Below are 122,746 nucleotides of genomic sequence, written 5' to 3'. Positions count from 1 at the left end.
ACTGAGCTTGCCTAACACACTCCGGAACAATGTGGTGTCAGAAAATGCCTCAGCATTTGTGTCATGTTGGAAACCTGTGAACATAGGGGTATCTACAGCATTTGCATCAGTCAGGTTTAACTTTTTTAGCAATTCATTGATTTTGCATGTTTGGTGCAGCAAAACATCACCCTTCTCATTTCTCTCTACTTCCAGAGAGAGATAATTACTGACTTCCCCTAGATCTTTCATGTCGAAATGCTTCTGCAATTTCTCAAGAGTGCTTTTGTAAATATTAATATCTTTCCACAGAAATAAGATATCATCAACGAAGCAAATACAAAATAGCTTTTGTTGATTACACTCTTTCACAAAAACACAAGAATCAGCCTTTCCCTGTTGGAATCCTAAAGAAAACAGCACTTCAGTTAGTCTAGTGTGCCAGCAACGAGCACTTTGCTTCAAACCATATAGGGATTTTTTTTAACTTGCACACCATTCCCTTTTTGACTTGCACTCCATCTGGTGGCAGCATATAAATATTCTCATCCAGAATTCCGTACAAAAACGCAGTATTTACGTCATGATGCGATATAGTCATGCCTTCTTCAGCAGCAAGTTTCATTAAGAGTCTAACACTCTCAAATCTGACTGTTGGTGAGTATGTCTCATGGTAATCCTGGTTAGGTATCTGAGAAAAACCACGTGCCACTAACCTGGCTTTATATCTGGCAACTTTACCATGCTGGTCAGTTTTTACTTTGAAAATCCACCTGCTGTCTACAAATTTCATACCTGGTTCTTCTGGAACCAATTCCCATGTCTCATTTTGTATCAGGGATTTTAACTCAGATTTCATGGCATTAAGACAAGGTTCAGCATCCTTTGCGGACAAATTTTGAACCTCTTTGTAGCTGGCTGGTTCAAACACGGTATCTGAGTCGCTAGTAGTGACAGCTTTTGCAAACTCTTTGGGAAATCGCTTTGGCGGTTTTCCCTTGGTGGCTCTTTCGGACCTGCGCAAAATTCTCAGATCCTCTGGGTCCATTTCCTCCTTGGGAGAATAGTGACCCACTGTAAACAAAGGTTCTACATTTACAGCAGTGTCTGATTCATCTGTCTGTTTAACTGAGGCTTTTGCACTCTGATAGTCTGTGTCAGTGTCAGATTCCTCACTAACGCTAGATTCATCAGCAGTAACAGGATCTGCCTCTTTCTTTTCTGGCTTTGTGTCATCATCACCAGAAATGGGGTAGCACTGAAAAATACCAACTTTGTCCCATTTTGGGTTACAATCCATACTTCTGGTCAACCTAATTGTTTTCGTGTCTGTCATTAGCACACGATATGAATCTTTCTCGTACCCTAGAAAGATGCCATGTTGACCACATTTACTCAGTTTGTCATTTTGCAAAGTATGCACCCACACTTCTGAACCAAAAATTTTCAAATGCTTCACAAATTGTTTTTTCCCAAACAGCATTTCATATGGGGTGCAACCAATGGCTGATTGATATCTCCTATTATAAACATAAGTAAAACACGATAAAGCTTCCCCCCAAAAGGGATTGGGTAGGCCTGAATCGTGCAACAGAATTTTAATACCTTGTTGCAAGGTTTGGTTTACTCTTTCACACAAACCATTCATCCATGGAGATCTGGGTGTGGCAGTCATGTGCTCTATACCCTGTTCAGCAAGAAAGCTCTCAAATTGCTCTGAACAAAACTCTCCACCTTTGTCACTGTAAAAGTGACACACCTGCTCATTGTGCACATTTTTTAGCCATGCACAAAACTGTTTGAACCTTAAAAAGGCTTCAGACTTTTTCTGCAGTACATAAACCCAAACATATTTGGAATAAGAATCAATCAGAGCCATGAAGTAACGTGAGTTGCCTCTAGAGAGCGCTAGTTGTTGTTGTTGTTTAGTCATTTAGTCGTGTCCGACTCTTCGTGACCCCATGGACCATAGCACGCCAGGCACTCCTGTCTTGCACTGCCTCCCGCAGTTTGGTCAAACTCATGTTCGTAGCTTCGAGAACACTGTCCAACCATCTCATCCTCTGTCGTCCCCTTCTCCTAGTGCCCTCAATCTTTCCCAACATCAGGGTCTTTTCCAAGGATTCTTCTCTTCTCATGAGGTGGCCAAAGTATTGGAGCCTCAGCTTCACGATCTGTCCTTCCAGGGAGCACTCAGGGCTGATTTCCTTAAGAATGGATAGGTTTGATCTTCTTGCAGTCCATGGGACTCTCAAGAGTCTCCTCCAGCACCATAATTCAAAAGCATCAATTCTTCGGCGATCAGCCTTCTTTATGGTCCAGCTCTCACTTCCATACATCACTACTGGGAAAACCATAGCTTTAACTATACGGACCTTTGTCGGCAAGGTGAGGTCTCTGCTTTTTAAGATGCTGTCTAGGTTTGTCATTGCTTTTCTCCCAAGAAGCAGGCGTCTTTTAATTTCGTGACTGCTGTCACCATCTGCAGTGATCAAGGAGCCCAAGAAAGTAAAATCTCTCACTGCCTCCATTTCTTCCCCTTCTATTTGCCAGGAGGTGATGGGACCAGTGGCCATGATCTTGGTTTTTTTGATGTTGAGCTTCAGACCATATTTTGCACTCTCCTCTTTCACCCTCATTAAAAGGTTCTTTAATTCCTCCTCGCTTTCTGCCATCAAGGTTGTGTCATCTGCATATCTGAGGTTGTTGATATTTCTTCCGGCAATCTTAATTCCGGCTTGGGATTCATCTAGTCCAGCCTTTCGCATGATGAATTCTGCATATAAGTTAAATAAGCAGGGAGACAATATACAACCTTGTCGTACTCCTTTCCCAATTTCGAACCAATCAGTTGTTCCATATCCAGTTCTAACTGTAGCTTCTTGTCCCACATAGAGATTTCTCAGGAGACAGATGAGGTGATCAGGCACTCCCATTTCTTTAAGAACTTGCCATAGTTTGCTGTGGTCGACACAGTCAAAGGCTTTTGCATAGTCAATGAAGCAGAAGTAGACGTTTTTCTGGAACTCTCTAGCTTTCTCCATAATCCAGCGCATGTTTGCTATTTGGTCTCTGGTTCCTCTGCCCTTTCGAAATCCAGCTTGCACTTCTGGGAGTTCTCGGTCCACATACTGCCTAAGCCTGCCTTGTAGAATTTTAAGCATAACCTTGCTAGCGTGTGAAATGAGCGCAATTGTGCGGTAGTTGCAGCATTCTTTGGCACTGCCCTTCTTTGGAATTGGGATGTAGACTGATCTTCTCCAATCCTCTGGCCATTGCTGAGTTTTCCAAACTTGCTGGCATATTGGGCGTAGCACCTTAACAGCATCATCTTTTAAAATTTTAAACAGTTCAGCTGGAATATCATCACTTCCACTGGCCTTGTTATTAGCAGTGCTTTCTAAGGCCCATCTGACTTCACTCTCCAAGATGTCTGGCTCAAGGTCAGCAACCGCACTACCTGAGGTGTATGAGACCTCCATATCTTTCTGGTATAATTCCTCTGTGTATTCTTGCCACCTCTTCTTGATGTCTTCTGCTTCTGTTAGGTCCTTACCACTTTTGTCCTTGATTATGGTAATCTTTGTACGAAATGTTCCTTTCATATCTCCAATTTTCTTGAACAGATCTCTGGTTTTCCCCATTCTATTGTTTTCCTCTATTTCTTTGCATTGCTCATTTAAGAAGACCCTCTTGTCTCTCCTTGCTGTTTTTTGGAAATCTGCATTCAGTTTCCTGTATCTTTCCCTATCTCCCTTGCATTTTGCTTGCCTCCTCTCCTCCGCTATTTGTAAGGCCTTGTTGGACAGCCATTTTGCTTTCTTGCATTTCCTTTTCCTTGGGATGGTTTTCGTTGCCGCTTCCTGTATAATGTTACGAGCCTCCATCCATAGTTATTCAGGCACTCTGTCCACCAAATCTAAATCCTTAAACCTGTTCCTCACTTCCACTGTGTATTCATAAGGGATTTGATTCAGATTGTATCTTACTGGCCCAGTGGTTTTTCCTACTTTCTTCAGTTTAAGCTGGAATTTTGCTATAAGAAGCTGATGATCTGAGTTACAGTCAGCTCCAGGTCTTGTTTTTGCTGACTGTATAGAGCTTCTCCATCTTTGGCTGCAGAGAATATAATCAATCTGATTTCGATGCTGTCCATTTGGTGATATCCATGTGTAGAGTCGTCTCTTGTGTTGTTGGAAGAGAGTGTTTGTGATGACCAGCTTGTTCTCTTGACAGAACTCTATTAGCCTTTGCCCTGCTTCATTTTGAACTCCAAGGCCAAACTTGCCAGTTGTTCCTTTTATCTCTTGATTCCCTACTTTAGCATTCCAGTCCCCTGTAATGAGAAGAACATCCTTCTTTGGTGTCATTTCTAGAAGGTGTTGTAGGTCTTCATAGAATTGGTCAATTTCACTTTCTTCAGCACCGGTAGTTGGTGCATAAACTTGGATTACTGTGATGTTAAAAGGTCTGCCTTGGATTCGTATCGAGATCATTCTGTCATTTTTGAGATTGCATCCCATTACAGCTTTTGCCACTCTTTTGTTGACTATGAGGGCCACTCCATTTCTGCTACAGGATTCTTGCCCACAGTAGTAGATATGATAGTCACCCGAACTGAATTCGCCCTTCCCTTCCATTTTAGTTCACTGATGCCCAGGATGTCGATATTTATTCTTGTCATCTCATTTTTGACCACATCCAGCTTACCGCCATTCATGGTTCTTACATTCCAGGTTCCTATGCAATATTTTTCTTTACAGCATCAGACTTTCCTTTCGCTTCCAGGCATATCCGCAACTGAGCGTCCTTTCGGCTTTGGCCCAGCCGCTTCATCAGCTCTGAATCTACTTGTACATGCTACGCTCTTCCTCAGTAGCATGTTGGACGCCTTCCGACCTGAGGGGCTCATCTTCCAGCGTCATAACTTTTATATGCCTGTTGTCTTTGTCCATGGAGTTTTCTTGGCAGGGATACTGGAGTGGCTTGCCAGTTCCTTCTCCAGGTGGATCACGTTTAGTCAAAACTCTCCACTATGACCTGTCCATCTTGGGTGGCCCTGCATGGCATAGCTCATAGCTTCTCTGAGTTATTCAAGCCCCTTCGCCACGACAAGGCATTGATCCATGAAGGGGAGAGAGCGCTAGAGGCCCAACCAAATCTGCATGCACCATCTCAAAAGGTTTTTTTACTTCCCTCCCAGACTTTGTACCTTTGGGAGCTTGTCTAATCTTATTCTCTGCACAAGAGACACATTTCATGTGGTAAGGACACTTTTGGACTTTCATGCCCTCAACCATATTTTGCATTTTTGCCACTGCTTGGAAATGCAAATGACCAAACAAACGGTGATAATCATGAATACAGTGGTTATGCATTTTCTCATTCTTATCTACTGATATGTTACAGCATGCCTTTTCAGTTTCTCTAGTTGCTTTAGCAGCTGCACCTGTAACAAAAGGCAATACATATAAACCATCAACACACTTGGCATAAAGAATGAGTTTGTTATCTCGAAGAATTTCGCACCGAGAGTTTTCAAACACCACTTTAAATCCTAGAGCGTCTAACTGAGAAACACTTAGGAGATTATCCTGCAAATGAGGAGCATACATGACATTGCTAACTGTTGCATTTAGGCTCTGCAAAAACACGGTACCCTGAGCCAAACTCTTAATTGACGACCCGTCTGCTTGATGAATGGCTCCTCCCTGTTTCTCCAGATGAACAAAGAGGTCTTTATTATTGGCAACATTCCGGTTTGCTCCTGAGTCGACAATGAAAACAGAACGTTTGAGTTTTTTAGAGCAACGTAAGACAAAAGCAATTGATGCAGCTGGTCTTTGGGGTTTTCGGCCTCCTCCCCTCAGAGCTTTTGCAGAAGTTTCACTTTCTCCTGCCGAAGGCTTGAAAACACTCTCAACTTTGCCTCGATTCTTTCTTGCAGTTTGTCTGCGATCCCATTCATTCATGAGCACAGCAGATACATGATCCTCTGTTAAACGATCATTAGGCAATGTGGATAGCTGAGTAGCAACTGCATCATACGACTCATCTAGGCTATTTATCATGAGCATTGCAAAAACAGCCTCTGACAAATTCAAGTCTCGCTGGGCAAGGTCCTGTCTGAGACGTTTTAATTGAGCCAGGTGGCTGGGCAAATCGCCATCTTTCTGCAGCTCCAGCCTACATAGTTTCTTAAAAAATAACACAGTTGAGCCTGCATTTTGACGTAGATGCATATCTTTAAGTTTATTCCAAACAGCCTTTGCAGTCTCCTCATTCTCTAAATTGACCAACAAATGGTCTGAGACACTCAAAACAATTGTCCCCCTGGCTCTCATGTCTGCCTCATGCCAGGCTGCCCAGTCATCATCAGTCTCATCAGGGGCATCATCCTCTATGGTATGATAAAGCTTTTCTCTTTGTAAAAGTGCCTTCATTTTAACTTGCCAGGTAGGGTACGTTTCTGGCGTCAGGAGAGGAAAAGACAGAGCCATTTGGCCAATATGTGCAGAAGCCATGCCTGCATTTTAAATTAACAGCAAGACACTTCCCTTCGTGCAACACAAATAGCCTTGACTCTCCCAGCAACTTCACTCCCCCTTTCAGCACAATTAATTTAGGCAAACTGGAAAAGCGTCTCTTATCTTTTTGGCAGCTTTAAGCATGCCTCTCTGTAAATCAGCTTGAAATTAAACATCTTACGACTTGGCAATGTGCAGCATCAGAACTCCGTCCAGCCAACAGCAGCAACAGCTCATCCAGGCCTGGAGACGATGTACAGCATCAGAGGAAAACTGGATCAGCAAAACCGTCCTCCCTCTCAGCAGCCAAGCGACACAGCAAAGCACACGTCCACTGCGCAACTCATGCATCCGCAGAAACCGACCTCTGCTACCATATGTGGGTTTTATGCCAGGTGATATCCAGGTCTTCAGTCCCTCTTCTGCCCTAACTGGGCTAACAGGACGACTGGAGCACCCTCTGGCCCGATAAACAATGGATACTGTGGCAGAGGTTTTTAATCCTCTTTATTACTTCAAGCTATTTACAGAATATATACATAGGCTGTTACAAACAGCTCTCACTGCAAACACACAGCTCGCTTCCTCATCTCCGCGAACCTCCCCCGCCCCGTCCTTCTTTCTTCCTCCCCCTCCCCTTTTCAGCTATCCTCTTTTCCTCCCTGCCCCCCCCCACCTGCACTCCGATGTCTGATTAAACGAGAAGGAAGTTTGGGACTGGAGGCTGCGAAGTTCTCCCTTTAAGAGGCAGCCTGCAATGATGAATTGTTGAAATTGCCTTTGCAGGCTGCCTCTTAAAGGGAGAGCTTCACTCCCACACTTCCTTCTCATTTAATCAGACACCGGAGCCCGGGTCAGCGAGGCAACAGAGCAGGGAGGGGACGTTTCTTCAAGCAGGGCAGGGAGGAAACCCACCCGATCACTTCTTGGAGTGGTTTAAAGCCACAGCATCCCCTGGTAAAAGGCTGAGATTTCTTCACCAGCCCTGTTTACCTGCTACAGCCTTTCGCCTTCTTCCCCCAGTGTATTTTAAGACACCCCTTGAAAATAAGCCATATGCAGTATTTTCTTGAGTAAAATAAATATAAGACGTGTCTTAAAATAGGAGAAACACGGTATTAAGTCCAATCCTTGATAATAAATAGGTTCCTTTCACTTTTCCGGCTATAGGCAAATTAACTGCATTACAGTCCTCTTAATGGGGGAGATCAACTTCCTGTTTGAATCTCCTCCCGTGGCCAATTCATTCTGAGTACACAAAATACTGTAGTTCTGAAATTTCTCCTTTTACTCACAGTATCCAATGTCTTAGAAATTTTTCCATTTGAGGAAGAACCGATTGTTGTTGCCTGGCAGGATAACAGCTTCGTGCCTCTGAGATACGATTAGAGGAAATCTTAATGCTTTGTGGAATAAACCTATAAGTAACCCTCCACCCTGGGCTCTGGTGTGGGGTTTCAGCCTTTGTGAATCAATCATGCTGAAACACTTTACTGCAGTAAATAAATATTCTGGATTCTTTCTTCGACCTGTCTCACAAGTAGTTAATGGTACTAGTGAGAGAGCAGATTTGCACTGCAACAAGAGGGAGGCAACACAAATGGTTTTTGTTTGTTTTTAAGGTGGAATAACTTGCCAAGAAACCATGAGTGCAACGAGGGACTCTTTGGGGTACAGTGGAAGATTGTCCCAAATAACTGGACTGGGTTGTGGGAGTATTTGGCTGCAATGGAGCTTTGGGAATTTGGTCATGCTATTCAGTGATCTTTGTCGGGCTAGGTAAAAGTTGTTGTGCCATGCCACAACTGGCCAAGGTCCCAACTGCTACCTGACCATGTGAAGCCCTGCAAGCATGTTGTGATAAGGAGATATTGAGCAGTGGGAGGGGAGAAGATAGGATGGATCTACTGGATCTGGATGCTTTTCAGGAAATTGACAAGGGATTCAGACTCCTAAGTGATACTGGTGGAATAAATATATTTGGCTTGTTTGGTAAACAGGAGTGGTTTTGTGTGCATGGAAGGACCATGGGTTCCATACAATTCTGGTGCTCAGAAGTCATCGATCCTTTTCTGCACTTGTCTCAGTACCCATCTAGCTAAGGTCAAGGAGTTCATCTCTGGATATAGTTGAACCCTCTCAGAACAGCTCAAAGGTCCTCTTGGATCCCGCTGTGTCACTGGGGATATAGTGACATCAGGTGCTTGGGGACAATATTTAAGCCATAGTTCTGCCTGGATTGAAACACTGCAATGATCATTCACACTCTCAGAGTCTCCAAATTGGACTGCCGTAGTGTGTTGCTCAGAGGCATAGCTGCCAAGTTATCCCTTTTTTTAAGGGATTTTCCCTTATGCTGAATAGGCTTCCTCGCGAGAAAAGGGAAAACTTGGCAGCTGTGCTCAGAGGTGCCTTTGAAAACTATTTTGCTAAGACACCTAATCCAAAATACAGTTGGAAGCCTCTTGACCACAACAATTGTCACTTGGATTTTGATAAAGCTCAAAGCTGAGCAGGAAACATCAGGAACATTCTAAAATGTAATTGGGATATAATCATATCTTGCAAAACATATTATAAAAAATGAGTTTCACACCTGCATATTTATTTAATTACATATTTTTAATGAGTGAAATACACTGCTTTATCTGTGTTGAGCAGAAATAAGCTTTCTTGGCTTCCCCGACTGAAGATCCATTTCTTTTTTCAGGTAGTCGAGGTTAAGAAACATGCACTGGCCTGGAGCTGCACATCATTTTTTCTGGCAGCACACTTTACCACTGTCACAGTCGTGATCTGGGATGTATTTTTTGCTGGGGCATTTTCCATCCTTAACAATGCAATCGCCTCCCAGTCTTTTACAAGCCTTTCCGTTACTTCCTGGAAGAGGGGGAAATGGCAAAAATTTAGACAGATAAGTTTGTTGCCTGCCTTTAAAATTTTAAATAGTTCAGCTGGAATATCATCACTTCCACTGGCCTTGTTATTAGCAGTGCTTTCTAAGGCCCATTTGACTTCACTCTCCAAGAAAATTCTATGCTTAAAAATCTACAAGGCAGGCTTAGGCAGTATGTGGACCGAGAACTCCCAGAAGTGCAAGCTGGATTTCGAAAGGGCAGAGGAACCAGAGACCAAATAGCAAACATGCGCTGGATTATGGAGAAAGCTAGAGAGTTCCAGAAAAACTTCTGCTTCTGCTTCATTGACTATGCAAAAGCCTTTGACTGTGTCGACCACAGCAAACTATGGCAAGTTCTTAAAGAAATGGGAGTGCCTGATCACCTCATCTGTCTCCTGGGAAATCTCTATGTGGGACAAGAAGCTACAGTTAGAACTGGATATGGAACAACTGATTGGTTCAAAATTGGGAAAGGAGTACGACAAGGTTGTATATTGTCTCCCTGCTTATTTAACTTATATGCAGAATTCATCATGCGAAAGGCTGGACTAGATGAATCCCAAGCCGGAATTAAGATTGCTGGAAGAAATATCAACAACCTCAGATATGCAGATGACACAACCTTGATGGCAGAAAGCGAGGAGGAATTAAAGAACCTTTTAATGAGGGTGAAAGAGGAGAGTGCAAAATATGGTCTGAAGCTCAACATCAAAAAAACCAAGATCATGGCCACTGGTCCCATCACCTCCTGGCAAATAGAAGGGGAAGAAATGGAGGCAGTGAGAGATTTTACTTTCTTGGGCTCCTTGATCACTGCAGATGGTGACAGCAGTCACGAAATTAAAAGACGCCTGCTTCTTGGGAGAAAAGCAATGACAAACCTAGACAGCATCTTAAAAAGCAGAGACATCACCTTGCCGACAAACGTCCGTATAGTTAAAGCTATGGTTTTCCCAGTAGTGATGTATGGAAGTGAGAGCTGGACCATAAAGAAGGCTGATCGCCGAAGAATTGATGCCTTTGAATTATGGTGCTGGAGGAGACTCTTGAGAGTCCCATGGACTGCAAGAAGATCAAATCTATCCATTCTTAAGGAAATCAGCCCTGAGTGCTCACTGGAAGGACAGATCGTGAAGCTGAGGCTCCAATACTTTGGCCACCTCATGAGAAGAGAAGAATCCTTGGAAAAGACCTTGATGTTGGGAAAGATTGAGGGCACTAGGAGAAGGGGACAACAGAGGACGAGATGGTTGGACAGTGTTCTCGAAGCTACGAACATGAGTTTGACCAAACTGCGGGAGGCAGTGCAAGACAGGAGTGCCTGGCGTGCTATGGTCCATGGGGTCACGAAGAGTCGGACAAGACTAAACAACTAAACAACAACAAGTTTGTTGCCAGGCAGACTGGTCAACAAAGAGAGTAGGGTGGCAAAAAGAGAGAAAATGAACAGAGTTAGATAGCATAGAGATTTAATGCTTTAAATTGTTTTCCTGATTTTCCACATTTATTTTAAATTGGGCTGTCACCAAATCGGACCCTACTGCCTGGTGCACTGGAGTCTCCTATTCTTAGTTGACAAAAGTATTTTCCTTATTTTCCATATTTATTTTAATTAGGATTGTCACCTAACTGAAGAAATATAATTCACTGTGCGATGTTTAGAATAATAATTGATTGAATTTCAGTAAATTTGCTTGTAAGCAAATTCAGAGTCAGCATACGTGCATGTATATGATTTACTAATGTATATTGTCTTAGAGGAAACATCCTCAAGGGTGAAAATGTGGTTGTTCCCATCCACAGTTTTTAAAGGACATTCTACCAAATTAAAAAATGCTGCCTGTTGAAGTGGAACTCTCCATCCTTATATGATTAAGAATATTTGCAGGAAAAGAGGTGCCAGAACTCACCACAAATGCCTCCCTTGTTCTCTTATAACAGCAATGCCGCCCACCTGAGAGGTGTTGGATCTAAGTTCTGGGAAGTTCAAGCTGAAAAAAGCCCTGGGGATAGAAAATATGGGGCCTAGCTCCAGATGTTGTTGTCACCCACAGTCAGGATAGGCCATGGAGGGAGTTATATTCCAGCAACATCTCAAGGTCTACAGGTTTCCCATGCCCTGGTCTATGGACATTACAGACCATATTATATATTCATGATTAAATGCCCAAGGAGAGCCTTTATGAATAAGTTGACAAGATAGAAATGTTAATTATCAAGTACCCAGGAATCAACAAAATATTACTGAACTATCAAAAATATATAGGTACATTTTATAGAATAATAAAGAAAGCTGCTGGAATAGAGTTGGAAGAAGGAGAAAGAAAATTCCTCAGTGTGGTAGAAAACATTGTAAAGCCCAACATTTAAAAGGTTCAGTGTTTGAAATTGAATCCTAATGCTATGAATGACAGCAGAGTTGTGCTAAAATCCTGCAATCAATTATCCAATTGCATAGAAGATAGAGAGAAGAGGACAGGGAAATTGTTATTGTGTGACGAGGCTGACAGAATTCCCCCCCTAATAACTCACAACAGACACTATATTTTAGGTTTGGGTTTTTGGCATTATTTTGGCCACAACTTTATTTAAATACAATTTTAATTTGAGTGTTGGCTTAGGCTTTTGGTTAACCATTTTTCCTTCTCTGGGAAGGACCCTTTTCATCTGCCCCACCTGGGACAGGACTCACCATCTGTCCACTTGGAACAGGACCAGCTCCGACTTCCCCATGCGTATAGGGAAGTCAAGTAAACACCCATGGGAGAGGAGGTATCTGTGTCCAGGCATTCCCCCCTCTCGACCAAGAATGTTCCCCAAGGCTCGTGCTCTGTAATGGCCCCCCAGCCCTGCCTATGGGGGGTGTAAGGACTAGAGCGAAAGCCCCAGGATTCCTTTAACAGAATACTTCTATGTGGAGCAACATCAAGAAGGGGGTTAGGCATGTGGATGCCACACCCCTCCTCCAATCAAATTCAATAACCAAAAGCCTAACCGCCAACCAAACAAGTTGTGACAATTTGCTAAGCAGTAGGCAAAAACCAAGTGGCAACAGCCAATCAGCCAAATGGCAAAATTCCTACTGGGTCCCTTCAACAGGCGACCCCATGAAAGGCAAAGCAATGTCAGGCTACAACCTGCAAAAGAAAGCGGTGGGTGGGAGGGAGGGAGATTCAAACATCAAGCAAGAGTGGCCAAAAGTGAAAGACCTGAGCTTAAATAGGGGCCCTCCTGCCAATCAATTATTACATCGTTACAACCATGCCCCCATGACTCAGCTCTGGCTTAGCCCCAGCCCACCCCCCAAACCTAGGGATTTCTTCCCAGCCCTTCCACAACCCGCTCTATCTTTTATAAGATAAAGTGCTTTAACGATAACTGTTGCATAATGGCAGTGCTAGATATTTGGAATGCTTTTGAAATTGTGTTAAAGGCATTTATAATATGTATGTATTTACCTATTTGGTGTGACTACAACATGTTGTTTCTTGATGTTTAGGAATGTTATATAATAATAATAATAATAATAATAATAATAATAATAATAATAATAATAATAATATATTTATTCTGGATTTCCCCATATTTAAAAACGCAATAAAACATCAAACATTAAAAACTTCACTAAACAGGACTGCCTTCAGATGTCTTCTAAAAGTCAGATAGTGTTTATTTCCTTGACATCTGATGGGAGGGCATTTCACAGGGAGGGCTCCACTACCGAGAAGACCCTCTGCCTGGTTCCCTGTAACCTCACTTCTTGCAGTGAGGGAACCGCCTGAAGGCCCTCAGATCTGGACGTCAGTGTCTGGGCTGAACAATGGAGGTGGAGACGCTCCTTGAGGTATAAGAAAGTGAGAGAAGAAGCAAGCTGGTGGAGAAGATTTCTAAGGAAGAAATTTCTCTCTTCAAGGTTCAACGTCCCAGGTTCAATATAACCATTGCATAATGGCAGTCCTAGAAATTTGGGGTACTTTTAAAAGTAATGTACATATATTTATAATATATGTCTATGTACAGGGGCGGCACATCCCGTTTCAACACAAAAAGGCAAAAAGGGAAGATGGCATCCCGTCCTGTGCAAACCGTAGCCGATCAGGATTGTGCAGCTGCGGCTTCCACATGCCAGTGAGATATCAAGCGGCTCCCATGAGATCTCTATGGAAACCCGAAATTTCCTCATCCTTTACTGCTCGCTTCTCCAGTGGCACGGGAGGCACCTACCTCAGTCTGCCTCATGGAGGGTACCCGGTGGTACTACATAACTTCCAACCCCATTTTTTTGTGTTTTGTCATTTATGTCAAAATGTTTTTAATTTCAATGTATGTTTTACCTGCAGAAAACATGATCATCCCAGAAAACAGAAGGGCAACCATGAAGAGCCAACGCAGTTGCATTGTTGAAGCTTGACTCAGATCTCAAGTTGAGCAGCAAGAGCAGAACCGTGAGGCAGAATGCTTTGCTGAGAGTTCTGGAAGGCTGAATGCCCAACTATTTATAGGGATTTGTGATATACTGACACGTAAGCCCTCTGCATCAATGACCTGGCATTATACAAGTGATGACAAAATCTATTTACCAAGAAGAACTCAAAAATAATAATTACCGTATAGGTTGAACATTACTATTAAGAAAGCCATAATATTCAAAGAGCAGAAAGTACCATTGAGAAAGTACCATTCAGCTCAACGGTTCTATATCACTTATTGTTTTGAAAGTTTCTGTCATTATATTATTTCCTGCTTTGGGTATTGTGGTCCATGACTGCTACCACTTAAGAAACACATTGTACCAAAGCAAGGAAATACTGAACAGTGCATTAACCTGATAGAATCGTCAGGATTCAGTGGGTTGTAAAATCAGTTGGGTTTAGTGGCATAATATGAACAAAACTATGAAGACCGATGGCCTATACAGGCCCACATCAGAGGCACCAAGTTGCCCCCAAGATTGAGGGGCCCCGGCATGCAACTTATGCGTGCGACATCACACTGTCTGGTAGGAGGTCAAGGGCTCTATTGGAGCCTGTCAATAAAGTTGAGCCATGTTCGGCTCCGTGCTTGGCCTCCTCCACCCCTCAAAATTGAGGGGGGCCAGCTTCCTTCCAACAAATATTTTAGATGCTCCAAGTGTCCCTATTTTCCAAGGATAGTAGCAGATTTTCAGAAGCTGTCCCAATTTCTCATTTGATACCAGAATGTCCTGTTTTTCCATAAAAAGTCTATATTAATGTGTGCCGGGGTATTGATGTGTCCTGGGCTCCTAAAATAGGAGTGTTGGGATTTTGGTGTTAGTGAGGAAATTTCCTTTCCCCACTCTCCTGGCCACTACCTCCATTCCCCAGCAGTTGTTCCTGTAAGAGTGTGTGTGCATGCGCATGGGCACGCACTCCCCCGCCCTCCAGCCCGCCACACGATCGGCACGGCGGGCACCAGCCCAAAGCCGGGTAAGTTTGGGGATCCCTGACCTAAACATTAGGAAGAACTTCCTGGCAGTAAGAGCTGTTCGACGGTGGAATTTGCTGCCAAGGAGTGTGGTGGAGTCTCCTTCTTTTCGGGTTTTTAAGTAGAAGCTTGACAGCCATCTGTCAGGAATGCTTTGATGGTGTTTCCTGCTTGGCAGGGGGTTGGACTCTATGGCCCTTGTGGTCTCTTCCAACTCTATGATTCAAAATCAGAGGTGAGTGCCAACATTTCACTATGGTATTTTGCTTTGTCCCATAAAACAACTGTGCTTCAGCAGTAGCAGCAATGTGGTAACTTCCTGAAAACATGAATTTGCCAACATAGAGGCTAAGGAACAAACAGAAGAAGGATGATATATCCTGAAAGATGATGACATGCTTGTTCCCCGAGCCATTGTCCCCAAGTCTTCAAGCTGTGCCTGCCACGCCTGACAAATCTGCCCCATTGTCAACATTTATCTTTCCCCCCACCTCCAGTCTCCATTGTTTTGTGTCCTGGCTGAGGGGAAAAACAGAAGAAGGATGGCCATAGGTCAGGGGTGGTCTAGTTGAGATTCCTGCATTGCCCCAGGGGTTTGGCTACATGACCCTCAGGGGTCCCTTCCAACTCCACAATTTTCCGCTGCAGGCTTGTGCAGAGTTTTAGGTAGTTGGATGCAAGGGGTGCATAGGATTGCAGCCCATTTTATGCACCGTCGGCTCAGGATTAACTCCCACTGTTCATGATGGGACTAAATTGCTGCTGTGCGGTCCTGTTTTTAAAATAAATGTTTTCCTTTTCAGATAATACAGAGCATGGTGAAATCACAATAAATAAAACCTCCCCTTCAGTAGTTTCAAGAACTACAACAGGTTCCACATAATATTTGTACTGCATTGTTTACTGTGACACGTTCCTTTGCTAGACTCTTTTTGGGCAACTGCTAAAAGCATTCTTTTTTAGGCAAACATACCTAGATGCTTAGGAAGTTGAAGTAATTTTAATCTTAATATTTTAGCTTTTGTATGTTTTAAAGTGGGATTATTAATTTTTCTTGATTTTACTGCTGTGGTGTTATTTTGTTATTTTGTTTTGGTAAACCACTTTGCAGGTTTTTAAAAATGAATTTTATTAAATAAATAAACAATAAATATAAATAAAATAACACAAGCCAAAACACAATCCATCCTGTAGATTTAAGTTTCTGTCCACAGTCACTTACTTGTTATCGGAGGCCCAGAATCCACATTCCTTTGTAAGAAAATGTTTAATAAATTCAAAACATTTTTGAAGGCCAAAAAAAAAAAAAACCAATTAGGGGGGGGGGGGACAAGAAATTTTCTGCACCGGGTACCACCTAACCTTCCTACGCCTTGGAGTCTACCCACTATGGAACCAGTGTCTTAGTGGAAGCTCTTCAGAGACAATGTTCAGAATTCGCTGTTGCCTTCAAAAAACAACAGCGAATGGGAGTCCCATTGAAATTATAAATTTGGCAAAATATTTGGATTATTTTATATGTATATGTATAATGTGGAATATTTGATGTGATTTGTTTGGATTGTTAAAATGGAAAATTTAATAAAAATGATTTATATATAAAAAAAACAAGTTCAGGCACAATAAAATGAAACGTAACTAAGTAATTTCTTGCTAACGACAGCTAGCATACTTCCTGGAATGAGGTAATGAAGCATATAATTGGAGGAAATCTGAATGCTTTGTGGAATAAACCTATAGGTAACTCTCCCACCCCCACCCTGGGCTCTGGTGTGGGGTTCCAGCCTTTGTGAATCAATCATGCTGAAACACTTTACTACAGTAAATAAACTTTCTGGATTCTTTCTTCAACCTGGATAACAAATAGTTAATGGTACTAGTGAGAGCGCAGGTTTGCACTGCAACAAGAGGGAGCCAACACAAATGGTTATTGTTTGTTTTTAAGGTGGAGGAACTTTCCAAGAAGCCATGAGTACAACGAGAGAAACATTGGGGTACAGTGGGAGATTGTCCCAAATACCTGGACTGGGTTGTGGTAGTATTTGGCTGCAATGGAGCTTTGGGAATTTGGTCATGCTATTCAGTGATCTTTGTCGGGCTAGGTAAAAGCTGTTGTGCCATGCCACAACCAGCCGAGATCCCAACTGCTATTAATGAGACTCCAAAGGGTGCCTGACTATGTGAAGCCCTGCAAGCATTTGTGATATATTTTAAAATTATTTCAAGGATTTAAAAGGTTCATGTCTTCCACAACATGGATGCAATAGGTTTAGATGTCCAGTCTCAACAAGAAGCCTCTGGTGAAGGTTGCCCATAACCTGACAACCCTCATTGCACCTGAGAAGGAACAGTGAATGTGCTACGCTGGTGCCTTGAATTGTGAATGAACTGGACAAGGGTTTAAATTGGAACTCACTCTGGTGAAAATGGAGATAGGATGGATCTACCGGATCTGGATGCTTTGCGGGAGATTGACCAGGGATTTAGACCCCTAAGTGATACTGTTGGAATGAATATATTTGGCTTGTTTGGTAAACAGGAGTGGTTTTGTGTGCATGGAAGGACCATGAGTTCTGTGCAATTCTGGAGCTCAGAAGTCTTTGATCCTTTTCTGCACCTGTCTCAGTACTCATCTAGCCAAGGATGTGGAGTTCATCTTTGGATATGGCTGAACCCTCTTAGACCAGCTCAAGGGTCCTCTTGGATCAAGCTGTGTCACTGGGGATATAAATGACATCAGGTGTTTGGGGACAATCATTCAGCCATAGTCCTGTCTGGACCAAAACACTGGCCATGATCATTCACACTCACACATTCTCCAAATTGGACTACAGTAGTGTGTTGCTCTGAGGTGACTTTGAAAACTATTTTGCTAAGACAGCTAATCCAAAATGCAGTTGGAAGCCTCTTGACCACAGCAATTATCACTTGGATTTTGAGAAAGTTCAAACCTGAGCAGGAAACATCAGGAACATTCTAAAATGTAATTGGGGTGGAATCATATCTTACAACAGAAATTTTAAAAATGACTTTCACACCTGCATTTTTACATATTTTATTGAGTGGTATATACTGCTTTATCTGTGACGAGCAGAAATAAGTTTCTTGTCTTCCCCGACTGAACATCCATCTCTTTTTACAAGTAGTCGAGGTTAAGAAACATGCAATGGCCTGGAGCTGCACATCATTATTTCTTACAGCACAAGTGAGGAGAGTTACAGTCGCTGTTTGTGGCGTCTTGTATGAGGCATAGTTGAGAAGGGAGACGATTAACACACTCAAATCCTGCTCTTCTACATTTCTCTCCGTTAAACCCTGTAAGAGAGGAAAATGGAAAGAAATTTAGACAGATAAATAAGGAGAATGAGATTCTGACTTGCCAGGCAGGCTGATCAAAGAAAGAGAGTAGGGTGGCTAAAAGAGAAAAAATGAACAGAGTGATATAGCATGGAGAGATCTATTGCTGTAAATGGTTTTCCTGCTTTTCCACATTTATTTTAAATTGGGCTGTCAACATATCGGACCCTGCTGCCTGGTGCATTATTCTTAGTTGACTAAAGTATTTTTCTTATTTTCCATATTCATTTTCATTAGGATTGTCACCTAACTGAAGAAATATAATTCACTTATGTATATCGCCTTAGAGGAAACATCCTCCAGGGTGAAAATGTGGTTCTTCCCATCCACAGTTTTTAAAGGACATTCTACCAAATTAAAAAATGCTGCCTGTTGAAGTGGAATCCTCCATCCTTATACAGTGGTACCTCAGTTTACAAACACAATTGGTTCTGGAAGTCTGTACTTAACCTGAAGCGTACTTAACCTGAAGTGAACTTTCCCATTGAAAGTAATGGAAAGTGGATTAATCCGTTCCAGACAGGTCTGCGGAGTACTTAAACTGAAAATACTCAAACCGAGGCATACTTAAACTGAGGTATGACTGTATGATTAAAAATATTTAACTGATTCTTCCAGCTTAGGGATGGGCAGTGGCATTTTTCAAGGAAAAGAGGTGCCAGAACTCACCACAAATGCCTCCCTTGTTCTCTTATAAGTTATAACAGCAATGCCACCCACCTGAGAGGTGCTGGAGCTGAGTTCTGGTGAGTTCAAGCTGAAAAAGGCCCTGGGGATGGAAAATATGGGGCCTAGCTCCAGATGTTGTTGTCAGCACAATCATCATAGGCCATGGAGGGAGTTATATTCCAGCAACATCTCAAGGTCTACGGGTTTCCCATCCCCTGGTCTATGGACATTACAGATCATATTATATATATTTATGATTAAATGCCCATGGAGAGCCTTTATGAATAAGTTGACAAGATTGTTGTTGTTGTTTATTCGTTTAGTCGTGTCCGACTCTTCGTGACCCCATGGACCATAGCACGCCAGGCACTCCTGTCTTGCACTGCCTCCCGCAGTTTGGTCAAACTCATGTTCGTAGCTTCGAGAACACTGTCCAACCATCTTGTCCTCTGTCGTCCCCTTCTCCTAGTGCCCTCAATCTTTCCCAACATCAGGGTCTTTTCCAAGGATTCTTCTCTTCTCATGAGGTGGCCAAAGTATTGGAGCCTCAGCTTCACGATCTGTCCTTCCAGGGAGCACTCAGGGCTGATTTCCTTAAGAATGGATAGGTTTAATCTTCTTGCAGTCCATGGGACTCTCAAGAGTCTCCTCCAGCACCATAACAAGATAGAAATGTTAATTATCAAGTAGCTGGAAATCAACAAAATATTAGGTAAAGGTAAAGGGACCCCTGACCATTAGATCCAGTCGTGACCGACTCTGGGGTTGTGGCACTCATCTCGCATTATTGGCCGAGGGAGCCGGCGTACGGCTTCCAGGTCATGTGGCCAGCATGGCAAAGCCACTTCTGGCGAACTAGAGCAGCACATGGAAACGCTGTTTACCTTCCCGCTGTAGTGGTACCTATTTATCTACTTGCACTTTGACATGCTTTTGAACTGCTAGGTTGGCAGGAGCTGGGACTGAGCAACGGGAACTCACCCCGTCGCGGGGATTCAAACCACCTACCTTCTGATTAGCAAGCCCCAGGCTCAGTGGTTTAACCCACAGTGCCACCCACGTCCCTAAGAAAATATTACTGAACTGTCAAAAATATATAGGTACATTTTATCTATATCTATATATAAAAATGTAGAGGATGCATGTTTGTTCAAACGAACCTTTCTCCACAACCACTTACCCAATCGACCTCAAATTTGCCCACAACATTGGGAGCACATGTGAGAGTGTCTCTATCCACTTACATTGTCCATACACACACCTAGGACAGGTAGAAACCTGGATTTGTATACAAAAAAATTGCCCCCTCCAGTGGACATCCAACAAACAACATCCAACATACTGCCAAAATCCCGCCCACTCCCCATCCACCCAACCAAACAACATACTGCCAAAATCACACCCACTCTCCATCCACCCCACCAGCCTGGGACACAGCCTACCCCGGAGACCAGACTGCTGTCAGGGACCAGGCCACCCCAACAGTTGCCCACTCCCCAAGGACCCCTTCCCATCACGGAGGTACCTACCCCAGAGATCCCCCCACTCCCCAGAGATCCCCCCATAGGTCGCGGCCTTCCCCATTCTGCCGGATCCACAATCCACGTTCTCACAGGGGGCAACCCGCCATGACACTAGACCTCTCCCCAGGGATCACAACCCACCTCATAGATTGCACCCCTACCCATCCCGACACCGGCAGGGAGCAGGCCGCCCCGACATGAGGCCGCTCCCCAGGATCCCCGCCCCCCCCCCAAGGTCTCGCCCTTCACCATCCCTCCCGATGCACAATCCGCACCCTCCGCTGATATCTTGCCTGATCCACAATCCCGACCCTCCATGGAGATCTCGCCACAAAACAGACCCCCCTCATCTGCCTGCCACCAGGGAACAACCACCAGGCCACTAGAAGGAGAAGGCCTCCTGGAAAGCCCCCTACACAGTCCGCACCCCCCCCATCCGGCCACACACCCCGCAGAAGGCCTCCCGGAATATCCCCCCCCCCAATCTCACCACTGCCAGGGAACAACCACCAGGCCGCTACAAAGAGAAGGTCACCCAGACTATCCACAAGTCCGCTACACAGTCGACCCCACATCTCCCCACCACCAGTGAACGACCACCAACACCAAACACAGTCGACACCCCCACACACATTGCACCCACACCAAGGAATATCCCCCAGACCCCTACATATTTCTTTATGTTTCCCCATTTCTAAAAAATTCCCCTTAATTTACAGCTTCTTTATACCGCTACACAGGTCAATCAACACCCCGATATCCAGCCCACCCCCACAGGGAGAAAGACCTCATCCACTGTCCAGGTAACCTAACTCCTGAACCCCCCCCACCTGCACAACTCTCATCTCCTATCATGCCAACCCCACAACATCCCCCGCCACCACACATAACTCTAACCATTACAACTTCCGCAATACCCTCTAGACCTAACACACCCCTACTTTAATTTATACCTTCTTTATACCTCTTTGCAGATCCTCTCAACCCTCAATGCTATGAATTATGCTAAAATCAGCAGAGTTGTGCTAAAATCCAGCAATCAATTATCCAATTGCATAGAAGATAGAGGGAAGAGAACAGGGAATTTGTTATTAAAGATAACTGTTGCGTAATGGCAGTGCTAGATATTTGGAATGCTTTTGAAATTGTGTTAAAGGTATTTATTATATGGGTATATTTACCTATATGGTGTGACCACAATAAGTTGTTTCTTGATATTTAAAAATGCTTAATAATAATAATAATAATAATAATAATAATAATAATAATAATAATAATATATTTATTCTGGGTTTCCCCATATTAAAAACACAATAAAACATCAAACATTAACAACTTCACTAAACAGGACTGCCTTCAGATGTCTTCTAAAAGTCAGATAGTTGTTTATTTCCTTGACATCTGATGGGAGGACCTTCCAAAGGGCGGGCTCCACAACCGAGAAAGCCCTCTGCCTGGTTCCCTGCAACCTCACTTCTCACAGGGAGGGGACCACCAGAAGGCCCTTGGAGATGGACCTCAGTGTCTGGGCTGAACGATGGGGTGTAGACACTCCTTGAGGGATAAGAATGTGAAAGAGGAAGCAAGTGGAGGAGCTGGTGGAGAAGATTACTAAGGAACAAACTTCTCTCTTCAAGTTCAACATCCCAGGTTCAATATAACAATTGAATAATAGCAGTCCTAGAAATTTGGGGAACTTTTTAAACTAGTGTACATATATTTATAATATATGTCTATGTACAGGGGAGACCCATCCTCTTTCAACACAAAAAGGCAAAATTGGGAAGATGGCATCTCATCCTGTGGACACCCACCAAACCCTAGCTTACCAGGGTTGTGCAGCTTCGGCTTTCACATGCCAGTGAGATCTCAAGGGGCTCCTTTTGTTTTGTCATTTATGTCCGAATGTTTTTAATTTTAATGTAAGTTTTACCTTCAGAAAACATGATCATCCCAGAAAACAGAAGGGCAACCATGTCTTCTGAATGCCCAACTACTTACTGGGTTTCATGATATACTGACATGGAAGCCCTCTGCATCAATGACCTAGCATTATACAAGTGATGACAAAATCTATTTACCAAGAAGAACTCAAAAATAATAATTACCATATAGGTGGAACATTACTATTAAGAAAGCCATAATATTCAAAGAGCAGAAAGTACCACTGAGAAAGTACCATTCAGCTCAATGGTTCTATATCACTTATTGTTTTGAAAGGTTCTGTCTATATATTATTTCCTGCTTTGGGTATTGTGGTCCATGACTGCTACCACTTAAGAAACACATTGTACCAAAGCAAGGAAATACTGAACAGTGCATTAACCTGATGGAATCGTCGGGATTCAGTGGGTTGTAAAATCAGTTGGGTTTAGTGGCATAATATGAACAAAACTATGAAGACCGATGGCCTATACAGGCCCACATCAGAGGCACCAAGTTCCTCCAAGACTGAGGGGGCTTGGAATGCAACTCATGCATGCGACGTCACACTGTCTGGTAGGAGGTCAAGGGCTCTGTTGGAGCCTGTCAATAAAGTTGAGCCATGTTCGGCTCCTTGCTTGGCCTCCTCCACCCCTCAAAACTGAGGGGGCACAAACTCCTTCCCACAAATATTGTAGACCCTCCAAGTGTCCCTATTTTCAATGGACAGTCCCAGATTTTCAGAAGCTGTCCCATTTTCCTTTAGAATATCTCTACAGTATTCTCATCAGAGAAATGTTGTAGGGTATGGGAGTCAACTCCTAGGGGATGATGGGACTTCAGACCCCACAATAAAATATTTGAGGGGGTGGCCCCCCAAAGTTAATGAGCATTCCCATTCAAATGTTATGTGTGCACTGTCACATGTGATCAGTCGATGAGGGGCAGAGCTTACCTGTGCCCGCACAATATTTTATTCAACTTGGCACCCCTGTTAGAAGGTATGGAGTTATCCGAATTTCAAGTCATCTGATGGCAGCCCTGTATAGGGAAGTTTTTCAATATTTAATGTTTTAATTAAATTTAATGTTTTAATTAACCCAAAAAGTTAATTACCGTATATATTGCACATTATTCTTCAGAAAGCCATAATATTCAAAGAACAGATAGTAAATTTCATGTCATTAAGCAGGATATGTACTCATATGGTTCTATACCACTTATTTTTAAAAAAAGGTTCTCTCTATATATTATTACTCCCCTTTGGACACAGCAGCAGCCAAGCCTCTCCTGCTCCTGGTGTGTTCCTTCCCGGCAGAAGTACAAGCAAGCCGGCATCCGGCATCTCGAGAGGAGGAGAGAGGGGAAAAAAGTGAGAGAAGGTCCAGCGCAAAGAGATTCAAAGGCCTTTGCAGGATGAGCTCAGAACGAAGTGTTATTTTCCCCCTGATCAGCATTGCACTGTGGTGGTGGGTGTGCTCAGCTACACCCCTGCCAGAGACTGTCCTCAACCAATTGGAATTTGTGCTTAGGATTAGGCGTGATGTTGCTAACATGAAGAATGATCTGCGTAAAGAATTCAAGCTTGGCAGTGAGTACGAACTGCAACTGGTGCAGGAAATCCTGCGCATCGAGCAAGTTGATTATTCCCATTGTCGGAAAGACCTCTGTAACAAAGAAGATTGCTTCAACCAGATACAGGCAGGCCTCAGCACCTACCTTCACAGCCTCTCGCACGTTGCCCAGATGCTGCCAAGTTTCTCTGAGAGAGTGACTGACCTCCAGCTGGATCTCTCAAACCTCTCCAGCAACATCCAGCACCAGATACTTGAGAGTGTGACGACCACTGTCACCTACCCCCAGGGAGAAACTCTGGACTTGCAAAACCAGAGAGCTATCGGAAGCTATCTTGTCGTCCGCAACCTTGAGAATTTCATGAAATCGATTGCCCGGGCATTGAGGCATTGTTATTCATAATGTGAAGGGATTCTCCCATAAGACCCCTGGAGTAGAAGGGTCCTGTGCATCCTAAGGAGGACCTAATAGGTGATAACAAACTGAAACAGAGGATGTACTTTTTCTGCCTGGACTCCTTCCCAACCTACAGAATTCATAGAATCATAGAATCATAGAGTATAGCATCTAGATCAAGGGAAGTAATGCTTTGATGGTGTTTCCTGCTTGGCAGGGGGTTGGACTGGATGGCCCTTGTGGTCTCTTCCAACTCTATGATTCTATGATTCTGTGATTCTATGATTCGAGGCCCACATCAGAGGCACCAAGTTGCCCCCAAGATTGAGGGGCCCGGCATGCGACTAATAATAATAATAATAATAAATTTTTATTTATACCCCGCCCTCCCCAGTCAAAACCGGGCTCAGGGTGGCTCACACCAATAAAATTACAATAAAACATAAAAAGCAATTGATTAAAATACAGATTAAAATACAGTATTAAAATTTAAGTTTAAAATGCAGCCTGATTTTAAGTAGTCCATTAATCCAAGCCATGAGGGAGGAAAACACAGGGGTCAGACTAAGTCCAACCTAAAGGCCAGGCGGAACAGCCCTGTCTTGCAGGCCCTGCAGAAAGATGACAAATCCCGCAGGGCCCTGGTCTCCTGTGAAAGAGCGTTCCACCAAGTTGGGGCCAATATTGAAAAGGCCCTGGCCCTAGTAGAGGCCAATCTAGCCACCTTATGGCTCGGGATCTCCAGAATATTGTTGTTTGTGGACCTTAAGGTCCTCCGCGGGGCATACCAGGAGAGGCGGTCCCGTGTGTGTGACATCACACTGTCTGGTAGGAGGTCAAGGGCTCTGGAGGAGCCGGTCACTGAAGTTGAGCCAATACTTGGGTCCGTGCTTGGCCTCCTCCCAACCTCCTTCCAACAAATATTATAAGATATAAGATACCTTTATTGTCATTGTCCCCTTGCGGGAACAACGAAATTACTCGGTTGCTACATCCACTCCGATAAAGCATTCCGCATAATCCAAAATTATAAAAACCTAATTAAAAACAGTAAATATAATACAAAATAACAAGTAAAATATAGACCCTCCAAGTGTCCTTATTTACCAGAGAAAATGTTTTATTGTGTTTTATTGTGTTTTTAATATGGGGAAACCCAGAAAGATGGGTGGTGTATATTATTATTATTATTATTATTATTATTATTATTATTATTATTATCATCATCATCATCTAGCACTGCCATTATGAAACAGTTATCTTTAATAACAAATTCCCTGTCCTCTTCTCTCTATCTTCTATGCAATTGGATAGCTGATTGCAGGATTTTAGCAAAACTCTGCTGTCATTCATAGCATTAGGATTCCATTTCAAATACTTAGCCTTTCTAATGTTGGGCTTTACGATGTAGCAGGGGCCCAAAGGGCCCGAATTAAGATGATAATGTAAATCCCTATAAATCCTGGAATATGCTTATAATAGTGAATTATGGTAACCTGTTGCTTTAAGAAACTGATGATTTAGCAAGATGCCGTTCTTTTACCAGAACAGAAGGTCAGCTAACACGCAAATCACAAAGATGTAATTCATAAGCTAGAACACAAATTGTTACATAGTACACGTAACACAGGTTCCCAACACGCATACTATCTCACAATGTAACGTATTATTGAGAATCAAAGGCCTAGTTAGCAATCCTTGGCCTAGTTAGCAATGCTTATTGCACATGCGTATTAGATTAGGTAATGACATACGTATTAAATATGAAATGAGATAATGATGAATATTAAAATATTAAATGATGTAATGCTTTATGTGATTGGTTAAATCAAAATCCTTTGTCTGAAATGTTATAAATTCCTGCCCGACCTTTGGGCGGGGTTGCAGTATTCCGAAAAGATTCGACTGTAATCTTATTGCTTTGCAATAAACATAATGGACTCCTAACTCCTCTTGTCTCTGAGTTTTATTGGCTAACTCAGAAGATAAGCCATTTTTTGGCTTACAACAACGATATATTCTACTACACTGAGGAATTTTATTTCTTCTTCTTCCAGCTCTTTTCCAGCAGCTTTTTTATTATTATTCTATAAAATGTACGTACAGTATATATTTTTGACATTTCAGTAATATTTTGTTGATTCCTAGGTTGTTGTTGTTGTTTAGTCGTTTAGTCGTGTCCGACTCTTCGTGACCCCATGGACCATAGCACGCCAGGCACTCCTGTCTTGCACTGCCTCCCGCAGTTTGGTCAAACTCATGTTCGTAGCTTCGAGAACACTGTCCAACCATCTTGTCCTCTGTCGTCCCCTTCTCCTAGTGCCCTCAATCTTTCCCAACATCAGGGTCTTTTCCAAGGATTCTTCTCTTCTCATGAGGTGGCCAAAGTATTGGAGCCTCAGCTTCACGATCTGTCCTTCTAGGGAGCACTCAGGGCTGATTTCCTTAAGAATGGATAGGTTTGATCTTCTTGCAGTCCATGGGACTCTCAAGAGTCTCCTCCAGCACCATAATTCAAAAGCATCAATTCTTCGGCGATCAGCCTTCTTTATGGTCCAGCTCTCACTTCCATACATCACTACTGGGAAAACCATAGCTTTAACTATACGGACCTTTGTCGGCAAAGTGATGTCTCTGCTTTTTAAGATGCTGTCTAGGTTTGTCATTGCTTTTCTCCCAAGAAGCAGGCGTCTTTTAATTTCGTGACTGCTGTCACCATCTGCAGTGATCAAGGAGCCCAAGAAAGTAAAATCTCTCACTGCCTCCATTTCTTCCCCTTCTATTTGCCAGGAGGTGATGGGACCAGTGGCCATGATCTTGGTTTTTTTGATGTTGAGCTTCAGACCATATTTTGCGCTCTCCTCTTTCACCCTCATTAAAAGGTTCTTTAATTCCTCCTCGCTTTCTGCCATCAAGGTTGTGTCATCTGCATATCTGAGGTTGTTGATATTTCTTCCGGCAATCTTAATTCCGGCTTGGGATTCATCTAGTCCAGCCTTTCGCATGATGAATTCTGCATATAAGTTAAATAAGCAGGGAGACAATATACAACCTTGTCGTACTCCTTTCCCAATTTTGAACCAATCAGTTGTTCCATATCCAGTTCTAACTGTAGCTTCTTGTCCCACATAGAGATTTCTCAGGAGACAGATGAGGTGATCAGGCACTCCCATTTCTTTAAGAACTTGCCATAGTTTGCTGTGGTCGACACAGTCAAAGGCTTTTGCATAGTCAATGAAGCAGAAGTAGACGTTTTTCTGGAACTCTCTAGCTTTCTCCATAATCCAGCGCATGTTTGCTATTTGGTCTCTGGTTCCTCTGCCCTTTCGAAATCCAGCTTGCACTTCTGGGAGTTCTCGGTCCACATACTGCCTAAGCCTGCCTTGTAGAATTTTAAGCATAACCTTGCTAGCGTGTGAAATGAGCGCAATTGTGCGGTAGTTGGAGCATTCTTTGGCACTGCCCTTCTTTGGAATTGGGATGTAGACTGATCTTCTCCAATCCTCTGGCCATTGCTGAGTTTTCCAAACTTGCTGGCATATTGGGTGTAGCACCTTAACAGCATCATCTTTTAAAATTTTAAATAGTTCAGCTGGAATATCATCACTTCCACTGGCCTTGTTATTAGCAATGCTTTCTAAGGCCCATTTGACTTCACTCTCCAAGATGTCTGGCTCAAGGTCAGCAACCACACTACCTGGGGTGTATGAGACCTCCATATCTTTCTGGTATAATTTCTAGGTACTTGATAATTAAATTCCTAGGTACTTGATAATTAAACATTTCCATCTTGTCAACTTATTCTTTAAGGCTCTTCCTGGGCATTTAATCATAAATATATAACATGGTTTGTAATGTCCATAGAATATAATGTAATGTCCATGGAATATAACTCCCTCCATGGCCTATGCTGACTGTGGGTGACAACTGCAACTGGAGTTAGCCCCCCCCCCTCACACAGACACCCTCCCGTCCCCTCTCCATCCACCCTCCCCTCCCTTCTGGGAGTAAATGGAGGGGGCACCCTTAGAGTGTGTGTGTGTAATCCCTTTGTTCTCTGACTAGCAGTATGAATTGTATCATATTTTGTTCTCTTCCACTGCTTATGGCCAAGGTGGGGGGAAGAGAAGTATGCGTGTCGTTGCATTGCTTTCTCATATCACCAGACTCAGGCCTCCTGCTCTTATTGGCCTACTTACTAGTTTTTACTGAATTGTCGTTTACCTGTTCACCTTTTTCACATTTTTTAAAGGTTTCAGAATGACATGTAGTTTCCTGCACCCTGTATTTCATTTTTTTGACACAACTTCACATTGTATTCAGGTTTTTGGCAGTTCTGACAAACTGGATGAACTGTAGATTCTTGCACCCTGTATTTCATTTTTTTGACACACCTTCACATTTTATTCAGGTTTTCGGCAGTTCTGACCTGGCTTTTCACAAACTGGATGACCTGTAGTTTCTTGCACCCAGTATTTTATTTTTTAAGTGGGGAAAGAGTGGTGTGCAGGCGGTGGATGGATTTTGAAATGGTTTAATGGAGGAAGGATATTGGTTTGTCATAAGCCCCTCTTGCACAACATTCTAAGCAAGTGGGATGAAAGGGGCCTGGGCTCCCAATAATCAGTTAACATGTGAGCAGAGTACTGTTGTTATGTGTGGGAATGTAAATGAAGGTTTATGTAATGAGGAATGAGGGTGGCAAGTGAAGAATGGGATATTGGAAATGGAAAACGTGGGGCTATTGGAAGCAGCAGCTACAGTAGTACACCTGACATTGTGAGGACGTGGGGCCGTTTGAACCTCAGGAGAAAAAGGGGGATAGTGGGATACAACTGGTGGACAGGCGTGGGGCAGAAATTTGGAATAATTGGGGGGGGGGGAGGATGGAAAAGGAATGTGTACACATTTTGAGGGCAGTGTCTATCTTCTGCACAGATTTGGAGTGTGCTTTCACAACCCTCCGTGCCCATGTTGCAGAGCACATCTGAGGGGTGACTCCGTCTCCTAACGGAACGCTGTGGAGCAGAGTTGATGGCCCGCCAAGGAGTTGGCGGCCCGCCAGGCTGCCTGTCAAGGCAGGAGCATGGGACGATGAGAGGAGCCTGAAGTGGCTCTGGTTTCGGGGTATTGGAGGAGTGGACAAAGCAAACACTTCATAGACTGTGATAAAATAGACAGAGGTACTCCCTATTGCCCTATCCAGAATTCGTTGTTACCCAAAAGCAACCCTGAGGTACTCCCTATTGCCCTATCCAGAATTTGTTGTTACCCAAAAGCAACCCTGAAATCGTCATCTTTTGAATGAGCACATCGAAGGATTAACTCCATTGTCCAAGGAAAACACCGTAGAGCGGAGTTGGCAAACCCGCCAAGCTGGCCGCCACGGCAGTGTAGAACAATGAGAGTTGCCAACCGATGGCTCTAAACCTAATTCAATGGCTTGGCTGTGTCAAGCAACCTAGCTCTGTCTGAGCTTCTCCCTATTGCCCTGTTTGCAGACCACAGCAGTGTAGAACAATGAGAGTTGCCAACCGATGGCTCTAAACCTAATTCAATGGCTTGGCTGTGTCAAGCAACCTAGCTCTGTCTGAGCTTCTCCCTATTGCCCTGTTTGCAGACCCCCATTGCCCTGTTTGCAGATATTCCCTAGACCCTCCAATTTTCTCCTGTGGGTCAACAGTGGGCTGGTGGTTGTTGGGGGACATGCATTACATCACCATGTGCAGTCTCTCTGCCGTGTTTTGTTTCTTTTTCTCCCCAGGTGCGTCCTTGGGCATACCCCTTTGATGGCCTCTGCACCAGCGCACCAGTACACATCTGGCTGAATCTGTGGATGGATGAGCCATTGACACCGTGCTGGCGAGGACTGTTTGCTGCTTTTGCTGACCACAGACTGCAATTGCTGGGGGGGTTTGTTCCTTGGATTCACCTTTGGTCTGTGAGCACCAGGACGTGTGCTTAGGACCAAGACTTTGACTTAGAATTGACTTTGTACCAACAGGATCCCTACGTCACACTCCGGAAGCTGGTTTGCTCTACACAGAAGGGGAAGCTTGAGGATTCTTCGATCCTAATCTCCAAATCTAAAAGACTCCCTTATTTTTAGCGCCCTCGTCCAAATAGGGCAATGGCAATTCTATACATTTTTGGATGTTAGTAGGGGGATTGGCACTGGTCTTATTGGCTAAAAGGAATGGTGCCAAACTTGTACCAAATTTAGATGACAATCTGTATTTAAATCCTTCCCAACATAGTCCAAAAAATGGCCCAAAAGCAGTTACGTTTGCAATATCACCAATTGCCTCAGGAGGGTCAAGATGAGTTACCTGAGGGTCAAGCTGAATGAGTTACATAAGTGTCAAGCTGATCGGTGCGAGTAATCTCGCACCTTTAGCTTGAAGTCAAAGGGAGAAATTCTTTAAGGCTCTTCCTGGGCATTTAATCATAAATATATAACATGGTTTGTAATGTCCATAGAATATAATGTAATGTCCATGGAATATAACTCCCTCCATGGCCTATGCTGACTGTGGGTGACAACTGCAACTGGAGCTAGGCCCCATATTTTCAATACCCCGGGCCTTTTTCAGCTTGAACTCCCCAGAACTCAGGTCCTTACCTGCCAAGTATCCCGCTGAAAAATGCAGGATCAGCAGCGGCACGGCACCGGAAGTTGTGTAGAAGCAACTTCTGGGGCCGCTCTGACCATGTGTGGGCAATGGAAATAGGGCAGAGCGGCACCGGAAGTCGCTTCTATGTATGCCCGGTGGCCATCTTGGTGGTGGCCACATGGTGGCAGCTATCTTGGTGGTGGCTGCATGGCGGCGGCCATATTGGTGACGGCCGCCACCATGCGGCCACCACCAAGATGGCTGCCAGGCAGGCATAGAAGCGACTTCTGGTGCCGCTCTGCCCTATTCCGGTGCCCACACATGGTCAGAGCAGCACTCAAAATGGAGGCTCCCTGGCAGGTAGGAAATCCGGGGGATTTCCGGGATTTTTCTCCATTCGGGAGAACAGCGGGAAACGGATTAAAATCTGGGGGTTTCCCGCGAAAAACGGGATACTCGGCAGCTAAGCAGGTCCAGCACCTCTCAGGTGGCTGCCATTGCTGTTATAACTTATAAGAGAACAATGGAGGCATTTGTACTGGCTACAATGCATCTGGGAACAAACCCAAGAAGTGCTGGAAAAAGTGAAAATATATAGAAGCAACACAGCGACTCTCATCGGAAGATTACAACAAGTTACCCCGAAGGACAATCAGGAGCCACATGCTAAAATTCTGGAACTTAAAGATACTAAAGACATAATAGAGGATGTACAAGGAGAGCAACAACAAGTGAAAATAGTGGAGCTTGTGAGAGAAGATGCACAATATCTGGATTACAAACAGGAGGCTCAAAAAGAAGAAAAAATCCAGGATGCCGACCCCCCAGTGAGAGAAAGGGATCGGGCTCCTGGTAAAACCAACCAAGCAGTGGCACAACACAAAGACTTGTCCTGGGATCGAGCCCCCCTAGTGAGAGGAGGGAGGCGAACCCCAGACAACAGTTCAGAAACTTGGGAGGAGAAGAAAAGGGAAAGATGGAGGTGGGAGGGAGCTAAGAAACTGCAACAACAGAAGAAGGGATGGGGAGAGGAGGGTGGGCTGAAGTGGTTTAGGGATGGTGTGGGTTGAAAGGGAAGTGGCATACCGATGGGGATGGAACATATGGATTTGAATTCGGACTGTATGAAGGACTGCTAACTAGAGAATTGCCAACCAGGGGATAGAGGGGGGTAGCGGGAATTGAAATAGGTTAGAAATAAGTTGTTGATTGAAATGGTTTGATTGGAGTATTTTAAAGGGGGGGAAATAGGCTAAAGGAAGTTAGTAGAGAATTGGAAAATTATGAAATGGAATAATGAAATATTAAGAATAGGGTTTTAATAAGTGAGTAATACAAAGGAATTGTAATGAATTGTAATGGGATAATGATTATGTGTAATTAGATAATGATGATGTAATATGATTATAATTTGAAAACTGCGCAAATTGGGATATTATAAAGGCTCGGAAGGGAGGGACGGGGAAGTCGAAATTAAGTTATGAAATGAGGTTAGATAATGATTGTTCTTTTTCTTTGTCTCTTTTTTTATTGTCTTGCTGTACCTGTTTTTGTAATTTTTCTCTTTTTTCTCCCCCCCCCTTTTCTCTTTTTAATTTTTTTGTCATTTTGGCGTGTTTTTGTTTTTTGTTTGAAAATCCAATAAATATATATATTTAGGTTTTTTTTGTTTTTGTTTATTTGGAAAATTTAATAAAAATTATTTTAAAAAAACTGTGGATGGGAAGGACCACATTTTCATCCTTGAGGATGTTTCCTCTCAGACGATATACATAAGTACATCATATACAAAAATTCCTTCCAGTACACCTTAGAGACCAACTAAATTTGTCATTGGTATGAGCTTTCGTGTGCATGCACACTTCTTCAGATACACTGAAACAGAAGTCACCAGACCCTTATATATAGTGAGAGGGTGTGGAGGGGTATTACTTAGAAGGGTGGTGGGAATGAGTGATTGGCTTATAGGTGTGGTAAACCTGTTGACGACTGTTGACAATTGTTAATGACTGCAATTGGTCTTGCAGGAAAAATCAAGGTGTGAGATTGCTAAAGATAGCTTTATCATGTATAATGAAATAAGAATCCAATGTCTTTATTCAAGCGCTTCTCCGAACCCCAGGATGTTCTAGCGCCCGTTATCGAACGGGCTGAAATACACTAGTTTTTTTAATATTCTTGCTATTGTTCTTTTTTCAGTTGCTTGGGGAAAATGGGGAAAGTACAGTTGTAAGGAGTGAAGGGAAGAAATCTTGGGCACACAAGGCAATTTGGTGGTTTCCCCCAACCCTGTGAGAGAGCAATGAAAGACAGAAACCATCTCTACCTTCCTGTTTGCATTCATGAAAAATGACACAGGAAGTCATTGGCACAATAGTTTTGTTTTGTTTTCTATTATTATTGAACCCAGGAGGTCAAAGCCTTAGAAGAAACTGGAGATTTCCTTTACAGAAAGTTGTTGAGTTGCAGCAAAGACTAGACTCATCTCCTGAATGTTAGGCACATCAGATTGGTTAGGAAAGGGAAGGCCTATTTTACAAAAGGTCTGCTGAGATATAAGGATTCTCCGGGATATCATCTGGGATATCTTTCTGTAGGTCATCCCTGAAAAACAAAAGAGAACAGAATGAGACTCACAGGCCTCACAATGTCATCTACTTTGTGCTGCAAGCTCTAGAGCAGTGGTTCCCAACAGGTGGTCCGCGGACCCCCAGGGGTCCGCGAGCTATGCCAGAGGGGTCCGCAAGATGCAGGGCCGGCTCTAGGGAGGGCGCCTGGTTGGGAGTCCGGGCTGAGCTGGAGCCTTCCGGGACTCCAGGAAAGAGCCGAGAGCTGAACAGAGCTCGGAAAGAGCCCTGCAGTGCCCGAAGCTGCCACTGGGGGCGCGGGGAGTCCTCAGCCGCTTGGGCCTAAACGCTCCCTTCTCGCCAAGGCGTGGATTGAAACACCTCCAGGAGCGGAGCCAGGAGCTTGAAAGGGACGGGTGGGAGACGCTACAAGGAAGAAAATTAAACCGACCAGGAAAAGTACAGTAATTCTGGGAAGTTCTCGGGGTGCATATGCCCTCCCCCCCTTTCTTTTTGCTCGGCAAAACTTTGGAGTTCTCCTTTTTCTTTTTTCTTTTGCAAAAGCGTATGGGGCGTCTGAAGACTGGAAGCACTTGTAAGGGGGCTCGGGGGTTTAGTTTTTTCTTTTGCAAAACCGCCGTCTGTTTTCTCAAAGGCAAACCGCAGGCAGGACAAGGGGGCGGTGGTGGTGGAGGAAAGTTTTCGTGGGCGAACAGAGAACGGAGCGCCCTCGTGGAGAACCGGGTGGTTTTGTGTGTTTGTGTGTGTGTGTGTGTGTCCGTTTGCACGGAGACTCTCCGATCCGATCGGTGTTTGCGAAAACACTTCAACTTTGCAAGAAGAAAAAGGTGTCTAGTGGGGAGTGGGTGGGAGAGAAGAGGGACAAAAAAGCACCACGAGGAAAGGGGGGGGGGGATGAGGCATGCCTCCCAGGCACTCAGCTATGCAAAAGCGAGCGAGAGGTGAGGGAGTCGGGGAAGAGGATCTTTTGTTCGGTAACTTTTCTTGCCTTTTCTCTCTGAATGGAGCTGCTTCTGTTGCCCACCCCCCCACCCCCCGTCCGGCTTTCTTTAAAGAAAACAAACACAAACCTTTAAAAAAAAAAAGATTTCAAAGGTTTCTCCTCCCAAAGCTGCTTTCTTTTACTTTTACATGCTTCTGTTCCCTCTTGATCCCAAAATGGCAACTCTCAGGGTGGGGGGACTCATTTATTTATAATTAATCTCAAGCTTGTTTGGAGGTTCTAGCAGGGGAGCGCAGCTATCGTATACCCTTGACCGAAGAACGGTACACTCCTTCTATCTGGGAAGGTCGTCCTCTTCCACCGAGCGCGCAGCTTCGGGAGGGACGCACATGGAGCGGTGAGGGAGGAAGGGGACACCCGCCTAGCCAGCCAGATCAGCCGAATCAACCCTGGCGATCAATGGGGTGACAGATGTCGCAGCCAGATCGCCCTCACAACGAGATTGAGGACAGAGGACACAAGCAAGAGAAGCTTCGCCGGGCGTGTAGTTGTGAAGCTTCCTTTCCCTGCCTCTCTCTCTCCTCCGAGATGTTACAAAGCATGTGAGCTGTTCTCTCTCCCCCCCCCACTCGCCTCCTGTCCCTTCCTAGACGCTCTCAGGATGATTCCTGCTTGCTTTTAATCCGGCCAGCAGCACGGACACTTTCACCTCCTGAATCCTCAGATACACAAACACATACGCCTCCAGGAGGGGGGAGGGAAGTAGAGAAGCAACAGCTCCCTCAACTCAGGACCCAAACCCTGGAACCTACAGGGTTAAAAAAGTGACCCCCTGTTTGCTCCTGATTTCGATCTGCCCCTGTGCTTTGTCCCATTTCCGCAGCTGTGAAAGCCTCAATTCCCTGCGTCTGCGGCTGTGTGGGGAGGGCTGCATACTGTTGGGTGAGCATTTTTAATCAATTTCCCCACCACCCAACAACTTTGTGCTCTTTCCCCCTAAGAGAAGCTTAAAAACTCTTGCTGATTCCTGCCATAAATAGGTCAGCTGCTGGCACTCCACCCTTAAAAAAAATGTTCAAAAACTGGCCAATCCTACCCCAAAAAAGCTCAACAACTCTGGGCAATCACTTCCAACTGGGTAGATCACTGTCCTATAATTATACCAGTATTGTAGAGTTGGATGGGACCCTGTTGGAGATCACCTCTTTACATTTGCTGTCAGCCTTCATTTGCCCTCCTCCTACTATGTAACTTTACATATCTCTCCCTCCCTCACACACAAAACAACACACAAACACAGTTGCCTTGGATGCTAGTCCTACTCAGAGTAGACTCACTGAAATGAATTAAAAATCCAAACATTAATTTAAAAGGATCTGCCCTAAGTAGGATTTAGTTGGATGTAGCCTGTTCTTATGACCAAAGTATCTTACCCAAAAGATATGCACAAACCAGTTTACCTGAGTGCATTATTCTCAGGGTGGGGGGACTCATTTATTTATAATTGCATAATATGGGACTAAATAGCATTATGTTGTAAGGACCTTTTATTAAATCTCAGAATTGTAAAGTTGGAAGGTACCCAAGGATCATCTAGTCCAACCCACTGCAATGCTTGAAACCTGGATGGAGTGCTCTGTTGTAACTGTAAAAAACGTATAAATATAAAATATAAAAAGACTGTTAATTTGGCTCTCACTTTTTAATTTTAGGATTAGGAATTAATGGGGGTCCTTGTCACAATAGCGGCTCGATGAGGGGTCCTCGAGAAAATTTTGTTGGGAACCCCTGCTCTAGAGACAGTGCAGCAAGTCAAAGCTTGAGGTCAAAGCACTGGCAAAAAGGGGAGGTTTCCCCTGCAGAAAATGCTTGAGGTGCAACAAAGGCTTGGCTAAACTATTGAACCAAATGTTAGGCACATCAGAAAAAGGAAGCCATCTTTTACCAAAGCTTTTGTGATATATAGGGATTCTCTGGGATATCATCTGGAATCTGTTTCTGTGGGTTATCCCTGCAAAACAGAAGAGAACACGATTCACAGTGTCGTATTACTTCTTCAGCCAAATGATCCAAATGTACTTGTCGAGGCATTCTGAACCATGGTATACTCAGAAGTGGTGAATCCTCGGCCCTCCAGATATTACTGACCTTCAACTCCAATCAGCCGCAGACAAGATGACCAACCGTCCTACAGGTTATACCTTGTTGAGAGAAGTCTCAAAAGTTCAGAGATGTGAGCCAACCTTTCCCTATGGTGTTTGGCTTTATCCCATAAAACAGCTGTGCTTCAACAGTAACACCAATGTTGTAACTTCATATGTAGAGCTAACGAGCTTTTCACCTACAGTGTGGTAGTCTAAATGAACTCTCACTAAATGTAAGGATCTTTCTATTAGAACTAAACCCAAGGAAAAAAAGGTCAACCCACTTTCACAACCCACATTGCAGTCATTTTCTGGTTGGTACTCATGGCACTTTATCAGACTTCCAAATATTACCAAATGACCCAAACAGTGTTGGTGAGCCCTGCATTCAACCATGGCTGATCTGGCCGCAAAAAAGTAACTCCTGAAGATATTTTACCTGTCTGCATCACAACAGTAGATCAGCTCATCAGAATGGCATGAAGTTCTTGAAGAGATTGTTTCACCATGCAGACAGGCTGATCTACATTTGCCAAAGCATTGTGAAGCTTGGGTGAATCCTGCAAATATAGTGTGTGTGTGTGTGTGAATATAAATTACATTTCATATGAGAAGGGATCAAAGGGATGGAGCAGGTCACCTCTGAGGAAAGGTTGCAGCAATTCAGACTTAGTTTAGGGGGAAGTTGAGTAAGATAGACAATATGACGTAAGTTTATTTAATTAGACATGGCAGAGAGAAATTTTTCCCTCCCTCTCTCATAACACTAGCACTTGTGGACATGCAAGGAAGCTGAATGTTGGAAGATTTCAGAAAGATAGAAGAAAGAACTTCATGCAGCCCAAACTCGCTTTCCCAAGAGGCATTGATGGCTAATATCTCGCTTTAAAACAGGATTAGACAGATTCATGAAGGAGAGGTCTATCAAGGGTTACTAGCCACAATTTATTTATTCATGAAATTATCTCTCTCTCTCTCTCTCTCTCTCTCTCTCTCTATATATATATATATATATATATAAATTACAATATAAAAATAACCCAAAAGACGTAATAAAAACAAGAACAGAAACAAAGCAAAAATTCCACCTCCCACAACACAGTAATAGGGCATTGCATGTCAGTCAACCAAAGGCCTGGTTAGAGAGGAACATTTTGGTCTGGCCCCTCAAGGTTATAATGAAGGCACCAGCCAAACCTCCCTGGAGAGAGAATTTTGCAAATGGGGAGCATTCCACAAATGGGGAGCCCTTTCTCGTGTTGCCACCCTCTGGACAGCTCATGGGGAGCTTCCCTCCTTTCCAACTGGACAAAGAGGATGTTGAGTGTGATTGAATTGCTATAGACCACAGCAGCTCCCCATCCTTGACCCTCTAGTCTGCCCTGATGCTGAACTGAGTACGCAGGTGGGCACTGTTCTCCCACCCAGGTCTCAGTGATGCAGACCAGATTGTCCTCCTCACCCACAGATCATGGATGAGGGAGTTCTTATTCAAAGCTGAACTGGCATCCAACAGCAGCAGTCACAGACCCGAGGGATAGGACAACCATAATTCCCCAGATTGGAGGGAGGGCTGGCACATTGCACAGTCACTAACTGTCTTTGCCACGTGCCCCTTACCAGGCCTGCCCCAACTCCATAGCTCCCCTTGCACAGTTCCACTGTAATTGCTGTCTCCCATGCTCTCCCCAGCTCCTCTCTTCCCAGGTACATCTAATGTCCCTTAATTTAAACAATAAACACCCTGAATTTAAAAATACACAAGTTAAATGCACTTTAAAACAATTTTAAATGTTTTAAACAATTAGGACAACAGCAGCAACAGCAACAACCCCCTAAACAATCCAACCCATCTATTTAGAGAATTTGTACTCCACTCTTCAACCTAAAAGGCTCCCAGAGTGGTTTACGTGCTATTATTTAAAATAAGATGGTCTCCACCCCTGGAAAATAACATGACACACAAGAGGAAAGGGACAGGGAGGAAAGGAGATAATAAAATTCAGGCACCAGTTTTAAAACAATTGTTTTTATAATGCCCAACTGGCACGGTTCAGGGGTAGGATAATGAGATCTGGTTCCAATCTTTCCCAGACATAGGATTGTAGCATTGGGCACTTACCCAGGAACCTAAAAAACTGATGCCTTCTACTGAGTCAAATTGTTGGTTCATCTGGCTCAAAACTGTCTACACTAACCGGCAGTGACTTCTCCAGGGTTTTATGGGTTTTTTAAAGAGTGCAGGGGACACAGTCTTCAATGCTGAATGTTGGATCCACTCAAGGAGATGGCAAAAAGAGAACTAAATGAACTCTTTGCATATAGAAAACTGAGGAGTGGGATAATGACACCTACAGGAAACAGATTGCTCTTGGCAGGAAACTCATTGGCAAATGATGGACTTTGTACTCCAAGCTAGTGTTGGTGCCACCATCAAAGATCCTTCTAAATGACCATACATCATGTTCCTTCCCAAATGGCTTTCTCTCCCGCCTGCAATAGATATATCAAAGGGATGAGTGCTTTGATCTGAAAATCAATTTGCACAGATCTAATACACACACACACACACACACACACACACACACACACACACACAAGACTTTGATCCAAAGATCTCAAGGCAAAGTTCTATTTCCAAAATAGCACCTTCCCACTGCACTCAGCCCACACTTCACAAAGGTTGGACAGTTGAGAAGTGGAGGAGGCATGATGAGAAGGACCAAGGAGGGAAAACTGGGGAGAAAAGCTGAGGCTTGAATATTATAACCCAGTGTGTTATTAATAGCCCATGCGTTATTAATACTTGTCTGGGAGAAAGCGGGAGAAGGGATTCCATAACAGAACTGTCCTGAGAGGGAGGCAAAACAAATGTGTTTTTAAGGTGGATGTACTGTCCCAGAAGCCATAAGTACAACCAGAGGCTCATTGGGATACAGAGGCATATTGTCCCCAATAGCTGGACTGGGTTGTGGGAGTATTTGGCTGCAATGGAGCTTAGGAAATTTGGTCTGAGGTAAAAGCCACTTAGTGTTTGAAGTCAGCAACCATTGTTCTTGGGTCTTCAGAAACTGCTACCAAGCACTTTTGAGAACCAAATGGAAACAATAGTTCTTATTCTTATCACGCTGATACCAAAACCGGATACGGATAGAACGCAAGTGAAGAATTATCGCCCAATTTCCCTACTCAATGTGGATTACAAAATATTTGCTACTATTCTAGCTGCCAGATTGAAAAAAGTCTTAAAAGATTTTATCCATCACGACCAAGCTGGTTTCCTTCCGCGGAGACACATGAAGGATAACATCAGGAATGTCGTAGATATTTTGGAGATGCTGGAGCAGAAAATAAATAAGGAAGCCATTTTAATGTTTATAGATGCAGAGAAGGCTTTTGACAATATTTCTTGGCTGTTTCTAAAAAGAAATTTAGAAAAAATGGGGATGGGCCAGAGCTTCTTGAATGGAGTAAATGCGATCTATTCCGAGCAAAAAGCTAAAATAATTGTAAATAATATGGTTTCAGAAGAAATTAGAATTGAGAAAGGTACAAGACAAGGGTGTCCCCTCTCCCCCTTACTTTTTATATAGGTCCTGGAAGTCTTGCTTGATAGGATTAGGAAGGATCAGGAAATAAAAGGTGTGACTGTAGGGAAGAAACAATATAAACTTAAAGCCTTTGCGGATGATCTTGTTTTGACTCTGCAAGATCCAGAGTCCAGTATTCAAAGGGCTCTGGAAGTAATTCAAGAGTTCGGAAGGGTAGCAGGTTTTAAAATGAACAAATCAAAAACCAAAGTATTAGATAAAAATCTGAATACTGAAGAAAGAGAGAAATTACAAGAAGCAACTGGTTTATCTTTTGTTAAGAAAGTGAAGTACCTTGGTGTTAATATGACTTCTAAGAATTTGAATCTTTTCAAAGATAATTATGTTAAATTATGGAATGAAGTTAAAAATGATTTAGAAAGCTGGACCAAACTGAAATTGTCTCTGTTGTGCCGTATAGCTACTCTTAAGATGAATGTTTTGCCAAAGATGTTGTTTTTGTTTCAATCATTGCCAATAATTGAAAAGTTGGACTGTTTTAAAGAATGGCAAATGGTGCTTTCTAAATTTATATGGCAAGGGAAGAAACCAAGAATTAAATATAAGATACTAACAGATGATAAACAAAGAGGAGGCTTTTCCCTGCCTGATCTGAAAATTTATTATGAAGCAGCTGCCTTTTGCTGGTTGAAAGATTGTTTTTTGCTGGAAAATACAGATATCTTAGATTTAGAAGGTTATGACAATGTTTACGGTTGGCATGCATATATCTGGTATGATAAAGTAAAGGCCCACAGAGGCTTCAAAAGTCATATAATCAGAAAATCATTGTATAAAGTTTGGTCCAGATATAAAGATTTGTTAGAAAGGAAAACACCTAATTGGATTTCACCTCTAGAGGCCAAGGCTCGTAAAAGGATCAATACGGAGACCAGTTGGTTGAAATATAGAGATTTGTTGATTAAAGAAGGAGACCAATTTAAGTTAAAAACTTATGAGGAGCTGAAAAGTAAACTAGATGATTGGCTCCAATATCATCAGATAAATGAAGTATTCAGATTGGATAGATTAGTTGGTTTCCAAACAGAGAAGTCAAAGGTGGAAACAGAACTGTTAGAACCGAAGACGAAAATACTTTCCAGAATGTATAAATTGCTGCTTGAGTGGCATACGAAAGATGAACAAACAAAAAATGCTATGATTTTGTGGGCAAAAGATGTTGGACATAATATTATGATTGAAGAATGGGAAAAAATGTGGAAAGAGAATATTAAATTTACTGTGTGTAGCCTATTAAGAGAAAAATTGATGAAAATGATGTATAGATGGTATCTTACACCAGTAAAATTAGCAAAGATATATCATAATAATGACAATAAATGTTGGAGATGTAAAAAAGAAGAAGGTTCTTTCTACCATATGTGGTGGACATGTCCAATAGTAAGTGACTTCTGGAATAAGATTTATAATGAACTCAAGAAAGTGTTGAAAAACACATTTGTTAAGAAACCAGAAGCATTTCTATTGGGCATTGTTGGGAAGGAGATCCCAAAGAAACAGGTATTTTTCTTTCTGTATGCTACAACGGCTGCTAGACTACTGATTGCTAAGAACTGGAAACTACAAACATTACTAACAATTGACGATTGGCAGATGAAGATGATCGAATTTATGGAGCTGGCGGAGATGACCGGAAGAATCCGCAGCCAGGGAGAGGAAGCGATGGAGGAAGAATGGAAAGACTTTAAATTGTATTTACAAAAATATGCTAAAGTAATTTTTTAGATTAGAAATTAAGTTGTAAACAAACTGTGGAATATGTGAACATGATATTTTAAAGGGAAAAGAAGAAGTTTATACAAGGTGAATAATCTGATATAGAATTTGCTAATTATGAATGTGTTTAAGAACCACAGGGAGGGGAACCCGAGGAGGTGCCAATATACAATGTGAGGTGAGATAAGATTTAATGTTTTATATGTACTTGTTTTTGTATTGTTTTTTCTTTTTTCTGTTTCTTTGTCTTTAGTCTTTTGTATACCTTTTTGGAAAAAGTAATAAAATATTATTATTTAAAAAAATAGTTCTTATTCTTCTTTGGTGATCACTCGTAGCTGAGTAAGATTGTCTTCCATGAACACGGTCTTAACAAGTAGGTAGCCGTGTTGGTCTGACGTAGTCGAAACAAAATTTAAAAATTCCTTCCGGCAGCACCTTAGAGTCCAACTAAGTTTGTCATTGGTACCTGTTTGGTGAACAGGAGTGGTTTTGTGTACATGGATGAACCATGAGTTCCATTTAATTCTGGTGCTCAGAAGTTTTTGATCCTTTTTTGCACCTGTCTCACTACTCATCTAGCCAAGGTCGTGGAGTTCATCTCTGGATATGGTTAAACCCTCTCAGACCAGATCAAGGGTCCTCTTGGATCAAGCTGTGTCACTGGGAATATAAATGAAATCAGGTGCTTTGGGACAATCTTTCAGCCATAGTCCTGTCTGGATAGAAACACTGGCCATGATCATTCACACTCTCAGAGTCTCTAAATTGGACTACAGTAGTGTGTTGCTCAGACGTGCCTTTGAAAACTATTTTGCTAAGACAGCTAATCCAAAATGCAGTTGGAAGCCTCTTGAGCACAACAATTGTCACGTGGATTTTGAGAAAGTTCAAAACTTAAACAAAAACATCAGTCGAAACCAAATAAAAAATCCCTTCCAGTAGCACCTTAGAGACCAACTAAGTTTGTCATTGGTATGAGCTTTTGTGTACATGCACACTTCTTAAGTGACAAACTTAGTTGGTCTCTAAGGTGCTACTGGAAGGAATTTTTTGTTTGTTTGTTTCGACTACGTCAGACCAACACAGCTACCTACCTATAAATAAAAAAACATCAGGAATTTTCTACACTGTAGTTGGGACGCAATCATATCTTGCAACACATATTTTAAAAATGAGTTTCACACCTGCATTTTTTCTGCATGTTTTTAATGAGTAGAGCAGACTGCTTTATTTCTTTTGAGCAGAAATAAGCTTTCTTGTCTTCCCTGAATGAAGATCCATCTCTGTTTTCAGGTAGTCAAGGTTAAGAAAATGCAATGGCCTGGAGCCGAACATCATTTTTTCTTGCAGCACACTTGATCACTGTCACAGTCGGAAGGTTTAATGTATTGTTTGCTAGGGCATTTTCCATTCTCAGAAATGCAACTGCCTCCCTGTTCTTTACAAGTCTTTCCTTTCATGCAGCACACTTGATTCTTCTCACAGTCTGAAGGTTCAACGAATTCTTGAGTGCGGCAATTTTTTTTATACATGGCAGGAATGCAACTGCCTCCCAGGGTTTTACAAGCCTTTCCTTTAGATCCTGTAAGAGGGGAAAATGGCAAAAATTAGACAGATAAATAAGGAGAATGAGATTCTGACTTGCCAGGCAGGTTGATCAAACAAAGAGACAATGGGTGACTGCAAGAGAGAAAATGAACAGACTGAGATAGCATGCAGAGATTTATTGCTATAAATTGCTTCCCTTCTTTCCCACGTTTATTTTAAATTGTGCTGGAAATGTTAGGATGATTGGCTTCCCAAATTGACCAGACAAAATCTCAGGCAGTTTAACAGATTTTATTGGTTTGTCGGACAAAACAATATGGAGCAGCAGGGGAAAAGACCATTCCTCATTCTGCCCGCCCTTGTCCATGTGCAGAGAGATTTTATACCTTTATGACAGAGTGAAGGTCAGCCTTTCTGCAGTACTTCATCAACCAATCAAGAGAGAGCACCCCAAGATGCAAAGTCATTTACTTAACTCCACTAAGTGGCGTTATGTACCTGGTACCTTCATACACGTGTCTATCTGGAATTTTACAGGCACAATTGTGGTTGTGCCCTACTTAGAACTTGTGGTTTTGTGGTGGGCTACATCCTCTATAGTCTGATGGAACAGAACATCTTATGGCTAAGCTAACTTCCTTTTGCAATGGGTTACAGAGAAAGGTACAAACAGAGAAGTGCTGTCTAATTTACTTTCTATCAGAGAAAGAGAGATTTTGAAAATGGAGTTCCTCTGGCTACTCACAGTGTTCCAAAGTAGGCCTCTGGCCTTCACTCCTTCATCACCAAATTGGACCCTACTGCCTAGTGCACCGGAGTCGCCTATTCTTAGTTGACAAAAGTATTTTCCTTATTTTCCATAATTATTTTAATTTTAAGCAAATTCAAAGTCAGTGTGCATGCACTAACCGTATATGATGTACTAATGCATATCGTCTTAGACTTGGAGGAAACATCCTCAAGGGTGAAAATGTGGTTCTTCCCATCCACAGTTTTTAAGGGACATTCTACCAAATTAAAAAATGCTGCCTGTTGAAGTGGAACCCTCCATCCTTATATGATTAAAAATATTTAACTGATTCTTCCAGCTTAAGGATGGGCAGAGGTATATTTGCAGGAAAAGAGGTGCCAGAACTCACCACAAATGCCTCCCTTGTTCTCTTATAACAGCAATGGCTCCAGATGTTGTTGTCACCCACAGTCAGCATAGGCCATGAAGGGAGTTATGTTACAGCAACATCTCAAGGTCCACAGGTTTCCCATCCCCTGGTCTATGAACATTACAGACCATATTTTATATTTATGATTAATATCCAGGGAGAACCTTTATAAATTGATTGACAAGATAGGAAGGTTAATTATCAAGTACCTAGGAAACAACAAAATGTTACTAAACTGTCAAAAATAAATACAGGTACATACATTTTATAGAATAATAAAAAAGCTGATGGAAAGAGCTGGAAGGAGAAATAAAATCCCTTAATGTAGTAGAGAATATTGTAAGGCCCAACATTTGCAAGGTTCAGTTTTTTAAAGGGCATTCTTATGCTATGAATGACAGCTGAGTTGTGCTAAAATCCTGCAATCAATTATTCGATTGAACAGGGAATTTATGATTAAAGATAACTGTTGAATAATGGCAGTGTTAGATATTTGGAATGCTGTTTATAGTGGTGTTAAAGGTATTTATAATATGTGCCTATTTACCTATATGTTGTGACTACAATATGTTATTTCTTGAGATTTAAAAATGTGAAATAATAAGAATGTGAAATACAAGCAAGTGGAGGAGGTGGTGGAGAAGAACAATGATTCTATTCTCTTAAGAACTGTGATCCGGCAAAGGACAAAAGAAAGAAAGAAAGAAAGAAAGAAAGAAAGAAAGAAAGAAAGAAAGAAAGAAAGAAAGAAAGAAAGAAAAAAGAACGACCTAGAGCCCCGCATTTTAGCACACATTACAGAGAAGGGCCATAGCTCAGTGCCAGAACACTGAGTTTCGGATTTCTAAAGAACAAACTTCACTCTTCAAGGTTCAACATCACAAGTTCAATATAAACATTGGACAATAACAGTCCTAAATATTCGGAATAACTTTTAAACTGATTTAACAGGTATTTATTTATATGTGTGTCTATGTACAGGGGTGGCCCATACTGTTTCAGCACCTGAGTCGAAAATAGAAGGTGGCTTCCCGTGCTGGGCACCCCCTCCAAAGCCTAGTTAACCTGGGTTGTGCAGCTGTGGCTTCAACATGCCAGTGAGATCTCAAGGGGTTCCCATGAGGTGTCTATGGAAACCAGTAGCATCCTCAGCCATTTCTGCTCGTTTCTACAGTGGCACAAGAGGCAATTGCGGAGGTGCCCACAGAGGGGGCCCTTGGATTATACCGCATGATGCAGCTGCCTCAGTCTGCCTCATGGATGGGCCCGGTGGTACTACATGACTTCCAACCCCCCTTTTTTTGGTTTCTCATTTATGTCCGAATGTTTTTAATTTCAATGTATGTGTTACCTGCAGAAAACATGATCATCAATGGCCTGGAATCAATGACCTGTCTTCTGAATACCCAACTACTTGCTGGGATTCATGATATACTGGAATGGATGACCTGGCATTATACAAGTGATGACAAAATCTATTTACCAAGAGGAACCCAAAAAGTTAATCACCGTATATACTGCACATTATTCTTCAGAAAGCCATAATATTCAAAGAACAGAAAGTAAACTTCATGTCATTAAGCAGGACATGCACTCATATGGTTCTATACCACTTATTTTTAAAAAAGGTTCTGTCTATATATTATTTCCTTCTTTGGGTATTATGGTCCATGACTGCTACCACTCAAGAAGACACATTGTACCAAAGCAAGGAAATACGGAGCAGTGCCTTAACCTCATGAAATCTTAAGGGTTCAGTGGGTTGTAAAATCAATTTGGTTGAGTGGAATAATATGACCACAACTAGGAAAGCTGATGACCTATACAGGCCCACATCAGAGGCACCAAGTTGCCCCCAAGATTGAGGGGCCCGGCGTGCGACTTATGTGTGTGACATCACACTGTCTGGTAGGAGGTTAAGGGCTCTGTTAGAGCCGGTCACTGAAGTTGAGCCATGCTCGGCTCCATGCTTGGCCTCCCCCACCCCTCAAAATTGAGGGGGGGCAGCTTCCTTCCAACAAATATTTTAGACCCTCTAAGTGTCCCTATTTTCCAAGGACAGTAGCAGATTTTCAGAAGCTGTCCCAATTTCTCATTTGATACCAGAATGTCCTGTTTTTCCATAAAAAGTCTATATTAATGTGTCCTGGCCAATTGATGTGTCCTGGGCTCCTAAAATAGGAGAGTTGGGATTTTGGTGATAGTGAGGAAATTTCCTTTCCGCCACGCTCCTGGCCACTACCTCCATTCCCCAGCAGTTGTTCCTGTAAGAGTGTGTGCGCACGGGCGCGCACTCCCCCGCACTCCGGCCCGCCGCACGATCGCCACCGCGGGCACCAGCCCGAAGCCGGGAAAGTTTGGGGACCCCTGACCTAAACATTAGGAAGAACTTCCTGACAGTAAGAGCTGTTGGATGGTGGAATTTGCTGCCAAGGAGTGTGGTGGAGTCTCCTTCTTTGGGGGTCTTTAAGCAGAAGCTTGACAGCCATCTGTCAGGAATGCTTTGATGGTGTTTCCTGCTTGGCAGGGGGTTGGACTCTATGGCCCTTGTGGTCTCTTCCAACTCTATGATTCTATGATTCAAAAGTTCAGACGTGAGTGCCAACATTTCACTATGATATTTTGCTTTGTCCCATAAAACGACTGTGCTTCAGTAGTAGCAGCAATGTGGTAACTTCCTGAAAAAGATGAATTCGCCAACATAGGGGCTAAGCAACAAACGGAAGAAGGATGATATATCCTGAAAGATGATCACATGCTTGTTCCCCGACCCATTGTCTCCAATGTGATAAGGCAAATGCATCAGTCTACCCAGGGGTGTAGGAAGTTGGGGCAGGGGCGATTCGCCCCAGTGCCATTATGGAGGGGGGTGACAAATTATCAAGGAACAACTAGTGCCCTACTAGGGCTTAGTCATGCTGGCCACATGACCCAGATGCTGTCTGCGCACAAATGCCGGCTCCCTCGGCCTATAGAGCGAGATGAGCAGGGGAATAGCAAGGGGGCGATGGGGGTGTGCTGACCCGGGTGCCACCCTGGAGAGGGAGTGACATTCGACACGCCCTTCCCTGGCCCGCCCCTCGCCTCTGCCCATGCACGCTGAGCAGGTGAGCGAGGAAGCTGCGGAGCGAGGCTTTTTACCGGGCGGCAGGGCAACGGCGCCACCTGGTAAAAAACATTGCTCTGCGGCTTGCTCACAGTTTGCCGGCGGTGCTGCTCCTGCGGCGTATGGGTGCTGGACCATCACCACCGAGCAACTCGCGACGCAGTGTGCATGCCCAGCGTCACTGCATAGCACACTACACAGCTTCGCTACATAGCGCACATGCGCAGCGTCACTACGTAGTGACACGTGTGTCGTACGTCACTACATAGTGACACATTCTGCCATTTTAATTTTAGAGAAAGTGTTTAATTTTAAAAAGTATCTGTACTATGGAATAACAGTGGTAACAATACATTGAAGACAAGTAAATATTTTGGCAAGGGTGGTCCCAGAGTCCTAGCACCACCATTCCAAAGAGGATAATATGGGCGGACTTTGGTACTCTTTTGTCCTCCCCTCCACCAATGTCTTTCTCTCTATCTGAGCCAGCTCCCTGCCTGTTATGTTACATGCAGGGAAACCCGTGTGGGGTTCCTCTCTGTGTAAAGTCTTCAAGCTGTGCCTGCCACGCCTGACAAATCTGCCCCATTGTCAGCATTTATCTTTTCCCCCCACCTCCAGATTCCATTGTTGTGTGTCCTGGTTGAGGGGAAAAACAGAAGAAGGATGGCCATTGGTCAGGGATGGTCTAGTTGAGATTCCTGCATTGCCCCAGGGGTTTGGCTAGATGACCCTCAGGGGTCCCTTCCAACTCTACAATTCTCTGCTGCAGGCTCGTGCAGAGTTTTAGGTAGTTGGATGCAAGGGGTGCATAGGATTGCAGCCCATTTTATGCACCGTCGGCTCAGGATTAACTCCCACTGTTCATGATGGGACTAAATTGCTGCTGTGCGGTCCTGTTTTTAAAATAAATGTTTTCCTTTTCAGATAATACAGAGCATGGTGAAATCACAATAAATAAAACCTCCCCTTCAGTAGTTTCAAGAACTACAACAGGTTCCACATAATATCTGTACTGCATTGTTTACTGTGACACGTTCCTTTGCTAGACTCTTTTTGGGCAACTGCTAAAAGCATTCTTCTTTAGGCAAACATACCTAGATGCTTAGGAAGTTGAAGTAATTTTAATCTTAATATTTTAGCTTTTGTATGTTTTAAAGTGGGATTATTAATTTTTCTTGATTTTAAAAATGAATTTTATTAAATAAATAAACAATAAATATAAATAAAATAACACAAGCCAAAACACAATCCATCCTGTAGATTTAAGTTTCTGTCCACAGTCACCTACTTGTTATCAGAGGCCCAGAATCCACATTCCTTTGTAAGAAAATGTATAATAAAGTCAAACCATTTTTGAAGGCAAAAAAAAAAAAAAATCAATGGGGGGGGGGGTGACAAGAAATTTTCTGCACCGGGTACCACCTAACCTTCCTACGCCTTGGAGTCTACCCACTATGGAACCAGTGTCCTAGTGGAAGCTCTTCAGAGACAATGTTCAGAATTCGCTGTTGCCTTCAAAAAACAACAGCGAATGGGAATCCCATTAAAATTATAATTTGGCAGAATATTTGGATTATTTTATATGTATAATGTGGAATATTTGATGTGATTTCTTTGGATTGTTAAAATGGAAAATTTAATAAAAATGATTTTTATATATATATAAAAAACAAGTTCAGGCACAATACAATGAAATGTAACTAAATAGTTTCTTGCTAACGGCAGCTAGCATACTTCCTGGAATGAGGTAATGAAGCATATAATTGGAGGAAATCTGAATGCTTTGTGGAATAAACCTATAGGTAACCCCACCCCCACCCCCACCCTGGGCTCTGGTGTGGGGTTCCAGCCTTTGTGAATCAATCATGCTGAAACACTTTACTACAGTAAATAAACTTTCTGGATTCTTTCTTCAACCTGGATAACAAATAGTTAATGGTACTAGTGAGAGCGCAGGTTTGCACTGCAACAAGAGGGAGGCAACACAAATGGTTTTTGTTTGTTTTTAAGGTGGAGGAACTTTCCAAGAAGCCATGAGTACAACGAGAGAAACATTGGGGTACAGTGGGAGATTGTCCCAAATACCTGGACTGGGTTGTGGGAGTATTTGGCTGCAATGGAGCTTTGGGAATTTGGTCATGCTATTCAGTGATCTTTGTCGGGCTAGGTAAAAGCTGTTGTGCCATGCCACAAACAGCCGAGATCCCAACTGCTATTAATGAGACTCCAAAGGGTGCCTGACTATGTGAAGCCCTGCAAGCATTTGTGATATATTTTAAAATTATTTCAAGGATTTAAAAGGTTCATGTCTTCCACAACATGGATGCAATAGGTTTAGATGTCCAGTCTGGACAGGGAATAACCTGGCCTTCTCAAAAAGAAGCCTCTGTTGATTGTTTCCCATAACCTGACAACCCTCATTGCACCTGAGAAGGAACAGTGAATGTGCTACGCTGGTGCCTTGAATTGTGAATGAACTGGACAAGGGTTTAAATTGGAACTCACTCTGGTGAAAATGGAGATAGGATGGATCTACCAGATCTGGGTGCTTTGCGGGAGATTGACCAGGGATTCAGACTCCTAAGTGATACTGTTGGAATAAATATATTTGGCTAGTTTGGTAAACAGGAGTGGTTTTGTGTGCATGGAAGGACCATGAGTTCTGTGCAATTCTGGAGCTCAGAAGTCTTTGATCCTTTTCTGCACCTGTCTCGGTCCTCATCTAGCCAAGGATGTGGAGTTCATCTTTGGATATGGCTGAACCCTCTTAGACCAGCTCAAGGGTCCTCTTGGATCAAGCTGTGTCACTGGGGATATAAATGACATCAGGTGTTTGGGGACAATCATTCAGCCATAGTCCTGTCTGGACCAAAACACTGGCCATGATCATTCACACTCGCATATTCTCCAAATTGGACGACAGTAGTGTGTTGCTCTGAGGTGCCTTTGAAAACTATTTTGCTAAGACAGCTAATCCAAAATGCACTTGGAAGCCTCTTGACCACAGCAATTGTCACTTGGATTTTGAGAAAGTTCAAACCTGAGCAGGAAACATCAGGAACATTCTAAAATGTAATTGGGGTGGAATCATATCTTACAACAGAAATTTTAAAAATGACTTTCACACCTGCATTTTTACATATTTTAATGAGTGGTTGTTGTTTAGTCGTTTAGTCGTGTCCGACTCTTCGTGACCCCATGGACCATAGCACGCCAGGCACTTCTGCCTTGCACTGCCTCCCGCAGTTTGGTCAGACTCATGTTGGTAGCTTCGAGAACACTGTCCAACCATGTCGTCCCCTGTTGTCCCCTTCTCCTAGTGCCCTCAATCTTTCCCAACATCAGGGTCTTTTCCAGGGAGTCTTCCCTTCTCATGAGGTGGCCAAAGTATTGGAGCCTCGGCTTCACGATCTGTCCTTCCAATGAGCACTCAGGGCTGATTTCCTTCAGAATGGAGAGGTTTGACCTTCTTGCAGTCCATGGGACTCTCAAGATAATGAGTGGTATATACTGCTTTATCTGTGACGAGCAGAAATAAGTTTCTTGGCTTCCGCGACTGAAGATCCATCTCTTTTTACAAGAAACATGCAATGGCCTGGTGCTGCACATCATTTCTTACAGCACAAGTGAGGAGAGTTACAGTCGCTGTTTGTGGCGTCTTGTATGAGGCATAGTTGAGAAGGGTGACTATTAACACACTCAAATCCTGCTCTTCTACATTTCTCTCCGTTAAACCCTGTAAGAGAGGAAAATGGAAATAAATTTAGACAGATAAATAAGGAGAATGAGATTCTGACTTGCCAGGCAGGCTGATCAAAGAAAGAGAGTAGGGTGGCTAAAAGAGAAAAAATGAACAGAGTGAGATAGCATGGAGAGATCTATTGCTGTAAAAGGTTTTCCTGCTTTTCCACATTTATTTTAAATAGGGCTGTCCCCCTGCTGCCTGGTGCATTATTCTTAGTTGACTAAAGTATTTTTCTTATTTTCCATATTTATTTTCATTAGGATTGTCACCTAACTGAAGAAATATAATTCACTGTGTGACTTTTAGAAGAATAACTGGTTGAATTTCAGTAAATTTGCTTGTAAGCAAATTCAGAGTCAGCATGCATGCAGTATATGATTTACTTATGTATATCGTCTTAGAGGAAACATCCTCCAGGGTGAAAATGTGGTTCTTCCCATCCACAGTTTTTAAAAGGACATTCTACCAAATTAAAAAATGCTGCCTGTTGAAGTGGAACCCTCCATCCTTATACAGTGGTACCTCAGTTTACAAACACAATTGGTTCCAGAAGTCTGTACTTAACCTGAAGCGTACTTAACCTGAAGTGAACTTTCCCATTGAAAGTAATGGAAAGTGGATTAATCCGTTCCAGACAGGTCTGCGGAGTACTTAAACTGAAAATACCCAAACCGAGGCATACTTAAACTGAGGTATGACTGTATGATTAAAAATATTTAACTGATTCTTCCAGCTTAGGGATGGGCAGTGGTATTTTTCTAGGAAAAGAGGTGCCAGAACTCACCACAAATGCCTCCCTTGTTCTCTTATAAGTTATAACAGCAATGCCACCCACCTGAGAGGTGTTGGACCTGAGTTCTGGTGAGTTCAAGCTGAAAAACGCCCTGGGGATGGAAAATATGGGGCCTAGCTCCAGATGTTGTCAGCACAATCATCATAGGCCATGGAGGGAGTTATATTCCAGCAACATCTCAAGGTCTACGGGTTTCCCATCCCCTGGTCTATGGACATTACAGATCATATTATATATATTTATGATTAAATGCCCATGGAGAGCCTTTATGAATAAGTTGACAAGATAGAAATGTTAATTATCAAGTAGCTAGAAATCAACAGAATATTAGGTAAAGGTAAAGGGACCCCTGACCATTAGATCCAGTCGTGACCGACTCTGGGGTTGTGGCACTCATCTCGCATTATTGGCCGAGGGAGCCGACGTACAGCTTGCAGGTCATGTGGCCAGCATGGCAAAGCCACTTCTGGCGAACTAGAGCAGCACATGGAAACGCTGTTTACCTTCCCGCTGTTGTTGTTTAGTCGTTTAGTCGTGTCCGACTCTTCGTGACCCCATGGACCATAGCACGCCAGGCACTCCTGTCTTGCACTGCCTCCCGCAGTTTGGTCAAACTCATGTTCGTAGCTTCGAGAACACTGTCCAACCATCTCGTCCTCTGTCGTCCCCTTCTCCTAGTGCCCTCCATCTTTCCCAACATCAGGGTCTTTTCCAAGGAGTCTTCTCTTCTCATGAGGTGGCCAAAGTATTGGAGCCTCAGCTTCACGATCTGTCCTTCCAGGGAGCACTCAGGGCTGATTTCCTTAAGAATGGATAGGTTTGATCTTCTTGCAGTCCATGGGACTCTCAAGAGTCTCCTCCAGCACCATAATTCAAAAGCATCAATTCTTCGGCGATCAGCCTTCTTTATGGTCCAGCTCTCACTTCCATACATCACTACTGGGAAAACCATAGCTTTAACTATACGGACCTTTGTCGGCAAGGTGATGTCTCTGCTTTTTAAGATGATGTCTGCTTTTTAAGATGATGTCTTGCCTTGTCGGCAAGGTGATGTCTCTGCTTTTTAAGATGATGTCCCGCTGTAGTGGTACCTATTTATCTACTTGCACTTTGACATGCTTTTGAACTGCTAGGTTGGCAGGAGCTGGGACTGAGCAACGGGAACTCACCCCGTCGTGGGGATTCAAACCACCTACCTTCTGATTAGCAAGCCCTAGGCTCAGTGGTTTAACCCACAGTGCCACCCACGTCCCTAAGAAAATGTTACTGAACTGTCAAAAATATATAGGTACATATTATCTATATCTATATATAAAAATGTAGAGGGTGCATGTTTGATCAAACGAACCTTTCTCCACAACCGCTTACCCAATCGACCTCAAATTTGCCCACAACATTGGGAGCACATGTGAGGGTGTCTCTATCCACTTACATTGTCCATACACACACCTAGGACAGGTAGAAACCTGGATTTGTATACAAAAAAATTGCCCCCTCCAGTGGACATCCAACAAACAACTTCCAACATACTGCCAAAATCCCGCCCACTCCCCATCCACCCCACCAGCCTGGGACACAGCCTACCCGGGAGACCAGACTTCTGTCAGGGACCAGGCCACCCCAACAGTTGCCCACTCCCCAAGGACCCCTTCCCATCTACCCCAGGTACCTACCCCAGAGATCCCCCCACTCCCCAGAGATCCCCCCATAGCATGATCTCCCCAGAGATCATGCCAACCCCACAACATCCCCCGCCACCACACATAACTCTAACCATTACAACTTCCGCAATACCCTCTAGACCTAACACACCCCTACTTTAATTTATACCTTCTTTATAGCTCTTTGCAGATCCTCTCAACCCTCCCCTCCCAACTGCAACACTAGGACCACCCAAGGAAACACACCTCCCTTGGGTGGGGGTGGGGGAAAGAGGGAATTGGGGGATTCACAGGGATAAACCGAGGGGGGAGGGAAAGAACAAAATAGCTCATGGATCGGGACAACCTGTGGACACTCACAGGGAGAGGGGGCATGATATGCCATGGGTTGGGACAGGGTGGGGGGAAACACAGTGATAATCCGGGGGGGGGGGAGAGGAGATGGGATACTTCATGGATCAGCACAGGCTGCGGGGAGTCACAGGGATGCGCCTCCGTAAACAAAACACGTGTAAAACAGGGGGACTCTGAAGGTGAGGGGAGTCTGAAGGGGGACTCTGAGTCTCCATTTAACAGACTGAGCCACAGCAACGTGAGGCAGGGCCAGGTAGTAGAATAATAAAAAAGAGCTGGAAGAAGGAGAAAGAAAATTCCTCAGTGTAGTAGAGTATATTGTAACGCCCAACATTTGAAAGGTTCAGTGTTTGAAATGGAATCCAATTCTATGAATGACAGCAGAGTTGTGCTAAAATCCAGCAATCAATTATCCAATTGCATAGAAGATAGAGAGGAGAGAACAGGGAATTTGTTATTAAAGATAACTGTTGCATAATGGCAGTGCTAGATATTTGGAATGCTTTTGAAATTGTGTTAAAGTTATTTATAATATGGGTATATTTACCTATATGGTGTGACCACAATATGTTGTTTCTTGATATTTAAAAATGCTTAATAATAATAATAATAATAATAATAATAATAATAATAATATATTTATTTATTTATTCTGGGTTTCCCCATATTAAAAACACAATAAAACATCAAACATTAACAACTTCACTAAACAGGACTGCCTTCAGATGTCTTCTAAAAGTCAGATAGTTGTTTATTTCCTTGACATCTGATGGGAGGACCTTCCAAAGGGCGGGCTCCACAACCGAGAAAGCCCTCTGCCTGGTTCCCTGCAACCTCACTTCTCACAGGGAGGGATCCACCAGAAGGCCCTTGGAGGTGGACCTCAGTGTCTGGGCTGAACGATGGGGTGTAGACAATCCTTGAGGGATAAGAATGTGAAAGAGGAAGCAAGTGGAGGAGCGGGTGGAGAAGATTTCTAAGGAACAAACTTATCCCTTCAAGTTCAACATCCCAGGTTCAATATAACCATTGCACAATAGCAGTCCTAGAAATTTGGGGTACTTTTTAAACTAGTGTACATATATTTATAATATATGTCTATGTACAGGGGCGACCCATCCTCTTTCAACACAAAAAGGCAAAAGTGGGAAGATGGCACCCCGTCCTGTGGACACCCACCATACCCTAGCTTACCAGGGTTGTGCAGCTTCGGCTTTCACATGCCAGTGAGATCTCAAGGGGCTCCTTTTGTTTTGTCATTTATGTCCGAATGTTTTTAATTTTAATGTATGTTTTACCTTCAGAAAACATGATCATCCCAGAAAACAGAAGGGCAACCATGTCTTCTGAATGCCCAACTACTTACTGGGATTCATGATATACTGACACGTAAGCCCTCTGCATCAATGACCTGGCATTATACACGTGATGACAAAATCTATTCACCAAGAGGAACCCAAAAAGTTAATCACCGTATATACTGCACATTATTCTTCAGAAAGCCATGATATTCAAAGAACAGAAAGTAAACTTAATGTCATTAAGCAGGACATGCACTCATATGGTTCTATACCACTTATTTTTAAAAAAGGTTCTGTCTATATATTATTTCCTTCTTTGGGTATTATGGTCCATGACTGCTACCACTCAAGAGGACACATTGTACCAAAGCAAGGAAATACTGAGCAGTGCATTAACCTCATGAAATCTTTGGGGTTCAGTGGGTTGTAAAATCAATTTGGTTGAGTGGAATAATATGATCACAACTAGGAAAGCTGATGACCTATACAGGCCCACATCAGAGGCACCAAGTTGCCCCCAAGATTGAGGGGCCCGGCGTGCGGCTTATGTGTGTGACATCACACTGTCTGGATGGAGGTCAAGGGCTCTGTTAGAGCCGGTCACTGAAGTTGAGCCATGCTCGGCTCCATGCTTGGCCTCCCCCACCCCTCAAAATTGAGGGGGGGGCAGCTTCCTTCCAACAAATATTGTAGACCCTCCAAGTGTCCCTATTTTCCAAGGACAGTAGCAGATTTTCAGAAGCTGTCCCAATTTCTCATTTGATACCAGAATGTCCTGTTTTTCCATAAAAAGTCTATATTAATGTGTCCTGGGCTATTGATGTGTCCTGGGCTCCTAAAATAGGAGAGTTGGGATTTTGGTGTTAGTGAGGAAATTTCCTTTCCCCACTCTCCTGGCCACTACCTCCATTCCCCAGCAGTTGTTCCTGTAAGAGTGTGTGCGCATGCGCACGGGCACACACTCCCCCGCCCTCCAGCCTGCCACACGATCGGCACGGCGGGCACCAGCCCAAAGCTGGTTAAGTTTGGGGACCCCTGACCTAAACATTAGGAAGAACTTCCTGGCAGTAAGAGCTGTTGGACGGTGGAATTTACTGCCAAGGAGTGTGGTGGAGTCTCCTTCTTTGGGGGTCTTTAAGCAGAAGCTTGACAGCCATCTGTCAGGAATGCTTTGATGGTGTTTCCTGCTTGGCAGGGGGTTGGACTCTATGGCCCTTGTGGTCTCTTCCAACTCTATGATTCTATGATTCAAAAGTTCAGAGGTGAGTGCCAACATTTCACTATGGTATTTTGCTTTGTCCCATAAAACACTTGTGCTTCAGCAGTAGCAGCAATGTGGTAACTTCCTGAAAAAGATGAATTTGCCAACATAGAGGCTAAGGAACAAAGGGAAGAAGGATGATATATCCTGAAAGATGATCACATGCTTGTTCCCCGAGCCATTGTCTCCAAACGCATCAGTCTACCCAGGAACGTTGGAAGTGGGGGCGGGGGTGGTTCGCCCCAGTGCCATCATGGAGGGGGGTGACAAATTATCAAGGAACAACTACTGCCCTACTAGGGCTTAGTCATGCTGTCCACATGACCCAGATGCTGTCTGCGCACAAATGCCGGCTCCCTCGGCCTATAGAGCGAGATGAGCAGGGGCGTAGCAAGGGGGCGATGGGGGTGTGCTGACCCGGGTGCCAGCCTGGAGAGGGAGTGACATTCGACATGCCCTGCCCTGGCCCTCCCCTCCCCTCTGCCCATGCACCCTGAGCAGGTGAGCGAGGAAGCTGCGGAGCGAGGCTTTTTACCGGGCGGCAGGGCAACGGCGCCACCTGGTAAAAAACATTGCTCCGCGGCTTGCTCACAGTTCACCGGCGGTGCTGCTGCTGCGCCGTATGGGTGCTGGACCATCACCACCGAGCAACTCGCGACACAGTGTGCATGCCCAGCGTCACTGCGTAGCACACTACACAGCTTCGCTACATAGCGCGCATGCGCAGCGTCACTACGTAGTGACACGTGTGTCGTACGTCACTACATAGTGACACATTCTGCCATTTTAATTTTAGAGAAAGTGTTTAATTTTAAAAAGTATCTGTACTATGGAATAACAGTGGTAACAATACATTGAAGACAAGTAAATATTTTGGCAAGAGTGGTCCCAGAGTCCCACCAAACCCTTACCAGGGTTGTGCAGCTTCGGCTTTCACATGCCAGTGAGATCTCAAGGGGCTCCTTTTGTTTTGTCATTTATGTCCGAATGTTTTTAATTTTAATGTATCTTTTACCTTCAGAAAACATGATCATCCCAGAAAACAGAAGGGCAACCATGTCTTCTGAATGCCCAACTACTTACTGGGATTCATGATATACTGACACGGAAGCCCTCTGCATCAATGACCTGGCATTATACAAGTGATGACAAAATCTATTTACCAGGAAGAACTCAAAAATAATAATAATCAACCGTATAGGTTGAACATTACTATTAAGAAAGCCATAATATTCAAAGAGCAGAAAGTACCATTGAGAAAGTACCATTCAGCTCAACGGTTCTATATCACTTATTGTTTTGAAAGTTTCTGTCATTATATTAATTCCTGCTTTGGGTATTGTGGTTCATGACTGCTACCACTTAAGAAACACATTGTACCAAAGCAAGGAAATACTGAACAGTGCATTAACCTGATGGAATCGTCGGGATTCAGTGGGTTGTAAAATCAGTTGGGTGTAGTGGCATAATATGAACAAAACTATGAAGACCGATGGCCTATACAGGCCCACATCAGAGGCACCAAGTGCCTCCAAGATTGAGGGGGCCCGGCATGCAACTTATGCGTGCGACGTCACACTGTCTGGTAGGAGGTCAAGGGCTCTGTTGGAGCCTGTCAATAAAGTTGAGCCATGTTCGGCTCCTTGCTTGGCCTCCTCCACCCCTCAAAACTGAGGGGGCACAAACTCCTTCCCACAAATATTGTAGACCCTCCAAGTGTCCCTATTTTCAATGGACAGTCCCAGATTTTCAGAAGCTGTCCCAATTTCTTATTTGATAACAGAATGTCCCATTTTCCTTTAGAATATCTCTACAGTATTCTCATCAGAGAAATGTTGTAGGGCATGGGAGTCAACTCCTAGGGGATGATGGGACTTCAGACCCCACAATAAAATATTTGAGGGGGTGGTCCCCCAAAGTTGATGAGCATTCCCATTCAAATGTTCTGTGTGCACTGTAACATGTGATCAATCGATGAGGGGCAGAGCTTACCTGTGCCCGCAGAATATTTTATTCAACTTGGCACCCCTGTTGGAAGGTATGGAGTTATCCGAACTTCAAGTCACCAAGAAGAACCCAAAAAGTTAATTACCGTATATATTGCACATTATTCTTCAGAAAGCCATAATATTCAAAGAACAGATAGTAAATTTCACGTCATTAAGCAGGATATGTACTCATATGGTTCTATACCACTTATTTTTAAAAAAAGGTTCTCTCTATATATTATTACTCCCCTTTGGACACAGCAGCAGCCAAGCCTCTCCTGCTCCTGGTGTGTTCCTTCCCGGCAGAAGTACAAGCAAGCAGGCATCCGGCATCTCGAGAGGAGGAGAGAGGGGAAAAAAGTGAGAGAAGGTCCAGCGCAAAGAGATTCAAAGGCCTTTGCAGGATGAGCTCAGAACGAAGTGTTATTTTCCCCCTGGTCAGCATTGCACTGTGGTGGTGGGTGTGCTCAGCTACACCCCTGCCAGAGATTGCCCTCAACCAATTGGAATTCGTGCATAGGATTAGGCGTGATGTTGCTAACATGAAGAATGATCTGCGTACAGAATTCAAGATTGGCAGTGACAACGAACTGCAACTGATGCAGCAAATCCTGCGCATCGAGCAAGTTGATTATTCCCATTGTCAGAACGACCTCTGTAACAAAGAAGATTGCTTCAACCAGATACAGGCAGGCCTCAGCACCTACCTGCACACCCTCTCGCAGGTTGCCCAGGTGCTGCCAATTTTCTCTCAGAGAGTGAATGACCTCAAGCTGGATCTCTCAAACCTCTCCAGCAACATCCAGCACCAGATACTTGAGAATGAGGGGACCACTGTCACCTACCCCCAGGGAGAAACTCTGGGCTTGCAAAACCAGAGAGCTATCGGAAGCTATCTTGTCGTCCGCAACCTTGAGAATTTCATGGAAGCGATTGCCCAGGCATTGTGGCATTGTTATTCATAGCACTGCCATTATGCAACAGTTATCTTTAATAACAAATTCCCTGTCCTCTTCTCTCTATCTTCTATGCAATTGGATAGCTGATTGAAGGATTTTAGCAAAACTCTGCTGTCATTCATAGCATTAGGATTCCTTTTCAAATACTTAGCCTTTCTAATGTTGGGCTTTACAATGTGGCAGGGGCCCAAAGGGCCCAATTAAGATGATAATGTAAATCCCTATAAATCCTGGAATATGCTTATAATAGTGAATTATTACCTGTTGCTTTAAGAAACTGATGATTTAGCAAGATGCCGTTCTTTTACCAGAACAGAAGGTCAGCTAACACGCAAATCACAAAGATGTAATTCATAAGCTAGAACACAAATTGTTACATAGTACACGTAACACAGGTTCCCAACACGCATACTATCTCACAATGTAACGTATTATTGAGAATCAAAGGCCTAGTTAGCAATCCTTGGCCTAGTTAGCAATGCTTATTGCACATGCGTATTAGATTAGGTAATGACATACGTATTAAATATGAAATGAGATAATGATGAATATTAAAATATTAAATGATGTAATGCTTTATGTGATTGGTTAAATCAAAATCCTTTGTCTGAAATGTTATAAATTCCTGCCCGACCTTTGGGCGGGGTTGCAGTATTCCGAAAAGATTCGACTGTAACCTTACTGCTTTGCAATAAACATAATGGACTCCTAACTCCTCTTGTCTCTGAGTTTTATTGGCTACCTCAGAAGATAAGCCATTTTTGGCTTACAACATTTGGTGCCGTGACTCGGATGTACCAAGGTTGAAGCAGGACGATTTGGGACATTTTTCTCTTCTACTACTTCGGCCGAGTCGGAGGATTTTTCTTCAAAGCGCGTGCCAAGGGAGATATCCTTAAAAACCCGGAGAAGCAGTGGAGCACAAAGATGGCCCAACCTGCGTTTCAACTAACTGAGGAGGAGACGGAGTCCCGGCAACAAACGGCCAACAGATCAGAAAGGTATGAAATTCTTGGTGTTTGGGAACCTCCTTTTAAAAAGGGGAAGCAAGGTCTGATCCACCTTGGAAAGGTCACATAGGGCAGAAGGTACTGCTAGTGGGCCGATTAGTAAACCTTTAATAATCCTTTGACTGGGGGTCTCTGCCATCTGCAGAGGCCTTGGTGTGATTCTGTTTGGGGGTCTCTGCCATCTGCAGAGGCCTTGGTGTGATTCTGTTTGAGGGTCTCTGCCATCTGCAGAGGCCTTGGTGTGATTCTGTTTGGGGGTCTCTGCCATCTGCAGAGGCCTTGGTATGATTCTGTTTGGGGGTCTCTGCCATCTGCAGAAGCCTTGGTGTGATTCTGTTTGAGGGTCTCTGCCATCTGCAGAGGCCTTGGTGTGAGTCTGTTTGGGGGTCTCTGCCATCTGCAGAGGCCTTGGTGTCATTCTGTTTGGGGGTCTCTGCCATCTGCAGACGCCTTGGTGTGATTCTGTTTGTGTGACTGGGTGTGTGTGCTTGTGTGACAGCCTTCTATTGGGTGTGTGCTTGTGCAACGGGGTCCTTCTCTATGGGTTCCTTATTCTATAGGTTGTGTGAATTGTTTGAGTCTGTGTGTCAGGTCCGAGTTCCAGCTTTCAACTGCGACTGGGGAGAATTTATTGAGTTATCTCCTTGCTCTCCTTTTAAGGTGTTATCTCTTAAGAAGAAGAAAAGGGCTTACTTTGTTTTTCTCCTTTCCGGTTAACCAGACCCTCCCCTCATATTATTTTGCCTCCTGTATGGGCTGACTTTAGATAGTGAGCCCCCCTGAAACCCTCATGTATGGGCTGACTTTCAACAGTGAGCCCCCCTGAAACCCTCCTGTATGGGGTGACTTTCAATAGTGATCCCCCCTGAAACCCTCCTGTATGGGCATGACTTTCAACAGCGTGCCCCCCTGAAACCCTCCTGTATGGGCCTGACTTTCAATAGCGAGCCCCCCTGAAACCCTCCTCGTATAGGTAGGAAATATTCCCTGAAAGCAGAAAGTTACAGGAAAAATTTCTGCTCCTTTCAAGTTCCCCCCCTCCTTTCCCCCCCTTCTCTCTCTCTAGTTTGAGGCTTGCATTTTTTTTACTGTGTGAGTGTGCTTTTCCTTCCACAAATTCTCCGTCTGTGCAACATGGGGATAGAAACATCCAGGTCCATGTACCCTCTTTGCATGTTTTTTTAAATGGGCTTCCTCCCTCCTCCTGAGCAAAAGGGCTGGGGAGGGGGGGTAGACCTTTGCATGACTGTGTGGCTGTTTCTCTTTTTAAGTGCTTTTGCATTGAGGCTTGTGTTTCCAACCTGATGGAAGGGGGGCTGCGAAGAGCCAGGCGTTTGCATTAAGTTTTATGTGTGTGTGAAAAGGACTATGTGTTCCTTAAGCTAGCATTTCAAATTGTATCATTTCCCCCCAGAACGTTAGCAGATCAGTGCATGGGCATAGGCAGGGGGGCAGGAGGGGGCAGCTGCCCCCCCCCAGAAGCAAAAAATTAATGTATTTTACAGACCATAACCAGCACTTTTCCCCTCCAAAAACTGAAGTGGAAAGGGCTTTGCTTTAGCAAGAGCAGCTAAGTCTCCGCTTGCTGGGGGGGGGGACACAGCTGTAACAAAAACACATCAAATAAATAAAGCAAAGTGGCTACCAGTAGTTAAGCAGTTAAGACAATGGAGCAGATATCCCTGGGCAAGTTTCGAGAGCTGACCAATTCACCCTATTGTTCTCCAGTGGGAGTTGTTAATGAGCGTTCAGGAATCACATTAAGAGTTCTATTGACAATTTAATGAGGGTGCAGAGGATTCAATTTGACTAAGGTGGCTCTGCAAGGCTAAAAGGAAGTGAATAAGAAAGGGGGGCTGTAGCTTTGACAGATACAGTGATGTTTATAAAAAGCAGTGGTGTTCCAGTCTGCCCCTCCTCCTGCATCTGTATACTGTAAATCAGGGGTGGCCACCTCCCAAGAGACTCTGATATACTCACAGCGTTTAAAACTGGGAGTGATCTACCCCCTTTGGGGAGATTCAGGTCAAAGCTGTTGAGTTTTTTTAAGGAAGGGAAGCCCTGTTTTGGGGGGTTTAGGTCAAACTTGTTGAGCTTCTTTTAGGAGGGAGGGAGGCCCATTTTTGTTTAGGGCTTCAGGTCATAGTTCAACTTTTTATAGTGAGGAGGAAAATTTTGGGTGAGCTTTTTTTAGGGGTGCCAGTGACCTACCAGTGATCTACCACAGACATCCAGTGATCTACTGGTAGATCACAATCTACCTGTGGGACGTGCCTGCTGTAAATCAAGCAGAGAGAAAGCTGCTTACAAGGCTCCTGTACAGGCGTACCGGTATCTTCCTCTTGCTGTAGAGTTCCAGCATCACAGCGTCACCCAGAGGCACCCGCAAATATGAGTTATCCCTCTCTCTATTTCTTCCTTCCTTCCCTCCCTCTTCCACCCTTAATAAAATACTGGGAGGGGGCAGATAAGCCCCACATAGAAAGCCCATCAACATGGGGGGGGGACTCTTTCAAATACGGTATTTACCAGTAATTGGGGGGGGGGGTGAGGCACCTAGGCCTCTAGGAGTTGGCTGCTATGCCTAGGAGTAGAACAATTCAAGAAAGCAGAATGATGCATATGCTATGTGGTAATATATCCATAGAATTGTAGTCGGAAGGGACCACAAGGGTCATCTAGTCCAACCCCTGCAATGCAGGAATTTTTTCCTAAGGTGGGGCTTGAACCCACGACATGGTGGAAATATTATGTTGATATGCAGCAATGCCTCGGAGCTGTCGTGACTGCGACCATGCCTTGCCTCGCCCTCGCCCGCCCTGCCACCCCCTCTCGCCTGCCCAACCCTCCTGTCCTCTTGCTGCAGAGTTCCAGCATCACAACGTCACCCAGAGACACCCGCAAATATGAGTTATCCCTCTCTCTATTTCTTCCTTCCTTCCCTCCCTCTTCCATCCTTAATAAAATACGGGGGGGGAGAGATAAGCCCCACATAGAAAGCCCATCAACATGGGGGGATGACTCTTTCAAATATGGTATTTACCAGTAATTGGGGGGGGGAGGGGAGAGGCACCTAGGCCTCTAGGAGTTGGGTGCTATGCCTAGGAGTAGGACAATTCAAGAAAGCAGATTGATGCATATGCTATGGTAATATATCAATAGAATCATAGAATTGTAGTCAGAAGGGACCACAAGGGTCATCTAGTCCAACCCCCTGCAATGCAGGAATTTTTTCCTAAGGTGGGGCTTGAACCCACGACATGGTGGAAATATTGTGCAGATATGCAGCAATGCCTCGGAGCTGTCGTGACTGCGGCCATGCCTTGCCTCGCCCTTGCCCGCCCTGCCACCCCCTCTCGCCTGCCCGACCCTCCCGTCCTCTCCAGCCAAGCAGGATAGCTGCCAACGCTGCCAGCCCCAGAAGCACAAGGTGGCCGCTGCCGCCACCGCCACGATGTCATCGGGCCCACTGGCCCTGTAGCCCCGCCCACATTCCCACTTCATGGCCCCTCCCCTCCCGTGCCTTGGCCCCGCCCCTGAACGACCATGGCTCCCCCCCCTAGTTTTGATCCTGGCTACGCCCCTGGATCAGTGCATTTCTTTCTGCTGTCCTTCTGAGTTACTTTTAACACAATAGAGGTTTGTCCTCTGTGTCTGTATGTGCAGAGAGGGGGTGCCCCTCTCCATCCACCCTCCCCTCCCTTCTGGGAGTAAATGGAGGGGGCACCCTTAGAGTGTGTGTGTGTAATCCCTTTGTTCTCTGACTAGCAGTATGAATTGTATCATATTTTGTTCTCTTCCACTGCTTATGGCCAAGGTGGGGGGGGGGGAAGAGAAGTATGTGTGTCGTTGCATTGCTTTCTCATTTCTCCAGACTCAGGCCTCCTGCTCTTATTGGCCTACTTACTAGTTTTTACTGAATTGTCATTTACCTGTTCACCTTTTTCACATTTTTAAAGGTTTCAGAATGACATGTAGTTTCCTGCACCCTGTATTTCATTTTTTTGACACAACTTCACGTTTTGTTCAGGTTTTTGGCAGTTCTGACAAACTGGATGAACTATAGATTCTTGCACCCTGTATTTCATTTTTTTGACACACCTTCACATTTTATTCAGGTTTTCGGCAGTTCTGACCTGGCTTTTCACAAACTGGATGACCTGTAGTTTCTTGCACCCAGTATTTTATTTTTTAAGTGGGGAAAGAGTGGTGTGCAGGCGGTGGATGAATTTTTAAATGGTTTAATGGAGGAAGGATATTGGTTTGTCATAAGCCCCTCTTGCACAACATTCTAAGCAAGTGGGGTGAAAGGGGCCTGGGCTCCCAATAATCAGTTAACATGTGAGCAGAGTACTGTTGTTATGTGTGGGAATGTAAATGAAGGTTTATGTAATGAGGAATGAGGGTGGCAAGTGAAGAATGGGATATTGGAAATGGAAAACGTGGGGCAATTGGAAGCAGCAGCTACAGTAGTACACCTGACATTGTGAGGACGTGGGGACGTTTGAACCTCAGGAGAAAAAGGGGGATAGTGGGATACAACTGGTGGACAGGCGTGGGGCAGAAATTTGGAATAATTGGGGAAAACAGGATGGAAAAGGAATGTGTACACATTTTGAGGGCAATGTCCATCTTCTGCACAGATTTGGAATGTGCTTTCACAACCGTCCGTGCCCATGTTGCAGAGCACACCTGAGGGGTGACTCCGTCTCCTAACGGAACGCTGTGGAGCAGAGTTGACGGCCCGCCAGGCTGCCTGTCATGGCAGGATCATGGGACGATGATAGGAGCCTGAAGTGGCTCTGGTTTTGGGGTATTGGAGGAGTGGACAAAGCAAACACTTCATAGACTGTGATAAAATAGACAGAGGTACTCCCTATTGCCCTATCCAGAATTCGTTGTTACCCCAAAGCAACCCTGAGGTACTCCCTATTGCCCTATCCAGAATTCGTTGTTACCCAAAAGCAACCCTGAAATCGTCACCTTTTGAATGAGCACATCGAAGGGTTAACTCCATTGTCCAAGCAAAACACCGTAGAGCGGAGTTGGCAAACCCGCCAAGCTGGCCGCCACGGCAGTGTAGAACAATGAGAGTTGCCAACTGATGGCTCTAAACCTAATTCAATGGCTTGGCTGTGTCAAGCAACCTAGCTCTGTCTGAGCTTCTCCCTATTGCCCTGTTTGCAGACCCCCATTGCCCTGTTTGCAGATATTCCCGGTAGCTTTCAGGCTAGAACTGCCGGACTCCATGAGGGTGCACCCAGTGTTCCACAGGTCGTTGCTGTCACCTTATCAGGAAAGCACCAGGTTCCACGACAGCAACCAGCCCCCCGAGGGTGGGGGGGACCAGGGAGGCACACGGCCGCTCAATGTGGCCACGGAAATTCTTGATTCCCGGTGGGGGATGGTGGTCTGGAGTATCTCATGGCGTGGGAAGACACACCACCGTCCCAGAATGAATGGGTGCTCGCCACGGAGATACAGGAGGAATTCTTAGTGGAAGAGTTCCATGCCCTCTTTCCTCACAAACCCAAGCCATGGCACATGGAAAGGGGAAATGGGGCGGCCCCAAATGGGGAGGGGGAGGAACCCTCAGAAGGGGAAGCCACGAGCAATTCACCATGGCAATGGGAAGAGGGTTTTGTGGAGCAAGAAGAGGAGGGGTGGTTCTACCCGGCGACGCGAGCGCCAGAGCCAGTGGAGGACTGGGAACAAATCTTCACCCCCATGGACTCGGATGCCACTGACTTTTTGGGTTTTCCGTCGCCACCAGGGAGAGGGGTGCTGGAACCGAATTGGGAGCAACTTTTCACCCCCACCAGTTCGGACGCCACGGACTTTATAGGTTTCCAGTCGTCTCCAACGCTCTCGGAGCCCTCGAGAGGGGGAGGGGGGCCTGGAGGGGTGGATGTGAGGGACAGAAGCTACAGACAGCCCCCTCCTATCTTAAGCACAAGCTCTTCTCCCAGCGCCAGTGGGAGCGGGGAGGGGGATGACTCCAGCGGGGAATCGGGAAGTGGAGGCCATGGCTCAGGCAGGGTGGGAGAGCCACTGCTCCGCTTAGGAGAGGAAGGGGGAAGCAGGGAAAGTGTGGCAAGAAGACCGATCCCGCCGGCCCCAGAATTGCGAAGGAAGCGACGGGGGCGGAGATTCAGTATTCCCAGACTACTTTGCTGGAGAAAGACGCGGGAATCTCCATTCGGAGGTTCTGACCCAGACTGACAACATGTACATAGTACTGACTCTGCACTGTAAATAGTTTGCACATAATAAAAGCAGGAAAATGCCACGTCGTGAGGAGTCTTTACTCTAGAGTAGCCGCTACCGCGCCTGTGACAGTTGGCACCTGTGTTTATTGCAGGCTCTGGGACCAGTGTCCATGTTAAGCCTGGTGGTGGTATTATTGTGGGTGAGGAGTTGATTAAGATTGGGTGGCTGTCTGTAGGCAATGAATCTGAAGAAGTGTGCATGCACACAAAAGCTCATGCAAATGAGAAACTTAGTTGGTCTCTAAGGTGCTACTGGAAGGAATTTTTTTTTTACTTGTTTCAATCCTTTCCTTTAGGGCCTTCAAGATGCGGAAGTTGTAAAGACCTGGGAGGCAGATGCATTGTTAAGAATGGATAATGCCCCAGAAAGAAATACATCCAAAATGGCTGCTGTGACCATGGTCAATGGTGCTGCGAGCATAAATGATGTGCAACTCCAGGCCATTGCATGTTTCTTAACCTCGACTACCTGAAAAAAGAGATGGATCTTCAGTTGGGGAAGCCAAGAAAGCTCATGCCCAACACAGATAAAGCAGTGAATTCCACTCATTAAAATATGGGGGGGGAAGCAGGTGTGGAAGTCATTTTCAAAATATGTTTTGCAAGACATGATCCCAACCCAATTACATTTTCGAATGTTTCCTGCTCAGCTTTGAGCTTTCTCAAAATCCAAGTGACAATTGTTGTCGTCAAGAGGCTTCCAACTGCATTTTGTATTAGCTGTCTTAGCAAAATAGTTTTTGAAGGCACTTCTGAGCAACACACTACTGTAGTCCAGTTTGGAGACTCTGAGAGTGTGAATGATCATGGCCAGTGTTTCGGTCCAGACAGGACCATGGCTGAAAGATTGTCCCCATGCACCCGAAGCCACTTATATCCCCAGTGACACAGCTGAATCCAAGAGGACTCTTGAGCTGGTCTGAGAGGGTTCAACTATATCCAGAGATGAACTCTGTGACCTTGGCTAGATGGGTACTGAGACAGGTGCAGAAAAGGATCAAAGACTTCTGAGCACCAGAACTGCATGGAACTCATGGTCCTTCCATGCACACAAAACCACTCCTGTTTACCAAACAAGCCAAATATATTTATTCCACCAGTATCACTTAGGAGTCTGAATCCCTGGTCAATCTCCTGCAAAGCATCCAGATCCAGTAGATCCATCCTATCTTCTCCCCTCCCGCTGCTCATTATCTCCATCTTCACCAGAACGAGTTCCAATTTAAACCCTTATCCAGTTCATTCACAATTCAAGGCATCAGTGCAGCACATGCACTGTTTCTCCTCAGGTGCAATGAGCGTTGTCAGGTTATGGGCAACCTTCACCAGAGGGTTATTGTGATGCACTGTCCAGACTGGAAAATATATCACAACATGCTTCCAGGGCTTCACATAGTCAGGCACCCCTTGTGGCTCAACAATAGCAGTTGGGACCTCGGCCAGTTGTGGCATGGCACAAGAGCTTTAGCTTTGCCAGCCTGAGATTACTGAATAACTTGACTAAGTTATTGCAGCCAAATACTCCCACAACCCATTGCAGCTATCTCCCATGGTACCCCAATGAGAAAGTTCCTCCACCTTAAAAACAAAGAAAAAACATTTGTGTTGCCTCCCTCTTGTTGCAATGCAAACCTGCTCTCTCACTAGTACCATTAACTATTTGTTAGCCAGGTTGAAGAAAGAATCCAGAAAGTTTATTTACTGTAGTAAAGTGTTTAAGCAGGATTGAGCCACAATGGCAGTTGGCAAGATACCTGGTCTGGTCCAGGGGATGTCTATGAAACCCTGCAAATTTCACATGAAATGTAAATCATGTGCAGAACACAAGGTCAAGGTTGCTCCAAAGGGTAAGGTATCCAGCAGGGAAGCCAAGGAGCCCTACCAGATTGTGCACACCATCATTAGGCTTTCTCGTAAAGTTGAGAGAGCAGCCAACTTGTGGAAACTCTTAGAGCACCGAAACCTCATCTTTCCTTCAGATAGCTATTGATGTGTCCTGGGCTGCTAAAATAGGAGAGTTGGGATTTTGGTTATCATGAGCAAATTTCCTTTCCCCACCCTCCTGGCCACTACCTCCATTCCCCAGCAGTTGTTCCTGCAAGGAATTGCCTGGTTCATACCGGGTCAAAAGCAAGGGACAGATTGTGTATTTATTCATGCAGAATCTATTTGTTGTTGTTGTTTTTAATATTCTTGCTATTGTTCTGTTTTCAGTTGCTTGGGGGAAATGGGGAAAGTACAGTTGTAAGGAGTGAAGGGAAGAAATCTTGGGCACACAAGGCAATTTGGTGGTTTTCCCCAACCCTGTGAGAGAGCAATGAAAGACAGAAACCATCTCTACCTTCCTGTTTGCATTCATGAAAAATGACACAGGAAGTCATTGGCACAATAGTTTTTATTATTATTATTATTATTATTATTATTATTATTATTAAACCCAGGAGGTCAAAGCTTTGGAAGAAACTGGAGATTTCCTTTACAGAAAGTTGTTGAGTTGCAGCAAAGACTCATCTCCTGAATGTTAGGCACATCAGATTGGTTAGGAAAGGGAAGGCCTATTTTACAAAAGGTCTGCTGAGATATAAGGATTCTCCGGGATATCATCTGGGATATCTTTCTGTAGGTCATCCCTGAAAAACAAAAGAGAACAGAATGAGACTCACAGGCCTCACAATGTCATCTACTTTGTGCTGCAAGCTCTAGAGACAGTGCAGCAAGTCAAAGCTTGAGGTCAAAGCACTGGCAAAAAGGGGAGGTTTCCCCTGCAGAAAATGCTTGAGGTGCAACAAAGGCTTGGCTAAACTATTGAACCAAATGTTAGGCACATCAGAAAAAGGAAGCCATCATTTACCAAAGCTTTTGTGATATATAGGGATTCTCTGGGATATCATCTGGAATCTGTTTCTGTGGGTTATCCCTGCAAAACAGAAGAGAACACGATTCACAGACCTCACAGTGTTGTATTACTTCTTCAGCCAAATGATCCTTTTAAAAATGTACTTGAACTATGGTATACTCAGAAGTGGTGAATCCTCGGCCCTCCAGATATTACTGACCTTCAACTCCAATCAGCCGCAGACAAGATGACCAACCGTCCTACAGGTTATACCTTGTTGAGAGAAGTCTCAAAAGTTCAGAGATGTGAGCCAACCTTTCCCTATGGTGTTTGGCTTTATCCCATAAAACAGCTGTGCTTCAACAGTAACACCAATGTTTTAACTTCATATGTAGAGCTAACGAGCTTTTCACCTACAGTGTGGTAGTCTAAATGAACTCTCACTAAATGTAAGGATCTTTCTATTAGAACTAAACCCAAGGAAAAAAAGGTCAACCCACTTTCACAACCCGCTTTGCAGTCATTTTCTGGTTGGCACTCATGGCACTTTCTCAGACTTCCAAATATTACCAAATGACCCAAACAGTGTTGGTGAGCCCTGCATTCAACCATGGCTGATCTGGCCGCAAAAAAGTAACTCCTGAAGATATTTTACCTGTCTGCATCACAACAGTAGACCAGCTCATCAGAATGGCATGAAGTTCTTGAAGAGATCGTTTCACCATGCAGACATGCTGGTCTACATTTGCCAAAGCATTGTGAAGCTTGGTTGAATCCTGCAAATATAGTGTGTGTGTGTGAATATAAATTACATTTCATATGAGAAGGGATCAAAGGGATGGAGCAGGTCACCTCTGAGGAAAGGTTGCAGCAATTCAGACTTAGTTTAGGGGGAAGTTGAGTAAGATAGACAATATGACATAAGTTTATTTAAAATAAAAAAATTCCTTCAGTAGCACCTTAAAGACCAACTAAGTTTTTATTTTGGTATGAGCTTTTGTGAGCATGCACACTTCGTATCTGACAAAGTGTGCATGCACACGAAAGCTCATACCAAAATAAAAACTTAGTTGGTCTTTAAGGTGCTACTGAAGGAATTTTTTTATTTTGCTTCGACTCAGACCAACACGGCTACCTACCTGTAATAAGTTTATTTAATTAGACATGGCAGGGAGAAAGTGGCTAGAGATATTTTTTCCCTCCCTCTCTCATAACACTAGCACTTGTGGACATGCAAGGAAGCTGAATTTTGGAAGATTTCAGACAGATAGAAGAAAGAACTTCATGCAGCCCAAACTCGCTTCCCCAAGAGGCATTGATGGCTACTAACTCGCTTTAAAAAAGGATTAGATGGATTCACTAGCCACAATTTATTTATTCATGAAATTATAAATATACATATATTTATAAATTACAATATAAAAATAACCCAAAAGACGTAATAAAAACAAGAACAGAAACAAAGCAAAAATTCCACCTCCCACAACACAGTAATAGGGCATTGCATGTCAGTCAACCAAAGGCCTGGTTAGAGAGGAACATTTTGGTCTGGCCCCTCAAGGTTATAATGAAGGCACCAGCCAAACCTCCCTGGAGAGAGAATTTTGCAAATGGGGAGCATTCCACAAATGGGGAGCCCTTTCTCGTGTTGCCACCCTCTGGACAGCTCATGGGGAGCTTCCCTCCTTTCCAACTGGACAAAGAGGATGTTGAGTGTGATTGAATTGCTATAGACCACAGCAGCTCCCATCCTTGACCCTCTAGTCTGCCCTGATGCTGAACTGAGTACGCAGGTGGGCACTGTTCTCTCACCCAGGTCTCAGTGATGCAGACCAGATTGTCCTCCTCACCCACAGATCATGGATGAGGGAGTTCTTATTCAAAGCTGAACTGGCATCCAATAGCAGCAGTCACACACCCGAGGGATAGGACAACCATAATTCCCCAGACTGGAGGGAGGGCTGGCACATTGCACAGTCACTAACTGTCTGTGCCTTGTGCCCCTTACCAGGCCTGCCCCAACTCCATAGCTCCCCTTGCACAGTTCCACTGTAATTGCTGTCTCCCATGCTCTCCCCAGCTCCTCTCTTCCCAGGTACATCTAATGTCCCTTAATTTAAACAATAAACACCCTGAATTTAAAAATACACAAGTTAAATGCACTTTAAAACAATTTTAAATGTTTTAAACAATTAGGACAACAGCAGCAACAGCAACAACCCCCTAAACAATCCAACCCATCTATTTAGAGAATTTGTACTCCACTCTTCAACCTAAAAGGCTCCCAGAGTGGTTTACGTGCTATTATTTAAAATAAGGTGGTCTCCACCCCTGGAAAATAACATGACACACAAGGGGAAAGGGACAGGGAGGAAAGGAGATAATAAAACTCAGGCACCAGTTTTAAAACAATTGTTTTTATAATGCCCAACTGGCACGGCTCAGGGGTAGGATAATGAGATCTGGTTTCCAATCTTTCCCAGACATAGGATTGTAGCATTGGGCACTTACCCAGGAACCTAAAAAACTGATGCCTTCTACTGAGTCAAATTGTTGGTTCATCTGGCTCAAAACTGTCTACACTAACCGGCAGTGACATCTCCAGGGTTTTATGGGGGAGATTCAGATCTGAGAAATAGTCCTAATAAATCTTGCAAAATACCCTGATTGGCCCATAGAACAGCCCTGTTGGTGGTTTCACTGAAAGCTATGGTGCTGACAATAGGTACCCCTATATATCTCACCTGAGGAACTCAGCAGCATTATAAAGAGTGCAGGGGACACAGTCTTCATGGCTGAATGTTGGATCCACTCAAGGAGATGTCAGAAAGAGAACTAAATGAACTCTTTATATACAGAAAATTGAGGAGTGGGATAATTACACCTACGGGAAACAGATTGCTCTTGGCAGGAAACTCATGGGCAAATGATGGACTGTGTACTCCAAGCTAGTGTTGGTGCCACCATCAAAGCTCCTTCTAAATGACCATACATCGTGTTCCTTCCCAAATGGCTTTCTCTCCCCTCTGCAATAGATATATCAAAGGGATGAGTGCTTTGATCTGAAAATCAATTTGCACAGAACTAACACACACACACACACACACACACACAGTATAAAGACTTTGATCCAAAGATCTCAAGGCAAAGTTCTATTTCCAAAATAGCACCTTCCCACTGCACTCAGCCCACACTTCACAAGGTTGAACTGTTGAGAAGTGGAGGAGGCATGAGGAGAAGGACCAAAGAGGAAAAACTGAGGAGAAAAGCTGAGGCTAGAATATTATAACCCAGTGTGTTATTAATAGCCCATGTGTTATTAATACTTGTCTGGGAGAAAGCGGGAGAAGGGATTCCATAACAGAACTGTCCTGAGAGGGAGGCAAAACAAATGTGTTTTTAAGGTGGATGTACTGTCCCAGAAGCCATAAGTACAACCAGAGGCTCATTGGAATACAGAGGCATATTGTCCCCAATAGCTGGACTGGGTTGTGGGAGTATTTGGCTGCAATGGAGCTTAGGAAATTTGGTCTGAGATAAAAGCCACTTAGTGTTTGAAGTCAGCAACCATTGTTCTTGGGTCTTCAGAAACTGCTACCAAGCACTTTTGAGAACCAAATGGAAACAATAGTTCTTATTCTTCTTTGGTGATCATTCAGAGTTGAGTAATATTGTCTTCCATGAACACGGTCTTAACAGTGAGTCCGTAAGTGACTGTTGAGGCCAATTCTGGATCCACACATCCTTCCACAGTGGGGACATAGGTTTCCGGGCAGAAGTCGATCATGGTGAGGATTTGCCAAATGTGCCTTCCTCTTAGTATGTTTCTCCCTTTCGGCCTGTGTTTGAGTGCCTTCAAAGTTCATGACACCGTTGGCAAAGGCTGTTCTCCAATTGGAGCGCTTGCCGGTCAGTGTTTCCCAATTGCCTGTGTTTATACATTTTTTTATATTTGCCTTGAGAGAGACTTTAAACTTCTTTTGTTGACCACCAGCATTATGTTTTCCATTTTTAAGTTCAGTATAGAGTAGTTGCTTTAGAAGATGATAATCAGGCATCTGAAAAACATGACCAGTCCAATGAAGTTGATGTTGGAGAATCGTTGCTTCAAAACTGATGATCTTTGCTTCTTCCAAAAGCTGTTTTCTGGTCCTGCTGGATCTCTCAGCGACATATGATACTGTCGACCATGCTGCCAGACTGGTTACTGGAAGCAGTTGCCAGAACCATATAACACAGGTCTTAAAGGATATACATTGGCTCCCAGTACATTTCCAAGCACAATTCAAAGTGTTGGTGCTGACCTTTAAAGCCCTAAACGGCTTTGCCCTGTATACCTGAAGGAGCATCGCCACCCATATCATTCAGCCCAGACACTGAGATCCAGCTCCAAGGGCCGTCTGGTGGTTCCCTCACTTGAGAAATGAGGTTACAGAGAACAAGGCAGAGGGCCTTCCTGGTAATTGCACCCACCCCGTCGAACATCCTCCTGTCAGATATCAAGGAAATAGACAACTATCTTACTTTTAGAAGACATCTGAAGGCAGGCCTGTTTAGGGAAGTTTTTAATATTTGATCTTTTATTGTGTTTTTAATATTCTGTTAGGAGCTGCCTAGAGTGGCTAGGGGAACCAAGTCAGTTGGGTGGCATATACTGTAAATAATAAAATTATTATTGCTGCTGCTGTTCTCTGCTCTTCATTCCTTCTTTCTTCTAGCCCTGCTCTTAAAGGAGCCATATTCTCACACATAGTATCCCTTTATAAAACCAACAATCTTAGTTGAAAAATTGTCCTGTCTATAGTGCTTGTGTCCATCTCATGCCTAAGCCTATTATATCAGTAACCAGGATGTTTTTGAATGAATTGGTGGCAGGAGAAAATTTAAGAATTACTATAAGAGCTCTATACTTTCAGGATTCAATCCTACACATCTGTTTTCTACAGGGGACCAACTGAGGAATCAAGAAAAAGGAGATTATAGCAGCTGAAAGTTGGATCCACCAATGTCTCCTTCCCACCCAAAGATATGGCTGAAGTAGAAGTAAATGAACTCTTCATGCATGCTTCATTGGGGACTAATGAGGCTAATATAGAACAGAAGAAACCTTGGGGGGGACCCATTGGCAATCAAAGGACTGTGTGTTCTGAACAGCACCGTAATAATACAAATCACAGTTGCAAGTCACAGGTAGGTAGCCGTACATGAAAGCTCATACCAATGACAAACTTAGTTGGTCTCTAAGGTGCTATTGGAAGGATTTTGTTTTGTTTTGTTTTGACTGCAGTTTACAAGTGATCCTCAATGACCCTGATTATCTGGATCCACTTCAATGGTTTTGCTACTTAATCAGCCTTTGTTGTGCTGCATCAGGAGAGAGACGTGGACATTGCAAAACTGCTACTCTTACTCAATGTCTCAGCAACTTTTGATACTGTCAGGGGGACTCCCTACAGGGAGCCTCCCCCCATCATCCTGATCAGCATTTCGCCCAGCAAGAGAGGGAGCAGTGGGGCAGGCGGGGGGGGGGAATGAGGAGTGGAGCGGAATGGAGGAGGGAAGGCTCAGTGAGGTATCAGAGCCCATTCACCGCTCAAGCCAACAAGTGGAAGAGGGAGCACAGCTGCTTCCGGCGCCCGTATTGAGGCGTGCGCCCAAACGCAGGTTTAGAAGGTGGCGTTTCGGGGTGCCCAAGCTATTATGCTGGCCCCGGAGCAGAAGGGTGCCATTGCTGGATTCTGCGAGTGACTAGGAGGTCATGTTTTCTGCTATGTCTGCACTGTAAATAGTATGCACAATAAAACCCTTAAAGACAGAACGGACTGGGGCGTCTTTACTCGGGAGTAGCCGCAACAATCCCCTGACAGATACCATTGGCCATGGTATCCTCCCGGATCAAATGTGTGGGAAGGGTATCAGAGGCACTGTGGTACAGTAGTTCTGTTCCTACCTGGTTGTGCAAAGTAACATTGGAGGAATGTTCTCCAACTCATTGGCACCTGTGCTATTGGGTTCCATTGTGCACTATTCTGACCCCAATGTTGTTCAATATCTAAATGAAGCCATTCAGAGTGGTCATTAGGAATTTTAGAGCATGGTACCATCAGTATACAGTCGTACCTTGGTTCTCAAATGCCTTGCTACTCATACGTTTTGACTCCCGAATGCCGAAAACCCGGAACTAAGTTTTTCGGAAGCTGAATGTTGACGTGGCTTCCACTTGAGCGCAGGAAGCTCCTCCAGCCAATTGGAAGCTGCATCTTGGTTTTCGAACAGAGTTCCAGAATGGATTACGTTCAAGAAGCAAGGTACAACTGTACTGGTACCCAGCTCTACTCCTCCATAACATAAGAGCTAAATCAAAATATTTTGTGCAAGCTCTGGATCAGCGTCTTAACGCAGCAGTGGACCAGATGAAGGCCAATAAACTGATTTGGGGCACACTGTTCAAGCAGCCCATTCCTTTTCAAACAGGAATGAAGCATCATGTTAGGTGAGGAACCACCTTCATGGAAGCAAAAGCATGGGAAAGTCTGAAATGCTGTCAAACCATGCTTGTATTCCTTACAGGCTGGGCTCCCATCTTTTGCAGCAGCTTGGAAGAAGGTGCTGGTACTTTGTCTTCACTACAGAACAACAATAACCTCAAGGCTTGATTCTTGCACAATGTGCTCTGTATGGAAATATATTTGTGCGCAGTCTGGAGACTCCAGCTAGTGAAAAATTGTGCCACTAGGCTGTTAATGGAGACAGACTATTGCCAGCACAGAACTCCAGTGCTCAAAGGTCTGCACTAGCTGCAAGAGGTGCCAGCTTGAATAAAATATGGGCGGGGGGAGGTAAGCCCCCGCCCTGCATAACCAATCACATGATGCAGCACAACACACCATTTGAATGGCAATGCCCATTAACTTTGGGGGGAGCGGGGCCCTCAAATGTTTTATTGGGGAGGGCAAAGGGATATTGGCCCTTAAGAGTTGGCTCCTATGTTAGCTGCCCATACCCTATCAGGGCAGTTTCAAGGTTATTGTATTAACTTACAAGGCCCTTAACAATTTTGGTCCAAGATACCTCATGGACCACCTAATCATTGAAGTCTTTGGGGGGAAATCATCGTCAGTGGTCCCTTCCAAATTCAGGAGCCCAATTTTATGGAGCTTCATTCCGACTGAGGTCAGTCAGGCTCACTCCCTACTAAATATCGGGTGCCTTCTCGAAGCCACCAACATGAGTCTGACCAAACTGCGGGAGGCAGTGGAAGACAGGAGTGCCTGGCGTGCTCTGGTCCACGGGGTCACGAAGAGTCGGACACGACCAAACGACTAAACAGCAACACTGAAGAGCATTTTAACTGGAGTTTGATATTATAGTTTCGACTTGGGCGGGGTTTTGTTTTTTAATGTATTATATCTTTGTAAAAGACTATTGTAGTTAAGTGGCATATGAAGTGTATAAATAAATGAAAAGTAAATTAAAGAAAACATTTGTGGACAAAATAATGACTCAGCAATTCATCTCCACATCAAATTTGGTTTTATTAGGTTCAGAATGTCAAAGTATGGCGAGCGGCTTAATTGCCAGAAAACGTTTCAGCAGCTCAAAGCATTCTTCCGAATCACCAGCCCACATGCTAAGTACATCTGGTTAGCATGGAGACTAACTCCATATTTTAAAAAGTAGGTGGGTACAGTTTAGCAAGCGCAGGCACAACACGATACAGTCTGTGGTAACCTGATAAATGGAGGACATGATCAGTACTAATCAAGACATATGAATGGACGCTGGAAGAGATCAGCTGAATTACATAACAATCAGCAAGGCAATATCTTAAAAGAGAACTTCAAGAACTTATGCATATTCAAAGGTCATTGTTGTTCATCTCAAACAGAAAAGGAAAGTCTTTACCAACTGTCTGGGGGTGGGGGCAATGCTCCCATTGCAAAATCATTCATAAAGGTAAAGGTACCCCTGACCATTAGGTCCAGTCGTGTACGACTCTGGGGTTGCGCATTCATCTCACTTTACTGGCCGAGGGAGCCGGCGTTTGTCTGCAGACACCTTCCGGGTCATGTGGCCAGCATGACTAAACCGCTTCTGGCGAACCAGAGCAGCCCACGGAAACGCTGTTAACCTTCCCGCCGGAGCGGTACCTATTTATCTACTTGTATGTGCTTTTGAACTGCTAGGCTGCCAGGAGCTGGGACTGAACAACGGGAGCTCACCGGTCATGGGGATTTGAACCACCGACCTTCCGATCGGCAAGCCCAAGGCTCAGTGATTTAGACCACTAAAAATAAAAATGCAGCTTCCTTTAATGGTTGGAGTGAAGATATACACAAACCCGCTACACATAAACAAGTTGTGTACAAACATAGACTTGCCATGGACAAATTTAACAATATTTGGAGTTCATTTTTATAAATACCATATTAGATTAAGGTCTGGTTAACTACAATAACAAGTCCCGCCCCTCCCTTTTTTGTAAGGTACACAAAGTCTTTCTGTCCCCCCCCCCCCCAGGGTACTATTTTCTGTTTCTTACCTTACTCCGTGCACTTGTAATTTTGTAATTTTGATTTTTCAATAAAGATTTAAAAAACCAACCCATCCCATCTTTGGTAGCCTTTGTCCAGATATCACAATTTTTCTGCCATGTGATAAATAAGTAGAAACATTACCTGCCATAACTTTACAGCAGAAAACCAAGCCAGGATTCGGGCACAATGCTTCTGAAGACACATATTCGTTATAGGAACATCTAAACTTGCATATACCCTCAGGATGCTTAGCTACAGGGACAGGCAATCTGTGGGGAACTTTGTCAAAAGAGAAGATAAGAGATCATCAGCATCTCAGAGCATTTCCCCATAGTATTAAAAAATCCCACATGCACAAAAAGAATTTAATCTCTCTGCACCATAAATCCACTTCAAAAAAAAGTCATATAAGGTTTCCACTAACAAAATAACCAGAGAGCACCTTTCCCTCTGTTTCTTTGATGAACCCAAACCGCGAGTTTCTGTATTCCTGCAAATTCAAAAACTTTTCAAAGATGCTCCTTCCACCTCTCACTGTTTTTCACAAGAGCAGCATCTACCCCCCCCCCCCCCGGATCCTGATCCAGAAATCCTCTGTTATTTGGCTTTTTACAACAGAAGACATAGGCAGCATTTTCACAGGCTCTTGTGGAAGACATATTTCCAGCACTGGAGCATCTTGATTTGCATTGACCTCAACAAACCTCTGCAAATCCAAAGGGCGTTAAAAGCCATTCTTACAAGCATTCATTTGGCTTCACAGCAATGCCTGTCTACTCTGCAATTCCTTAGAAAGCAAGATATTTTGGAATGACCATGCATTGTGTGGATTACAAAGAACTCCCTGAGTATATAAGAAACCGAAGCTCAATCCATATAAGATTGAAGCACTGTTAGTGGGTGGTTCCATAGGCCAGATGGATGGCCTGCTTTTGATGGGGTTACACTCCCTCTGAAGGAGCAGCTACATAGCTTGAGGGTGCTTCTGGATCCTTTGCTGTTGCTTGAGGCTCAGGTGGCCTCAGTGGCACAGAGTGCTTTCCATCAGCTTAGGCTAGTGGCCCAGCTGCACCCCTTTCTGGACAATGACAGCCCAACTTCTGTCATCTATACTCTGGTAACCTCTATGTTAGATTATTGCAACTCATTATATATAGGGCTGCCTCTGAAATTGGTTTGGAAACTTCAGCTGCTGCAGAATTCAGTAGCCAGGTTGCTCACCAGGGCAAGGCGGTTTGAACATATCACACCAATCCTAGCCTGACTGCACTAGCTACCAGTTAGTTTTGGGACCCAATTCATATTGCTGGTTTTACTGATAAAGCCTTGCACAGCTCAGGATCACAATACCTCAAGGACTGCCTCTTCCCATATGAACCAGCCTGGACCCTGGGCCACTGAGGCCTGTCTTTGTGTGCCTCTTCCACAAGAGGTCTGGAAGCTGGCAACACGAGAACAGGTCTCTTCAGTGGTGACGCCATGTTTGTGAGATGTTTTTGAAACAATATGTGTATATAAAAGTTCTTCTAGCACAAAGAAAGTGTTGCGATGTTACCTGGCTTTTGGCAGCAAAAGACAAAGCCGGGAGCAGACCAACATCTTCTTGATGACAGATATTCAACAAGGGAACAACTTAACTTGCACGTACCCAAACATTTTTTGTTCACTTTTCGGGACACTTTACATGAACAGAGATCAAAAGATCATCAACATCTCAAAGTCATGAGGTTTCTATTTCTGAGAATAACCAATGGGGCCATTTCCCCATTTATTTAATGAACCCAAACCATGATTTTATGCATCCTTGCAGACTCAAGAGCTTTTCAACTTGTTCCATCTCCCACTGTTTTTCACAAGACCAGTAATGTACCCACCCTCTGGAATCCTGACCCAGAAATCCCCCCATTCATCATTGTTCCTCCAGCACGTTAAAAGCATGGGAATATTACCTTGCTTTTTACAACAGAAGACAAAGTCTGGCAAAGAGCAGGCTCTTGTTGCATATTCACTGTCGCCACATGTTAACTTGCACTGACATTTCTTGTCTACCATGGGGACCAATCCTTGAGACACTTTGGAAAAACAGAGAAGATACCATCAACACCTTTCCACATAATGAGGGAGGGAGAATTAAGAGTTTGATGTCTAAATACTATGGTCTATTCCCAGTGGAAAAATCCCATTTTCACAAAAACATCCACTTGTGAAATGGAGGTTTTCTTTCCTCTGCTTTCTCTGCAAACACCGCTAATTCTGTTTCCAAAAGCAAAGTTTCAGCAGTTATTTCATGAACTAAAACCATGAGTTTCTGTATCCCAGGAAATTCAACAGCTTTTCAAAGACACGTGTTCCATCTCCCACTGTTTTTTTCAAGACCAGCAATGTACCCACCCGCTGGAATCCTGACTCAGAAATCCCCCATTCATCATTGTTCCTCCAACACATTAAAAGCATGGAAATATTACCTTGCGTTTTGCAACAGAAGAGAAAGTCCGGATTAGAGCAGGTTCCTCTTGAAGATACATATTCACTGTTGCCACATGCTAACTTGCACTGACATTTCTTGTCTACAGTGGGGACCAATCCTTGAGACACTTTTGAAAAACAGAGAAGATACCATCAACGCCTTTCCATATAATGAGGGAGGGAGAATTAAGAATTTGATGTCTAAATGCTATAGTCTATTCCCAGTGGCACCATCCCATTATCACAAAAACATCCACTTATGAAATGGAGGTTTTCTTTCCTCTGCTTTCTCTGCAAGCACCACTAAATCTGTTCCCAAAGATTCAGAGATGCCTTGATTTTTTAGCAGTCCTTAACCTGTGAATCTTGGGCCCACCACCATTCACTTCAGTTTGGTGTAGAAAGTGTTTATTGTCAAATTGCACAAGAGAAGCATAAACATGCTAGCCACATAAACTTTAAAAGATGCTGGTACATCATGAACTAATCTACTATAAAACAGTTCTGGGCTTAGAAGTAAGCCTTGCGAGATACAAGTATACAGAGAGATGCACAAGCATTTTGCCATGCTAGTTCACCATGCTTGACTGAACCATAGAACACATAATCATCAGCTTCTCTGCTGATGGATGGATAAATAAATAAATAAATAATAAAATGTTATTGGTACCCCACACTCGCTGGCCAAAGCCAGGCTCAGGACAGCTAACCTCATTAAACTAAGAGTTTACGAAGAACATAAAAACAGACAACCAATTAATTAAAAAACCTCTTAAAATTAGTTCAGAGCAAATTAATATCTGGGCAGATGGCAGTCCATGGGTAAAATTGAGAGTGGTTAAAATTTTCGAGGGCCAACTGTTACCACTCATCTTATAAAGGGCCTATGAGAGGCCTAGGAGGCCTCTTTATTGCTTGGTCTTATACAGAAAGAAAAGAATCAGACTGAACCCCGAACAAAGGCCTGGCGAAACAGCTCCATCTTGCAGGCCCTCCAGAAAGATGTAAATTCCCGCAGGGCCCTGGTGTCTTGTAAGAGAGCCTTCCACCAGGGCGGGGCCACGGCCAAAAAGACCCTGGCTCTGGTTGAGGCCAGCCTAATCTCCCTAGGGCCTGGGATATTCAGGGTGTTATTATTTGCAGACCTTAAGGTCCTCCGTGGGGCATACCAGGAGAGGCGGTCCCGTAGGTATATTGCACTGAGGAAAAACTCTTTTCCGTGAATGCCTGACACTCCTGTCATTGCTTCTGAATGCAGCCTTGGCTTTCTACCTTCCTCTGCACATGTTCACATTTCTTATTGAAAGGGAGGGTGGATGAGTCCTGTGCCCCCCCAACCTATTCCAGAGGCTTCAGGCAACACCTAGGAAATAGGGGGGAATACAGGAGGGGCTAGGGATACTAAGTTCAATTCATAAGCAAAAGTCCCTTTGCGATTGGAAGGAAATTGTTGGCTACATCGCCCAAGTCAATCTCTCAGTATAGCTTTGGTCAATTGTTTAGGCACTTTATCGGAACAAGAGATCATCAATATCTCAAATAATTTCCCATAAATAGAGAAAATGCACAGCAAATTTAATCTTTCAAAACAAGTCTAGTACAAGAAAAAGCAATATGAGGCTTTTATTTCCAAAAGCAAAGTTTCAGCAGTTATTTCATGAACTAAAACCATGAGTTTCTGTATCCCAGGAAATTCAACAGCTTTTCAAAGACACATGTTCCATCTCCCACTGTTTTTTTCAAGACCAGCAATGTACCCACCCGCTGGAATCCTGACTCAGAAATCCCCCATTCATCATTGTTCCTCCAACACATTAAAAGTATGGGGATATTACCTTGCGTTTTGCAACAGAAGAGAAAGTCCGGATTAGAGCAGGTTCCTCTTGAAGATACATATTCACTATTGCCACATGCTAACTTGCACTGACATTTCTTGCCTACAGTGGGGACCAATCCTTGGGACACTTTGGAAAAACAGAGAAGATACCACCAACACCTTTCCATATAATGAGGGAGGGAGAATTAAGAATTTGATGTCTAAATGCTATGGTCTATTCCCAGTGGCACCATCCCATTATCACAAAAACATCCACTTATGAAATGGAGGTTTTCTTTCCTCTGCTTTCTCTGCAAGCACCACTAAATCTGTTCCCAAAGATTCAGAGATGCCTTGATTTTTTAGCAGTCCTTAACCTGTGAATCTTGGGCCCCACCACCACTCACTTCAGTTAGGAGTAGAAAGTGTTTATTGGCAAATTGCACAAGACAAGCATAAACATGCTAGCCACATAAACTTTAAAAGATGCTGGTACATCATGAACTAATCTACTATAATACAGTTCTGGGCTTAGAAGTAAGCCTTGCGAGATACAAGTATACAGAGAGATGCACAAGCATTTTGCCATGCTAGCTCACCATGCTTGACTGAACCATAGAACACATAATCATCAGCTTCTCTGCTGATGGATGGATAAATAAATAAATAATAAAATGATATTGGTACCCCGCTCTCGGTGGTGAAAGCCAGGCTCAGGACAGCTAACCTCATAAAACTAAGAGTTTACGAAGAACATAAAAACAGACAACCAATTAATTAAAAAACCTCTTAAAATTTGTTCAGAGCAAATTAAAATCTGGGCAGATGGCAGTCCATGGGTAAAATTGAGAGTGGTTAAAATTTTTGAGGGCCAACTGTCACCACTCATCTTATAAAGGGCCTATGAGAGGCCTAGGAGGCCTCTTTATTGCTTGGTCTTATACAGAAAGAAAAGAATCAGACTGAACCCCGACCAAAGGCCTGGCGAAACAGCTCCATCTTGCAGGCCCTCCGGAAAGATGTAAAATCCCGCAGGGCCCTGGTGTCTTGTAAGAGAGCCTTCCACCAGGGCGGGGCCACGGCCAAAAAGACCCTGGCTCTGGTTGAGGCCAGCCTAATCTCCCTAGGGCCTGGGATATTCAGGGTGTTATTATTTGCAGACCTTAAGGTCCTCCGTGGGGCATACCAGGAGAGGCGGTCCCGTAGCTATATTGCACTGAGGAAAAACTCTTTTCCGTGAATGCCTGACACTCCTGTCATTGCTTCTGAATGCAGCCTTGGCTTTCTACCTTCCTCTGCACATGTTCACATTTCTTATTGAAAGGGAGGGTGGATGAGTCCTGTGCCCCCCCAACCTATTCCAGAGGCATCAGGCAACACCTAGGAAATAGGGGGGAATACAGGAGGGGCTAGGGATACTAAGTTCAATTCATAAGCAAAAGTCCCTTTGCGATTGGAAGGAAATTGTTGGCTAAATCGCCCAAGTCAATCTCTCAGTATAGCTTTGGTCAATTGTTTAGGCACTTTATCGGAACAAGAGATCATCAATATCTCAAATAATTTCCCATGAATAGAGAAAATACACAGCAAATTTAATCTTTCAAAACAAGTCTAGTACAAGAAAAAGCAATATGAGGCTTTTATTTCCAAAAGCAAAGTTTCAGCAGTTATTTCATGAACTAAAACCATGAGTTTCTGTATCCCAGGAAATTCAACAGCTTTTCAAAGACACATGTTCCATCTCCCACTGTTTTTTTCAAGACCAGCAATGTACCCACCCGCTGGAATCCTGACTCAGAAATCCCCCATTCATCATTGTTCCTCCAACACATTAAAAGTATGGGGATATTACCTTGCGTTTTGCAACAGAAGAGAAAGTCCGGATTAGAGCAGGTTCCTCTTGAAGATACATATTCACTGTTGCCACATGCTAACTTGCACTGACATTTCTTGCCTACAGTGGGGACCAATCCTTGGGACACTTTGGAAAAACAGAGAAGATACCACCAACACCTTTCCATATAATGAGGGAGGGAGAATTAAGAATTTGATGTCTAAATGCTATGGTCTATTCCCAGTGGCACCATCCCATTATCACAAAAACATCCACTTATGAAATGGAGGTTTTCTTTCCTCTGCTTTCTCTGCAAGCACCACTAAATCTGTTCCCAAAGATTCAGAGATGCCTTGATTTTTAGCAGTCCTTAACCTGTGAATCTTGGGCCCCACCACCACTCACTTCAGTTAGGAGTAGAAAGTGTTTATTGGCAAATTGCACAAGACAAGCATAAACATGCTAGCCACATAAACTTTAAAAGATGCTGGTACATCATGAACTAATCTACTATAATACATTTCTGGGCTTGGAAGTAAGCCTTGCGAGATACAAGTATACAGAGAGATGCACAAGCATTTTGCCATGCTAGCTCACCATGCTTGACTGAACCATAGAACACATAATCATCAGCTTCTCTGCTGATGGATGGATAAATAAATAAATAAATAATAAAATCTTATTGGTACCCCACCCTCGCTGGCCAAAGCCAGGCTCAGGACAGCTAACCTCATAAAACTAAGAGTTTACGAAGAACATAAAAACAGACAACCAATTAATTAAAAAACCTCTTAAAATTTGTTCAGAGCAAATTAAAATCTGGGCAGATGGCAGTCCATGGGTAAAATTGAGAGTGGTTAAAATTTTTGAGGGCCAACTGTCACCACTCATCTTATAAAGGGCCTATGAGAGGCCTAGGAGGCCTCTTTATTGCTTGGTCTTATACAGAAAGAAAAGAATCAGACTGAACCCCGAACAAAGGCCTGGCGAAACAGCTCCATCTTGCAGGCCCTCCAGAAAGATGTAAATTCCCGCAGGGCCCTGGTGTCTTGTAAGAGAGCCTTCCACCAGGGCGGGGCCACGGCCAAAAAGACCCTGGCTCTGGTTGAGGCCAGCCTAATCTCCCTAGGGCCTGGGATATTCAGGGTGTTATTATTTGCAGACCTTAAGGTCCTCCGTGGGGCATACCAGGAGAGGCGGTCCCGTAGGTATATTGCACTGAGGAAAAACTCTTTTCCGTGAATGCCTGACACTCCTGTCATTGCTTCTGAATGCAGCCTTGGCTTTCTACCTTCCTCTGCACATGTTCACATTTCTTATTGAAAGGGAGGGTGGATGAGTCCTGTGCCCCCCCCAACCTATTCCAGAGGCTTCAGGCAACACCTAGGAAATAGGGGGGAATACAGGAGGGGCTAGGGATACTAAGTTCAATTCATAAGCAAAAGTCCCTTTGCGATTGGAAGGAAATTGTTGGCTAAATCGCCCAAGTCAATCTCTCAGTATAGCTTTGGTCAATTGTTTAGGCACTTTATCGGAACAAGAGATCATCAATATCTCAAATAATTTCCCATAAATAGAGAAAATGCACAGCAAATTTAATCTTTCAAAACAAGTCTAGTACAAGAAAAAGCAATATGAGGCTTTTATTTCCAAAAGCAAAGTTTCAGCAGTTATTTCATGAACTAAAACCATGAGTTTCTGTATCCCAGGAAATTCAACAGCTTTTCAAAGACACGTGTTCCATCTCCCACTGTTTTTTTCAAGACCAGCAATGTACCCACCCGCTGGAATCCTGACTCAGAAATCCCCCATTCATCATTGTTCCTCCAACACATTAAAAGTATGGGGATATTACCTTGCGTTTTGCAACAGAAGAGAAAGTCCGGATTAGAGCAGGTTCCTCTTGAAGATACATATTCACTGTTGCCACATGCTAACTTGCACTGACATTTCTTGCCTACAGTGGGGACCAAACCTTGGGACACTTTGGAAAAACAGAGAAGATACCACCAACACCTTTCCATATAATGAGGGAGGGAGAATTAAGAATTTGATGTCTAAATGCTATGGTCTATTCCCAGTGGCACCATCCCATTATCACAAAAACATCCACTTATGAAATGGAGGTTTTCTTTCCTCTGCTTTCTCTGCAAGCACCACTAAATCTGTTCCCAAAGATTCAGAGATGCCTTGATTTTTAGCAGTCCTTAACCTGTGAATCTTGGGCCCCACCACCACTCAATTCAGTTAGGAGTAGAAAGTGTTTATTGGCAAATTGCACAAGACAAGCAAAAACATGCTAGCCACATAAACTTTAAAAGATGCTGGTACATCATGAACTAATCTACTATAATACAGTTCTGGGCTTAGAAGTAAGCCTTGCGAGATACAAGTATACAGAGAGATGCACAAGCATTTTGCCATGCTAGCTCACCATGCTTGACTGAACCATAGAACACATAATCATCAGCTTCTCTGCTGATGGATGGATAAATAAATAAATAAATAATAAAATGTTATTGGTACCCCGCTCTCGCTGGTCAAAGCCAGGCTCAGGACAGCTAACCTCATAAAACTAAGAGTTTACGAAGAACATAAAAACAGACAACCAATTAATTAAAAAACCTCTTAAAATTAGTTCAGAGCAAATTAAAATCTGGGCAGATGGCAGTCCATGGGTAAAATTGAGAGTGGTTAAAATTTTCGAGGGCCAACTGTTACCACTCATCTTATAAAGGGCCTATGAGAGGCCTAGGAGGCCTCTTTATTGCTTGGTCTTATACAGAAAGAAAAGAATCAGACTGAACCCCGACCAATGCCTGGCGAAACAGCTCCATCTTGCAGGCCCTCCGGAAAAATGTAAAATCCCGCAGGGCCCTGGTGTCTTGTAAGAGAGCCTTCCACCAGGGCGGGGCCACGGCCAAAAAGACCCTGGCTCTGGTTGAGGCCAGCCTAATCTCCCTAGGGCCTGGGATATTCAGGGTGTTATTATTTGCAGACCTTAAGGTCCTCCGTGGGGCATACCAGGAGAGGCGGTCCCGTAGGTATATTGCACTGAGGAAAAACTCTTTTCCGTGAATGCCTGACACTCCTGTCATTGCTTCTGAATGCAGCCTTGGCTTTCTACCTTCCTCTGCACATGTTCACATTTCTTATTGAAAGGGAGGGTGGATGAGTCCTGTGCCCCCCCAACCTATTCCAGAGGCTTCAGGCAACACCTAGGAAATAGGGGGGAATACAGGAGGGGCTAGGGATACTAAGTTCAATTCATAAGCAAAAGTCCCTTTGCGATTGGAAGGAAATTGTTGGCTAAATCGCCCAAGTCAATCTCTCAGTATAGCTTTGGTCAATTGTTTAGGCACTTTATCGGAACAAGAGATCATCAATATCTCAAATAATTTCCCATAAATAGAGAAAATACACAGCAAATTTAATCTTTCAAAACAAGTCTAGTACAAGAAAAAGCAATATGAGGCTTTTATTTCCAAAAGCAAAGTTTCAGCAGTTATTTCATGAACTAAAACCATGAGTTTCTGTATCCCAGGAAATTCAACAGCTTTTCAAAGACACATGTTCCATCTCCCACTGTTTTTTTCAAGACCAGCAATGTACCCACCCGCTGGAATCCTGACTCAGAAATCCCCCATTCATCATTGTTCCTCCAACACATTAAAAGTATGGGGATATTACCTTGCGTTTTGCAACAGAAGAGAAAGTCCGGATTAGAGCAGGTTCCTCTTGAAGATACATATTCACTGTTGCCACATGCTAACTTGCACTGACATTTCTTGCCTACAGTGGGGACCAATCCTTGGGACACTTTGGAAAAACAGAGAAGATACCACCAACACCTTTCCATATAATGAGGGAGGGAGAATTAAGAATTTGATGTCTAAATGCTATGGTCTATTCCCAGTGGCACCATCCCATTATCACAAAAACATCCACTTATGAAATGGAGGTTTTCTTTCCTCTGCTTTCTCTGCAAGCACCACTAAATCTGTTCCCAAAGATTCAGAGATGCCTTGATTTTTAGCAGTCCTTAACCTGTGAATCTTGGGCCCCACCACCACTCAATTCAGTTAGGAGTAGAAAGTGTTTATTGGCAAATTGCACAAGACAAGCATAAACATGCTAGCCACATAAACTTTAAAAGATGCTGGTACATCATGAACTAATCTACTATAATACAGTTCTGGGCTTAGAAGTAAGCCTTGCGAGATACAAGTATACAGAGAGATGCACAAGCATTTTGCCATGCTAGCTCACCATGCTTGACTGAACCATAGAACACATAATCATCAGCTTCTCTGCTGATGGATGGATAAATAAATAAATAATAAAATGTTATTGGTACCCCACCCTCGCTGGCCAAAGCCAGGCTCAGGACAGCTAACCTCATAAAACTAAGAGTTTACGAAGAACATAAAAACAGACAACCAATTAATTAAAAAACCTCTTAAAATTAGTTCAGAGCAAATTAATATCTGGGCAGATGGCAGTCCATGGGTAAAATTGAGAGTGGTTAAAATTTTCGAGGGCCAACTGTTACCACTCATCTTATAAAGGGCCTATGAGAGGCCTAGGAGGCCTCTTTATTGCTTGGTCTTATACAGAAAGAAAAGAATCAGACTGAACCCCGAACAAAGGCCTGGCGAAACAGCTCCATCTTGCAGGCCCTCCAGAAAGATGTAAATTCCCGCAGGGCCCTGGTGTCTTGTAAGAGAGCCTTCCACCAGGGCGGGGCCACGGCCAAAAAGACCCTGGCTCTGGTTGAGGCCAGCCTAATCTCCCTAGGGCCTGGGATATTCAGGGTGTTATTATTTGCAGACCTTAAGGTCCTCCGTGGGGCATACCAGGAGAGGCGGTCCCGTAGGTATATTGCACTGAGGAAAAACTCTTTTCCGTGAATGCCTGACACTCCTGTCATTGCTTCTGAATGCAGCCTTGGCTTTCTACCTTCCACTGCACATGTTCACATTTCTTATTGAAAGGGAGGGTGGATGAGTCCTGTGCCCCCCCAACCTATTCCAGAGGCTTCAGGCAACACCTAGGAAATAGGGGGGAATACAGGAGGGGCTAGGGATACTAAGTTCAATTCATAAGCAAAAGTCCCTTTGCGAATGGAAGGAAATTGTTGGCTAAATCGCCCAAGTCAATCTCTCAGTATAGCTTTGGTCAATTGTTTAGGCACTTTATCGGAACAAGAGATCATCAATATCTCAAATAATTTCCCATAAATAGAGAAAATGCACAGCAAATTTAATCTTTCAAAACAAGTCTAGTACAAGAAAAAGCAATATGAGGCTTTTATTTCCAAAAGCAAAGTTTCAGCAGTTATTTCATGAACTAAAACCATGAGTTTCTGTATCCCAGGAAATTCAACAGCTTTTCAAAGACACATGTTCCATCTCCCACTGTTTTTTTCAAGACCAGCAATGTACCCACCCGCTGGAATCCTGACTCAGAAATCCCCCATTCATCATTGTTCCTCCAACACATTAAAAGTATGGGGATATTACCTTGCGTTTTGCAACAGAAGAGAAAGTCCGGATTAGAGCAGGTTCCTCTTGAAGATACATATTCACTGTTGCCACATGCTAACTTGCACTGACATTTCTTGCCTACAGTGGGGACCAATCCTTGGGACACTTTGGAAAAACAGAGAAGATACCACCAACACCTTTCCATATAATGAGGGAGGGAGAATTAAGAATTTGATGTCTAAATGCTATGGTCTATTCCCAGTGGCACCATCCCATTATCACAAAAACATCCACTTATGAAATGGAGGTTTTCTTTCCTCTGCTTTCTCTGCAAGCACCACTAAATCTGTTCCCAAAGATTCAGAGATGCCTTGATTTTTAGCAGTCCTTAACCTGTGAATCTTGGGCCCCACCACCACTCACTTCAGTTTGGAGTAGAAAGTGTTTATTGGCAAATTGCACAAGACAAGCATAAACATGCTAGCCACATAAACTTTAAAAGATGCTGGTACATCATGAACTAATCTACTATAATACAGTTCTGGGCTTAGAAGTAAGCCTTGCGAGATACAAGTATACAGAGAGATGCACAAGCATTTTGCCATGCTAGCTCACCATGCTTGACTGAACCATAGAACACATAATCATCAGCTTCTCTGCTGATGGATGGATGAATAAATAAATAATAAAATGTTATTGGTACCCCACACTCGCTGGCCAAAACCAGGCTCAGGACAGCTAACCTCATAAAACTAAGAGTTTACGAAGAACATAAAAACAGACAACCAATTAATTAAAATACATCTTAAAATTTGTTCAGAGCAAATTAAAATCTGGGCAGATGGCAGTCCATGGGTAAAATTGAGAGTGGTTAATATTTTTGAGGGCCAACTGTTACCACTCATCTTATAAAGGGCCTATGAGAGGCCTAGGAGGCCTCTTTATTGCTTGGTCTTATACAGAAAGAAAAGAATCAGACTGAACCCCGACCAATGCCTGGCGAAACAGCTCCATCTTGCAGGCCCTCCGGAAAGATGTAAAATCCCGCAGGGCCCTGGTGTCTTGTAAGAGAGCCTTCCACCAGGGCGGGGCCACGGCCAAAAAGACCCTGGCTCTGGTTGAGGCCAGCCTAATCTCCCTAGGGCCTGGGATATTCAGGGTGTTATTATTTGCAGACCTTAAGGTCCTCCGTGGGGCATACCAGGAGAGGCGGTCCCGTAGGTATATTGCACTGAGGAAAAACTCTTTTCCGTGAATGCCTGACACTCCTGTCATTGCTTCTGAATGCAGCCTTGGCTTTCTACCTTCCACTGCACATGTTCACATTTCTTATTGAAAGGGAGGGTGGATGAGTCCTGTGCCCCCCCAACCTATTCCAGAGGCTTCAGGCAACACCTAGGAAATAGGGGGGAATACAGGAGGGGCTAGGGATACTAAGTTCAATTCATAAGCAAAAGTCCCTTTGCGAATGGAAGGAAATTGTTGGCTAAATCGCCCAAGTCAATCTCTCAGTATAGCTTTGGTCAATTGTTTAGGCACTTTATCGGAACAAGAGATCATCAATATCTCAAATAATTTCCCATAAATAGAGAAAATGCACAGCAAATTTAATCTTTCAAAACAAGTCTAGTACAAGAAAAAGCAATATGAGGCTTTTATTTCCAAAAGCAAAGTTTCAGCAGTTATTTCATGAACTAAAACCATGAGTTTCTGTATCCCAGGAAATTCAACAGCTTTTCAAAGACACATGTTCCATCTCCCACTGTTTTTTTCAAGACCAGCAATGTACCCACCCGCTGGAATCCTGACTCAGAAATCCCCCATTCATCATTGTTCCTCCAACACATTAAAAGTATGGGGATATTACCTTGCGTTTTGCAACAGAAGAGAAAGTCCGGATTAGAGCAGGTTCCTCTTGAAGATACATATTCACTGTTGCCACATGCTAACTTGCACTGACATTTCTTGCCTACAGTGGGGACCAATCCTTGGGACACTTTGGAAAAACAGAGAAGATACCACCAACACCTTTCCATATAATGAGGGAGGGAGAATTAAGAATTTGATGTCTAAATGCTATGGTCTATTCCCAGTGGCACCATCCCATTATCACAAAAACATCCACTTATGAAATGGAGGTTTTCTTTCCTCTGCTTTCTCTGCAAGCACCACTAAATCTGTTCCCAAAGATTCAGAGATGCCTTGATTTTTAGCAGTCCTTAACCTGTGAATCTTGGGCCCCACCACCACTCACTTCAGTTTGGAGTAGAAAGTGTTTATTGGCAAATTGCACAAGACAAGCATAAACATGCTAGCCACATAAACTTTAAAAGATGCTGGTACATCATGAACTAATCTACTATAATACAGTTCTGGGCTTAGAAGTAAGCCTTGCGAGATACAAGTATACAGAGAGATGCACAAGCATTTTGCCATGCTAGCTCACCATGCTTGACTGAACCATAGAACACATAATCATCAGCTTCTCTGCTGATGGATGGATGAATAAATAAATAATAAAATGTTATTGGTACCCCACACTCGCTGGCCAAAACCAGGCTCAGGACAGCTAACCTCATAAAACTAAGAGTTTACGAAGAACATAAAAACAGACAACCAATTAATTAAAATACATCTTAAAATTTGTTCAGAGCAAATTAAAATCTGGGCAGATGGCAGTCCATGGGTAAAATTGAGAGTGGTTAATATTTTTGAGGGCCAACTGTTACCACTCATCTTATAAAGGGCCTATGAGAGGCCTAGGAGGCCTCTTTATTGCTTGGTCTTATACAGAAAGAAAAGAATCAGACTGAACCCCGACCAATGCCTGGCGAAACAGCTCCATCTTGCAGGCCCTCCGGAAAGATGTAAAATCCCGCAGGGCCCTGGTGTCTTGTAAGAGAGCCTTCCACCAGGGCGGGGCCACGGCCAAAAAGACCCTGGCTCTGGTTGAGGCCAGCCTAATCTCCCTAGGGCCTGGGATATTCAGGGTGTTATTATTTGCAGACCTTAAGGTCCTCCGTGGGGCATACCAGGAGAGGCGGTCCCGTAGGTATATTGCACTGAGGAAAAACTCTTTTCCGTGAATGCCTGACACTCCTGTCATTGCTTCTGAATGCAGCCTTGGCTTTCTACCTTCCACTGCACATGTTCACATTTCTTATTGAAAGGGAGGGTGGATGAGTCCTGTGCCCCCCCAACCTATTCCAGAGGCTTCAGGCAACACCTAGGAAATAGGGGGGAATACAGGAGGGGCTAGGGATACTAAGTTCAATTCATAAGCAAAAGTCCCTTTGCGAATGGAAGGAAATTGTTGGCTAAATCGCCCAAGTCAATCTCTCAGTATAGCTTTGGTCAATTGTTTAGGCACTTTATCGGAACAAGAGATCATCAATATCTCAAATAATTTCCCATAAATAGAGAAAATGCACAGCAAATTTAATCTTTCAAAACAAGTCTAGTACAAGAAAAAGCAATATGAGGCTTTTATTTCCAAAAGCAAAGTTTCAGCAGTTATTTCATGAACTAAAACCATGAGTTTCTGTATCCCAGGAAATTCAACAGCTTTTCAAAGACACATGTTCCATCTCCCACTGTTTTTTTCAAGACCAGCAATGTACCCACCCGCTGGAATCCTGACTCAGAAATCCCCCATTCATCATTGTTCCTCCAACACATTAAAAGTATGGGGATATTACCTTGCGTTTTGCAACAGAAGAGAAAGTCCGGATTAGAGCAGGTTCCTCTTGAAGATACATATTCACTGTTGCCACATGCTAACTTGCACTGACATTTCTTGCCTACAGTGGGGACCAATCCTTGGGACACTTTGGAAAAACAGAGAAGATACCACCAACACCTTTCCATATAATGAGGGAGGGAGAATTAAGAATTTGATGTCTAAATGCTATGGTCTATTCCCAGTGGCACCATCCCATTATCACAAAAACATCCACTTATGAAATGGAGGTTTTCTTTCCTCTGCTTTCTCTGCAAGCACCACTAAATCTGTTCCCAAAGATTCAGAGATGCCTTGATTTTTAGCAGTCCTTAACCTGTGAATCTTGGGCCCCACCACCACTCACTTCAGTTTGGAGTAGAAAGTGTTTATTGGCAAATTGCACAAGACAAGCATAAACATGCTAGCCACATAAACTTTAAAAGATGCTGGTACATCATGAACTAATCTACTATAATACAGTTCTGGGCTTAGAAGTAAGCCTTGCGAGATACAAGTATACAGAGAGATGCACAAGCATTTTGCCATGCTAGCTCACCATGCTTGACTGAACCATAGAACACATAATCATCAGCTTCTCTGCTGATGGATGGATGAATAAATAAATAATAAAATGTTATTGGTACCCCACACTCGCTGGCCAAAACCAGGCTCAGGACAGCTAACCTCATAAAACTAAGAGTTTACGAAGAACATAAAAACAGACAACCAATTAATTAAAATACATCTTAAAATTTGTTCAGAGCAAATTAAAATCTGGGCAGATGGCAGTCCATGGGTAAAATTGAGAGTGGTTAATATTTTTGAGGGCCAACTGTTACCACTCATCTTATAAAGGGCCTATGAGAGGCCTAGGAGGCCTCTTTATTGCTTGGTCTTATACAGAAAGAAAAGAATCAGACTGAACCCCGACCAAAGGCCTGGCGAAACAGCTCCATCTTGCAGGCCCTCCGGAAAGATGTAAAATCCCGCAGGGCCCTGGTGTCTTGTAAGAGAGCCTTCCACCAGGGCGGGGCCACGGCCAAAAAGACCCTGGCTCTGGTTGAGGCCAGCCTAATCTCCCTAGGGCCTGGGATATTCAGGGTGTTATTATTTGCAGACCTTAAGGTCCTCCGTGGGGCATACCAGGAGAGGCGGTCCCGTAGGTATATTGCACTGAGGAAAAACTCTTTTCCGTGAATGCCTGACACTCCTGTCATTGCTTCTGAATGCAGCCTTGGCTTTCTACCTTCCTCTGCACATGTTCACATTTCTTATTGAAAGGGAGGGTGGATGAGTCCTGTGCCCCCCCAACCTATTCCAGAGGCATCAGGCAACACCTAGGAAATAGGGGGGAATACAGGAGGGGCTAGGGATACTAAGTTCAATTCATAAGCAAAAGTCCCTTTGCGATTGGAAGGAAATTGTTGGCAAAATCGCCCAAGTCAATCTCTCAGTATAGCTTTGGTCAATTGTTTAGGCACTTTATCGGAACAAGAGATCATCAATATCTCAAATAATTTCCCATAAATAGAGAAAATACACAGCAAATTTAATCTTTCAAAACAAGTCTAGTACAAGAAAAAGCAATATGAGGCTTTTATTTCCAAAAGCAAAGTTTCAGCAGTTATTTCATGAACTAAAACCATGAGTTTCTGTATCCCAGGAAATTCAACAGCTTTTCAAAGACACATGTTCCATCTCCCACTGTTTTTTTCAACACCAGCAATGTACCCACCCGCTGGAATCCTGACTCAGAAATCCCCCATTCATCATTTTTCCTCCAACACATTAAAAGTATGGGGATATTACCTTGCGTTTTGCAACAGAAGAGAAAGACCGGATTAGAGCAGGTTACTCTTGAAGATGCATATTCACTGTTGCCACATGCTAACTTGCACTGACAATTCTTGCCTACAGTGGGGACCAATCCTTGGGACACTTTGGAAAAACAGAGAAGATACCACCAACACCTTTCCATATAATGAGGGAGGGAGAATTAAGAATTTGATGTCTAAATGCTATGGTCTATTCCCAGTGGCACCATCCCATTATCACAAAAACATCCACTTATGAAATGGAGGTTTTCTTTCCTCTGCTTTCTCTGCAAGCACCACTAAATCTGTTCCCAAAGATTCAGAGATGCCTTGATTTTTTAGCAGTCCTTAACCTGTGAATCTTGGGCCCCACCACCACTCACTTCAGTTTGGTGTAGAAAGTGTTTATTGTCAAATTGCACAAGACAAGCATAAACATGCTAGCCACATAAACTTTAAAAGATTCTGGTACATCATGAACTAATCTACTATAATCATAGCTGCCAAGTTATCCCTTTTTAAAAGGGATTTTCCCTAATGCTGAATAGGCTTCCTCGCAAGAAAAGGGAAAACTTGGCAGCTATGACTATAATACAGTTCTGGGCTTAGAAGTAAGCCTTGCGAGATACAAGTATACAGAGAGATGCACAAGCATTTTGCCATGCTAGCTCACCATGCTTGACTGAACCATAGAACACATAATCATCAGCTTCTCTGCTGATGGATAAATAAATAAATAAATAATAAAATGTTATTGGTACCCCGCCCTCGCTGGCCAAAGCCAGGCTCAGGACAGCTAACCTCATAAAACTAAGAGTTTACGAAGAACATAAAAACAGACAACCAATTAATTAAAATACATCTTAAAATTTGTTCAGAGCAAATTAAAATCTGGGCAGATGGCAGTCCATGGGTAAAATTGAGAGTGGTTAAAATTTTTGAGGGCCAACTGTTACCACTCATCTTATAAAGGGCCTATGAGAGGCCTAGGAGGCCTCTTTATTGCTTGGTCTTATACAGAAAGAAAAGAATCAGACTGAACCCCGACCAATGCCTGGCGAAACAGCTCCATCTTGCAGGCCCTCCGGAAAGATGTAAAATCCCGCAGGGCCCTGGTGTCTTGTAAGAGAGCCTTCCACCAGGGCGGGGCCACGGCCAAAAAGACCCTGGCTCTGGTTGAGGCCAGCCTAATCTCCCTAGGGCCTGGGATATTCAGGGTGTTATTATTTGCAGACCTTAAGGTCCTCCGTGGGGCATACCAGGAGAGGCGGTCCCGTAGGTATATTGCACTGAGGAAAAACTCTTTTCCGTGAATGCCTGACACTCCTGTCATTGCTTCTGAATGCAGCCTTGGCTTTCTACCTTCCTCTGCACATGTTCACATTTCTTATTGAAAGGGAGGGTGGATAAGTCCTGTGCCCCCCCAACCTATTCCAGCGGCTTCAGGCAACACCTAGGAAATAGGGGGGAATACAGGAGGGGCTAGGGATACTAAGTTCAATTCATAAGCAAAAGTCCCTTTGCGATTGGAAGGAAATTGTTGGCTACATCGCCCAAGTCAATCTCTCAGTATAGCTTTGGTCAATTGTTTAGGCACTTTATCGGAACAAGAGATCATCAATATCTCAAATAATTTCCCATAAATGGAGAAAATGCACAGCAAATTTAATCTTTCAAAACAAGTCTAGTACAAGAAAAAGCAATATGAGGCTTTTATTTCCAAAAGCAAAGTTTCAGCAGTCATTTCATGAACTAATACCATGAGTTTCTGTATCCCAGGAAATTCAACAGCTTTTCAAAGACACATGTTCCATCTCCCACTGTTTTTTTCAAGACCAGCAATGTACCCACCCGCTGGAATCCTGACTCAGAAATCCCCCATTCATCATTGTTCCTGCAACACATTAAAAGTATGGGGATATTACCTTGCGTTTTGCAACAGAAGAGAAAGTCCGGATTAGAGCAGGTTCCTCTTGAAGATACATATTCACTGTTGCCACATGCTAACTTGCACTGACATTTCTTGCCTACAGTGGGGACCAATCCTTGGGACACTTTGGAAAAACAGAGAAGATACCACCAACACCTTTCCATATAATGAGGGAGGGAGAATTAAGAATTTGATGTCTAAATGCTATGGTCTATTCCCAGTGGCACCATCCCATTATCACAAAAACATCCACTTATGAAATGGAGGTTTTCTTTCCTCTGCTTTCTCTGCAAGCACCACTAAATCTGTTCCCAAAGATTCAGAGATGCCTTGATTTTTAGCAGTCCTTAACCTGTGAATCTTGGGCCCCACCACCACTCACTTCAGTTTGGAGTAGAAAGTGTTTATTGGCAAATTGCACAAGAGAAGCATAAACATGCTAGCCACATAAACTTTAAAAGATGCTGGTACATCATGAACTAATCTACTATAATACAGTTCTGGGCTTAGAAGTAAACCTTGCGAGATACAAGTATACAGAGAGATGCACAAGCATTTTTCCATGCTAGCTCACCATGCTTGACTGAACCATAGAACACATAATCATCAGCTTCTCTGCTGATGGATGGATAAATAAATAAATAATAAAATGTTATTGGTACCCCGCTCTCGCTGGTCAAAGCCAGGCTCAGGACAGCTAACCTCATAAAACTAAGAGTTTACGAAGCACATAAAAACAGACAACCAATTAATTAAAAAACCTCTTAAAATTAGTTCAGAGCAAATTAATATCTGGGCAGATGGCAGTCCATGGGTAAAATTGAGAGTGGTTAAAATTTTCGAGGGCCAACTGTTACCACTCATCTTATAAAGGGCCTATGAGAGGCCTAGGAGGCCTCTTTATTGCTTGGTCTTATACAGAAAGAAAAGAATCAGACTGAACCCCGACCAAAGGCCTGGCGAAACAGCTCCATCTTGCAGGCCCTCCGGAAAGATGTAAAATCCCGCAGGGCCCTGGTGTCTTGTAAGAGAGCCTTCCACCAGGGCGGGGCCACGGCCAAAAAGACCCTGGCTCTGGTTGAGGCCAGCCTAATCTCCCTAGGGCCTGAGATATTCAGGGTGTTATTATTTGCAGACCTTAAGGTCCTCCGTGGGGCATACCAGGAGAGGCGGTCCCGTAGGTATATTGCACTGAGGAAAAACCCTTTTCCATGAATGCCTGACACTCCTGTCATTGCTTCTGAATGCAGCCTTGGCTTTCTACCTTCCTCTGCACATGTTCACATTTCTTATTGAAAGGGAGGGTGGATGAGTCCTGTGCCCCCCCCCAACCTATTCCAGAGGCTTCAGGCAACACCTAGGAAATAGGGGGGAATACAGGAGGGGCTAGGGATACTAAGTTCAATTCCATAAGCAAAAGTCCCTTTGCGATTGGAAGGAAATTGTTGGCTAAATCGCCCAAGTCAATCTCTCAGTATAGCTTTGGTCAATTGTTTAGGTACTTTATCAGAACAAGAGATCATCAATATTTCAAATAATTTCCTATAAATAGAGGAAAATACAAAGCAGATTTAGTCTCTCAAAACAAGTCCACTGCAAGAAAAAGTAACATGAAGCTTTTTTTCCCAAAAGCAAAGTTTCAGCAGTTATTTCATGAACTAAAACCATGAGTTTCTGTATCCCAGGAAATTCAACAGCTTTTCAAAGACACGTGTTCCATCTCCCACTGTTTTCCTCAAGATCAGCAATGTATCCACCCGCTGGAATCCTGACTCAGAAATCCCCCATTCATCATTGTTCCTCCAACACATTAAAAGCATGGAAATATTACCTTGCGTTTTGCAACAGAAGAGAAAGTCTGGATTAGAGCAGGTTCCTCTTGAAGATGCATATTCACTGTTGCCACATGCTAACTTGCACTGACATTTCTTGCCTACAGTGGGGACCAATCCTTGGGACACTTTGGAAAAACAGAGAAGATACCATCAACACCTTTCCATAAAATGAGGGAGGGAGAATTAAGAATTTGATGTCTAAATACTATGGTCTATTCCCAGTGGCACCATCCCATTTTCACAAAAACATCCACTTGTGAAATGGAGGTTTTCTTTCCTCTGCTTTCTCTGCCAGCACCACTAAATCTGTTCCAAAAGATTCAGAGATGCCATTATATATTTAGCAGTCCTTAACCTGTGAAACTTGGGCCCACCATCACTCACTTCAGTTGAGAGTAAAGGTAAAGGGACCCCTGGCCATTAGGTCTAGTTACGGACGACTCTGGGGTTGCGATGCTCATCTCGCTTTACTGGCTGAGGGAGCCGGCATACAGCTTCCAGGTCACGTAGCAACATGACTAAGCCACTACTGCCAAACCGGAGCAGCACACGGAAGCTCCATTTACCTTCCCGTCAGAGCAATACCTATTTATCTACTTGCCCCTTGACGTGCTTTAGAGCTGCTTGGTGGGCAAGAGCTGGAACCGAACCACTTGAGCTCACCACCCTCACGGGAATTCGAAGTGCCAACCTTCTGATCAGCAAGCCCTAGGGTCTGTGGTTTATACCACAGCGCTACCCGTGTTCCTCAGTTTAGAGTAGAAAGTGTTTATTGTCTCATGGCACAAGACAGGCATAAACATGCTAGACACATAAACTTTAAAAGATGCTGGTACATCATGAACTAATCTACTACCGGTATAATACAGTTCTGTATCCCAGGACATTCAACAGCTTTTCAAAGACACGTGTTCCATCTCCCACTGTTTTCCTCAAGATCAGCAATGTATCCACCCGCTGGAATCCTGACTCAGAAATCCCCCATTCATCATTGTTCCTCCAACACATTAAAAGCATGGAAATATTACCTTGCGTTTTGCAACAGAAGAGAAAGTCTGGATTAGAGCAGGTTCCTCTTGAAGATGCATATTCACTGTTGCCACATGCTAACTTGCACTGACATTTCTTGTCTACAGTGTGGACCAATCCTTGGGACACTTTGGAAAAACAGAGAAGATACCATCAACATATTTCCATGCTCCTAGAAAATATATATATTTTAAAAGGCGGTTGAATTTTTAAATACCATGGTTTGTATCCAATGAAGTCACTGACATTGTAACAAGGACTTCAAGCTGAAGAAGTGTGCATGTACACGAAAGCTCATACCAATGACAAACTTAGTTGGTCTTTAAGGTGCTACTGGAAGGATTTTTGAAATTTTTTTCCCCATCTGAGCAATGGAACATCTCTCGTCCTCTTCTCCCTATATCACACTGTACCATCCACAATCTGCTCATAAACAGAAGTTCTTGCACAAGTGGGTTGAGTTTGTTGGAAAAAACCCTGTTCTTGTATGTCAATTTCTTAGAAGTTAGAAAAGGCTGCCATTTATGAAAATAAACAGACAGCTCTGCCCATTTCTTTGATGAACAGGAAATTATGAGTTTGTCTATCCCAGCAAATCCAAGGACCATTATATGCCTCTCATTCAATCACTCAATCGGCGTCACAGTAATTCCTGTTGATTCATTAGAAAGCAATATATACTACAATTCTTGAAAAGCCAATGTAAGTAATTCCCATCTACCCACATGTTGTGTGACTTACCCAGAAAACCCTGAATATATTATAGTTGTTCTAGTACAGGCATGCCCAAGAGGTAGATCATGATCTACTGGTAGATCACTGGACTTCTGTGGTAGATCCCTGGTAGATCCCTGGCTCCCCCAAAGAAGCTCAACAACTTTGGCTCCCCTAAGAAAAGCTCAATTTTCTGCCCTGCACCCCCCCCCCAAAAAAAACAGGGCTTTCTTTCTCCCTAAGAAAGCTCAACAACAACTTTGACCTGAATGCCTAAAAAATGGGGCTTTCCTCCTCCTCCAAAAAGCTCAACAACTTTGACCTGAACCCCCCAAAAGGGGGTAGATAACTGCCAGTTTTTAACTCTGTAAGTAGATCACAGTCTCTTGGGAGTTGGCCACCCCTCTTCTAGCACAAAGAAATCTTTGAGATATTACCTGGATTTTGACAGCAAAAGACAAAGCCAGGATTAGAACAGGAACACGTTGAAGACACCTTTTCTCCATTGGAACATCTTGGCTTGCATGTACCCACACATTTCTGAGCTACAGCATTTTTCAATTGTTTAGGCGCTTTATCTTGACAGAGAACAAGACATCATCAACATTTCAGAGCATCTAATAATAATAATAATAATAATAATAATAATAATAATAATGGAGAATTGGGACACTTCAGCAACGGAGAAAATCAACCATTAACATCTTCCCTTATACATAGAAAAAATAGTTCAATATTTAAATGCCATAGTTTCTATCCAGTGACATTGTCCCACTTTTTTAAATTCTCAACTGAACTCACATTATGTTTCTTTCCCAATAATCCCCTTGTACATCAGTGTTGCTCTAGAGCATTAACAGCATTTTACCTGGCTGTTTGCAGCAGAATAGGTAGCAAGGAATAGGGCACACTACTGCTAAAATGACCTTTCACTTTGATGAAAAGGAAACCATGAGTTTGTCCAACCCTTCAAATCCAAGGGCAGTTAAATAGCCACACATTCAATTGCACATTCAGCTTCATGGTCATTCCTGACTGCTCTGGGTTAAAGCAGTAAGGAAGTGACTTTGGAATCCAGGCATAGACAATCCAAATAACTCTCTTCTGAACTCACATTATGTCCCTTTCCCAATAACCCCCTTGTACATTGTTGTTGCTCTAGTGCATTAAAAGCATTTTACCTGGCCGTTTCAAGCAGAATACATCGCCAGGAATAGGACACACTACTTTGAAAGACACGAATTCACCAAACGAACATCTTGACTTGCATCTACCCCGAAGATTCAGAGATGGAACAGAAATCAATCCTTGTGACATTACTGAAACAGAAAAGATCATCAGCATCTCTAAGCATTTGGAAATATCAGAAATATATTAAACATTGAAAAGAAGTATGTCTCTGAACATCATTAATACAGTTCCAGAGAGAAGAACCAGAGGACTGTTTGCCTTGATGATCCATGTGTTTCTCCATCCATGGGAACTCAAGGGCTTCTAAAAGCTACTCATTCAATCTCTCATTGGGCTTCTCAGTAATTCCTGTCCATCTCACAGTTCATTAGGAACTGACTCCTCTCTTACAACCGCCAGGAGTGACATCACCACCACAGGTACATTCCTCCATCCTCCTTTGTTTTCCAAGACAGACGGATGCCAATAATCCTCCACTATGTACCTTAGCAGGAATTTCCCAATACATTGCAGTTGTTCTACCACGTAAAAAGCTTTTGAATATTACCTGGCCTCTTACAGCTGTCAGGAATAGAGGAGGGTCTTGCTGAAGAGAGATTTTTACCATTGGAACATCATGAATTGCATTTAACCACATTTTTTAAAAATCTTTTATTTATCTTTTCTTTAGAAGCCACCCAGAGTGGCTAGGGAAACCCAGCCAGATGGGTGGGGTATAAATAATAAATTATTATTATTTTATTTATTAGCTATATAAGGTGCCCATTATTGGGGCAGCATTCTTGGATTGGCCCATTCAAATCGGACATCTTGTTGCAAGGCACTGTGGCTCTGAGGAAAATGTGCATATTAGCCAATGGCTGTGCTGCAAGACAAGCCCTGGGCAGGCCATCGCTGTGCTGTGCCCACAAACCACCACTCATCCGGAACTCCAAGGTTTTACCTGGCTTTCTACAGCAAAGGACAAAGCCAAGAACAGAGCAGGATCTGGTGGAAGACACATATTCACCATGTGAACATTTTGACCTGCATCTACCCAAACATTTCGTGGTCATTTCATGGGGGGGGCACTTTACCATGAATAGTGTGTGTGGGGTGTGTGTGTGTGGGGGGGGGGGTGTCTACACTGTGGACCAATCCTTGGGACACTTCAGCAAAAGAGAAAAGGAACCATTAATATCTTCCCATATACATAGAAAAAATGGTTCAATATCGAAATGCCATAGTTTTGATCCAGTGACATTGTTCCATTTTTTAAAAAGGACCTTTCACTTGTGCAATGGATTCTCCCCTCCCTCTCCTCTCTCTGCACACCCCTCTGCCTCCCCCAACCTGCTCCAAAGGGCTCAGGGAATCCCCAGAACAAAATTAGGGGGGCAAACGGGGAGAGGATAAGGGAGGTAGGTTCCACTGCACAAGCAGGTGGAGGGAGATTGTTGTATACAACCCTCTAAGACTTTTCTCTTTTAAGTCAGAAAAGGTTGCCATTTGTGAAAATTGATAGAGCTGTTCGTTTCGTTGATGAAGAGGAAACCAAGAGTTTGTCCATCCCTTCAAATCCAAGGGGATTTAAATAGCCACAAATTCAATTGCGCATTCAGCTTCACGGTAATTCCTGACTGCTCTGGGATAAAGTAGTAAGGAAGTGACTTTGGAATCCAGGCATAGACAATCCAAATAACTCTCTTCTGAACTCACATTATGTCCCTTTCCCAATAATCCCCTTGTACATCTTTGTTGCTCTAGTGCATTAAAAGCATTTTACCTGGCCGTTTGCAGCAGAATACATCGCCAGGAATAGGGCACACTACTTTGAAAGACACGAATTCACCAAACGAACATCTTGACTTGCATCTACCCCGAAGATTCAGAGATGGAACAGAAATCAATCCTTGTGACATTACTGAAACAGAAAAGATCATCAGCATCTCTAAGCATTTGGAAATGTCAGAAATATATCAAATACTGAAAAGAAGTATGTCTCTGAACATCATTAATACCGTTCCAGAGAGAAGACCCAGAGGACTGTTTGCCTTGATGATCCATGTGTTTCTCCATCCATGGGAACTCAAGGGCTTCTAAAAGCTACTCATTCAATCTCTCATTGGGCTTCTCAGTAATTCCTGTCCATCTCACAGTTCATTAGGAACTGGCTCCTCTCTTACAACCACCAGGAGTGACATCACCCCCACAGGTACATTCCTCCATCCTCCTTTGTTTTCCAAGACAGACGGATGCCAATAATCCTCCACTATGTACCTTAGCAGGAATTTCCCAATACATTGCAGTTGTTCTACCACGTAAAAAGCTTTTGAATATTACCTGGCCTCTTATAGCTGTCAGGAATAGAAGAGGGTCTTGCTGAAGACAGATTTTTACCATTGGAACATCATGAATTGCATTTAACCACATTTTTTTAAATCTTTTATTTATCTTTTCTTTAGAAGCCACCCAGAGTGGCTAGGGAAATCCAGCCAGATGGGTGGGGTATAAATAATAAATTATTATTATTTTATTATTATATTTATTAGCTACATAAGGTGTCCATTATTGGGGCAACATTCTTGGATTGGCCCATTCAAATCGGACATCTTGTTGTAAGGCACTGTGGCTCTGAGGAAAATGTGCATATTAGCCAATGGCTGTGCTGCAAGACAAGCCCTGGGCAGGCCATCGCTGTGCTGTGCCCACAACCCACCACTCATCCGGAACTCCAAGGTTTTACCTGGCTTTCTACAGCAAAGGACAAAGCCAAGAACAGAGCAGGATCTGGTGGAAGACACATATTCACCATGGGAACATTTTGACTTGCATCTACCCAAACATTTCGTGGTCAATTCATGGGGGGGGCACTTTACCATGAATAGTGTGTGTGGGGTGTGTGGGGTGTGTGTCTACACTGTGGACCAATCCTTGAGACACTTCAGCAATAGAGAAAAGGAACCATTAATATCTTCCCATATACATAGATAAAATGGTTCAATATCGAAATGCCATAGTTTTGATCCAGTGACATTGTTCCATTTTTTTAAAAGGACCTTTCACTTGTGCAATGGATTCTCCCCTCCCTCTCCTCTCTCTGCACACCCCTCTGCCTCCCCCAACCCGCTCCAAAAGGCTCAGGGAATCCCCAGAACAAAATTAGGGGGGCAAACGGGGAGAGGATAAGGGAGGTAGGTTCCACTGCACAAGCAGGTGGAGGGAGATTGTTGTATACAACCCTCTAAGACTTTTCTCTTTTAAGTCAGAAAAGGTTGCCATTTGTGAAAATTGATAGAGCTGTTCGTTTCGTTGATGAAGAGGAAACCAAGAGTTTGTCCATCCCTTCAAATCCAAGGGGAGTTAAATAGCCACAAATTCAATTGCGCATTCAGCTTCACGGTAATTCCTGACTGCTCTGGGATAAAGCAGTAAGGAAGTGACTTTGGAATCCAGGCATAGACAATCCAAATAACTCTCTTCTGAACTCACATTATGTCCCTTTCCCAATAATCCCCTTGTACATCTTTGTTGCTCTAGTGCATTAAAAGCATTTTACCTGGCCGTTTGCAGCAGAATACATCGCCAGGAATAGGGCACACTACTTTGAAAGACATGAATTCACCAAACGAACATCTTGACTTGCATCTACCCCGAAGATTCAGAGATGGAGCAGAAATCAATCCTTGTGACATTACTGAAACAGAAAAGATCATCAGCATCTCTAAGCATTTGGAAATGTCAGAAATATATCAAATACTGAAAAGAAGTATGTCTCTGAACATCATTAATACCGTTCCAGAGAGAAGACCCAGAGGACTGTTTGCCTTGATGATCCATGTGTTTCTCCATCCATGGGAACTCAAGGGCTTCTAAAAGCTACTCATTCAATCTCTCATTGGGCTTCTCAGTAATTCCTGTCCATCTCACAGTTCATTAGGAACTGGCTCCTCTCTTACAACCACCAGGAGTGACATCACCCCCACAGGTACATTCCTCCATCCTCCTTTGTTTTCCAAGACAGACGGATGCCAATAATCCTCCACTATGTACCTTAGCAGGAATTTCCCAATACATTGCAGTTGTTCTACCACGTAAAAAGCTTTTGAATATTACCTGGCCTCTTATAGCTGTCAGGAATAGAAGAGGGTCTTGCTGAAGACAGATTTTTACCATTGGAACATCATGAATTGCATTTAACCACATTTTTTTAAATCTTTTATTTATCTTTTCTTTAGAAGCCACCCAGAGTGGCTAGGGAAACCCAGCCAGATGGGTGGGGTATAAATAATAAATTATTATTATTTTATTATTATATTTATTAGCTACATAAGGTGTCCATTATTGGGGCAGCATTCTTGGATTGGCCCATTCAAATCGGACATCTTGTTGCAAGGCACTGTGGCTCTGAGGAAAATGTGCATATTAGCCAATGGCTGTGCTGCAAGACAAGCCCTGGGCAGGCCATCGCTGTGCTGTGCCCACAAACCACCACTCATCCGGAACTCCAAGGTTTTACCTGGCTTTCTACAGCAAAGGACAAAGCCAAGAACAGAGCAGGATCTGGTGGAAGACACATATTCACCATGGGAACATTTTGACTTGCATCTACCCAAACATTTCGTGGTCAATTCATGGGGGGGGGCACTTTACCATGAATAGTGTGTGTGGGGTGTGTGGGTGTGTGTCTAACTGTGGACCAATCCTTGGGACACTTCAGCAAAAGAGAAAAGGAAGCATTAATATCTTCCCATATACATAGAAAAAATGGTTCAATATCGAAATGCCATAGTTTTGATCCAGTGACATTGTTCCATTTTTTTAAAAGGACCTTTCACTTGTGCAATGGATTCTCCCCTCCCTCTCCTCTCTCTGCACACCCCTCTGCCTCCCCCAACCCGCTCCAAAGGGCTCAGGGAATCCCCAGAACAAAATTAGGGGGGCAAACGGGGAGAGGATAAGGGAGGTAGGTTCCACTGCACAAGCAGGTGGAGGGAGATTGTTGTATACAACCCTCTAAGACTTTTCTCTTTTAAGTCAGAAAAGGTTGCCATTTGTGAAAATTGATAGAGCTGTTCGTTTTGCTGATGAAGAGGAAACCAAGAGTTTGTCCATCCCTTCAAATCCAAGGGGAGTTAAATAGCCACAAATTCAATTGCGCATTCAGCTTCACGGTAATTCCTGACTGCTCTGGGATAAAGTAGTAAGGAAGTGACTTTGGAATCCAGGCATAGACAATCCAAATAACTCTCTTCTGAACTCACATTATGTCCCTTTCCCAATAATCCCCTTGTACATCTTTGTTGCTCTAGTGCATTAAAAGCATTTTACCTGGCCGTTTGCAGCAGAATACTTCGCCAGGAATAGGGCACACTACTTTGAAAGACACGAATTCACCAAACGAACATCTTGACTTGCATCTACCCCGAAGATTCAGAGATGGAACAGAAATCAATCCTTGTGACATTACTGAAACAGAAAAGATCATCAGCATCTCTAAGCATTTGGAAATGTCAGAAATATATCAAATACTGAAAAGAAGTATGTCTCTGAACATCATTAATACCGTTCCAGAGAGAAGACCCAGAGGACTGTTTGCCTTGATGATCCATGTGTTTCTCCATCCATGGGAACTCAAGGGCTTCTAAAAGCTACTCATTCAATCTCTCATTGGGCTTCTCAGTAATTCCTGTCCATCTCACAGTTCATTAGGAACTGGCTCCTCTCTTACAACCGCCAGGAGTGACATCACCCCCACAGGTACATTCCTCCATCCTCCTTTGTTTTCCAAGACAGACGGATGCCAATAATCCTCCACTATGTACCTTAGCAGGAATTTCCCAATACATTGCAGTTGTTCTACCACGTAAAAAGCTTTTGAATATTACCTGGCCTCTTATAGCTGTCAGGAATAGAAGAGGGTCTTGCTGAAGACAGATTTTTACCATTGGAACATCATGAATTGCATTTAACCACATTTTTTTAAATCTTTTATTTATCTTTTCTTTAGAAGCCACCCAGAGTGGCTAGGGAAACCCAGTCAGATGGGTGGGGTATAAATAATAAATTATTATTATTTTATTATTATATTTATTAGCTACATAAGGTGTCCATTATTGGGGCAACATTCTTGGATTGGCCCATTCAAATCGGACATCTTGTTGTAAGGCACTGTGGCTCTGAGGAAAATGTGCATATTAGCCAATGGCTGTGCTGCAAGACAAGCCCTGGGCAGGCCATCGCTGTGCTGTGCCCACAACCCACCACTCATCCGGAACTCCAAGGTTTTACCTGGCTTTCTACAGCAAAGGACAAAGCCAAGAACAGAGCAGGATCTGGTGGAAGACACATATTCACCATGGGAACATTTTGACTTGCATCTACCCAAACATTTCGTGGTCAATTCATGGGGGGGGCACTTTACCATGAATAGTGTGTGTGGGGTGTGTGGGGTGTGTGTCTACACTGTGGACCAATCCTTGAGACACTTCAGCAATAGAGAAAAGGAACCATTAATATCTTCCCATATACATAGATAAAATGGTTCAATATCGAAATGCCATAGTTTTGATCCAGTGACATTGTTCCATTTTTTTAAAAGGACCTTTCACTTGTGCAATGGATTCTCCCCTCCCTCTCCTCTCTCTGCACACCCCTCTGCCTCCCCCAACCCGCTCCAAAGGGCTCAGGGAATCCCCAGAACAAAATTAGGGGGGCAAACGGGGAGAGGATAAGGGAGGTAGGTTCCACTGCACAAGCAGGTGGAGGGAGATTGTTGTATACAACCCTCTAAGACTTTTCTCTTTTAAGTCAGAAAAGGTTGCCATTTGTGAAAATTGATAGAGCTGTTCGTTTCGTTGATGAAGAGGAAACCAAGAGTTTGTCCATCCCTTCAAATCCAAGGGGAGTTAAATAGCCACAAATTCAATTGCGCATTCAGCTTCACGGTAATTCCTGACTGCTCTGGGATAAAGTAGTAAGGAAGTGACTTTGGAATCCAGGCATAGACAATCCAAATAACTCTCATCTGAACTCACATTATGTCCCTTTCCCAATAATCCCCTTATACATCTTTGTTGCTCTAGTGCATTAAAAGCATTTTACCTGGCCGTTTCAAGCAGAATACATCGCCAGGAATAGGGCACACTACTTTGAAAGACATGAATTCACCAAACGAACATCTTGACTTGCATCTACCCCGAAGATTCAGAGATGGAGCAGAAATCAATCCTTGTGACATTACTGAAACAGAAAAGATCATCAGCATCTCTAAGCATTTGGAAATGTCAGAAATATATCAAATACTGAAAAGAAGTATGTCTCTGAACATCATTAATACCGTTCCAGAGAGAAGACCCAGAGGACTGTTTGCCTTGATGATCCATGTGTTTCTCCATCCATGGGAACTCAAGGGCTTCTAAAAGCTACTCATTCAATCTCTCATTGGGCTTCTCAGTAATTCCTGTCCATCTCACAGTTCATTAGGAACTGGCTCCTCTCTTACAACCACCAGGAGTGACATCACCCCCACAGGTACATTCCTCCATCCTCCTTTGTTTTCCAAGACAGACGGATGCCAATAATCCTCCACTATGTACCTTAGCAGGAATTTCCCAATACATTGCAGTTGTTCTACCACGTAAAAAGCTTTTGAATATTACCTGGCCTCTTATAGCTGTCAGGAATAGAAGAGGGTCTTGCTGAAGACAGATTTTTACCATTGGAACATCATGAATTGCATTTAACCACATTTTTTTAAATCTTTTATTTATCTTTTCTTTAGAAGCCACCCAGAGTGGCTAGGGAAACCCAGCCAGATGGGTGGGGTATAAATAATAAATTATTATTATTTTATTATTATATTTATTAGCTACATAAGGTGTCCATTATTGGGGCAGCATTCTTGGATTGGCCCATTCAAATCGGACATCTTGTTGCAAGGCACTGTGGCTCTGAGGAAAATGTGCATATTAGCCAATGGCTGTGCTGCAAGACAAGCCCTGGGCAGGCCATCGCTGTGCTGTGCCCACAAACCACCACTCATCCGGAACTCCAAGGTTTTACCTGGCTTTCTACAGCAAAGGACAAAGCCAAGAACAGAGCAGGATCTGGTGGAAGACACATATTCACCATGGGAACATTTTGACTTGCATCTACCCAAACATTTTGTGGTCAATTCATGGGGGGGGCACTTTACCATGAATAGTGTGTGTGGGGTGTGTGGGTGTGTGTCTAACTGTGGACCAATCCTTGGGACACTTCAGCAAAAGAGAAAAGGAAGCATTAATATCTTCCCATATACATAGAAAAAATGGTTCAATATCGAAATGCCATAGTTTTGATCCAGTGACATTGTTCCATTTTTTTAAAAGGACCTTTCACTTGTGCAATGGATTCTCCCCTCCCTCTCCTCTCTCTGCACACCCCTCTGCCTCCCCCAACCTGCTCCAAAGGGCTCAGGGAATCCCCAGAACAAAATTAAGAGGGCAAACGGGGGAAGGATAGGGGAGGTAGGTTCCACTGCACAAGCAGGTGGAGGGAGATTGTTGTATACAACCCTCTAAGACTTTCTTCTTTTAAGTCAGAAAAAGTTGCCCATTGTGAAAATTGATAGAGCTGCTCGTTTCATTGATGAAGAGGAAACCAAGAGTTTGTCCATCCCTTCAAATCCAAGGGCAGTTAAATAGCCACACATTCAATTGCGCATTCAGCTTCACGGTAATTCCTGACTGCTCTGGGATAAAGTAGTAAGGAAGTGACTTTGGAATCCAGGCATAGACAATCCAAATAACTCTCATCTGAACTCACATTATGTCCCTTTCCCAATAATCCCCTTGTACATCTTTGTTGCTCTAGTGCATTAAAAGCATTTTACCTGGCCGTTTCCAGCAGAATACATCGCCAGGAATAGGGCACACTACTTTGAAAGACATGAATTCACCAAACGAACATCTTGACTTGCATCTACCCCGAAGATTCAGAGATGGAACAGAAATCAATCCTTGTGACGTTACTGAAACAGAAAAGATCATCAGCATCTCTAAGCATTTGGAAATATCAGAAATATATCAAATATTGAAAAGAAGTATGTCTCTGAACATCATTAATACCGTTCCAGAGAGAAGAACCAGAGGACTGTTTGCCTTGATGATCCATGTGTTTTCTCCATCCATGGGAACTCAAGGGCTTCTAAAAGCTACTGTATTTTTCACTCCATAAGATGCACTTTTTTCCTCCTAAAAAGTAAGGGGGGTTCTGTGCATCTTATGGAGCGAATGCGTGGTCCCTGGAGCAGCTGATTGCAAGAGATTGGGGAGGGAGATAAGGGAGGCTAGCTCCCTTCCGGCCCCGGCCCCTTCCTCAGGCCTCCATTGTTGAATGTTCTGCAGAGGCAGGCTGTTTGTTTCCCCAGCAACATGTTACTGGCTGACTGGATTATGTGGCTGATTAGATTATCAGAAGCTGCAGAACTGTGAGTTGAACAAGATTTTTTCCCTTTGCAAAGTAAACTCAACAACTTTGAGCTGATCCTTTAAAAAATTGGGCTTTTCCTCTTTGCAAACGAAGCTGCACAACTCTGAGCTGATCCACCAAAAAACGGGGCTTTCCCCCTTTCCTCCTCTGAAAACTAGGTGCGTCTTATGGTCAGGTGCGTCTTATGGAGCTAAAACAGTACTCATTCAGTCTCTCATTGGGGTTCTCAGTAATTCCTGTCCATCTCACAGTTCATTAGGAGGTGACAGCTTTGAAATTCACTATCAAGCAAAGTAAATATCTCCTCTCTTACAACCACCAGGAGTGACGACACAACACCTTCCACATGTGTTGTGTCAAGAAGATTTGGGTTATCTCGCAACAGGATAGAGTATCAAACAAAGATGTGTTTCTCAGCGACATCTATGCTGGCTTGGTCCTGTCCACAAAATGAAAGATGACAGCTCTATGGGGACATGCTCTATGGGGAGCTGGCTTCTGGTACCAGGCCCATTAGCAGACCAACTCTGCCTTACAAAGATGTCTGTAAAGGTGACATGAAGGCAGCCATTACCTGGCTTTCTACAGCAAAGGAGGAAGCCAGGAACAGAGCAGAATCTGGTGGAAGACACATATTCACCATGGGAACATTCTGGCTTGCATCTACCCAAACATTTCACGGTCAATTCATGGGGTATTTTACCTGAACAGAGAAAATGAGGTCAGCAACATATCAAAGCATATTTCATTAATAGTGTGTGTGTGTGTGTTTTTGTAATTCTTAACGTAATACATGCAATTCAGAAAAGTTCTAGAGAGCCCAATTTTGCCCATTTCTTTGGCGAACCAAAAACACGAGTTTCTGTATCAAGAGCTTTTCAAGGACACTTTCTCCATCTCCCACTGATATTCATGGGACCAACATCTACCCACCCTCTGGAATCCTGACCCAGAAATCCCCACTTGAATCATTAAAATCATGGGAACATTACCTGCCCGTTTGCAGCAGAAGACATAGCCAAGGACAGTACAGACTTTCGTTGAGGATATATATTCACCATGGGAACATCTTGGCTTGCATTGACCCCAGCATTTATTGTCTACACTGTGGACCAATCCTTGGGACACTTCAGCAGGAGAGAGAAGCAGTCAACATGTTCCCATATACATAGAATATATATATATTAAACAGGTCAATCTCTAAATACCATGGTTTGTATAAATTTTACTTCCATTTGCACAGTGGTTCTTCACCTTCTTATCCTCTCCTTAGAGTTGGAAGGGACCCTGGGGATCATCTAGTCGAAACCCCTACAATGCTGGAATCTCAACTAAAGCATCCATGACAGCTGGCACAGCCACTAGCACACCCCTGTGCCTGTCTTGCAAATGAGAAGAGCCTGTTGGATCAGGCTAGTTGCTCATCTAGGCCACCAATCTGTTCTCGCAGTGGTCAACCAGATGCCTATGGGAAACCAGGAAGCAGGATTCAAGCACAAGAACCCTGTCCCCTCCTGGAGTTTCCTGCAACTGGCATTTAGAAGTCTCCAGCAGTGGAGGATGCCCATAGGTCCGTGTGTTACGAGAGAGGGAGAACAATTTCCCTTCATCCACTTTCTCTATGTCATACATAATTTTGCAAAGTTCTATCATGTTGCCTCTTACTCGCCTTTTCTTTAAACTAACATTTCCAAATCATAGAACTGTAGAGTTGGAAAGGACCCTGCGGATCATCCAATCCAACTCCCTACAGTGCAGGAATATTCAGGTGTCCAATATGGGAATCGAACCTGCGACCTTGGCGTTACCACGTCATGCTAACCAACTGAGCTACCTGAGAAGCATCCCTGAAAATCCAAGGGCTGTTAAAAAGCCACTCATTCAATCACAAATTTGGCTTCACAGTAATTCCTGGCTACCATCCAATGCATTAGAAACCATGGAATTTCAAAATAACCCTCATTTGCACACACACCCACATCCCTTACCCAGAAATCCCCCAATACATCATTGCTTCTCTATCACATTAAAAGCATGAGAACATTACCTGCCCCTTTACAGCAGAAGACATAGCCAAGGACAGGGCAGATTCTTGTTGAAGATATATATTCACCACTGGAACAGCTTGACTTGCACTGACCCCAACATTTCTTGCCTGCAGTGTGGACCAAGCCTTGGGACATTTGAGCAGGAGAGAGAAGCAGTCAACATGTTGCCATATAAATAGAAAATATATTTTTTTTAAAAAAACAGGTCAATCTCTAAATACCATGGTTTGTATACATTTTACTTCCATTTGTACAGTGGTTCTTCACCTTCTTATCCTCTCCTTATAGAATCATACAACCTTAGAATTGGAAGGGACCCTGGGGATCATCTAGTCAAAACCCCTACAATGCTGGAATCTCAACTAAAGCATCCATGACAGATGGCACAGCCACTAGCACACCCCTGTGCCTGTCTTGCAAATGAGAAGAGCCTGTTGGATCAGGCTAGTTGCTCATCTAGGCCACCAATCTGTTCTCGCAGTGGTCAACCAGATGCCTATGGGAAACCAGGAAGCAGGATTCAAGCACAAGAACCCTGTCCCCTCCTGGAGTTTCCTGCAACTGGCATTTAGAAGTCTCCAGCAGTGGAGGATGCCCATAGGTCCGTGTGTTACGAGAGAGGGAGAACAATTTCCCTTCATCCACTTTCTCTATGTCATACATAATTTTGCAAAGTTCTATCATGTTGCCTCTTACTCGCCTTTTCTTTAAACTAACATTTCCAAATCATAGAACTGTAGAGTTGGAAAGGACCCTGCGGATCATCCAATCCAACTCCCTACAGTGCAGGAATATTCAGGTGTCCAATATGGGAATCGAACCTGCGACCTTGGCGTTACCACGTCATGCTAACCAACTGAGCTACCTGAGAAGCATCCCTGAAAATCCAAGGGCTGTTAAAAAGCCACTCATTCAATCACATATTTGGCTTCACAGTAATTCCTGGCTACCATCCAATGCATTAGAAACCATGGAATTTCAAAATAACCCTCATTTGCACCCCCACACATCCCTTACCCATTAACCCCCCAATACATCATTGCTTCTCTTTCACATTAAAAGCATGGTAACATTACCTGCCCCTTTGCAGCAGAAGACATAGCCAAGGACAGGGCAGATTCTTGTTGAAGATATATATTCACCACTGGAACAGCTTGACTTGCACTCACCCCAACATTTCTTGCCTGCAGTGTGGACCAAGCCTTGGGACATTGTCAAAACAAAGGAGAAAATGACATCAATATCTCTCAGCCTTCTCAATAAACATAGAAAACACTGAAAAGAATTCCGTCTTTGAGGACCATAAATGTATTTCCAGGGAGAAGCTCTATAAAGCTGTTTGTCATGATGAACCAGGATCCACAAGTTTGTGCATCTATAGAAGTTCAAGGGCTTCTAAATGCTACTTATTCAATTCCTCATTGGGCTTCACATTAATTCCAGTCTACCCACAATGGACTTTGAAATTCACTAATAGACAGAGTAAATAACTTATCTGTACCCAGCCTCTGCACACCTTCTCAAAATTCCCCAATACATCATTGTTGTTCTAGCAGGCAAAAGGCATTTGAATATTACCTGGCTTCTCACAGCAACCAGGAGTAGAGCAGGGTCTTCTTGAAGGCAAATTTTCACCACTGGAACACCTTGACCTGCATCTACCCAAACATTTATCAACTACAAAGGGGGGAAATTCTTGGTGCGCTGTATGAAAACAGAGAAGAGATCAACATCTCTAAGCACTTCCCATGAATGCAGGAATTATTATTATTATTATTATTATTATTATTATTATTATTTTGAAAAGAGTTCGCTCTTTATCAATTCAATCTCTAAATACCCTAAATTCAGCTACAAAATTTACAAAAGATTGCCATCTATAAACCAATAGTTCTGTTTGCCTGTTGCTTTATGTTGCTATGAATTTGTCCATCCCACAAGTACAAGGGCTGTTAAAGGCCCCTCATTCTGTCACTCATTGGGCTTCACATTAATTCCTGGCTATCCTACAATTCATTAGGAAGGAAGGAATTTCAGGAACCAGGCAAATACAGCATTTATAAACCACACCTACCCATTTACCGCGTGTTTTGCCCAGAAATACCCCAGTGCCTCATTCTTGTTCTAGCACATTAGAAGCAAGGTGATATTACCTGGCCGTTCGCAGCATAAGACAAAGCAAGGAATGGAGCAGGCTCTTGCTGCAGAAACATCTTCACCACATCCTGGCTTGCATTGTGCCCAACGTTTCTTGACGGCAGCATTTGCAAATCCTCCAGAAACTTTAGCAAAACAGAGGAAGAGAGTTTGCCAGCATCTCTATGCATTCACTTTCAGATAGTCACATTAAGCTTCCATTTAAAAAAAAACAAACAACAGCAACTCAGGGAGCATTCTTTGTCATATTCAAGGGCTTTTAGAAGCCACTCATTCAGTTTCTCATTTTCCTTCACAGGACCCCCTATATGCTATACGAAGAGAACCTCCACATTTACCACCCTCTCCTCTTTTGGAGGAAAGTCCAGGGTGTATTTTTTTTTTAAAAAAAACAAAAACAAAACACCAATAACATTAATCCTTCTTGTAACAAATAAAAAGCATGGGACTTAGTGCTATGACGATAATTTCAAATAGTGTCCACTGCCCCAACCCATCCCATGCCCCCATCCCCAATTGTGAGATGGACAAGAATAAATCCCTTGAAGAAAACCACCATGGGATCATTGGATAAAGGGCACAAGATAAATTGGATCAATCAATCAACCAGTAAGATTCTGATGTCACAACTTCAAAGCACTGCAGCGAGGGAGTATATTTTGCTCTTACCTTAAAATGATTTAGATGTGGTTGTGTGGTGTGTAGCCTTCTTTGCGTGTACACCCCCACACCCCCACACACCAACTTCACACACACCAGCTCCTTAACTTACCAGTGTGTGTTTATTTATAGAGGACACATCAGGAAGCAATAGGAAGCAATAGGAAGGCTATCCTGCAGGTTGCCTTCAGAGAGCTAAAGGACTTTGGGGGACTTTTCTTTAAGCGGAACAGAGAGTGGGTTTCCATTTAAATAAATTAATGAAGCTTTTGTCAATTTCTTCCTTTTAAATTGAAAAAAGTCGTCTGCTACTCTGCTTTTCTAAAGAACAAAACCCTCAAGTCAGCACTCTGCTAGCAGGTTCAAGGATAGCCACACTTCATGGAAGCCCATGGACTCCAAGAAAGACAGAGACTTGGACATTTAGAGGAGTTCATTGCTCCTCTGTGTTTCTATGCCTCTCTGTTACATCACCTGCAATCTAACTGAGCCCCATTTCATTGTTTCGTGTGAGGATTTGAAACAGATAATACAGAGGGTAAATTGGAAGGTCCAGACCAAAGGCTGGGCTAACTAAAGGGAAAGGATCTTTGAACCTCACCCTCAAACTTCCCCCAATTACTTTATGTTTGTCCATTTCTTTGATGAGGAAAATCTGTGAGAGTGACCTTACCTGCAACTTCAAAAGTTTTCTTATTTATTTCTTTAAGAAAGAGGCAATGTCATTCTGTAAGAAATGTCTTCCTCCTTCTGCACCTTACCCGGAAATCCCCCAGTAAATCATAACTACTGTATTGTTGAGCATAAAATTAAATAATGTTACCTAGCAATTTATTACAATAGTTGTTTTTGGTGTGTGTGTTTTTTAAAAAAATAGTAATGAATAGGTTTTTGCTACAGTTAGAACTGTTAGTTAGAAATGCCTGAAGAACTATGGATGGAGGCTCGTAACATTATACAGGAGGCAGCAACGAAAACCATCCCAAGGAAAAGGAAATGCAAGAAAGCAAAATGGCTGTCCAACGAGGCCTTACAAATAGCGGAGGAGAGGAGGCAAGCAAAATGCAAGGGAGATCGGGAAAGATACAGGAAACTGAATGCAGATTTCCAAAAAATAGCAAGGAGAGACAAGAGGGTCTTCTTAAATGAGCATTGCAAAGAAATAGAGGAAAACAATAGAATGGGGAAAACCAGAGACCTGTTCAAGAAAATTGGAGATATGAAAGGAACATTTCGTACAAAGATTACCATAATAAAGGACAAAAGTGGTAAGGACCTAACAGAAGCAGAAGACATCAAGAAGAGGTGGCAAGAATACACAGAGGAATTATACCAGAAAGATATGGAGGTCTCGTACACCTCAGGTAGTGTGGTTGCTGACCTTGAGCCAGACATCTTGGAGAGTGAAGTCAAATGGGCTTTAGAAAGCATTGCTAATAACAAGGCCAGTGGAAGTGATGATATTCCAGCTGAACTATTTAAAATTTTAAAAGATGATGCTGTTAAGGTGCTACACCCAATATGCCAGCAAGTTTGGAAAACTCAGCAATGGCCAGAGGATTGGAGAAGATCAGTCTACATCCCAATTCCAAAGAAGGGCAGTGCCAAAGAATGCTCCAACTACCGCACAATTGCGCTCATTTCACACGCTAGCAAGGTTATGCTTAAAATTCTACAAGGCAGGCTTAGGCAGTATGTGGACCGAGAACTCCCAGAAGTGCAAGCTGGATTTCGAAGGGGCAGAGGAACCAGAGACCAAATAGCAAACATGCGCTGGATTATGGAGAAAGCTAGAGAGTTCCAGAAAAACGTCTACTTCTGCTTCATTGACTATGCAAAAGCCTTTGGCTGTGTCGACCACAGCAAACTATGGCAAGTTCTTAAAGAAATGGGAGTGCCTGATCACCTCATCTGTCTCCTGAGAAATCTCTATGTGGGACAAGAAGCTACAGTTAGAAATGGATATGGAACAACTGATTGGTTCAAAATTGGGAAAGGAGTACGACAAGGTTGTATATTGTCTCCCTGCTTATTTAACTTATATGCAGAATTCATCATGCGAAAGGCTGGACTAGATGAATCCCAAGCCGGAATTAAGATTGCCGGAAGAAATATCAACAACCTCAGATATGCTGATGACACAACCTTGATGGCAGAAAGTGAGGAGGAATTAAAGAACCTTTTAATGAGGGTGAAAGAGGAGAGCGCAAAATATGGTCTGAAGATCAACATCAAAAAAACCAAGATCATGGCCACTGGTCCCATCACCTCCTGGCAAATAGAAGGGGAAGAAATGGAGGCAGTGAGAGATTTTACTTTCTTTGGTTCCATGATCACTGCAGATGGTGACAGCAGTCACGAAATTAAAAGACGCCTGCTTCTTGGGAGAAAAGCAAAGGCAAACCTAGACAGCATCCTAAAAAGCAGAGACATCACCTTGCCTTCAAAGGTCTGTATAGTTAAAGCTATGGTTTTCCCAGTAGTGATGTATGGAAGTGAGAGCTGGACCATAAAGAAGGCTGATCGCCGAAGAATGGATGCTTTTGAATTATGGTGCTGGAGGAGACTCTTGAGAGTCCCATGGACTGCAAGAAGATCAAACCTATCCATTCTTAAGGAAATCAGCCCTGAGTGCTCACTGGAAGGACAAATCGTGAAGTTGAGGCTCCAATACTTTGGCCACCTCATGAGAAGAGAAGAATCCTTGGAAAAGACCTTGATGTTGGGAAAGATGGAGGGCACTAGGAGAAGGGGACGACAGAGGACAAGATGGTTGGACAGTGTTCTCGAAGCTACGAACATGAGTTTGACCAAACTGCGGGAGGCAGTGGAAGACAGGAGTGCCTGGTGTGCTATGTTCCATGGGGTCACGAAGAGTCCGACACAACTAAATGACTAAACAACAACAACAACAACAACAAGGTTTTTGCCATAGCAATATATTCAACATATAAACAACTTGGTTTGCATCCTTCCCAACATCACTCAGCTACACTGTTGCCTGAAGTTGGGAGTGCTCAAATAAGAAGGGATTCTCAATACTGCCTTTCCCCTTCCATGAAGGTACCCCATTCCTGATATTTCCAAAGAAATGAGATTCTAATTCTAGAACAGCACGGTAGGAGAAAGCAAGGTAATATTCCCACCATTTTTGAGACAATGTTGGGTCAAATAAACAATTGGCCTCATTGAACTGCTGATGTGCCCTGTGCATCTCACCTGGAAAAGTCAGCAGTGTGAAAAAATGGCATAGAAGTAGAGGATGGAAGGTCTTCATAGCTGATTGTTGGGTCTGTGCATTCTGTTTGGATGTGGAAGAAGCAGAAGAATTTATACTTCATTAGGATGCACAGGCAGCAATAGGCCTACGCAGGAAACCCCATTGGCCATTGAAAGATTATGTGTTCCACCAGGTACTAACAGTGGCAGCTGTTCGCACACCTCCAGAATGTTGATACAAGGTGTTCTTTACATTTGGGTGGCTTTAGAAGAGGTTTCTTTGATGGTTCCAATTATATCCCCCCTTCTTCTCAAAGGAGTCCAGGGCAGCAAACAGATAAATAATTAAAATAATCTAAAAGCAATTAAAAAACCTTCTTAAAACAGCTAAGAACATTCTGAGAACAGTTGGGGGTGCAAAGAGCAGAATGGAACATATTGCCATATGTTGAGGACACGTAGTTATGCTGGGGCAATGATTTTTAGACTAATGGCAAAAATATTGAAATATGAAGTTTCCATATATCCTGCAATGATATTGCTGAACTATACATCACCTATCATAAGGAAAGTACATAAAAAACTACATCCTGTCTATTAACAGCTGTAAGAATGTTAATGGCTCAAAACTAGAAAGATACATACACTTCTTCCTTCTTGGAGAAAATGGTTTAATAAAGTTTGAGATATGGCTATAATGGCAGAAATAACGTCTAAGAGTGAGAATTGCAGGCAAATATAGAAATTGTTTCTGGGGAAACTGCTTGCCCCTTATACAATATTGTCAAGAAAATAAATATCTCCTGTGAAAGCAAGATCAAGTTAGCTTTGAGGGTGTGTTTTTTTTTAAGAAACATTGTAATTCAGAATTTTTGCAGAATTTTTAAAGCTGAAGTGATTTCCTCCCCTGGAGTGCTTGTGTTGATTATAGTTAATAACTGTCAAATGATTAAAAAATTTTTTAAAAAAAAACATGATAGATGATAGAAGATAGATAGATAGATGATAGATAGATGATAGATAGATAGATAGATAGATAGATAGATAGATAGATGATAGATAGATAGATAGATAGATAGATAGATAGATAGATAGATAATGAGAGAGAGAGATAATAGATGGCAGGTAGGTAGGTAGAAGATGATAGATAGATAGATAGATAGATATAGATAATGAGAGAGAGAGATAATAGATGGTAGGTAGGTAGGTAGAAGATGATAGATGATAGATAGATAGATAGATAGATAAGGAATTTCCTTGTGCATTTACATGTGTATGGAGAGCTTCTCTACATAACAGGGGGATTCATGATTGGCAGTGTTCTGTATAGTACATTGGAATGTTTCTTGAAGCCGTTGCCCACACACCCCAGAATGAAGACATGGGAGACAACAAGATTGTGGCAAAAATATCTGGTTTATTCATGATACCTTAAGGATCCACCACCATAAACACAAGCTGTTCCAGTGTGGGCAGATGGAACATGTGGAGGCAGAAGGGCAAAGACTGTCTGTCTCCCACCCTGGGCAAAGCCTCTTTGGACCAGCTCCATCACCATCAGAGTGAGTGATGTGAGTCTATCAAGCCTATCATTGCCAACTGGCCATACAGGAGAGCACTGGGTGTGTAGAGTCTGAATTGCACAGCTCACCCTCACTGAATGCAGGGCCCAGACCTTAAGAGTACCAGACTAAGCAGCTCCATCACCCATTCAGCAATGGAAAGTTGCTGGGAAAATGCCCTTCATCCGGGAGTCCCTTAGGGTATGTACCAGTAAGGTACAGGCTGATTTACGTGCACACTGAAGTAGAAATTCTGCAAAACCCATTTTCATGGAGGCCAGTGTCATCACGCAAGATTGCAGGCTGACCACAAAGCTGGTAAGAACCAGTTTAGGAGGACTCCGACAGTTAGAGCGAACAACTCCAGGCAAAGCGCAAGGAGGGTTCTGCATTCGCGGAGGGCAGGGAACGGACTTGGGTTGAATAAGTGTTTTTAAGGAGTATGTTCGGATGGAGGAATGGTGAGGTGGTGGGGTGGCAGGAGGTGTTTGGCTAGAGAATAGGGCAAACTTGGGCACAAATGTTTCAGTTTTTGCAGACACAATCTCCAGAGTTTGAATTGCTTTGGAGGCTACTGCTTCAGAGAGATCTTGCTTCATCCTGGAGAAAACCCCAAATCTGTCTGTAATAGCCCACGTCAGTTCCTGACCCAGGATTCGTTCGAATCCAACATGCACACACCGATCTCACACTCAGGTGCTGCTCACCACTGAAAGCTTCAATACTTCCCTGTGTGTCATTAACATTCGGCACCTGTTCCTCACCGAAGACCGCAGAATTCAAAGTTATGGAAATGGCAGAACGTCTTTGAACCCACAGTTTCTCTCTTTGAACATTTCAGTTTGCATGTACCATCGTCACATGGAATAATCAGACAGTAGATGGGTCCTGGAGAAATATTATCAAAGGCAACCAGCATTTCCCATTCTCTCTCTCTCTCTCTCTCTCTCTCTCTCTCTCTCTCTCACACACACACACACACACACACACACAGGGATGTTGGGCAATACGCACCAACCAAGTGGCAACAGCGGCAGGGTCAACAAAATAACAAAGTCATCTTCAGTATCTTTGCTTGCTTTTATTTACAATTATATACAACACACTCCTCTACTCCATTCCTCTCATTTCACAATCCATCACCATGAACCATTTGGGTAGCTTAAATACAGAATTCAAAATAGTCAATTACCTAATCACATTACAGTAAGCAAACTCTACCTTCAATTATTCAAATTAGCAAAAGCTCACAGGCGTGTTAATATTCAGATCAAGGTTACAAACACACATCTCTGTGTAGCACCATTGACCACATCAGTCTTAAAGGAAAAACCTAACGAGAGAGAGAGAGAGAACATAAAGCTTACA

General features: G+C 43.4%; 4 protein-coding genes and 1 long non-coding RNA gene across 5 annotated transcripts; 2 read left to right on the top strand and 3 right to left on the bottom strand.

Moving 5' to 3' along the window:
* Positions 1-23,738: 23,738 nt before the first annotated feature.
* LOC118077399 (myelomonocytic growth factor-like) lies at positions 23,739-24,299 on the top strand. Its single transcript, XM_035101020.3, has one exon. The coding sequence runs from the start codon at positions 23,739-23,741 to the stop codon at positions 24,297-24,299; it is 561 nt and encodes a 186-aa protein (XP_034956911.3).
* Positions 24,300-33,284: 8,985 nt separating this feature from the next.
* On the bottom strand, positions 33,285-35,214 carry LOC148686417 (uncharacterized). The gene is made up of 2 exons (XR_015949199.1): positions 35,072-35,214; positions 33,285-33,511 (listed from the first exon to the last, which is right to left on the bottom strand). It is a non-coding gene; the product is annotated as an uncharacterized LOC148686417 (long non-coding RNA).
* A 24,022-nt stretch (positions 35,215-59,236) lies between these two features.
* On the top strand, positions 59,237-59,797 carry CSF3 (colony stimulating factor 3). Its single transcript, XM_035102079.1, has one exon. It carries the CDS (start codon positions 59,237-59,239, stop codon positions 59,795-59,797), a length of 561 nt encoding a protein of 186 aa, XP_034957970.1.
* A 20,458-nt stretch (positions 59,798-80,255) lies between these two features.
* LOC148686416 (uncharacterized) lies at positions 80,256-103,334 on the bottom strand. Its single transcript, XM_088665456.1, has 7 exons — positions 103,223-103,334; positions 102,270-102,407; positions 100,374-100,502; positions 93,744-93,872; positions 91,913-92,041; positions 90,082-90,210; positions 80,256-80,392 (listed from the first exon to the last, which is right to left on the bottom strand). The coding sequence occupies exons 1-7, from the start codon at positions 103,332-103,334 to the stop codon at positions 80,256-80,258; spliced, it is 903 nt and encodes a 300-aa protein (XP_088521582.1).
* Positions 103,335-110,490: 7,156 nt separating this feature from the next.
* On the bottom strand, positions 110,491-119,874 carry LOC148686415 (uncharacterized). Its single transcript, XM_088665455.1, has 8 exons — positions 119,817-119,874; positions 115,934-116,062; positions 115,359-115,484; positions 114,863-114,982; positions 113,780-113,923; positions 112,725-112,859; positions 112,307-112,435; positions 110,491-110,516 (listed from the first exon to the last, which is right to left on the bottom strand). The coding sequence occupies exons 1-8, from the start codon at positions 119,872-119,874 to the stop codon at positions 110,491-110,493; spliced, it is 867 nt and encodes a 288-aa protein (XP_088521581.1).
* Positions 119,875-122,746: the final 2,872 nt, after the last annotated feature.

Source organism: Zootoca vivipara, chromosome 3, assembly GCF_965207765.1.
Source record: "Zootoca vivipara chromosome 3, rZooViv2.hap1.1, whole genome shotgun sequence".
In the NCBI taxonomy this organism is placed as follows: Eukaryota; Metazoa; Chordata; class Lepidosauria; order Squamata; family Lacertidae; genus Zootoca; species Zootoca vivipara.
This window is presented reverse-complemented; position numbering and strand designations above follow the sequence as displayed.

Excerpts from the sequence above, each read along its gene's own strand:
- LOC118077399 (XM_035101020.3), top strand. The coding sequence starts at position 23,739 with ATGAGCTCAGAACGAAGTGTTATTTTCCCCCTGATCAGCATTGCACTG.
- CSF3 (XM_035102079.1), top strand. The coding sequence starts at position 59,237 with ATGAGCTCAGAACGAAGTGTTATTTTCCCCCTGGTCAGCATTGCACTG.
- LOC148686416 (XM_088665456.1), bottom strand. The coding sequence starts at position 103,334 with ATGACCACGAAATGTTTGGGTAGATGCAGGTCAAAATGTTCACATGGT. Across the intron at positions 93,873-100,373 it reads CTTCTGTTGCAAAACGCAAG|TGTCCCAAGGATTGGTCCCC; the intron begins GTAATATTTCCA and ends GTTTTTCCAAAG. Across the intron at positions 90,211-91,912 it reads CTTCTGTTGCAAAACGCAAG|TGTCCCAAGGATTGGTCCCC; the intron begins GTAATATCCCCA and ends GTTTTTCCAAAG.
- LOC148686415 (XM_088665455.1), bottom strand. The coding sequence starts at position 119,874 with ATGAAGACCTTCCATCCTCTACTTCTATGCCATTTTTTCACACTGCTG. Across the intron at positions 116,063-119,816 it reads CACACTGCTGACTTTTCCAG|TTTCTGGAGGATTTGCAAAT; the intron begins GTGAGATGCACA and ends GTTTTGCTAAAG. Across the intron at positions 110,517-112,306 it reads CCTTTGCTGTAGAAAGCCAG|TGTCCCAAGGATTGGTCCAC; the intron begins GTAATGGCTGCC and ends CTTTTGCTGAAG.